Below are 123,341 nucleotides of genomic sequence, written 5' to 3'. Positions count from 1 at the left end.
TCTTGACTAAAGCTCATAGCTATCGCAGTTCCTTCATGCACGTGCATTGGACTTTCAATCTTTTAAGTTTGTGTTGTGAAATTGCCACTTATTTATTTTTATTACATTTCTGTGCATAATAATTTTTTTTAGTGTATATATGGGTCATTCCACGCAAAAGGGGGAATTTCATATCCCAGCCTCATTTCTTAAATAAAATATTGTCCAATAAACGTGACAATTTTTTTAATAATGTACTATAAATTGTTTTAAAAGACAGTAAACTTGAAATGTCAGATAATTTTAAAAAATGTATTTAAAAAAATAGTTTAGCCTGGAAATATCATTCCCTCACTGTTCCCCAACCACAGTTAACATGTTGTGACACAATTTCTTTTTGAAAGTTATGAGCAATGAGATTTCATAATTATTAAGGTTAATCCAAATAATTAAAAGTTTTAGAAAATGTGTAAATTTCATTTTTTCTACCTATCATCTTAAAAATAAAAAAAAGTTAACTAATTTTCTGGTCAGTAGATGCCTATGAAGGCCATTGCTAGTGAGTCAGTAGATAGCTATCTTAGTTGTTGATGTGAAGCTGTGATAGTTTCAGGCTCAATGGTGATTATTAATTTTTTATAAATTCAATAAGTTTTGAAATTTCATGAGTATTTTTTCTACACATCATTCCCTCACAAATCATTAATCAGCTGTAAGTAATGTAAAAAATTTAGTTTTCATAGTATTACGTAACAATAAATAGGTATTTCCCCAAACTGTAAGGAAAAGTTTAACAAGTTCAACCTGCTGTGTTTGAGGAACAGTTAACTACAATTTCATCATTCCCTCACCATGAGGGAATGATGAGTGTTGTGAGGGAATGATGTCCAATGTACACAAGAAACCATCGGACTTGGTAAGAGAGCTTTGTTGTTGCAAAAACAATTTAGCTTGTCTTCAGAGAAAATGCAATGCTTGCAAGAGCAAGACTATTTACTATGAAATCATAGATCCTGAGCAAGAAGTCAAAGTAAAAAAGTGGATGGTAAAAGTGCAATGGATAGAGGTTAAAGGCCAAAAAAAGAAGGTAAGTAAACCATTAAAAGAAGAGTTTATTCTTGATGTAAGATCATTGGTAACTGAGCTGGAAACTATCTTTCCTAGATACCTTCTCCATATAGGAAATATTGCACACCAGTACAAGACTCTAAATGCAGCAAAAAATCGGTTGGATGAAAGTTCTGCATTTATTCATATAGACTTTAATGAGAACTATAATTGCAAATTCAGTTAAGAAATACAGGCTGTTCATTTTGGTGGAGGAAGGGAACAAATTACCCTTCACACTGGTGTACTTTATCTTAAACAAGAAAATAGTAGTAATCCTCAAGTGTTTCAGGCAGAAGTTGAAGGCAAACTTTCGTCCTGTGTCAAGGCACATCCATTTTGTTCATTGAGCAAGTCATTGAGACATGGTGCATTTTCGGTTTGGGCTCATCTTAAGCCTGTTTTCGAGTGGGCATTCCAACAAAATATCAACTTGACAAACATACACACACAGAGTGATGGGAGTTGTTACACAGTATAGGAATAAATGTTCTGCATAATATCAAAAAAACTAAGTCATATATTTCCCAACATTTCAGTTTTTACTTGGAACTACACCGAGTCAGGGCATGGTAAAGGTGCTCCTGATGGTATTGGGGGAACGTTGAAACGAACTGCTGACCGCATAGTTGCGCAAGGCAAAGATGTTGAAAATTTTGAGTGCCTTGCAAATGTACTGAAACAGCATTATCCAGGTGTGAAGATTTTTGAAATTCAACACAAAGACATTATTGCAATGGAAGATCTAGCCAAACATGCAGGAAATGTTAAGTGTTTCGCCGGCACAATGAAAGTGCATCAGGTTATGTTCAATTCGGCTTTTCCAGTTCTACATTTCAGAATTTTAAGTTGTTTTGAATGCAAAAGTGAATGCTCTCACTTCCGCTTGGGAAAAGGTTTTCAACTTGAAACATCTGCAGCTACCAGTAATGTAATGCAATACAAACCAGAAAGCAAAACATCTGTTCCTTCTTCCAGAAACCGCAATAAAGGTACAATACTTTTTCTACCTACAGAGACTGACAAATCTGTTTTGTTAGGCTCAAAGAAAAACCTCTGATATGAAGATGTCTATTCATCATCGGATGATGATGATAATCTAGGGACCAAAAACTCTCTTCCACTCAGAAGTTTTGTCCTAGTTCGTTTTAGCAATGACAAGAAGAAAAAGAACACAACAAAAATTTGCCAGTTCCTGGGAATTATCCAAAGTTGTGTACAAAACAATGAAATCGAAGTCATGTTTTTGAAAAATTCTTGTGGGGACAATACATTATTTTATGTAGATGAAAATGATGTATGTTTTGTATCTGTTTAATTGTTGCCACTGTCACAACTCCTATTGTTATTAACAAAGAGTGTAGGATTTTTTATAAATTTAAAGACCCAATTCGAGTCTTCTAATGACATGCCAAGGCTTTATTTTCCCTTAATTTGTGGTAAGATAAATATAGTGTACGTAGTTTGTAAAACTAGATTCAAATTGTAATTTAAACTTGGCATAGAAAACTCACGAGACTGATTACATGCTTTTATAGCAACTGATAATGCTTAAATTAGTATTTTAATATTGAAAGTTGTACATTATTCAATTGAAAATTATGTAACTTTGGTTAAGAAACAAACATGTTGCCAAGGAAACCAGAATATCAGAACGGAATCATTTCCTCATACTACATTTATCATTCCCTCACACGTCATTCCCTCACCCATCATTCTCTCACATCAGAGAGAAAAATTTTTTTTTATAAATGTGTTGAAATTCAATATTGTTCACTGCCCATATAAGTAGTCAGTTACTGAGGTCTTCTGGTTCACTTTGACTAAATAAAAACCATTTTCAAAAAAAAAATTTTTACGACTGTCTCAATATATATTTGCCCTATTACATGGAATGACCCATATATATATATACATATATACACATATACATGTATATACACATATACATAGATATACACACATATACACACATATACATACATAAACATATATACATTTATAACCATATATACATTTATATACACATATACATTTATATACACATATACATTTATATACACATATATACATTTATATACACATATATACATTTATATACACACATACATTTATATACATATATACATTTATACACATATACATTTATACACATATATACATTTATACACATATATATACACATATACATAAACATATATATACATATACATACATATATATACATATGCTAACCTCAATTATATTGGAGCACTTGAAAAAGTATATATGTAAGCACAATTTTTTTTCCTAATATTTACGAATAGTAAATAATAGTAATCAAAATATTCAATTTAAATCACTACTGAATATAATTTATTAGCACATACATAATTCACACTTGTATGAAACTAAAACACAAGTTGTGAATGTAGAAACTAGAAACACGTGGATAAATATTATAAATATGGAAACAGTGATCAGAGGCGACGAGCGTGCCATCATGTGCGACTAATAGAGGTTCCATTTCTATTTTGTTGGTAGATTTTTTTTGAGACTTAATAATTTAGCAGGCAGCTTCAACCTGTTAATTTTGTGTTACAGTGATGTGCGCGCATCTTAAACTTTCACTCTCATAATTTTTTCATAACGCACCTAAAGAAGTATAACTTTTAAATTTAATTTTCTAGTTTAGTATGCTGGTTAGCAACATGCAAAGTTGCTACCAAATGTTATGCATGAATACCATGCAAAATGTCAACCAGATGATCGTGCATGGTTGTACCTCAAGATTGAGAGAAGTTGCCAAGGACTGAAGTGAGGCCGGCCCACAGCGAGTCAGCTGGGTGTTCACTGACCTGGGCCTCAACAGCCAGGGTAGGCAAGGGTAGTCTTAGTAAAAACCAGCTAATTCAGTATACATACTGAAATTTATTTCACCACAGAAAATACAATGGTATAATAAGGAACAATACAATATATCAAAATAACAGTGTAGGTACAGAAAAGCAGAAACTTCAGTTAATTTCTAGCTTTCACATACCTATGAAAGATTCCAAGGTTTATGTCTGGAATTAAATCTAACATATATTTTTAGAAATATGTGCAAAAACCATTTTGATAGAAGAAAAAGTATTTGGGTGCAATATATGTATATCTAGGAAATATAATTCATAATATTTAGTTCATAGACTACAAAACAATTTACATAATGATTGTTGTAGCAACCTTAATATTTTGACTTCATCTTTAAATACTCTTAGTAGATACACACACATGTAATATTATTATAAGTCTATTTCTAAGAAAAATCAAAAATGTACAAAAATACATACACCCTAGTCAAATATTAGACAGCCACTGACACAAAAACACACAGGCATGTGATGTTCCAGTACTGCAATACTTGCACGATTCCACAATTTGCAACACGCCCATCCACCGGAACACTAGCCACTAAACACACAGCACGCCTCGCGCACACCAACCGTGCCAGGAAGACTCTCGAAAGCTCAGATACTTTCACAACAGTCTGCAGGAATTCAATAGTGCAAGAATGATACTTCCACAATCCTTCTGATTTACCGACACACTTGACCCACACTGAAACTGTTTCATGCGATTGCTTTCGCTTCAGGAAGGTACTGCTCCCAGTATTTTATCAACTAAAACAGAAAATTTTTTTAGGGAATCTCAGTATACATGAAATTCATAACCACAGATACATTAAACAACAAAGTGTCATATTTCTCATAATATCTTGCACAACTTAGAACCTAATAATAAACTATTCATAATTATTATGAGACAAATGTTGCTGCAAAAAACTCTGAAAAGAAAAATCAATGTGCTAACATAGTTCATGTTTGTAATTACAAACTGTAAGTAGTATGTAAAAAGGCTTCTGGGCTCAGAATCCCACACGTGTGTGTGTGTGTGTGTGTGTGTGTGGGGGGGGGGGGCACAGAAAGTTTGTTTTTTATATTACACCATTCCATAAGTTAACAGCATCTGTTGGTAAACATTTTTTTTTTTTTAAACAAAATATCAAAGAATTATGTGCAACGTGTAGGAAAACAAACAATATAGGATATTCAGTATATTCATACTATTTTTTTTTAGCTTATGTTGGATATGGATTAAGCTTTGCCTCCACATCATTGTGGTCATTAGAGAAGATGAAAGATGAGATGAGATGAGAATGGAATAGAGAGGGAATTATTGGGTTGGGGAAACTGGAGTAACCCCAGAAAACTCACTGCGCACTGCATTTTCCTCCATGTTTCCTGCTTCATATATTCTCAGAAATATATGTTTGGCTCTGCTTGGAAGGAAAATAGCCTACTCCAAACTATGTACTTTGCAGTTAAGCCTAAGAAGTTTTGATGTAATTTATTATCTGTGTTGTAGGTTACATGTTATCCTCCCAATATAATTGTACCATTGAGGTGTCCATTAATAACCTACATAAATATTATCTTAATATCTTATAAATATGATTATATCTTAATAAATATTATCTTATTATCATAAATATTATCAGCACTGTTTTCATATTATTTGACAGGCACCACACACTGCACACAACTACTGGCATATGTCACGACTACAGTGCCACCTGGCCGTCTCCACTAGCACCAGAGTACGTGCAGATGCAGTGACCCATCTCAAACTCATCTGGCTGGATGCTGCCGTCTCGGCTACTACACTATTTGAGAGAAGCAGCACTTCTTCCTCTCCTTTCCCCATCTACACGAAATTCACCACCAATCAGCACCGCTTTTGCTCCCCATTGGTCACCCCTCCTTCCGGCCAGACATGCGATAAATGAGCAGGCCACTGAATTGGTTCGTCATCCAGTCTCCAACCCGTGCTGTCCCTCTAGACGTCACCACGTCTAGTTTCTTCTTCTGCATGGTGCATGGTGAATGCCTGCACTAAAGACGCATGCATCCTCCAGCTAAGAGAGCATGCTCGACTCCTGTCTCCCAACGATTCGACCGATGGTGAAAGGCTATTGGGACCTTTTGGGCTTACTGCTTCCCACCACTTTACTGGAGCAATATACCCTCTTTTATCGCATAATAGTCGCATCCATAATTTAGGGCGTCAAAATTTGGATAAAAAAACTTCTCTCGTAAATGTCGCATGATGTTTTTGATCCCTCTATTAGATTCAGAGCGCTTTGTGTAGGTATCTTTTCCATATAAAACGGTGTATTTTAAAATAGCAATCTAATATTTATTCGGAAATTAACTATTTTACTTATTTAACTAACGGAAATACGAAGCTATCTGATGTCTCCATTTTCTTTTAAAGACTTTTTAAACGTTATAACCTTCATCTGGTCGTCTGCATCGCCGCGGTGTACCGCTTATAAAAATGTAGCCAGCGCTAGTTGGCATCATTCATGTTTGGTTATGTTGCTTCCCGTATAGAGCGCACACATGTAGTCAAATATCGATATCTCGCCCAGTGCATGCAACGCGCACTCTGTCGACTGCCGAATTAACTACATTTGATAGCCCGCCCTCTTTCGTGGTAAGTGTGTACTACGACAATAGTTGGGCGTTAGTTCAAGTCACATTCAAGTGCCTTGCGCTCTGGTCACAGATTTTGTTTTTCTATTTGAAGTTGAAGAAAGGATTTTGTTGCATGAATTATTAATATAAATGGTTTGGAGTCCTCTTGTATACTCCACTTTTTTTTTAAAATAAACGTACTTTCCATGAACGGGTTTTGTATTTATGAATAACTTTACCTAATAAAATAAATTTTTTTTCCCACATAATTGTTGCACCCCTACTTTTCAAACTTGATATTAGTATAAAATGTGCGACGATTATGAGAGAAAACACGGTATTGAAATGTTAACCACTGTCGGCTGTTTCCAGACCTATCCCCTCTGTGCTTACTTGCCTTTCTGGGGCACTGCGCAGCTGGCGCGAGTAGAAGATTGTAAAATCTTCACCGGCAGTTCCGAAACCTTTTTGTATTCCCGTAACAGTTTGCAGTATAGAAGCAGCTGTCTTAGTGTTTCAAGGCCAGACTTGGCTACTGCACACTTTTGGTACGATAAGTGGCTTAGAACCAAACATTTCCCTCACTTGTCTTTACCGACTGTTGAAACAGGAAGCAGGCAAAGCTGTTCTTGGCATTCATGCTTCCCGTGACTGTTTCCTTGTGGCGAGGTAGCTATGGAGACCCTGACATCATCTCAACCCCTTGTCACCCCCTTCCTGATAAAGTAAACTTTTGAATTGAAGGGGACACTTCAGGAAAGGTAACTCATGATGTTGCTCGAGATGGGCCAAGCCGAACACTTGAGCCAAGTCGAGCAAGTAATTTCAACCAAAATTTTGCAAACACTAGTGTGAAATCTCATACTTACGATTTCCCACAATGCAGTTCACTTAAAGTTTCATTATTTTACATAATAACACTAATTGGAAAATGTATTATCTCCAATCATGCTATTATCATTTCATGATACAGTAGAACCTCGTTAATTCGTGATGGTCGGTACCGAGATAATCACAGATTACCGAATTTCACGGACTAGCGATTAAAAGCCCGGAAGGTCTTGTCAAGCTTCTCAGACACCGGCGTGCAGCTGGGTTAAGGCCAAGGTCATGTGACATAACATTTCCCGAGGCTTACTGCGCCTTGGGAGCAGATTGATAAAAAATAGTAAACTCCCCATTATTCGTGTTAATTGGGACCCGCCGATGCCCTGATAATTGAAATCCTATAACCCCTGAAACACTGAATCTTAAAAAAGTTATACTTTTGGACGTTTCCATACCACTGTGTCCACTCATGTTAGAGGTAGAAGTAGTTGAAAGGCCTTGAGTTATAAGTTAACATATTTGTAGCAATTTATCTCCCTGCCATCTTCGGAAGGACAGATCACCACGTAGTGATGGTTGGGGGAAATGGGCATGTGTGAAGCACAAGCCAATCGGTCCATATCAGGATGTAAAATTTAGTTGTAGGCTCATCCAAAGAGATGGCCTGGGAGGGAGGGGGGGGGGGGGGTGGAGTTGAACCCACACATTTGCAGTGGGTAGCACTGAATTTAAACCATTATTTGAATGGTGGGAAAATCCAAAACCACAACAGACAAACTAGTAGCATGAAATCAACTACGGCACTACATCTAGGAAAATGAACGAAAGTATGTCACTACATCCCGAGGCCCGCGCTCAAAATAAAACAACTCTTGGATGATCATCATGCTGGCAGAAAAAAAAAGTGATGCTAAGGCTGAAAGACCTGGGTAGACCTGAAGTGGGGGAATAAGGTGGCTGCTGTCTCAAGTGTCGCTGATTGGTGAAGTTTGGAACAAATGCAGCCTCTTAACATATAGTTTATAAAGTGCCAGTAGATGGTGTGCAATGCTCCAGAAAAAGGGAGTAAAGGGAGGGAGGGTTAAGAGGGGAGAAGGTGCCCTGGTGGCAGAAACCATAACTTCAAACTACGGCAGGGGTAGTGGTCGATGAGTACTGTCAAATAAAAGGGGTGGGGGAGGGGGGGTTCTGGTATACTTGAGCCCGAGGAGGGAGGGGAGAAACCTGGCTACGAAGATGGCTGAGGTGCAGAGGGAATACAAGGATGGAAAGGGGGGCAGCAGAAAAAGCTGGTGTATGTGATGGCATGTTCGAGATCCGGCGTGGAGACTGTGGCCAGCATGGTGAAAGGACCACAGGTTATCGTCCGCTGCTACGCAAATGTCTGGAAGGAAGTGGGCCTCTAGAGCAAGAAAACAGTCTGGCTTGAGCACCGGGTAGAATAAAATGAAAAGGTCTCTCAAAAATCTAAAAATGCCCAAAAATGTTTGGGTGAAACCCATGCAAAAATACTAGCTCATTGAAAATTAGGGGGGTAGGGTGGGGGGAGAAAGAATTGGTGCCATCAAATCCGAGAATGTGGCACACACACAGCACAATAAAATCAGGGAAACAAGACTTATCAAAATTCATTAACGTGGTTGCACTAGTTTTATTACTGTTGGATCCAGACTTAGTTATAAAATATGGATGTATAGCTATAAATAAGTATTTAACATAAAGATAGTCTAAAATTTAACTCAAATACCCTCTTATTGCATAATCGTCACACACACATAATATTTGTATATTTTAGGGTGTCAAAATTTTGAAAGAGAAAAAAAAAAAAAAACCCCTCTCGCGTAAACGTCGCATGACGTTTTTGTTCCCAATATTAGTTTCCGAGTGCTTTGTGTGGGTACTTTTTCCATATAAAAAGATGTATTTTAAAGTATAAATCTAATATTTATTAGGACATAAACACTTATTTAATTAACGGATAACGTAGTTGATATGTAAATTTTCTTTTAAAGATTTTTTAAACATAATAAACATTATCTGTTAGTTTGCATCACTGTGGTGTACCACTTACAAAAATGTAGCCAGCGCTAGTTGTCATCATTTATGTTTGGTTATGTTCCTTCCCGTATAGTGAACGCAAATGTAGTCAATATCAATATTGATCTCTCTCCAATTGCATGCAACGCGCACTCTCTGTCGAGTGCCGAGTTAACTAAATTTGATGGACCGCACTCTTTCATGGTGTGTACTATGACGATAGTTACACGTTCATTCAGGCTCGCATTCTGATCATAGATTTTTTCTATTTAAAGTTGAACAAAGGATTTTGTTGCATGACATTAATTTTAATTGTTTGGCATGTTCTTTTATACTTCACTTTTTAAATAAACATACTTTCCATGAATGGGTTTTGTTTTTATAAATAATTTTACCTAACACAAAAAGTTTTTTTTCGCATAAATGTCACACCCCTACTTTAAAAACTTGATTTTAGTATAAAATTTGCGACCATTATGCGATAAAACACGTATCTTTATCCATTTACTATTTAATCCTTGTGGGAGGGGTGAGAGGTGGGCAACATGCCCGTAGCAACTCCCCCCCCGCGTAACCGATTCACCACTAGTCGCTTAAAAATGAATTATGCAATTTTCTCAATCTTTTTTAAATTATGTTTAACACAAATACAACTTTGAATGAAAAAGATGCCCAGGAACAGTTTGCCACTTGGAACTTGCAAAACCTGGTAACAAGCAAACTGCAAAATGTGGCAACCATGTTTCCTATAAACTTTTCAGAGTGCATCAAATCTTGCAAACTTTTATGCACAATAATTTCTTTTACCTTTGTGTAACACATTAGCTCTTTTTGACGTGACGTCTAATAAATCGATTAACGCCGGCTGCACGTACGAAAAAGTGTTCCACTACGGATGTGTCCTGTTTGCTCATTGTACGCATGCGTGGCATCTCTCTTCATGCTCATTGTACGCATGCGTGGCATCTCTCTTCATGCTCATTGTAAGCATGCGTGGCATCTCTCTTCATGCTCATTGTAAGCATGCGTGGCATCTCTCTTCATGCTCATTGTAAGCATGCGTGGCATCTCTCTTCATGCTCATTGTAAGCATGCGTGGCATCTCTTCAAATTGATTGTAATAACCATCGATTTGACTTTTCAATCATATTTTCGTCGTTTGAATTATTAATATTATGTAATTTAACGATTGTCCACCAATTTTCAGCACAATCAGTACGGTTATTTAAAAGTAATGTTGAATATTCAAATACGTTTTGAACCAACAATGGTGTTTTACAGTTACACATAATAATTCAAATTACACCAGGGATCTTTTGCACAATGTTTTAAAAAATATTGTAACACATTATAAATAAGTTTGGTGTATTTGCGATGTGTATTTGTTATAAAAACGAAATAATATTATTCCCCTATCGTGAACAAAATTTTTATAAATATATATAAGTATATAACATCTAAAACTTTTATAATTACGTATGGCCTCGTGGCCGCGCGGATATAACAGCTGACTTCCAATCTAAAGGTTATCGGTTCGAATTCCGGCAACTGCGAATTTTTTTGTACTTGTAAAAATAAATACAGCGCACGTAACATTTCAAAAGCAATAAATATATTTGAATTAATGAATGCAAATAAAAGTAAATATATTAATCAAACTACATTTCATTTCACTCCTTTGTATCCATACAAAATAGTGATAATTCAATAAAAATTATTCAATTTTATTCATAAAAGTATGCAATAATTTCATCACTGTATTGTTATGATGTCACATTAAACTATCGTCTGTAAACCGACTTTACAGACAAACAATTTTTTTTTAAATCAGCACACTAGCATATACTGCTCCTGGCAGATGAGAACTTCATGCCTTACCTGTTGTTGATGTGTCATCAGTGTTTCAAGGTAATTGATGATAATAGCCTTGAAGTCTTTTACTCTGTTTGCTTCAAATCTTTCCATTTCTTTCTTTATCATTTTGGAGATGTTATCAAATTCTTCTTGACCACGTTCAACTTTGGCTTCCCACTGAAAGAAGAAAAATTACTAGGCAGGATTTGACTAAACTAAGCTTGCAGCTTTGGTTTTTATTGTTATTTCGGTTCCTATTTAAGTTTTACTTCAAGAACCTCAGTTCTTGGTGTGTGTGTGTGTGTGTATATATATAATCTATATATATATATATATATATATATATATATATATATATATATATATATATTTATAGTGGAGACAACACACACAATAATGCCACAGACATTTTGAATAAAGAGTGCATAAATAGTCTCTACAAACTGAGAAACAGAGAGATGTAAGGATATAATAAAGGAATCTTTTTAGATTAATTAATTCAATTATTTTGTTTTTAATGCTTTAAATTTTATTACGATTAGCCAACTTGATAATGTTCCAAATAATAGAGTATGTAATATTGTAATTTAGATCTAATTAAAGAAAAATGGAGGGAAAGAACAATCTGCATTAGTAACATAAAAATTGATGAATTTTATAAGGGCCAAAGTTCTTAAGAGTAGAGGCGTAAAAGTAACGAAAAAAAGCTTACCCGTATGTATTCGTTACTATAACAATTAGTACTCGTTACTATCGTATTGTTACGTTACTCGTTACTTCTGATACTGCATAACATGCTATGTTATGTTGCAGCAACGAATCGAGTCGTATTGCGTACGCGTACAGTATGACGTTGCATAAATAGTAATAAATAGAATATAAACAATTAACAATATTTGATAATTAACAGTTTTTGTTAACCAAGAGACAATTAAATCTCATTAGAGCGGCTTTTTAAAGAACAAAAAAAAAGTGAATATACGTGATAATAAAAACCAAAAACATACATATTTCTAATTTGTAAAAAATACTTTCTTACGTTGTTTCTGTTCCAATCTAAAACTTTGTCTACACACACAATACCTTTAATAAACAGTAAAAAACTTGGACGATGAATTTCCAAATTATACTTTACTTAATACTGACATTGTTCTTTGTAACGTAAATTCATCGAATATGCGCGCGCATGCGTAAAACATACGAAAAATGCGAGTAACGAAATGCAGCCGTGTGTAACGTTTCGTTACTCGTTACTAGATGGCGCACCTGTTACTCAGTACTGAATACATACGGTTTGCTACAGCTCTACTTAAGAGTGGTAGAATACAGATATTTAACATGCTTATGAAAAAATAACCGCGTCTAAGAAGATTCCAAGATCTCTTATTAAGGTATTTCTAGGGCCTCAAGAGACCCTGTTGCACCCTTTACAAAAGTCCTCACTAAATAAATATGTAATCTGTAGTAAACACATGTAAGAAGGTACCTGTGTATTATACTACCTGGTAACTGGGTAATATTTCCTCGTAAAGGATATTATCTCAGTTTTATTCTTGTTAAGACTAACTAAACCATGTATACACCAATTATTAATTTTATTGATATGTTGAAATAATAAGCAGTCATTAGGAGTACTAATTTTCCTGTGAATTTTCAAATCGTCTGCTGAAAGATGTCCGGTGGAGTAGTTTAAGACACTGGTGACATTAATAAATATATTAAAAAGAAGACAAAGTGCCACCCTGAAATATTCCAGAACTAACATTGAAAAGAAAGGGATTATTATTATTATTATTTGTAGATACAAAAAACTACTGTTGATCAAATAACTGGAAAACCAATTTATATATCACATAAACCTAACTGAGATAACCTATCATCATCTATCAAGTAATAAAGAGTGGCTAACAGTGTCAAAGGCTTTGACCAAATCGAAATAGCAGGCATTTACATTTCCCTGATTAATTACTTCATTATATATGGGACTGAGAAATGTAATTAAGTAGTAGCTGTAGATATTCCTCTTCTGAAGCCATAATGACTACTAAATAATATATTACTGAAATGAAAATTAAGAAAAATGACAATTTATTTTTCAAAATTTTAGAAAATCCATTAAGTAGAGAGATTGGACAATAATTGGACTGTTTTGAACTGTTTTCATGGATTGGTGTTACCTTGGATATTTTCCATTTCTTGGGATACACTTGTGATTTCAATCTTGTATTAAAAATATGTTGTAGTAATGGTGCTAACGAATGGGAGTCACCTTTCAATATGAAATTCGGAATGCCATCAGATCCTGTTGATCTTGATGTTTTCAGGACCTTAATTCCCCAAAGGACATGACTTTCAGAAATGGTTGGTACAGGTACAGAATCAAGGCCTATATCAGTATTAGTTACAAGCGTAAGACAGACACTAGAAAAATATTTTGCAGAATCTTATGACAACACAGAAATATCTTTACATGTATCATTGATTTTTAAGGAGTATTGATCATAATACCAATCCTTCAATAATTTAAGTAGTACCAAAATTGTTTGGGATTACTCTACATTTTGTTATTAGTTACTCTTGACCAGTTAATTTTATCCCGTTTTATAATGATTTTCACTAGTTTCCAGTAATAATAAAAAACTAATAAAAACTTATTCCTCTTGTACAGTTTGTGATAATGTTTCTTATATTTTAAGTAATTGATATTCGGATACATTTTTTGAAGATAGTGGAATAAAAGTATCAATTTTATCAATTATACATTTAGATAGATGGTCAACAAGTTCATTAACATCGTAAGATTTATAGAAATTTGTCCAATCATTATTTTTTATAGAATTATACACACAAAGATAATTGCTCTATTTATAATTTATAAAAACAAAGGATAAGTTAATATTATGTAGTGTAGTGTCAACTGTTAAGAACTTTTAAAGGTGGATGATATACTTCTTTGATTAGGAAATCTTCAGCATTGGTCACAGTACATTGGTGTATATTATATTAGCATTGAATATATAATAACGTATAGAAGTCGCGAGGGGATACGATTTATTCTGCCGGTTTTGGAATCCAAACTGAGGTAGTTGGAAGCTCCCCCGCCAGACAGCTCTGCTTTCGAAAAAAAAGGCACTCGTGGTTAGTGTCTCCCGCACTATAGTATCGCTTGTCTCAAGGTTGCGTGCGTTTTCTCTCTCTCTCTCTCTCTCTCTCTCTCTCTCTCTCTCTCCCTCTCAATCTTTTGTATTTTGTTTCCGTTGCTGTGTGGAGGTCCAGCGCATTGACAAGGCGGGAGGTTATGCTGTCAAAAAGATGCGTAAATATATTTAACAGAAATGTATTTTGTTTAAAGAACTGAAAGCAAAAAACAATTCCTTGAAATATTACACAATTATTTAAAAACAGCCACATAAATCAGTAATTCATTGATGTTTGATTCCAGACGGTGTAATAATTAAAGAATTTGAATAAAAATTAGTCTAATTGGATACAAATATTTTATTCACCAAATTAATTAAAGTACCTCAAATAATTTACTTTAATATATATTCAACCAAATGTATGCAAAGCGGAAATACATACCGGAGAATGTTATATAAATAGTTGATCAGTGTAAATCTGTGCACGAACTTTAGTAAGCTATAACTAGAGTTCCGTAAAAATGGTTTTATTTTTTACCACATTTAGTTTTTAAGGTTAAGCATTTCGCTGTTATGATTTTTTATGTGGTTTAAGTCTCAAATATTTGTAACGGTTTTTTGAAACGTATAAATAAGTTAATTGAACAGATTAAATTTATTTTAGTTACACAGTGCACACTTACAATAAAAGAAAGTTATATTAACTTCTCAATAAAAAGTGTTTTTGTAACATTCACATGCAACTTGTTTACATATTAAAATTAAAAACAGGTGTAATAAGATGCTAAAAAAACTATATTAAGTTGGCCTCATTGAAACCAAAATTAAGAGATACATGAAAAACAAAAGCAAAGTCACTTAGTCTTTGTTGTAAGAAACCATTGTACATATTTCTGCATTTTCTGGTGTAAGTCGTCTTCTCCGGTCAATAACAATACAAGAATACGCTGAGAAAGACCTCTCAGAATCAGCATTAGATGCAGGCAGCCTCAGCAATTTGAGTGCAAATGTTGCAAATTGAGGATAATCTGCTCTGAGAGAACAGAATTTCAGAGATCAACATTCTCGTATTCTCAATATTTGGATCTTGCAGCTGTTCTGCAGTTATTCGCTTCAGGACCCTTAAACCTTCCAATTACACATGATGGTTCCAATCTACATTCCTTGAAAGTTGGCAATTTATGCAATAGTGTTGTAATGTCTTTCATTTGACTGGCCTACGAGATGTCTCGGATGTAGCATTCCACTGCAAGCATGAAAAATGCTTCTAGCAGGATCCGAAGACATCAACGTTTTCAGTTTAGTTTCACTTTGTTGAGCAGCTGTTTTCAGTTTATTTACAACCTCAGCTTGCTTCACAGTTCGAAGAACAGACAGTTTCTGTTTAATAGCATGTGAGAAAATTCCATCTTTGAGTAACTCAAGCTTAGTATAAATGTCTTCCAACTTGCACTGAAGTAAGTGTGATGTCAGGAATGAAGTCCCTTCCAACAACTCTATTAACTTGGTTAATTTTGTACAATTCTCAGCAACAAAACAAGCTTGAACTCTGACTTCCTGAATTTCATGTTGAGTCATGTTATTTATGTCTTTCACCCCTGAATTGTTGCAATCAACCATTTCATTCATGAATGCAATTATATCGTCAAAATGTTTGTCAATGTACACCACTGCCTTAAACCAAGATTTTCAACGTGTTGGTACTGGCAGAGGAAACAATTTCACTGCTTGTGGGTCTTCTTTATATCTTTCACTTAAAAATGTCAGGTACGCATGTCTCCGTGTTCAAGAATGCACTTTTAACATTTATTTTTAACATTTCAACTTCTTAAGTGTATGCTGCCATATGATGCCAACAAGATTTATTTTATGTGCCCAACATTGTATATGGATCAAATGTTCACCAATAACACCAAGAAGAGTAGTAGCACACTTATTCATATATGGAGCTGAATCTGTCACAATTGCAATACAGTTTTCAAACTTGACATCATATTTGTTCAGAATTTCAAGTATTGCCTGAGTGCATGTGGTTGAATTGGCAGTATTCAAAAAAACTGAGGAAGCCAAATACACATCTTGAGCTGATGAAGGTTTCACTGTTTTAAAAAGGATATTAAACACACAGTTTCCATTTTTGTCCGTGGTTTCATCACACAATATTACCAAGTCTTCATTGCTGATGTTTTCATTGATTCCCTCCATCATTTTCTGACCGATCAAAGGGACATATTTCCTTCGCAATGTGTCGGCACAAGGTAAATTTCCACCTCCAGTTATGTTACCAGCTATCCAGTTCCGTAAGCTGGGATGATCAAGTTTTTCTAGAGGAATTCCAGCAGCAATGAAGGCTTCAGCGGTGTTCTTCACAAAATATTCTTTCTCAGTTTTTGCCTTCTTAGAAATTTCTTGCGCCTCTGTCATAAATTGTCTGTGTACCAACATCGTACATTTCACTCAACTGTTTGGCAGTTGATCCTGCATCTAGTTTTTTTTAGCACCGCAATTTTTTCTTTGATAGATTAAAGTTTTATGCCACCGTTTTGTGCTAGGGCTTGCACTATCATTAACAAGACATTTTCTACCGCTCGTTGTTGAAAAAAATACAGTAAAACCCCTTATTTGCACTTTTCAGGGAACCCCAAGGAAAAAGTGTAAATTGCGGGAAAGTGTAAATTGTGGGAAAGCACTTTTATTGGCAGTTAATGCTAAATTTTAGCTTAAAAAAATGTATCAGCATTTACTGGTGCTACAAGACAAACAATAGTTGTTTACAACACATTTAGGGCACTGCAAAAATATAATTTTCTTAAATATAAAAAACAATTCAACATAAAGCCTACATTAAATTTTCTCTAGTACTGTTTTATAGGTATAGTATAAATTCAACGCATTGGGCAGCATTTGCTTCAATAGAACACCTATTTTTAATTATTGTGTTTAAAGTACTAACAGGAATATTCAGTTCCTTGGCCAAAACCACTCGGGTACCCACATGCTTGTCAAACTTCTCAATAATTTTAATTTTATCTTCAATAGATAAAGTATTTCGTGGAACTTTATACCTATCCATCTTCAATCAAAATCTTGCCATAAATAATATTGTGAACGATAAAAAAACACGTGCTAACCAAAACGGACGTTGACTAATGTAAACAATGAAAGCCATCATAGATATGTACTGTACATAATGCAGCACTACTAAATATACGTACTGTGTATGAGCGCTTTCCGGTAGTATCGATAGCTCAGCGCTTCGGACTATGCTCTGCTATGAGAGTGCTCTATGACACCATAAATAAAACCGTTTGTGGTTCTGCTACGAAAGTTCTCTATGGCAGCAAAGATTAAAACGTTAGTAGAGGAGAGGCACCATAGAACTTGTCGATACATCAAAACGAAAGGTTACAGACAATAGGCGAACTACTTCAAACTTTTCACATCTATGACTAACGTGACGAGTATTTACATTTTTACCGTGTTTTGAAACGTACATTCCGGGTTTTTTGGTTATGTAGCGGTGTAATTTCAGGGAAAATGCAACACGAAAGTTAATGTACAATAAAACGGACCTACATAAAATGACGTTATTTGCGGGAAAACGTAAATAACGAGAACGTAAATACGAGGTTTTACTGTACACTTCACTACTGAACACTATTTCGTTTTGAACACGGTGAACTGCGAAAACATATCCGGCTGTAGACAAAACACAAATTAGCCGACTATGCACACAATCGACTCGGCAAACTGATCCCTCTCCCATTCTTGTTATCACTTTGCCTGGGTGGTGGGCGGCCTTCTGAGGGAAAACCCCTTCCCCACAAAGTCCGATTGGCTGCGGCCCTACCAGTCCTTCACACACCCACTACCTTCCCCACCCATCCCGGCCGCACTTCTACCGTCCCCTCCCTCCCCGGACACTCTTCTTCCCTCTCCTCCCACCCTGGCCGCCCTTGATTTTTCCTTAATCTCTCATGCCATTCTTTCGACGCACTGTCCATTATTCTTTGTTCCATAGTTCCAACTACCGGTACAAGTACCGTCCTGCAGAGTTAGGCAGCCCACGCGACATTAATTTTAAGTGCTGACAATTTATACTTCTCTATGATTTTTTTCTGCACTTTTAAATCGTCCAGGATTATCCGATTCCCGAATTAGCGCGTCACGGATTAACAAAGTTCTACTGTAATGAGGGCCCAGTTGGTGTATAAAACTCTTGCCAAAAACATTTCTCTGTATTCTAGCATTGTTTGAAGAGTTTATTTACATGCACAAAAACATTCAATGTAAAAAAAGTCACTATCATCCTATCATAGTAGGTGACATTTTTGACAGGTCGTACAACGAAATTTGAGACCGACATATGAATTATGTGAAGAATTAAGAATTTGTGAAGCAATAAACAAAACTAACACATAGTATTCATGTAGTGCAAGACTAGCTAATCAAGTAATCATGTATTAATAATTTGTTTATTTTACAGTAAAATATTCAGTGGGCAAAGACTTAAGCCGTCACAATAAAGGTAATTTAAAGCCACCTTAAGTGAAAGACTGTGGCTAAATGAGGCCCAGTAATTTTGAGGGAAATTGTAATTGTGCAAGTTCCCATGTACCACAGCTGTATTTACCTTATATTATATGTAGATTCACAATAAATTTAAATATCAATTAACAACTTAAAAAACAAAACAAAAAGAAAACAGGGCATAAAATTTTCAAAGAATTATTTCATTCTAAATATCAGTATATAAAACTCTTACATTGCATATAAAAATTTTGTAACTTTTACTTCCGTACATTCTTACCGATACGAAACATGCACAATGCCATCTAATGACATTTAACAAAACTATTATGTTATTGTCCCTAGTTATACATTACGTATACGTTTTACACGTTGAGTAAAATAATCTCATTATTAAGTACTATTTTTTTAGAACGTTAACTAATGTAAAATATTTCATTGTCGAGCTTTAGCAAACGACTTACACACGTGCAATCACTGACATATAGAGGGAGGTTTATAAATCAATTACTCGTTAGAAAATGTACGTGTTTGTTTCATAATTTGTGAAATATGTAAAAATATGATCGTGTAAAATGCAGAGGAATAATCAACTGTCATATCTCTGGACTGAGATTATTCATCAAAAACGTTTGTTGAAAGCTTTCAAACTAGCAATAGTTCCAACGAAGGAATAGCCCAGTCAAAATATGCTAAAATTTCGTTCATAGTCGAATTAAATCCGATATTTTTGTTACACTTTACACGTATTTAGTAGTGTCCAGGGGAATTAAAATCAAAAGTCCTGATGAATAGGAAGTGAGAGTCAGAAACTAGAAAGAATTATCAAAAAAAGGCATTTGTTTTGGATTTTTAAAGAAATATCTCATAAATGATTAACCTTAAAAGAAAAAAGTTTTTAATAAAAAATGAAAGACCATTAAAAATCCTATAAAAGATTTTCACTTTTTTCATATCTCCAATATTGTTTGAGATAGTCTGTCTCACTTAAAAAAAATTAGTTTTTTTTAGTGATGGTTCGAATCCCATTTTTCTCGAATCCGAATCCCAAACAGTACCTCGAATCCACCCCTCGGATACGAATCCAGTTCTCAAGGGTTAAATATAAAATAATTTATAGGTTAAGAGAAAAAATTAAACATTATGCAGAATTATTTAACCATTAAAATTTTTATTTAAAAAAACAAGGATTTTGACACGGTCTGGATCAAGACGATTCCGTTTTTGGTCACATATGTTTCCTGCAGTGCTGAACAAACGTTCAGAGAACACTGTCGCAGGTGGTGAACACAAATATTTTTTGGACAGTTTAGTAGCCTGGGTGAACACGCAGACTGAGTTTTCCAGTATTCGAGGATATTTATTTCTGGGTTAACTGTAGGATCACGTAAGAATCTGGTCACTTCATCAATTGCTGTAGAATCCGACTTGGTGGATTTAAGGCATTCAGGCATTATCTGTGAGTACAGTGATTCATGTATCCACGGAAATCGGAAAACGAAATTCAACATCCGACGGAACAATATTTTGTAGTTACCGACTTGACATTAATTTGTTTAAAGTCCCAAATGAAGGTAAACGCTTTCTTGAAATATTTAATGGAAACTGAAAGGCACCATCTTTGCTTCAATGGTTTTAGGCCATAAGAAATATTGTCGTGCGTCTTAAAATTAAGCCTCAAGCATAGTGATTAATATGCCCGAAGTTAAAAGTGACTGGATGTTTTCTCTAGTTTACCCATTAAATTTTTTTATATTAATGTTATTTTTTAAGTTGCTCAAAATGATTGGCTAACAAATTCATTGGTTGGCCATCATGGAATTCTCAGATAATACACATTTTAACGTTGGTAGTCTACACAAACCAAACTTGGTCCTAAAAAAATTCATAAATAGTATATTTGTTTAATAGAATTGATGATTTTAAATATTTCTGTAATAATTTTCAGCATTCTGAAATTTTATGCTTTTTGTGCAGTGCTGTGGAGTGGAGTGTAAGTTCACGGCAGCTGCAGCCATCTAGCGGAATGGCTAGTAACTTTCTCTTCTCTTTTAGACAAATGGGATTGCTTCTAAAGTGGCATGTCTTTTTAGTGTTAATAGCGTTGACGAAGATACCGCGGACACATGATAAATAATTTTATTTTTTATTTTTTTTTATTCTAAAGAAAAGTGGTGTATGTATGTGTAGATGTATTTTACTACTGACTGGTCAAACAAAATGCTTGTTGACAATTGTAAGTATAATTATTCTGGCAAAAGAGTGCAAATTGTGTAAGAAATGGCATCAGAAGTGTGGCAGTAATTTACTGTTGACTGTGCATACAAATTAAATTGAATTCGATGTAGACAATAAGTTTGATGGACAATTTATTATTTAAATTCTTTGAAAGTTCATCATTTTATTGATTTCCATTATTGTAATATTTTCTTTTTATTCCTACGTTTCAAAGGAGGGTGTATGTAGATTTATTGAGGTGGTTGCTAGATTAATATACAAAATTTTAGTTTTATTAAGTGTTCTCTATATTATTTAGAATTATTTTTCACTAATACATGTTACATTTGTAATAGGTTGGTGTGTTTGCTGTAGCTTGAAAACCATACTAAACCTTTTAATTTGCTTTGATAGCTTCTTTAAAGACTGAAACATTATGCCAATGCATTTCTTTGTAAGCATACAATAAAAACATTTAGGACAGAACAATACAAACAAATTATTATTTTCAGTGTTATAAACAGGACATTGTTGAAGTCTGGATACATGCTTTTTTTTAGTGCTTCTTTTGTAGCCAAAACATCAAACAGTTTATTACTTGAAACACCTCATAAATAATGTTTGAATAATGTTTACTTTATTTTTTAAGTCAGAACCGAGGATTGAGAACCGGGAACCGATTTTTAAGAACCGGGAACCGGGAAAAAACAGGAATTGACCCATCACTAATACACACACATACATACATACACATATATACACACACACACATATATATTTAAAAGCAGAGGTGGTGGTATACCTCCTTGCGGCACTGTTGGTAATTAGATACTGTTTTTTTGCCGGTTAGAGTTAAACATTTTAAAGCAGTTCATACACCAATGACAAACCATGCATGCGAAACATATTGCATTACAAAACAAAAATATGTTTAGACTGTAAAGAACCTATCATGTAAGAAAATTAAATGAGTGCCGAAAATGCTGAACCAGTAAATTAGGATGTATATCTGCTGTCAGAATTTAGATGCCAGCAACGATTGGCCTACCTATTCTAACATTTGAGTTTAGTTAAAAAAAATACTTACACAAAAAGTTTTAAGGTAATGTAAAGTATGTATTCCTCTTATCTAATTGTTTTCAATAACCAAATAATGGTCCCGTTAACCTCATTTGTATTCAGTGTAGCAATAAGTTTTTTTTGCTTCATAAGAACCAAAACCGCAATAGAGAACAGAGGTTCTAGACATAAAATGAACCGGAAAGAAACTGCCCAACAAAAACCAGAACAGCACAGCCATACTTGCTAAGCAACACGCACCTCAACCACCTCCAGCCCTGCCTGGTTGTTCTTGTCTTGCTTCCCCGACAGCTCCATCTTGGCTTTCTGCTCGCGCTTCTTGTTCAGCATCTGCTGGGAGTGCTGCCAGTTCTGGTACACTTTCACCCGCTCGTGGAACACATCCTGCAGCACACGGCCTCCAGACATCACTGCACGGCACGATCACGAGGAGCCTCACACACTTACTTCAGCAACATCTTTCAACCTGCATGCTTGGAATTACGGACAAGCCTGACTATCCAAGGATAATATATTTATAATGAGAATACCAACAACAAATTCATACAGTAGAACTAATATTCAAAACTAGTAGTTGTAATAATAAAGATTGCAGGCTTTCACAGCCATTGTCAGGTAGTCTTAACGTTTCAGCAGTCATTGCAGCTGCCATCATCAGGTAGACTAAGTGACCTCATATTGCCATCCGGGGCAGTAAGCGTGGGCGAGGCCAGAAACCTAAGTTTCTATAACTCGCTAAGTGCATAGTAATTCAGGTGCACCCCACACTGGTGAAGAATCATTTGAATCGATGGCGGGTGTGCGTGTCTTGTGGGATAGGTTTGGCACACGGGCCTGGGTGTGCGCTGGTAGGTTGTGTAATGCTATAAAAAGTTACGTGTACCTAATTCGGCGGGGGAGTGAAGCTCCCCACCAGTTAGATCGGCTAACTGGAGTGATGTAGTGTCGTATTGGTGTGCATTAGAGGCTTGTCGGTGTGCTGTAATTTCAAGTGACCTAGTTAAACTCGGGTGTGGCGTGTAGTGTAAAGCTGTGCGAGCCACTCCTACGAACCCTGGGAACACATAACTTGCAAGGGTAGTTAGCCCATTAGTGCATGTAACAGGTAGTTCAGGCCGACACTCGCGCAACATAATCGTGTGGTCGTGTTGGTGATACGGTAAAAGAGATTACATGGATTAGTAAACCTCTGGCCACCTTAAGGACCGAGCTATTGCGTTCTGACATAGCTCGGTAAAAGTTAGGCTAAGCCAGTATTGCTGTAGCTAGCCCCCAGGCTGTAGTCTTCTAAAACCCTTAAAATAGAGTGAAGTTAGTGAATTTTATTTCCAATGAAGGTCGTCCTGTTTTATTATTTGGGTGGAGAAATGTCCTCGTCCAAACTTTTTTTATTTATAATTTTTATTTCTTTATTATTATTTTTTATCATCAAATTAAATCTAGACTTAATGCTACTGTACATGCCCCCAGAGCCCTGCCATGACAGACAGGCATGCATGCCTCTCGGCCCGGATCCCCAGCGAGGGCTGGGGCAGCTCCCCTACCAGTTCACCTGCATGATTCTGCCTTGGCAAGGTGCTACGACGTGTGTGTGTGGCCCTTGGTTTGTCGCGCGTGTTGTTGTGGTGTGGCTGTAAATTTTATTTACCCCGAGGAAGGGAAGATATTTATTTGGAGATGATAGGTTTACGGAACTAGCTTTGACAATAAAATCCCATGCCTTCCGAAACGCAGTCAGCACTGGAGGTGAAGCCTACCCGGCGTGTCGCGGCCTTCAGACATCGGGAGTCAGCCCTGGCAACACAGGCAGCGAACCCTAGTGGGCCAATCCTGCACCTGCATGCTTCGGACCATTTTTAATTGTATAGGCAGTGTAAACTTTAAACTGTAGGCTCCGCACGGTATGACTGCCCTGGGGACAGACGGAGAAATAGTTTTGGTTGACGGCCCTCGGTGGCCCGGCCAATCAGCGCGCTCCTTGGCCCGTGATTGGTGGGTCGTAGATCGCTATTGAGTTAATCAGGGCATTTTCGTGCTGTAGTAAATCTAGATACTTTTTATCGTTATTCTTTGAGATTATTTCGCGGATGTACGGAATTTTAAGTGCTTTGTGTATAGTTTCGTTGCTCGTATACCTAGTGCAATCTACTATGGCCCTTAGGAAATTATTCTACTTGACTTGTAGCATAGCCCCAGACCTCACATCCATATAGCAGCTACGGGTGTACAATTTGAGTGTATGGTTGGAGTTTTTTCCTATGTGGTTTATTTGGCGCTTTTCACATTGGGTACAGGTTTCTTAAGGACCCTGTTGCGATGTTTGTTGCTCTAGCAATGTGTTTGTCCCACAGTAATAATCTGTCTAGCGTGAGTCCTAGATATTTTGCCTGTGTAACATTAGGGATAGGTTGTTGAAAAATTTCTAGTTCGTTGTCTGGGGTGCCCCCACATTTTGATATTACAAGCGTGGTTGATTTAGCTGCATTTATTTTAATTCGCCACCGAGTGTAAAATTACTCAAGTGCTGTTAGCTGCCGTTGGACGCATACCATGGCATATTTTAGGTTTTCAGATTGTTTAATGATGGCTGTATCGTCCGCATACATCAGTACATAGGCATTTGCATGCGGTATGTTGGCTGTGTTATAGAAGAAAGGGGAGAGTGGCACCCCAGCTGTAAGTTCATGAGTAGTCAATTTAGCCCCGTCCAGAGCAACATAAAAGTTACGATGCCATAGATAGTTGGCCACCAGGTAGATATATGTCTGGAAAATTGAAGTTTATTAATTTTTGAATAAGGCCTGGAATCCAGACTTTGTCGAAGGCTTTTTCTGCGTCGAGCATTGTCTTTACTGAGTAGGCTTTAGATGGGTTATTAAAGCCGTCGGTAGCATCTTCAACAATTTTAATTAAGGGGTGGATTGTTGAGTGACATTTCCTGAAACGAAACAATGTCTGGAATCACGTTGTGTTCCTCTGCGTGTGTTTGAAGGCGCGAGAGTAAGGCTTTTTCAAAAATTGTGCGCATGCTGTTTAATATGCTTATAGGGCACCTGTTTTCGGGAATGGCTGGGTTTTTCCCTGGTTTAGGTATTGTGATTATTTTTGCTAGTTTCAAGGAGTCGGGGTAAGTTTTGTGTGTTAGTATAGCGTTGAATATCGTCAGTAAATATTCAAGTGCCTCTAGAGGAACTTTTTTAAGTGTTTAGTAATTTAGTGCATCCGTGCCGGCTGATTTATTGTTCGGACTGGCTTTAATTAGCTTTAATAGTTCTCTCAAGGTTATGGGTTCAAGGACAGTTTGCATGCCTGTTTGTAGAAAGTTATTTATCACCTGTGTTGTTAGGGTGAAGTTTCTGTCATTTACGTCTGTGTTCGGTGAGAAATGTTTTCTCCAGTAGGTCTGCTACTGCGTTTGCCTTGTCCTCTGTGGTGTATTTAGCCCCGGTGGCTATTTAAATAGCTGGAGTTAAGATGAATTTTTTGTTACCGCGGAGCCTGCGAGATAATTTCCACATTTCCTGTGGTTTGGTGGCTTCTTCGTTTATTAAGTTTCCGAATTGGTTTATTTTTCCCCATTTTAGTTTGCGCTTTACAAGATTGTTTAGTCTGTTGTATTCATTTCTGGCTTCTGGTGTGCGGAGTCTTTGCGCCCTGTTTCTGGCTTGTCGCCTTAGATATATAAGGTACCTAATCCGGATCGGGGTAGTGTGTTCTAGTGAACTGCCTTTTTGTTGATGCGGGAGTGTTTTTTTACGGCATTTTTTAATGTGTCCGTAAATAGTTTTACCTGTGGATTGATTTCGTCAGGTGAATTTATTTCAGGGGGGCTGGTTTAGGGTGTATGAGTTCTTCCTTAAACCCATCCCAATCTGTAATATTTAGGTTATTATTAAAGACCTGTATGTTGGAGGTAGAATTTAAAGTTAGTTGTATTAGCACCAGTAAGTGATCGGAGTTTAGTTCGTCTAAAGTTTCTGCATTTATCTGAGCGTTTGGTATGTTCGTTAGGGCTATGTCTAAAATATCTCGAATGCCACCGTTTGCTGGATAGCTTGTCGGGGAGTCAGGCGCAAGAATGATGTAGTTTCCTGCTACTGCGTGGCCGTGTAGAATGTTCACGTTAGCGTTTGTTTGAGTGCAGCCCCAGTCAGTGTGTTTGCTGTTTAAATCCCCTGCTATAAAAAATTGGTCCTCAACTTCCATTAATTTATTGAGATCCTGTGGTGTCTTGTATACCGCAGACATGCATACAATGAATTATTATTACGAACGTTTTTACTGGTGGCCTCAGTGAGTTCTAGTCCATTTATAGTTACCAGGTGATGGTGAATTCCGTGTTTAATTAGTATGGCTGTACCGCCGCGGAGTGCGGGGCGGTCTGTTCTGTATATTGTATATCCGTGTATGTGTGGTTTAAGAAAGGTTTCGGAAATGAAAGCGACATCAGTTCCGTAGACAAAAAGTAACTGTTCCAGTTCGTAGGTTTTATTTTGGAGGCCGTTTGCATTGAAGATTAGAACCTGTAAAGACTTCCCCCGGGTTCTGTGCCATTTTAAGGTGTTGAAAGATTCAGAATTGCAGATAGTAAAATAATCTGTCACTTTGACACGTCGGGTTCAGCTCGGATGGTGGCGTAGTGTGGTGAAAGTGTTGCTATGTGCTGCGAGAAATTACAGTTTCAGAATTTCAGCCAGCTCGAATAGGTCACCTACGGCATTTCCCTCAATTCTGTCCTGCGCCGGAGTGCGAGTGGTGCGTGGTTCTCTAACAGCTTCCGAGTATTTTCTTCCTGGTTGTGTTTGCTCAGTGGTGGTTGTTTGCGGCTGCAGCTGTGGCTTGTTTACCACCTGAGCGCATGACTGTGCGTGAGCGGGACGGGTGGGGGGGGAACTGCACCTGGCTGTGCGTGGCTGGCGCTTGTGTTTGTGCCTGTGTCAGCACGGCTTGTCATTGTGTCCTACTCTCCACCATTTTTATGAAAACTGGACACTGCTTTCAGGCTGCAGTGTGTCCCCACACTTTGCAGTTGAAACAGAATTTGTCTGCGTCGTCAAGTCTTCTGGCAGTCCTTGCGGGTGTGGTTTTCACCGCACCTGACGCATCGCGGTGGCTTACTGCAGCGAGTGTGCGTGTGGTCGAATTCACCACAGCGCTTGCACTGGGCGATGTCTTGTGGGCGGGCTTCATATTTCTGAAGAGTTACCGAAGTGTAATGTAACATTCATACGGCGAGGATGTTTGAAGCAGCGACGGTCACGCTGAACGTTGTGGCTGCCCTGTAGCGTCTGTCCGGGTGATTTCGAAATTACGTAGGTCGTGCACTACGAATCCCTTTTCGGTCAGTTCCGTGGTGATGTCTGCCTCGGCGACCTCAGGGTACAGGCCCTTTATCACTACTTTCGTGTTGCGCTCGTCGGGATGCGCAAACATATGGTGGTGGATTGAGTTTGTTTTCAGGTATGAGAGGGCTTGTGTGTAGCCCTCTCTGCCAAATGTGAGTCACAGCTCTCTCCTGCACGTGATAGTATTGCGGAAAGCGATACGGTGCGTGTTGAGGAAAGTTGCGATTTCCTTAAGTTTCGCAACTTACCTGACCATGATTGGTACTCCCTTGTACCAGTTTCCGGTCGCAGTTGTGGTTGTGGTTTGTGGTTGTGTCTGTGGTTGCGTGTCTGAAGGCAGATTTGCCAGTGCGTTGTAGCTGTTTTTTAATGGGATTGCGGATGTCCCTGCTGTCAGTCTTTATACGGAGTCGCGCCTAGCTGGACGCGCATCTTCATTGTTTCCTAGTACCGTCTCCAGTCGCCTCCCGAGCGATTGGCTCCGGTCCCATGAGTTTTTGGTCCGCAAGGCTTTCTTCCCCCCGACCTGCTGGAACTCGGTGTTGTCGTCGGCTCGTTCACGCTTGGCGTTTGCCTGTTGTGTCTCCATGGCCTGTTTGGTTGATGAGGTGTTCGCCATCCCGGTCCCTGTCGCAGTTTGCGGGCTATCCGACCCGCCGGGGTCGCCTAAAACCTAAAGCAATGGTGGCTGTCAAATGCTGGTATTAACAGCGTAGCTAGGCCGTAGAGGCTGTCCTCTCTGCACCACTGCCTGGTGCGAAGTGACTGACTGGTGCAGAGGATGCAGGCCCTTTTATACCCTGGTGACTGGGTGGCTGGGTGGCTGTTTTCTGGTTGGCTGGGCTGGTTGGCCAATGACAGGCTTGCTGGCTCCTGATTGGCTGAGGTGGTTAGTAGGGATGTGCGAGTACCCGATATTTCGGGTACGGTTCGAATCCACAATTACCCGAACCCAGAATCTGTACGTACATGGATTCAAACAGTATTACGAATATTCACAAAAAATAAATTAATTTAATACGGCTCAAAAATACTAGCAGTGAAAAATAAAATTAGGCTACTACTACGTAAGTATTTATAATATGATGTATCAAAGAAAGATATGTAAATTAAATAATTAATACAGTGACATTAAAAGAATTTCCAGATTTCGAGAGCTTAAACTATAATTACGAATTTCGTCGTATAGCAAACTATAAACAAAAAACAATAACATACCTACAAGAAAAAAAGTCTTGGCTATTTATTGGAGAAAAAATGGTTTCGTTTGCTGAAGCGTTTATAAAACTGAGATTTCCCTGTGGCGTGCAGTTTATTACGATTGAGTGAGAAAAGAATATGTTTCGGTTTTCATATTTTAAAGTTTTTATTATTATTTAAGTTTACATGATTATAAACATTTCAATCTCAGTGTAATAAATAATTACCAGTAGTTACAGTTAGAAAAAAGACAACATTAATTATTTTTAAATTAATCAGTTATTTTTAATGAATCTGTGCTTAATATTCAGAATCGGATTCATATCTCAAATATTGCCAGGGATTCGAATCAAATTCGCACATCCCTAGTGGTTAGCCAATGGAACGGTTTTAGGTTGGGTGGGCTAGCTGGCCTCTTCTGGTGGAAAACAGCCAAGAACCCTCCCATTGGCTAACCAACTCAGCCAATCAGGAGTCAGCAGGCCTCTCATTGGCAGAACAGCCCAGCCAACCAGAAAACAGACACCCAGATACCAGGGTATAAAAGGACCTACATCCTCTGCACCAGAGGTCGGCAGTCGTCTCTCGGGGCGTGCACATCTCTCCTGCGGGCTGTTGGCCGGAGTTTCCTGCGACCTATTGGGTAATTTAAGGGTGGCAGTGCGCGGGGGATTTGTGGCTGCCTGGGGGTGGCTTAGCAGTGCCATCTGCTACTGACCGCGTCCCGCGGGTGGCGGATACGGGATCCCAGCCCGAGAGTCGCAATCTCGCTGGAGTGACTGAATAACCATTAACAGTCCGCGGACCACTGGCCGGCATGGTGGAGTCGTTATTACGGCTATTGGGGTGAAAGATAGACTGGATGCTGATCGGCGCACAGCAAGAAGTAGTTCCGTTGGCGAAGGCACCTCAGGGGAGCTCAATGTGCCCTGGAGGCGAAGTGTAGACGAATTGTGGGCTGGAACTTGCGGAGCTGTGGACTGCTGCGCGCGCAACAGAACTAAACAGCAACTGATCTCTGAAGGAAGACTTCAGGGTCCTTTGGCTGGGGCTACTGTAGGCTGGCAGTAGTAGCCTCGAGCGACGTGACCTTCAACCGTCTCGGGGATTTTGGGCAGCGAGGTTTGGGACCCTCCCCCTCCCTAGCTTGAAAGGTACACTGCTGTCGACTAGAAGAAAGATGAAGATAGAGCATCGCCAGGCTGCCTGGCACCCTGTGCGCCCGCAGTTTGAGCCGGTCTGCTGGCTCGTCTGCCCACCGTCTGTCATCGCGCCAGGCCTAGCTGCCGGCCAATCAGTGGGTTTACCTGCTTGTGGAGCTTGCTCTGCCGCCTTCGCTGCTGTAAATATTGCTAGAACCGAGGCTGTCCCGCTGGCCTAGCCACGGCTCCGGCACTAGGGGAAGGGAATATTCACATAGCCCAGTTCCTTTTTACAGGTGGCTGCCTGGGCAGCTGGACTGGGTTTGACAAATGAAGTCGCCCGCCACTGGGGCCGTTTGTGCCCCTGGCTAATAATAACCCAGGTGTGCCCAACATGAATATGCAGGCCGCAAGGCCCAAGTGACCAATCCCTGCATGGTTGATTTTTCTGCCCCGCCCAACACTTCTTACCTGGACCTTTTCCCTTTTGTCCAGTAGTTTCTTGGTTGCTTTAATGCATGATAATTGATCCCCGCATGACCCGGCTCAGGGTTTTCCCTGTTTCTATGCAGGTTTTGCCTGGGCCACTTTAGTTAGTTTTTAAGCTAGACTATTAAAGGGGCATCAGCGCATCAGTCATGGCCCCAATCGCAGCCATGACTGGCCAATAAACCCCAAATAAGCACACGATGCACGCACCCTTTTCTGCATGGTTAATACCCCGCATGGTAGTGTATAGGCTTCGGCCTGAGAAACAAATAGGTCCCTACCTAATCTGGAACCCTTACACATTTAGATTAACTTAAGATTAAAAAAAAATTAATCTTACTTGTTAGTCAGACAGTCTTCCTGATGATGGCAGCTGCAATGTCTGCCGAAATGTTGCAAGACAATTACCTGACATGGCCTACACTTAGAAGCCAAGAAAATGTATTTGTAATAAGCTGTTATATGTCAAAAACAAAATATACATGATCATTGCTGTTTAAAAGAGTCTAATACGTACCACATGGTCCACGAACACTTGCATCCAGTCCACAACACTTCAGCATGAAAGGCCTAATCAGTAAAGACAAGATACTATGGTATTTTTTGTCCAATTTCATTTCTAAAACATAAGATTTCGGTGTTACTGTTTCTATTTTTATAAATCTGTTTTCTAATACTTACTCCACTAAAATAGTGGTAAAATTAATAAGCTATATTTTTACGACAAAATAATTTTGGATAAATCGGTCTAAAATAGATACATTCAGAATAAAGGTAAATTAGCAAACATTTGTGGTATAAAAGTGATTTAATTAGATGAGCACAATAAAATTAATAAAATTAATTTTTTCTAATCCATGCACTTTTGTACAATTTTATGTCCGGAAATAAAATTCCTTGAATTTCAAACATTAAAGGATGTTATGTTTTTAATTAAATGTTGGTAAATTCTACTTAAATGCAGTGTTTAAACATGCTATTCGGTGTTATTTCATTTTTATCGCAATTCACCATATAATCTTGTCCCTACTAATCGGTGCCGGAGTACAGAATATGCAGAGCCAAAATGCCTGATTGAAAATATGCTGCCTTTATTATGGTTAATGATAATTTAAGAGTGCAAGTGACAGGAATGCCTGAGCAAAGAATGGTTATAGAAATGTTTGGATAGTAATACAAACTACAGCACATAAAGCTGGCAGATTTGGAATATCATAAGGAATTAATGTAGGGAAATCAACACTATAGGCATCGTGCACGGGCCTGAAAATTGTACTGGCGGTGCCGCGTAGTGTAATTTATGAACAACTTGCAGGACTATCACGACCCACCGATCTCTGGGACATGGAGTAGCTGAAATATTCTTTCTATAATTATATGTGATATTAAAATTACATGCGGTTTCCTATTGATGATATATATCATTACTGAGAACAGTTTATTGAAAGGAAAAAAATGTGTGTTTTAGTGGTCATGTGAATAATGTCAAGGAAGTAAATATGGGAGACTTTTCTGTATTAAAAGCAGAAGTGATTCAACAAATGTATTTCACTCTTCCACCTTACCAAGTAACTCTTGAAATAAGTAATTTATCTCCCTGAATTTAACCATAATTTTTTTAAAATTTTATTTATTATTTTATTTTTGTGAATTGATGGCAGGATAATTATAAAGGATAATTATAAATAGGAACTGTCCTTGCACCGAAGGACTTTGAAATTTTTGTAAATGCGTTGCAATGAACAAATTTTTAAAACTCACATCCCATAACATGAGGAAAAACAACCATGTTCAACTAGAACTGCAAAAGAAAAGTATTTTAAGGTAAAGTGAATACGTAACATAGCCTCTTTTATCGCATAATCGTCGCACTCTCATAATTATCGCACCCATATTTTAAGCCATCAAAGTTGGAATAAAAAAACTTCTCGTGTAAACTCGCATGATGTTTTATCAATAAAATTTTCAATATACTTAAAATCCTTTTTAATGTTGTGCATGCATATTTTTTTCTACTGTAAAAATACAAATCACAAGTACCAATTCCTGTTTCATACATTAGTATCTGACACTGGGTAAAAGACATAGTTTTAATTTTTTACCATTTCCTTTTTTGTCTAGAACAGAGTCGAAAAAACAGTGTTTCACTGTACAAGTAGAAAACTTATCACTTGGTTATGCTATGAAATTTGTTTGCGGCTTAAAAAAATCTATGGTGTACTCCTAGCCTTTCACTCCGAAATGGTGTACACTTCTAGGGTTTTGAGGCATAAACAGAGGGATTTAAGTTTTCTGGATAGTGTAAAAATATTAACTATATTGTACCCTAAGAACACTGTGTATATTGCAGTAAAATGCAAATAGTAAGAATATGAATACAATTTTGTAAAATGTTAGCATTATAGAAGTACAAAATTTAATTTTCATTGCACGTGTCAAATATGCAGAGAGTTTTAATAAAAATAACGTTCATGTCTAGTCCGGTCGAGTACAATGAAGCTGAAGCTACTAGCTAGACTTGGCTTCTCCGACTGCTCTCAGCCACCCAAACAGATGCCTACCTTTATGGCCCCAAACAGAGCCACGTAGTCCTTGAGCAGCTCACACAGGATGGCGAAGTCAGCATTGGCCTGCTCGTTGTGCAATGCCTCGACCTGCAAGCAAAACACAGTACTCTGTACTATCACCACGCTGACTCAGTGTAACCTCCACTGCTTTCACTCCAGCTGTGCATGCTGGTCAGCCGAGTGAAAATACAAAATTAATAAACTACCAGAATTAGGGGAGGAAGGAGGGACACGCGAGAGAAAGATGTAGTATTGGGGAAAATATTCAGATGCAAGAGTAAAAACAGAAACGCAAAAAAGAAATTAAATTGAGCAGCAACTTGCTCCCGCTACAGATAATCACTGGAAACCCATATTATATTATCTTAACATGTGTTGCTGAATTCCTCACGTATCTGCTGTGAAGGTTTGCCAGTAAACAGTGCTAATAAATATAGTTTAAAAAACTAAAGAAACATGCTTTTTAAGATTATCAAACTAAAAAGTAAAAAATAATTTTAAAATTAAATTTATGACAATAGTATATAAGCAATACTAGTATAAATGAGAAAAAAGCTTGAGGCGCTTTGTGCCATATTTTTTGAATATTAAGCGCCCCATGCTTTTTTCTCATTTATACTAGTATTGCTTATATACTATTGTCATAAATTTAATTTTAAAATTATTTTTTACTTTTTAGTTTGATAATCTTTAAAAGCATGTTTCTTTAGTTTTTTAAACTATATTTATTTTTAACTTTTTAGTTTGATATTCTTTAAAAGCATGTTTTTTTAGTTTTTTAAACTATATTTATGTATAATTATCATAGGGAAATGAGTTACCGACACTACCTATTACCATCTGAGATAACTATTTGGAGTTGCAACGTCACAAAGAAATGGTAAAGTCTCTACGAATCATTTGCAGTTAGATGTATGGATATAATATTAGAATTTACCGGAAAAAAAAAAAAAAAAAACATTTTTTTTTTCGGCGTGGCCGGGAGTAGAACCCACGATCGCTGAATCCGAAAGCTGACGTCACAGAAGTCGCGCGCCTTAGACCGCTCGGCTAACGAACGTAATGAAATGGGTGGGACATTTTACAGTGATGAGTCACTCACTCTTAGTCGAAAGAGTTACAGACGGACAGACAGAGTTACAGACGGACAGACAAACATACAGGTGAAGCTAATATAAAGCATGTAAAAATGGTATAAGTGATGCAGTTTTGAAGGCATGGCATGGATTATTTTTTAACTAAGCTGTGAACAGCATCAAGAATGGCATGCAGAGCTCAAAAATGGCAAGTGAGGCAGTTTTTCAACTAACAACCAGTTTTTCAACTTACTCAAAAAATAATTCCTGATGGCTTTCAAACATTTGCTGGTTTCTCCAGGTTTTCCCAACCCAGCACCGAAAAAATTCTCAGATAATTCAAGGTTTCCAATTTACCCAGGTCAGGTGGTCACCCTGCATACTGGAACACCCAGTGAACGAGAGACAAATGCACACAAGAGAGGAACTTGCACTATTGAGGGTAAGGTGGCACAACTGGAGAGATATTTCACTTTGGTTTTTGTAACTTCACTAGCATTCACACACTTAAGTCAACCCAAAAAAATATTCTATGCCATCATGTGCCATACTATTTTGAAACCTAATTAAACGGAGGAGAAAGAACTTATGAAAAAGAACTGAACATTAACATCCAAATGTTCACATGTCGGGCCAAAATATGGTTAACAGTAAGTCCTCGGTTTACGTCGGGGTTACGTTCCTGAAAACCGCGACGTAAATAGAAACGACGCAAAATGAGCCATGTTTCATGCCACCGGCCGACCACGGCCCAAGGTCGGCCGGAAGCGCTGGCATACAGACGTGACAACGGGCAATTTTATCAGCAAATTACAACCGACAGCATGGGAAACAAGTCCAACTAGTACTTCTCAGCTTTATAGAATAGTTATTTAACCAGCTGCTTTATTACCTTTATTGATTGAAATATAAAAACAGATATATACATAGTCGTTTGGAAGACATCTTATGAAGAAAAAATCATAAATTGCAGTGAGCTGATACTGTAGGCCTACTAGAAACGCATTTAATCACGATAAAGTTAACAACGGCACGTTTAAAACTCCGGCCAACTCAATGATATCATAGCGACTGAAGTGTAGAGCTGTAGCAAACCGTATGTATTCGTTACTGAGTAACGGGTACGGCATCTAGTAACGAGTAACGAAACGTTACACACGAATGCATTTCGTTACTCGCATTTTTCGTATGTTTTACGCATGCGCGCGCTTATTCGTTACAAAGAACGATGTTTGTTTATTAAGAAAAGTATAATTTGGAAATTCGTCGTCCAAGTTTTTTACTGTTTATTAAAGGTATTGTGTGTGTAGACAAAGTTTGAGATTGGAACAGAAACAACGTAAGAAAGTATTTTTTACAAATTATAAATATGTATGTTTTTGTTTTTTATTATCGCGTATTTTCATGTTTTTTGTTCTTATCTTAAAAGAGAATTTATAATAAAGCTGCTCTAATGAGATTTTATTGTTTCTTGGTTAGCAAAAGCTGTTAATTATCAAATAATTTTAATTGTTTATATTCGATTTATTATTTACGCGACGTCATACTGTACGCGTACGAAATACGACTCGATTCGTTGCTGTTACATAACATAGCATGTTATGTGGTATCAGAAGTAACGAGTAACAATACGAAAGTAACGAGTACTAATTGTTATAGTAACGAATACATACGGGTACACTTTTTTTAGTTACTTTTACACCTCTACTGAAGTGCCAAGGAGTTGGACGAAAAGGGGTAGGAGAAAATGCTGTGTCGTTGCGGGAAGTAGATAACACTTCTACGTGCGAGATACGTGGGTGGCCGAGCGGGCGGGCTGGTAGTATTGCATCTCCGCGCGGAGAGCAGCGGAGAGCAGGAAGCGTCCCTCATGATGTATGATAAGATAAGGCGGTGAACGTGTAGCTTACGCTACATAGCATAAATTAACTACCGAAGGAAACAAAGAATTATAAACAAATTATATACGGTGTTTTGGTTAAAATAAAGATTTACGGTCATTGTAAACGACGTTATTGTGAATCGGCGACAACTTAAATTGAAACATGAGTACTCAAACATTAGCGACGTTAATCCGAAACGACGTAAATCGGTACGACGTAAATAGAGGACTTACTGTATTCCCAAGACCTCTCATAACAGCCAAAAGGAAATGGCTGACAGTACACACTGTCAATATAGCAACAAAAAGTTTTCTAAAAATCACCATAGCAACCAATATGCTATTTTGAACCACACAATGTACTGCTAATTTTCTACACTTAATAACAAAATTATTCTGTTTTATTGCATAATTGTCGGACTCATAATCATCGCACCTATATTTTAGGGCGTCAAAATTTGGATAAAAAAAACTCTCGCGTAAACGTCACATTATATTTTTGGTCCCGCAATTAAATACCGCACGCTTTGTGTAGGTATCTTCTCTGTATAAAACAATGTATTTTAAAGTAGAAATATAATGTTTATTCGGACATTACCACTTATTTAATTAACGGAAATAGAAAGTTGTCTGACGTGTAAATTTTTTTTAAAGACTTTTTAAACGTTATTTCCTTTATCCGATTGTCTGCGGATCCGCGGCGTACGACTTATAAAAATGTAGCCAGAGCATCATTCATGTTTGGTTATGTTGCTTCCCGTGTAGGTCACGCGCACGTAGTCGAATATTGATATCTTGCCGATTGGATGCAACGCGTGCTCTCTGTCAGGTGCTGAGTTAACTACATTTGATAGCCCACACTCTTTCGTGTTTCGTAGTAAGTGTGTACTACGATGAGTTAGGCGTTAGTTCACATCACAGATTCAAGTGGCTTGCGTTTGAGTCACAGATTTTGTTTTACTATTTAAAGTTGATGAAAGGTTTGTGTTGAATAAATTATTAAAATAAATTGTTTGGCGTACTCTTGTATACTCAACCTTTTTTTTTAAATAAGTGTACTTTCCATGAACAGGTTTTGTTTTAATGAATTGCTTTACCTAACAATTTTTTTTCCCCCGCATAATCGTTGGGCCCCTACTTTTCAAACTTGGTTCAAGTATAAAATGTGCGACAATAATGAAAAAAAACACAATACTTACAAATATTTCATAAGCAATAACACAAAGATCTAAAAACAGAACAAAAATTAATAAATAAAAATAAAGGTTGTAATCAGATAGCATGAAAGCAGAAAAATAATACGTGTATTGAGTTAGATGAACAAAGCCTACCCAGCCAGCAAACAATTTATAGGGGTGCACAGTACTATAAACTTTGAGTAGTTTTAAATACTTTACTTAAGGGTAATTTTAAAACTTGAAATATTTGAGTAGTTCACTGTTTGGTAGAGAAACAATAAAGCATTCATTTAACATCACTAATAAAACCTGAAGTTACCTAGGGTTATATACCTATTAATTGTGAAGCTCTTAAAATGCAGTTAATATACCTAGTAATTGTGAAGCTCGTACAATACAGTTCATATACCTAGTAATTGTGAAGCTCGCACAAAGCAGTTCAGTACAAAACATGATTAGTTGATGCAGAATTGATTAAAAAGAGATTCATTACAATTTTAAGTACTTCTTCATATGATGCTTAACGTGTTTTATCGCATAAGCATCGCACATTTCATTCTAAAATAAAGTTTGGAAAGTAGGGGTGCGACAATTAAGCCAGAAAAATTTTTTTTTGTTAAAAGTTATTCATTAAAACAAAACCCATTCAAGGAAAGTACGTTTATTTAAAAACTGAAGTATAAAAGAGCATGCCAAATAATTTAAATTAATAAGTCATGCAACAAAAACCTTTCTTCAACTTTAAATAGAAAAACAAAACCTGTAATCCGAATGCAAGCCTGAACAAACGCGTAACTATCGTCGTAGTATACACCATGAAATAGTGCGGGCCATCAAATGTAGTTAACTCTGCACTTGACAGAGCGTGCGTTGCATGCAATCAGCGAGATATCAATATTAAACTATGTGTGTACGCTCTATACAGGAAGCAACATAACCAAACATGAATGATGCCAACAAGCGCTGGCTACATTTTTATAAGCGGTACACCGCGGCGACGCAAACAAAAAGATAAAGGTTATTACGTTTAAAAGCGTCTTTAAAAGAAATTTTACACATCAGACAACTTCGTATTTCCGTTAATTAAAAAAGTAAGTGGTAACATCCTAATAAATATTAGATTTCTACGTTAAAATACATTGTTTTATACGGAAAAAATATCCATACAAAGCTCTCGGAACCTAATAGCGGGACCAAAAACATAGTGCGACGTTTACAAGAGAGGTTTTTTATCCAAATATTGACACCCTAAAATATAGATGCAATGTTTATGCGCGTGCGGCGATTATGTGATAAAAGAGGGTATAATCTCCTGCAGTTTCATTATTATATACAACTAGCTGCCCGACCCGGCTTCGCACGGCTATACTAATGGAAAAAAATTAAGCCACATATCCCATTTACAGTAATGGATAATAAAAAAAAATTCAGTGAAAATTTATTACAATGCTGTATAATGTACCGGAGAGAAAATGAATAGCACCGATGGTTTCCCGACTCGTGCACGCAACGTACAACTGATGTACCCGTACTTCGCTACGGCAGTCTACAGGCAGATCACTCTTGCGCCGCTCATTATACATGCCCCTCCTTGTGGGTACGCCACTGCCGCGCGATGCCCGTTGCCATGGAGACGCAGGAGGCATGAACAATGCAAAATCCTGTTCTCATGCAGACAAAGTACCCACTGTTGCCTGGTTTTAACCACCCATGGGATCTAATTTTCGGAAAATGTCATCCTACGTAACATAAGAAACATTACTGTGAAGTTTCAAGTCTGTAAAATATATATACTTGAAAAAAAGGGCAATAAAAAAACAAATTAAACACAGAAAGAGGAAAAAAACAATAGTTTAGGTTTGCAAGTTAAAGTGATAAAAAGTATTTAAATACTAATTGAACTCTTATAAGGGTACTGATTGCTTCCTTGTTAATATCACGCGGGTGTTTTTTACTTGTATGGGAAAATTAAGAATGATAACGTAAAGGTGTCTGAAAAGAGCATTTAAAAATTTAATTTATAGCATCTATTATGTGATTTGTAGGATTTTATAGAATTTTCCATTTTGTGATTTTTAGCACTTTTTAGCATTTAAAAAAATTGTTTACTCGCATTTATTTTTGTTGATTTTGTTGTTGTAAATAATTAAAGCATATGTACAACGCACATAGATATTAAGTTATGAGGTGTATGAAGAATGCATTGTGTGTGAGTGTGTGTATAACCCCAACCTTTAATGTGTAGGTTTGAGAGCTAGGGTTGAGACTTATACACCATTCACTAATAGACTCTGCTCTTCACTAAGCAACACCTGCATTATGGGTAATTAAAATATTCTCATGTAAATAATTATAGTTTGGGCGCCGTATATTAAAAGTTAATTCTGAACACCTTATCAAGTATCTGTCTATTCTCAGGTTACGTAAATAATAAATTACTTGAATTGAAGTTAAATGTATTTTGTTGAAAAACAAAAACAAAACCCTACAAAGTGACAACTTCCTGAACAGAATCATAGTAGCCACAGAAATTATGTTGGTCTCAAGTTCTTTACAAACCAGTAACACATTAAACAAACAGAACTCATAATTGAGGGCATTCAAAATATATGTTTGAGTACTGCTTCGCAGTCTTGTGTATGACTCTACGTTAAATACAATTAAATATATAAGTTGACTAGAGCAAAACAAATGACTAAACTTTATAGCCAACTCGGTTCTAGCTCTGGCAGATAACATCATAAATAAGAGATTCTATTAAAATTCTACAGGAACCACTGAGCGTATCGTAGGACAAAGCCATAATTATCTTTAACACTGGTCTGTAATGTTAATGAGTGCAGGCAAAACAAGGGTGATTTCAAAGTTGTTAGCATGCTCAGTTATGCTACTACATATATCTTGAATGCCTTAGCTACCAACACTAAAACTAGTAAACTAAGTACTACACAATGAACACTTACTTAAATTCTAAGTCACAATACCTTGAGTTGAACATTGTAAGAACATAAAAACCCTTGAAACATACAATGCTGCCGATCAAATAATTCTTGCCATATGAGATACAGAGGCAGTCAATCTAAACACCTCCGTAGGGAAACTTCAATTTATTCCAACGCATTTTTGGTCTTCGACAGTTCTCGGGATGCCATCCTTCGTGTCTTGGTTAGGGCGTGGATCAGGCTTGTGCAATCAGGAACATTTGCGACGTATTCTATTCCCAGATGAATAAGAGCGCCTCTTCTTATAGCTATGCGCTAAATAATTGTACATCCACCAATTTCATACACTTAGCACATATCATGTCATGCAAATAATGCCTCTTCATTTAACTTTGCACTTGTAACACAGTTCATGAAATATTATCACTCCAACGTACAATAACTCTTAACTGTTGCATATTTCGTAGAAATAGGAGTGCGTACGAACAATATACAGTTTATATCTACTTCCTCCAGCTACTTACTGGGACGAAAGTAAAGTCCATGTTGAGAAGTCTTGAAATGGTGCTATATTAAAATAATATCAGCACAACTATAACACCACGAGTTCAGCTTGCTAATTAACTAATAGCAGCGAATCATTTCCATCAATTAGCGGTGTAAAACAACCAAAATTACACAAGACTATGAATTTCATGTCTGTCACATCAGAATAATTCCATGATTCCTTTTCCTAGAACGTTTTTAATCGTAACTATGTACGAACAAAAAATGTAACTCTCCAACTTATTTCCATAGCACAAGTGAAAATAAAATGTTTTAAATGTGAGGCCACTTGTGGCGGCCTCAGTCGTCTTGGATATTATTATTATTTTGCGTAAAGTTTATTTTAAGATGAGTTAATTTTTTTATAACACTATTTATGTGCTTATATTATTTAATGGTGTATTTTAATATTTATTTATTGTAACTTTTTAATAGTATACGTGGTTTATTTTACGTTAAGTACTCTTACTCTGTAGTGGGACCTACAAGAAGTAACCAGAACGATCTAGCGGAGTGAGGGGTGGTAGTAGAGGAGGGGGGTGACGTCAGCTGACGTGACAAGGGGAGGCGGCTCCCAGCTGTTTGCGTGGTGAGTGTGTGTTTGACCGCCGGCCGCGGAACTGCTCGTGGATAGTAGAAATTGCATCCCAGCCATGGGGAAGTTGTGTTACGTTACATGAACAAGTAGTAATGGCAATATGACGGTAATTCCATGGCACGTTTGGCGAAGCGAAAAACGTGGTGGTACACGAGCACGCCATGGTGTACGGCTAGTGCACGGGCCACAGAAGCATTGCGCTGCTAGAAGCGCAAATAGTGAGTGGGGTTTACGCCCGATCCCGGGAGTCACCGGCTTCAGAGGTATGCTTCAGTACAAAGTAAGTGTGAGAACTAGATTTTAGTACTTTATTTTCCCAGCTGGTACGATTTACAGAAGATGTGTATTGAAAACAGTGTGCGGCGACGGGATTTAGTGGTTGGATTATATAGACCAAAGAACGTCATTTCGGTTCCTCCCCCCCTTCCTCCGTAATAGACCTTTTGGGACTTTGGATTAGAATTAATTATACTGCAAGAGGGTCTGTAAACTTATGTTGTTACACTGTGAACGTAATTATACCAATTTAAATGATACCTAGAATTTACCTTTTAAGTCCCTTTGCCATTTTACAGTATTTAAGTTTGAGCATTTTTGATTTTGTAATTCATTATTATACCTATCACAATAGAGTTTCCAGGACTGTCAGTAAATTTAGTATACTAATATTTTTTTTTGAGTACTTGCCAAATGTTAGACCAGTCGATGCGCGTCTGTTAAACTTAATTTCTTTACACTCTCAGTATCAGTATGTCAGTGGTGACGCGAACACGGGACTGGCGTGGTAAGTGTGGACGTATGCAGCTACCCCGGTATAAGGGGAGTTGGCCACAAATGATATTGCTGTGAACTGTCCATGGATTACAAAAGATTCTCAGCGCTAATTAAATAATCAAAGGCATAGCATAAAATTGAAGATTAATAATCATCATCGAAAATGTAAAACAAATTAATGTGAATTTCTAATAAGGTTTTACCTTATAAATTAATGACAGAGTGAATTTTAAAATGGAGTTCGCGGTTTTTGGGGATTTCAGTTGCATGTTTTGCACTTTTCATGGGGACAAAGTAAAAAAGTGTAAAATGCGGGAAAGTGTAAATAAAGGGGAAAGTAAGAAATACGTTAAAGCAGACCTGCCAACTCTCATGATTTTGGTGTGAGGCTCACAATTTTAAAGTCCATCCTACGCTCTCACGCCAAAATAGTTTCTCCTCACGATTTTTCGGGGCCCCAAGATTTTGTTTGTAAAAGTTACAAAACAAGTTTTACGAAAGCTTACAGTAACTAGTTTCCATCAATACTAGAGTCACGTAAAGGACGCAATTTTGCGTTTTGTAGCGTGTGCCGTGCTGATTTTTCTATCTCGCATAGTGGAAGAGGAGACATTGTGAAACATGTCGCTACAAAAAAACACAGCTAACATGTAAAGTGTATTGCTTCCAATAAAAAAAATTAATCTTGCTGTGAACAGTGATAATAGTGTTACACGAGCTGAACATTATTTTACATCTCGTTTAGTTGCGGCCCTGCATGATCACTACACGACAGCGCTAAATTATGGTCAACTAAATAAAATCTGCAACCTATAATTTGTTGAAATAAATTTTGAAGCAGAGACCATGTAACATATGTACAGGTATGTCACTTAAATTTGAAGATTCTCATTTGTTGTTTTTTATATCTAACCTGTATTTATGGGCCTAAAATTTTTTATCGAGGACCTCATGATTTTTTAAATTTGAATGTTGGCAGGTCTGGTTAAAGTTAATTAAAATACAGTCGCATCCTGCAGCGTTCATAACAAATACGGGCTACATTACACATACACATTGCACCACAGTAAAAAATATATATATAAAAAAAAGGGCAGCAAATTGGCAATTTACCGTCAATAGCGCGCCGTGCGCGGAGAAAGGTCATTGTACTCAATCAGCTGTTACGGCGCGGCGTAGCCGCCGGCTGGCTCTCTTTTCTCTGAGCTGCGCATGCGTAGTATAACTCACTCAACGCTCCGCCCAGACTCGTGACCTTCCATCAGCAGCCAGCCAATAGATACGAGCTTAGCGGAAAAAAATATAAGCTCCACCTCCCGTGTACCAGTTTTGTCCTGTTCTAATACCAGTTTATTGGTATACGCACCAGTTTTCTCGCCGCCGTGACATGTTCAAGTTTACGTTCATCTTGATGTCTTGATACCAATAATTAATTATTTACAATCACCAGAAATAAATGGTTAGTTTAAAAAATATGCTTCAACTTTATAATACTTCCGAAATTATAAAATACATATTAAACAGTTACAAGACTGCGCTCATTTTATCTTGTGAAGTTTATGTCTCGTACCAGTATTTCGGCTAAGTTGTGACAAATATAGTATCAGAACTTATAAGCAGCCTCGTAAAGTCGTAATATTCCCGTTACGTTTATACATTCGTGAGTTTACGTTTTTCCCTAGTACATTTTAGATTGTCTCCTACTATAATTACTCGGACTTTTACACGCCTAGGCTTAAATTATTTTATGTTTAGAAATAAAAGCAAATTTTCATGTTATAAAATATATATATTTTGAGATTTAAAATGTTCGTTGACTATAAAAGTTACATTTTTCACAATGTTTTTTGGCCTACTATGATTGTTACGCGAGGTGAATAGCGGGATGGATTCGATTTTTGAGACGTAATTCACGTGAAAGTATTGTATTGGACTAAATGGGAACTAAACGGGACCTGAAGAATATAGTGCAAATAACGGGAAAACGTAAATAACGGTAACGTAAATAAGGGGTTTCGCTGTATTTAATAAATGTTTAAGTATCGCAAATAATCGCGGTAATTGAACAATTTTGCATCTATTTAGCATTTATCGCAATTGCGAATTTCATACACCTCTAATGATAAGGCATCTAGTGCGTGGCAACAATGTTAATAGTAGGGTTCTGCGAATATTCGAAATTACCGAATTTGAGTTCGAATTTTTTGATATTCAATTCGTAAATTCGAATCGAATTCATTTTACAATAATTCGACTTGACATCCCCCTCCCCCAATTTTAAAAGAAATGTAAATGTACGATTACATCTTCCACTTACAAAAAGTTATACATCGAAACCCCTTATTTAAATTACCGTTATTTACGTTTTCACGTTATTTGAACCATTTTATTTCTGTCCCGTTTTAACCTCATTGGATGTAATGCAATGAATTCCCGTTGCTTTACGCAGTTTACGCCGTTCGTTCTGATAAAACTGCTTACTAACCTAATTAATCCTATTACAAAGTAATCTGATATGTAAATCGTGTTTTAAAGACTTTTTTAAAAGTTAAAAACTTCATCTTAAACGTCTCGGGAGTCGCTTTATACCGCTTATTAAACCGAAAACAGCACCAGTTTTGTTGTGTTGATTCCTGTATTCCTGTATAGAGCGCGCACACTTAGTCGAAAATTGATGTCGATAGCTCGCAGACCATAGAGTAAATAAAGTACTAGTACAGAGTGGACACTCAATGCTATTGCAGTTTTCCTTTTTTTTTGTTCAGAAATGCTCTAGTTGCTATACAAACGCAAACTTGACAAACATTAAAACAAAGTTGCAATGGCTTAAAACCGAGATAAAGTACCTTCTGGAGTAAGACTTACGTTTCAAATTATAAGTAAATTTTAATTTAAATACAACATTGATCGTAGAAAGTACAATTTGCAGTTAATATGCTTAAAACACTAATTTGAATAGTAGGGAAATTTGCAGCTTCAACTGAATGTTGGCGAGCTTGTGACTTTTTTCGTGCATGCATTAATATTTATAAAAATATTGATTTTATTTTTTTTTCCCCTTATAAGCAAATCATTTAACTAAATATCGGTAAACGTAACATAAAATGATTTAGGAGAGAAATATTTTTAAAACAATAAGTAAATTTCTTACCTTCGGGACAGTGTTTGCCTTAACCTCATTTCGGTTAAAAATGTTTTGTTTACGTATCATAACATTTTTTAAAATGCATGACATGTAACATTTTTGGATTATATTAAATTGCTGCATTTTTTTTATGTCCAAGAAACAATTTCTGTTCTAGTAGAATCACGTTGATTGAAGTTAAGGTTAGGATTTTCGTAGGTACCTACCGAATTGCATTACAAATCGCAAACAAAACTAATGCATAAAAAAACGTGCAGAAGTATTTAATCATTAACACAGGCAATGTGTATTTCTGGCAAATTTAACTGCCTAAGTTGTACAATTTTCCCACAAAAACTGAAATGAAGCTGTTACCAATGGCATCAATTCTTTATGGATTAGGTGAAAGTACAAATTCTCGTATCTTCACTTCTTGAAGACAGGTGTATAGCAATTGTTAAGGGAAAAAACAACCTTAATTTCAACATAAAAATTTAAAAGACACTTCATTTTATCGCAACCCTCACCTCGGTAATTGTTCCGTATCACGTATCCAAGTTTATCCCTTGATCCTGTTGGCATGATCATGTATGATTTATCCGGTGGCACATGATGCTTGCTGTTTTAATTAATGTTAAAACAGCAAGAATCATTACCACAGGATCATGCCATTAGTATCAAGGGATAGACTTGGATACGCAATACAAAATATTTACCCACACCTCCCTCTCGACCTAAAAATGAAATTCATACAAAACATTTAGACTAATTAAAGTACATAAGTAGCAAGTTTGAGCAGAATTTGAGACTCATTGACATTTAGAACAGTACCTAGGTATTAATGTATTGTGTGCTTGTCCTCAATGTGCGACTACACACAGCCTAAAAAGAGGAAATTCTGTAGGGCATGAAAACAAAATGCTCATCACTATTTTAATTACACAAAACTTTTATTTTGTTTCGTTTTAATAATTTACACATACCTAGTTTCGTCAAGCGGAAACTTAAAGTAAAGTTAATTATTATTATCTCTTCTCTTGTTGTACCAGTAGTTAACACAACACGTAGCCGAATCAGGCATGTTTCATAACAGTCAACAGTGATTTATAAAGTAGTACATGAAATCATTGATATTATTTTACGAGATTACTATTTCAACATGAATGAAACAAAATTTCCTTACAAAGTTTTTTATTAAACCTAATATTGCTTAATTCAACGCCGACGCCATTAATTATGGTGTTGGATAAACAAGTGGTTCAACATGCCAACGAAAATTTGTTTATTTTCTTTGAAGTAAATATATTATTTTCATTTCAACAATACCAATTTATGCCATAAATTTGATAAAATGTTAAAACAAATTTAATATTTATTTAATCAACGTGGTATTTTGATTATAATTTTCGTGCTCAGATGTTGGATAAAACTGTATAGCAACTAGAAAAATGTGATTGCCTTGCCCTATGAAGTGTCCCCCCCCTGTCACAGACTGCATGCACGCGCGCGCGCTCTGTCTGTAACCAAGTTAACCCGCACAATCGTTATGCGTATAGTTACAAATCACGTTCTTGTTATGGGTTTTCTTTTCTTTTTTTTACGTTGAATAAAATGGTTTTATTGCATCTCTCATTAATTTAAATTATTTAGCTTACTTTCGCAAAGTCTACTTTTTAAATAAACGTACTTTCCATGAAAATGTCTTGTTTTTATGGATTCCTTTACATTTTTTTTTGCATAATAGTATTCTCCGTTCCTCTTACCAAAGTTTTGGAATAAACAAAGCTTCTTGTAAACAAACATTTTCATTGGCTGCCGTCCGCCGCGCACATTATTCGTGCCCAAGAAATAAATAGTCCCTTGGTTACGTACCATTTGTAAATACAGTAGAACCCCGATTATCCGTGTTAATGAAGGGGACGAGTGAGTCGGATAATCGAAAATCGCGGTTAGCCGAGTCATGCTTGCCTCAAAGGTCATTAGCCCACAGACAGCCATCTGTGGACATTCGGAGATAACATATATACACATGCTTTGTGTGCGTGTGCGTTGACATAGAAGCGGACTGCTTAGTGCTGGGCAGCAGTGGTTTTTAAGTCTTTCGTGTGTGGAGACGTGGGCACGCGAGTCGTTGTTGCATCGAGGTGTGTGACTAGCCGCCCGCCAGTCTGAGGGCCCAAGACAGCTGATAGCTGCCAAGGTCACGCATTCTTTTCATCGCGCGTAAGCGACGCTGCCACACTTAGCTCATTGCTCTGTTGTCAGTAACACCATCGGGCTGGTTATTGTTTTACAGAACGACTGCCTTCAAAATTCTTTTCGAGATAAGATTTTTCATACCAGTGCATTGAGACTTAATTTGATGATTTTGAAACGGTGTCTCTGTCTCGTATAATTCACGGTGTTTTTATCCTCCTTTATTTATATGAATTTAAAATGTTAGATTTTTTATTTTTAGCTTGCTGAACGTGGAATTAGTGCAAAAACGGCCTAGACTTAGTGTTGCAGATGGGTCGGAAATCTTATAACGACCACCTCTTTATAACGACCCTAATCTCGGGAACCGCGAGGGGTCGTTATATCTATTCTCCGTTCACTCTTAGCTGAGTTTTGAAATAAACAAACACAGTCGTATCACTGCGCCGCGTCAGCAAGTGATAGGCTGAATTTATCTTGCGTGCCAAGCACTAGTTGCAACACACACACTTCCGTACAGTCGGTGCTCATAAAATAACGGAGAAGTAATATAACAGGAAAATGGTTCTTCTGTCAAACCTAGTTTTTTAAAAAAAAAAATTACGTCTGCTGTGATAAAATTACGCCACTTAATGCTACACCCTCCGACATTTTCTGTTGAAACCATTCAAACAAACAAGTGTCCAAGCTGCTAAATGTGGATTCGTTCATCGTCTTGCGTTTATTTAATCCACTTGAAGTGTCTGCCTGTGAAGCAAACTGAAGGATTTTTTCGCGATTTTTTATAATGTCGCACACTGTTGTGTTACCGACATTAAACTCAGTCGCAAGTTTGCAATTGTTTCTCCACTCTGAAATCTTTCTATAATTTTTGTTTTGCTGTCGATGGACAGTACCACTCGTTTTCTTTTCTGTTCATTTGATGACATTATGAAATGTTGCGCTCAACACTTCCGCACAACACAACGGTATAATCCGTCGGGATGCAGATCACTGTTACAATACATAAAATTATCACCATCTTCACGCTTCAACAACGTACACTAATGGAATGGACTGTCTCCATGCGCCGGGTAATCTCTGTGGCACAGCGCCATGCTGCGCGCGGGAGTGTACAGTCCGGTCATGCGGACGTGGAATCGCGCACCAGTGTATAATCTATTCACATAACATGGAACAAAAATATTATGTACATACGTATGTATGTACTAGTATTTTTTTTTAAACTTTCTGTGTATATAAACATAACTGAGTCAAAGTACTTTGACCAACATACATTTTGCAAAGTATTTTAACATTTACATACATTTTGAATCATTGGCTATATCCTATATGTAACTAAAAAATTGGACTTGATGGACATAAATCGCGGTTAATCCGCGAATCGGATGATCGAGTCGCGGATAATCGGGGTTCTACTGTATTTTTACACTGCCTTTTTTATAACAATTGTTATATAGCATTATATCGTTTCCCCATTAATATCCAATACAGTTTAAAGTGTCAGCAAGTATTTACTTACAATTATGTTAGCAGACGCTGTGTGTACAGTCTACAGTTGATACCCGGCGCAACAGTTGTATTTCAGATTCGTGCGCGCACGGTTTGTTATGGCTGACGCCGGACAAGGTTTTGTAAAGCACAGAACAGAAAAGCCTTTGAAAAGTGCACAGAAAACTATTGTGTTGAATGTTTTTAAAACATTTTCAGACAAATCGTGTGAACGATATCGCGAGTTTAGCTGCGGAATTTACGGGTGTTTCGAAGAGCAGTGTGCTTCGTGCGAGGAAAGAATTACAGGACACTGGGACATTAACATCTCCCGGGAAGAAAAGGAAACGTGAGTATCCTGTTATCAAAACTTGTGATGATTTTGTGAAGACTGCTATTAGTCTTAAAGTGCATAGTTTTTTCTTCGCAAATGAACCACCTACGCTGAACAAAGTGCTACGGTGCTTCCTGTCATATTACTTCGCCGTTATATTATTAGCACCGACTGTACTGAAGTGTGTGTGTTGCAACTAGTGCTTGGCGCGCAAGAAGGATTCAGCCTATCACTTGCTGACGCAGCGCAGTCATACGACGGTGTTTGTTTATTTCAAAACTCAGCAAAGAGTCAACCCACGGTCTCACCCCTAATTATAAACTTGATTTTAGAATAAAATGTGCAATGCTTACGCGATAAAAACGGTAAATTTGTTTTATTTTTGACGTGATAACGTCTAATAAATCAATGAACGCCGGCTGCACGCACGAAAAAGTGTCCCGTTACGCACATTGCCCCGTTACGCTGTGTCCCTTTACGCTCATTGTACGATTGCGCCGCATCTATCTCTCTTCCACTCGATTGGAACAACCATCAATTTGACTTTTTCGAGGCGCATTAAACTTGAAACACTCCCATTCGTTTCTTACTTTTCCTATCATCGTCCTATCCTTAACAGAATAACACAGATTGGAGGAAGTTAAATAGCAAACATGTATAAAAGTTATAGTTAAAATAATCTCTTTGTTAAAGTAATAAACATATTTGAATTAATGAGTGCAAATAAAAGTAAATTCATCAAGTAAATTATAGATTTAATTTCACTTCTTTGTATCCATACAAAGTAGTGATAATTCAATAAAAATTATTAAATTTTATTCATAAAAGTATGCAATCATTTAATCAATGTTTCGTTATAACGTCACGTTAAACTATCGTCCGTAAACCGACTTTACAGACAACCAATTTGTTTTTCTTTTGTACCACTTCCTTATGCTGTGATATTTTTATTAATATTTTTATCCTTGAAATAAGGTGGCAAGTGAAGAGAGTTTTCTCTACAGCAGGCAACATAGTTACCAGCCGCAGAGAATTGTTGTTGCCGCACCATGTCTATGAACTCACCTTTCTCCATGACAATTTGAAATGATTTGCGAAGTGATTTATAGACATAATTTTTTAATTTTTTTTTAATTTTTTTTTTTTAATTTTTGAGAATCTGGTTGTGTTTCTTCAAAATAGTCTCTCTTTAATTTTAGTTACTTGATTTAAACTGTGAATTATGTGACAAGTTTTTCAAAGGTGGTATGTTAAAAATTTTTTATGATCTATGTTATTTTAATAAATATTCCCAAATTCGATTCGAAAAAAATTCGAAACTCTTGAATTTTTTTGAAATTCGATTTGAATCCGATTCAAACTGAAAATTCACAATTCGCAGATGTCTAGTTAATAGGCAATCTAGCACCTGCGGCAATGTCAACACACACTTTGTACATGTACTGCATGATGTATCTAACCCCCTTCAACGCATTTTATTCTAAATTGGACTATTAGTAAGGATCCCTAATGTTATTGATAATATAATCAGGGTGTCTACCAGATCTAGTAAATGAAATTCCCTGATTTTTCCAGGTTTTCCAGGTCTAAAACTGAACTTTTCCAGGTTTCCTGCAACACAATTACGACATTCCACGAAACTGAAAAAACTGCATAACAGTACATTGACTGGTTTAAAAGTATTTCAAAACACTTAAATTAGTAAAAAAAATACCTTCTTCCAGACGTGGCCAAAGTGAATCAATTGATGGCCAATAAAACATGCTGCTACAAATATTTCACACACTTACTTTTGCAAAAACATAAGTAAAAGGAAGCTCCCATCAATTTCGCAGTGACTCAACTTTTGCGTCTATTGCACTTGCTTCAGTACGAGCCACATCCAACACTCGAGCCTTCTTCAACTGCAATGCCTTGATCTCCTCTTCTACTCTTCTTTTTCTGCCTTCTTGTCTGTGGCTTCCTTTTCTTTTTGTTTTGTTTGCAGGGCTTCCTTACGCCTACAACTAGCATTTCTTACATACTGTAACATGGACTTGGTGATATCAACATGCTCTACACCTCCAGAATGTTGAACAAAGTCGTACATCTGTCTTTGTGCAATCAGTATTTCTTCCTGCAAGTTTTCAGTCAGCAGATCAGAATTCACTGAAAATCCTCTTTCCAATGATGCATTTACATGGGAAAGTACCAATATCATCCTCACAAACTTTAGAAGGCCTGTTTTGGCAGCTACTGTATGTGCCTTAAGAATGAGCATCCACAAGTGATCAAGGCGCCAGTCTTCTCGAGAAAAAGACGAGAACAGTGCTTCAGAATCTTGCGAGGAACATACCAACTGATATGATCACTCAATGTTATCAGCTTATTGTCCTTATAGCCACTTGTTTTGAAGACAACATTCTAAACTGTAATTCACATACTGTTTCCTCACACCCGAATTTAAAGCCACAGACAGACATAAGTAGGAAATTCCCTTGGTAAGTTTGTACTTCAGGGGACTTTTGTCTTGAAGTTTTTTTACCATAACCTTTAGACAAGTCCTAACATAATTTTTCAGTAACAGGACAGACTTTACTGGTAATTTCTCTTTCTTGATGGCATGGCGTACTGCATAACCCAACTTGATATTGTTAGCAGTCAATATATTTTCTTGGTTATCTACATCCAATCGAGATACATTGTGTTTCTCCCTAAAGCTCTTCAGTACCTCTGGTTTCAAAAACTTTCCTGCCAAAGCTAATAAAATGTCTACCAGTGAATCATAGAGAAAAGGTGCCATGGGTGCTTCACTTTGGAACATTGTGAGAAATAATTCCAGCTCTGATGCCAAAGAGTAGAAGAATGTCAATTTTACTTTCTTCAAGAGCACTTTTCACTACACTGAAAGACACAGATGAAATAGAAACTTCACTAACCAATTTCTTTAGGTGGGGTAACGTTTTCATGGCACGCTCAGCAACTGCAGTATTCCATCGGATTGCACATAATTTCTTGGAAAAAAACTCTGATCCAGTTATTCTAATGTAGGTACATGCATAAACAAATAGTAACTGTGCCTCAAAAAACTAACAACGTTTAATTGTATAACAGAAATTCCAGTTTTTAAAGCACCATGGACCGTATGAAGCGCACAGCTACCAATTTTGTAGCAACGATGGCAAATCTTCACCAAAAGTGTCTGTGATATGCATTTTCGAAGCTAACAAAAATGCCCAGTTTACGTTGAGGGCATCCATTGATGCACCTGTCGGTATAATCCAAATGTGGGAAGCACATGCTGCAGCACGTCACGTCAGCAGGAAAACAGACCAGCTTGAACCAGTTTGTATCACATGATTTAACGCCACTTCCGAATCCGATGGTAAATAAAAGAAAATGGACGTGGGAACTGTTTGTTATTTTCCACTCAAAAATTAAAAAATGGGGCGCGATTCACTTATGCTACGTCAATGCAAGCAGATCAATAAAAAAAAAACGTATTGCTAACTACAACCTACCAAACAAAAATTCCCTGATTTTTTAAAAAATTCCCTGATTTTTCCTTGATTACAATATTCCCTGATTTTTCCAGGTTTTCCAGGGTCAGTAGACACCCTGTATAATATAGCCTATAGCCTTCCTCGATAAATGTACTATCCAACACTGAAAGAATTTTTCAAATCGGACCAGTGGTTCCTGAGATTAGCGCGTTCAAACAAACTCTTCAGCTTTATAATATTAGTATAGACAGGGTGTCTACTGACCCTGGAAAACCTGGAAAAATCAGGGAATAATCAGGGAAAAATCAGGGAAAAATCAGGGAATTTTTTCAAAAATCAGGGAATTTTTGTTTTGTTTTTGTTTATTGATCAGCTTGCATTGACGTAGCATCAAGTGTATCCCCTCCCATTTTTATTTTGGAATGGCAAATTAACAGTTCCCACATCCATTTTCTTTTATTTACCATCGGATACGGAAGTGGCGTTAAATCGCGTGATACAAACTGGTTCAAGCTGGTCTGTTATCCTGCTGACGTACGTGCTGCGGCATGTGCTTCCCGCGTTCGGATTACACCGACAGGTGCATTTAATTTTAAGTAATTATGGATGCCCCCAACGTAAACTGGGCATTTTTGTTAGCTTTGAAAATACATATCACAGACACTTTTGGTGAAGATTCGCCATCGTTGCTAGAAATTGGTAGCTGTGGGCTTCATACGGTCCATGGTGCTTTCAAAACTGGAATTTCTGCTACTCAATGGGATGTTGTTAGTTTTTTGAGGCACAGTTACTTTTTGTTTAAGCATGTATTTGCAAGGAGGGCAGATTACATTAGAATAACTAGATCAGAGCTTTTTCCCAAGAAATGTTGTGCAATCTGATGGTTAGAAAATACTGCAGTTGCTGAGCGTGCCATGAAAACGTTACCCCACCTAAAGAAATTTGTTAGTGAAGTTTCTATTTCATCTGTCTTTCAATGTAGGTAGTGGAAAGTGCTCTTGAAGATTATCTTCTAGAAGTAAAATTTACATTTTTCCACTCTTTGGCATCAGAGCTGGAATTGTTTCTTACAATGTTCCAAAGAAATTTGTTAGTGAAGTTTCTATTTCATCTGTCTTTCAATGTAGTGATAAGTGCTCTTGAAGATAATCTTCTAGAAGTAAAATTTACATTCTTCCACTCTTTGGCATCAGAGCTGGAATTGTTTCTTACAATGTTCCAAAGTGAAGCACCCATGGCACCTTTTCTGTATGATTCACTGGTAGACATTTTATTAGCTTTGGCAGGAAAGTTTATCAAACCAGAGGTACTGAAGAGCTTTAGGGAGAAACGCAATGTCTCGATTGGATGTAGATAACCAGGAAAATCTATTGACTGCTAACATCAAGTTGGGTTATGCAGTACGCCATGCCATAAAGAAAGAGAAAGTACCAGAAAAGTCTGTCCTGTTACTGAAAAATGATGTTAGGACTTGTCCAAAGGTTATGGTAAAAAACCTTCAAGACAAAAGTCCCCTAAAGTACAAACTTACCAGAGGAATTTCCTGCTTATGTCCGTCTATGGCTTTAATTTCTGGTGTGAGGAAACAGCGTGTGAAGTACAGTTTAGAATTGTCTTCGAAACAGGTGGCTATCAGGACAAGAAGCTGATAACATTGAGTGATCATATCAGTTGGTATGTTCCTTGCAAGATTCTGCAGCACTGTTCTCGTCTTTTTCTCGAGAAGTTGCCAAAACAGGCCTTCTAAAGTTTGTGAGGATGATGATGGAAATGCATCATTGGAAAGAGGATTTTCAGTGAATTCTAATCTGCTGACTGAAAACTTGCAGGAAGAAACACTGATTGCACAAAGACAAGTGTATGCCTTTGTTCAACGTTCTGGAGGTGTAGAGCATGTTGATATCATCAAGTCCATGTTACAGTATGTAAGAAATGCTAGTTGTAGGAGTAGGGAAGCCATGCAAACAAAACAAAAAGAAAAGGAAGCTACAGACAAGAAGAAGGCAGAAAAAAGAGTTGAAGAGGAGATCAAGGCATTGCAGTTTAAGAAGGCTCGAGTGTTGGATTTGGCTTGTTCTGAAGCAAGTGCTATAGACGCTAAAGTTGAGTCACTGCGAAATTGATGGGAGCTTTCTTTTACTAATGTTTTTTGCAAAAGTAAGTGTGTGAAATATTTGTAGCAGCATGTTTTATTTGCCATCAATTGAGTCACTTTGGCCACGTCTAGAAGAAGGTAATATTTTTACTAATTTAAGTAAGTTGAAATACTTTGAAACCCATCAATGTATTGTTATGCAGTTTTTTCAGTTTCGTGTAATGTCGTAATTAGGGATGGGACGATTCCAAAATTTTCGATTCCGATACCCGATTATCGATTCCTTAAAAAATCCTTCGATTCTCGATACTCACCTTGTTAACTTAATATTAAATAATTCAAATTCTATTTGCAACATTTTTTTTTTCAGCTTTCAATACACATATGATGTAGCATACATCATAAATTCATATTTATCAAATTTGAGTACACAACTAAGTTATTAACATTAACTCATATAAATGTTTACATCATTAGAAGTTAATGGCTCATGTCAAAGGGGTCAAACTAATCTAAAATTTGTTTTGTAATACGGAATAAACAATAAAAAAAAATTTTAAGCTTTCCTTGAGCAGTATATATTATTTTCGTTCATACAACTTGCCTAACTTAGAGAAGGGTACAAATTAACTAAAAAATTTGTGAAATGAAACAGTAACAAAATTAAGCAACAACTAGACAACTAGCAAATGAAAGTGTTGTACTTGATTGTGGTATTTCGGGGTTAAGTTACATTTAAGAAATACAAATTCATTCGTTGTTATTTCGGCGTTGTGGTAACGACCCAACAAAACCTATAAAACACTGACCAACCAATCATCATCGTCACACCATTCGAAAATGAATGTTTGTTTACATTTTTCCGCTTTTTGGCGCGATTTAAAATGCTTGTGCTGCCCCATACGGCTGGGTGACAAAGTAGAATGGTTCGCCCTGCTTGATACTACGACGCTGTTCCAACTATATGCCAGCGCCCCCGGCTGACGTGGTATGGCCACTCACGTAAGGCTGTTCCAAACACCGTTCGCCCAATCATCTGCTTGCTTTTGTATTTATCCGATGTCGCTGTTCCAAGCTGACGTCAGTGCCCCGAGCGGTGTGCGTGGACTTTAAAACGTCGCCTGTTTGTCTTATCTATCCTAACATTATGCCGGAAAGGAAAATAAACGCCGTAGTTTTGCGTATTTTTACAGTATATTTTTGGGTTCAACATTATAACGTGAGCGTGTGTAAGGTTTTGTTTGCTTTAGTGCATTTATGATTAATGTTCAGTGACGGCCATGTTGCAGTGTTTGTTTACCAGTAAAAGTCTTTTACACAGTATTTAAATTTCCCATAAAAACATTGCGATTTCGCATTTTAAAACTAAATTTCGTGGAAAAACGCTGTGTTGTGGCGATTTCGCGTGAAAACTATATTTTACGGTGATTTCGCGTTTATCGTTGTTTAATCGCAATCGCGAAAAGAACAGGCCCCTTCTATACGCAGTGATAATTTTTTATAAATAATTTTTGTACTTTGACTTGTGTATAACATCGACCCAAGTTTTAGATATTGTTTATTTGGGGAAATATGACTGTTATATATGCATCTAGTCAGTCATAACCCCACTCAGAGTCGTTAAATAATTGTATCACAGATTTGCAATGTTGTGAAATGATTTCTTTTGCTACATGCGGGAATCGACTTTTATCATCGATTCTCGATTATCGATTATTTAAGTAGAATCGGTAGGTATCGATGAAATTGGGAATGGGTTTTCCCATCCCTAGTCGTAATTGTGTTAAAGAAAACCTGGAAAAATTCAGTTTTAGACCTGGAAAACCTGGAAAAATCAGGGAATTTTATTTACTAGATCTGGTAGACATCCTGTATAGATGAAGATAATTAAGTAACCAATATGCTAGTGACTGTGGATAATTTTACATTATCTCCTACTGAATTTATGAATCTTTTTTGTTTGGACATATTTGCGATCAGTTAAAAAATCATTATCATAATTTTTTTACGTTAACCTACACTACAAAAAAAAACTTCTATGCAAAGCACCATACTAACAATTTTGTAGAACTCGCTGCAGTAACAATTTCTTAGAATGGGCTTAAAATATCCATTTCAAGAGAATTATTGTCCATTGAAATGCACGTCAGTTTTATTGTCCGACTAGCTGAGAATAATAATGGCGCACGTGAAGTAAAAACAAATGATAAGTGATGAATAAACACAGACGAAGCACCAGTTACCACAGATGCACCATAGTTACCGTACATAATCTAATATACATTGGCCAATTTGAATGTAATGGCACGGCTACTTCATCCACTGAGCATAAGCACAATAGTATCATACAAACACCCTGAATATTCTTGTTTTAAGCATGCAATATGTAGACCAATAAATTTGAATATTTAAATTAACAATAAAATTATTTTTAAAGTGAATTTTTTTTTCATTTTTATTTTACAAATTAACATCCTAAATATTTTGTCTAACTGCAATGCAACTGGACAAACAAATATTAGTTTCATTGTGCTTCATAATATAATCTGAAAGAGATAATTCTAATTTATTTATAAGTACATACGTACTAGTTTCTTACAAATATTTAGTGATAAAAATTCAGATAGTTAAGTTACATCAAAATTTAGAGTTGTAAAATTATTTTGTAAATCTAAATATTGTAGGTTAGTACTAGGCTATTATGCAGTTAGTACTATGATAGTGATTCTAAAACCCATCATAGGATACTCTATACAGTGTGCACTTTTGTTCCACTATATTCTGTTGGTTGGGATTTAAAAAAAAGATGCAATGAAGTTCCACCGACTACTAAATGTTTTGCCACTACTCGACATGGTACTGGTAATGTACCTTCTCCTCCACGTCGGCGAGCTGGGAGAGGGCGCGGGACAGGGACGTGTGCTCCTCGCAGTTGCCCAGCATGGCCGCACTCTTGGCGAAGGCCGAGGTGAGCAGCGCCAGGTCCTTGCGGTGCAGCACCAGGGTCTCCACGCTGGCGTGCAGGCGTCGCAGCTGTGCGTCCAGGCTCTCCACCTGCTGCGTCTTCTCCTCGAACCACTGCGGGGCAGCACAGGCCCTGCACGCTCTCCCTTCCTCCCCGCCGCCCCCTCCAACACCACGAGTATTCCTACCACAAGGAATGTTCAGTGGTGGATTTAACTTAACTCTACAGAAATTATCACAAAATACAAAAGTGTTTGGAGAACAGACTCCATAAACATAGACTACGAATTTTACTTTTTTGTATAAGGGTTACTTGTTATCAATAAGAGTTTGCATGATTAGCTACACTAAGCACTAAGATACATAACCTTAGTACATACATATAAATTTTTTAAATGTGGCTACGTAAGATAAAATCACAAAAGCTGTAAGTGTTCCTAAATACATTATTTCTAGTGTCTTATTAGTAATGCTGATAAGAGACCAAAAGCAAATAACATACTTCCTTTAAAACAATGGAGAGCATTCTTGTGTCAAGTATTTCATTAAAAACACAAAGAGTTTAGAACAGGTTAGATACCGGTATCGGACTTCCACCAATATTTATCTCTGAGCTAACACCAAGGTATCAGCACAGGCATCAGAGATATGGAAATAAATAATGTGCTGTACTTAGTTTTCTTTTAATATATGTACTGGTATTGATAAAAAATGCTTATTAAAGCAAAAGTTTCTATAAAATTTACCTAAAATTCAGTTAATTTGTAAATGTGGCAGTATTCATAATTCTATTGTGCAGCAATCTGATGTGCAACACTGTACAACACATACACTGTCGGCAGCATGCCGGGCTGGGCTGAGCCGAGTGACTGGCCAGTGGCGTGGTGCAAGAACAACCCTCTCCCACAGCCACCCCGACCTTCATTAAGTTTACTCGACAGTGCAGAGAAGAATTTAAAATAGATCTTTCTTAATAGATTAATAATTTTGGGTAAGTGAATTTACATGCTTAATATTCTGACCTGAGCATTTAATTTTTCTGTGGTTTTAATGTTAAAAATTTTTGTCAACAAATAACATCCCACGCAGACAGAGATATCCGTGTGTGCGGCATGAATTCCTTTCTCACGCCTTTTCAGCTTCGCCTACCTGTCTGTCCACCCTCTTGAAAATAAATAGGTTGATCTGTCACAATGTCCTTCACTACAAAACAGAGAACAAGACTAAGCTGACAAGATTTTCAGTGGCAGTCATATTTTCAACAAGGCACATGTGAAGCAAATATGGAAAGTGAATAGAATGACTTAAAATGCAATTTAGAAACAGAGACTAAACTTAAGAAAGAAACTTTGTTACTTCAAAAAGCAATACTTTCATATCAACCTTAAATTGCTGAATTGCATTCTGCTTTATATATATAATTTTGGACTTTTCACCAGGTATGGAATTTGTTCCTTTGTGAAGAAAAAAAATGTAATCAATAAAAACAACTTGCATGTGAACATGTATGTAGTCTGATTCACTCAACCTTTTCCCCTAGCCTTATTGTGATGACTAGCCATGTGTGTTCCCGTGGGAGGAAGGTTTTGTAACAAAACTTTCAAGTTGCCTGTGACACCTGGACATTAAACTGTCGGCTAGCACTAGACCTGGCCAGAGCACCTGGCAAGCAAGGTTGGTGGCAGCAGTCAGTGAGTGCTAGACTCCACACAGCGGAGACAGACGTGTCACTTCCTCTCCATTCCAACCATCCTTATCTTTCTTTTGTGACACTCCACCAACCCTCCATAGTAAAAAAAAAAATTTTTGGGATGGGAGTGTACGAGGTCATGCATAAAATTTTAAAATACATCCATTAGCATAGATAAAAAATTTTTTATCAAGAATATTTCTAGCTAAGTGAATAATTTTTGTTTCATAATAATTCAATCGAAACTCAAAACACCTCTATTTGCACATGATTATATGCAGCTGGTTGGTGGGAAAAACATGTTTTTTTTTTAATTATAAAAATTTGGCCAGACAAGAATATTATGCTGTGTTTGTCATAGTTTTAATAATATTTTTATATTTTTAGAATTATTTTAATTACATATTTGAAGGCAAATCTTTAAAATTATTTACTAACACAGTTGAACTATACAAGTTTAACAGAAGAGATATTTACTTACCTAATAAATGTTAAACTAAACTTGTTTTGAATTTAGTTTTAGAAATAAAAGACATTACCCAAAACATTCAAAAAATAAATATTTAAATTGTTTATTCATATAGTGTGTGGCTAGTAATTACAAAATGTTGATTGTAGAATCAGGAAACAGTGGTGATATTGAAGAATCTGTAGAGGTATCGCGGTGTTGGAAATTTTTATCAGTAATAGGGTTAATTAATACAAAGGCACTACAGGGACCTAAGGCACTGCCTTTCCATGAAATTATTTGTAAACTATTTACAAAATTTCAAGGTTTTGAACTGAATGAGAACAATTGTGATTTACTGGACGTCATAAGGCCAAACACACTTGGCAGGCGTAGGTTTCGCTTACCGCGTCAAGATGGTATGATGTATGACAGAAATTTCTTTCCATGTAAAAGATTTAACTACTATATCTGAAATTTGAAAATGTTCAGGTAACATACAGCTTGTAAACTCATGGTTTAAAAAGCATACATTTTCACCCTGGATCTAATATAATCAGTCAATACATAACCTCATAATACCTAAATATTTTAGTAGCATAAATGTGCTTTTAATATTAAAGGATTCTTTGAAATCATGGTTTATAATAATGTTATAATCATTATGCAAGGAGAAATTTTGTAATGTTCAATAGAACTATTAGTTATTATTAGTGGTGTGCGGGATCCCGACTTTCGGGAAGAACTTCCGGAGGACATTGCTTTTTTTCCCGTCAGGAGGGAATAATATTGTTCCTGGTATTTTCGGGAAAAACCAAAAATTTCTCACATTTGAGCTTCTATTAACACATTAACAGCAATCCATTTGGCTTACAAGAAAAGCACAGACTACAAATATTTATGAAAAATTGCACGTTTTATATTTTTACCGCCCCATGTGACACCTTTAATACAATCCATGGATCAGGGAATTTGAGTGGTTAAAGAGAAGATTCAGAAGAAAATATGTCGGCTCTCTGTTGGACAAAACAGAAGAAGGATGTAATGAAGGATGTAATGAAAAGTTTAAACACCCAAGATGCTATCTGCACCGTTGCTGCAGCTTGGGACAAAATTAATCAAACCACCCTTCAGAAGGCTTGGAAATTTTTTTTGGCAATCATTGAAAAAAAGAAGAACCTGAGACTGATCATGAGCCGACCGACAGAAACAAAAGTTGAGACAGACACCACAGAAATACATATTACAAAATCTACAAGTGTTTCAGTGTGATCTCCATATGACAGATGTAGAAGAGTGGCATGTTGGGGCTGATGTTTCAGAAGTTACCAATGAAGATCTCAACTACCACCATATCATTGCTGTCGTGCAGAACAAAGCCGAGGAAGAAATTGACTCTGATGAAGACGAAATGGCCAGTGACAACATAGTGAGTCATTCTGCTGCTAAGGATGCCTTTGAAGTTGCGCTGAAATACATAGAGCAAAATCCAGAAGCAACACCTATGGATGTATTGTGAATCAAGATTGACAAAACTGAAACAATTCATTACTGAATTCTTTAAATAAGGTATGCTTACATTGTATTCATCTTCTCATTTATAATTTAACAGTAAATGTTTGAAATGTATACAGCAACCTTTTTACAAATAAATTTGTATTACTGTACATACTGCATAGCCAGGAAAGTTTTTTTTTGCTCCTACGGATATCCGACCTTCTGGCTGTTTCGACCATGGCCCGGTCCCGTCATGGTTGGATATGAGAGGTTCTACTGTATTACAAAAATTATAAGTTTGCTCTCATGCTCTATAGCTTATAATGTATTTTCCCGATTTTTCCCGATTTCCCGAGTGAAATCTGATTTTCCCTCCCGAATTTTTCCCAAAGCTCAATTTCCTTTCCCGCACACCTTTAGTTATTAATGACCAACAGAATATGCATGTGCATAATTTATGGTAAATACACTTTATAATATAATATTTCTGTGGAATTGCAACATAATCCATAAACATGCATAAATAATTCATGAACCTACTGGTCTTTATGCCCTGCACATGCGGACTTGCGGCACACAGGCCAGCCTTTGTGATTTTAGTTTTAACTGCACGACTCCTGGAAGTTACTCTAAAGAAATCCAAGTCTAAAGGCACTACACCAGCCCCCCGTCCTCCCTTTCCTTTCCTTCTCTCCACTCAGAGGCCTGGGAAAATATTAATCCCATTAAAGCCACAAAGTCTGCAACATCAAACATACCTGTTGCTCCTCATGCGAAATGAAAAAAAGAAAATATCTGATGTAATCAAGACACAGCCACACTTACATAACTTACATTAAAATGATAACAATTCTCATGTAAACCAACAAGTTACAGTAAAACTCTCAAGATGTTCCCGCACAATACGTTTTCCCGTTTATAACGTTTAAATAATTATTCCCGGTATCACTTCCATGTATACCTATGTTAATTTTTCCCATTAAAAACTATTGCATTTATAGATGCTTCCTGCATATAACGTTCATCATTTCAGGAATAAAATGTAATAAAGTTTATCTTTACACTCTTAAACTTTATTTATAGATAAACTTTTAGACAATTGTTTCATAATAACAAACATGACCGTCAAAACCTTTGCCGCATGCATAATGCTGTTGAGATATATTTTTCGACCAATCACCTGCTTGCACACGTATCCTTTGTGAGACTGTTCCATCTGTACATTTACCTCATTCGAGACAATGTAGACGAATATACAACAAAAATAAACCACTAGCCATTCGCTGACCTGATTGCGTGACATGTGATGCAACTGGTACAGCAATATGAGGAGACAATTCAGTTTCATTGTTTGTTGAGCACTATGGTAAAAATTTTATATGGTAGACGTAATGAACATTTTAGTTTACTCTGCTAGCTATTTTTTCTGTTTTTGGCCGAACTTACACAGTATTTACCCGTAAATTGTGCACAATTGTTTTGTAAAACATGTGTTAAAAAATCATGGTATGAGGCTTATTCAAAACTTCACAACGCCGCATGGCAACGCTGCATAGTGCACAGGTTCCTTCAAGCTAAAAGGCTGGCTGACATGCTACTGCTTAAAGGAACAATGGACATCTTGCATGTAGATTGTGCTTTGTGATTTTGTTTTTCTGTGAGAAAACGTTTCAATGATTGCCGAAAGTTTGCGGTAGCGATCATCTACGCCTGCTGAAAAATCTAATGATAAAAAACGTTCAGGATATGAAAACTAGTGCCTTGGGTAGAAAAAACCTCGCGGAAAATCATATATATTATTGGTGGGGGGAAAAAATTGGTTTTGAGTGATGGTGTTGTTGCAATAAATAAAAAGTTTATTTGAAAGGTGAGAATTTGTAACATGTGCTTCCTCAGCAGTTTTCAATATATTTTGTTTATAATCTTTCTCACATGGCATTGATCTTGGTCGTCCGTGAGATGTTTATAGCGCTTCACTGCTGTGAACAAAACAGCTATGATCGGTAGCCATTACATTCATGGATTTTTTTATTCTGGTCCATCATGGTAAACATATTATTCAGAGTTAATTTATAAATAAAATCTTTATTACCCAGTATATTTACATACATGTATTTACAAAAAAAAATTGTACTGAAAATATTTATAAATTTTGTAATACCCTTTAAGCAAAATTAAAGAATGCTGCAGAAACATAACCACAAAGGTTAAGACCAGTACCAAGAATGCTAACTATGCTGAAGTTAGCTCTATTTGCTGGATATATTTACCGCCCGGGTGCATCATTGTACAGAGAGCTTGGGACAACAACCTATGCAATTACCCGCAAATAAGGCAAATTCTGTCCCGGTTTTTATTTTTTTACATTAACATTTATAATGATATTGACTAGAGCTGGGTCGATCACCTGTTTTGCCGATCATGCCGATGCCGATCATCTGCTGCCGATCTTGCCGATCTTCTAAGCCTATTAGAGCCTTTCAAGTACCTCTGAATTGATTAATTTTAAACAACCTGAAAAAAAACTGGAAATGTGTGGCCTCTCCAAGCAACATCACAGGATTTAAAATTTACAGTTTTTTAATGTAAGTGTGAATTACTTAAGGAGAGAATTTCAAATTTAAATTTTCAATACTAATTACAATTACAATAGTGCGTTAAAATGTAATAAGGACAAACCAAATCTTTACCTAATCACAACTCCCATCATTCTGTGATCCGTGTGTGCCAGTAGACGTCAGCGATAATTTTATTGCCCTTCCTTACCCCCAGTGCCGCCAACAAAATTTCAATAATTCCAGATTGTAAGTTAATTTGTGAATACGAAATACCACTAAATGGGGAACAAAACTCTTCATCAACCAGGTTTTTATACAAAAGAAAAATAAGCTCTATTTCCCGCTAAACAGGATAAGAATATTAATTTCGCTAAACAAAACTTTCAATAGGCCATATTTAGAGAGAAAAAACTAAATAAATGAATTCCCGAAGAGGTAGTTGTTTACTAACCACGAGACTACTAGCGCCATTAATCCGTACAAATTCAGTCGCGTGACGCGCGTCACTAATCTAAGGCGTCACATAACCAACCTAAACAACAGTCGCCATTGCGGTAACATTAACCGTAAATGGTAAACAAATACATAGTTTTTGGTTCGTAAATGATAAGAACTAACTTTGCAAATAGTATAATGGAAAATTATTTTACCGAAAGTACCGTAAATATATGTGGAAATTTATACTTAGGTATGTAACTGTTCGATGTTTATAAAACTTACGCTTTTTGTTTATTTCAAGCCCTTTTCACAATACCGCGACGCGATGTGACGTGACGTCATACCAAACCAGCCAATCACAATTACATCGCCCGCGATGCGCGACAGCTCATTTGGCGACGAGGCTGTTTCGTCACTTCGGCGATGTAGCTAATGACGTCAGAAATAACAGCCAATCAGAAACAAGAAACTATGTATTGATGCATCTAAGTTATGTTAGTAAACAACACGTGGATTTTGTTCAATTGAAGTGAGCTTTGAAGAGCGTCTGATTGATGAAGTTCAGAAAAAGCCGTGTTTGTACGATGTTTCTAGTAACAAATATTGTAATCAGACGGAGAAAAATACCTAATGCTGGGTTAGAAATATATTATGGGCTTCGCGATTCCTATCCATAATTAAATGCTTCTACCAGTCAGTCAGTGTGCAAATATAACAACATTATGAATATACCACCAAAAACTTTTGTTTACAGCCATGTTGTAAAATATCCCCAGCAGAGTTCAGGCTGGTTCGGTTTTTTTTACCAGCTGCATGGCGATCGCGTCGCGCTATTATGAAATGCACTAGCCGGCGACATATATTTACGTCGCTGCCTTCGCTACATCGCATCGCCAGATCGTGTCGCATCACAGTATTGTGAAAAGGCCTTTATTGGTATATTTTTTTCGTGTGTGGGTAGTTTAAAGTTTAAATCCTATTATTTTTCGATGAATAATTGAATTTTCTTCCCGAAAAATACAGTAAAATACAACATGGAAAGTTGTTAGGTATAGGTAATTATTCAACGTTATAAGTTCGCAGTAGGAGACCAATGATCGGCTCAAATAATCGACTACGTTTTGCCGATCATTATGATAAAATTAACAAAATCAGCTGATTATGATCGGGGATCGGCATCGGCCCAGATCTAATATTGACAGACCTTAAGGGACTCCTACAGGTGTCCACCACCATTAAAAAATAAAATTCAAGAGGCAACCACCATACAGGTAGCATCAGTCTATGAGAGCTTCCCAATGTGTGGTTTTCATGGTATCTGTCACAAACATTATTTTTCCTCACCCACTTTGGCCATTGGTAGAGATGGTGATTTATAGCATTTAAAATAATAACATTTAGCATTTTGAATTTGAAATTGAGCATTTTGTAGCATTTTTAAAAACAAGAATAAGCCAATTCTCTAGTTTTACATCACTGAAGAAAAGAAATTTTTTTAAAAAGCATTAAATAATACTCATATTAATTATTAACAACCACATAAATAAAGATCTAGCACAACTGCAAAGATAGCCTATTTTGGCAGGTTTCCAAACATTTTAGCACTTATGAGTGCAATATATTGAACAGATACTTAAAATTACAATAAATATTTTTTTAGCTGTGTTCATGGCCATAGTTGATGTAGAGTGCACAAATAATGTTATTGAAACTCGTTTTTTAAATTTGTTTTTCTGTTTTTTTCTTCTTCAATTTTCGCCTTATTTTGGTTTTTGATCATGCCAGAAACCATTGCTTGCCGTTTTACCGACGTTTTTTCTTAATCAGACTTCTCGGTGAATCTTTTTTTTTGCAGCCTGATTTCCCCAGATTTAATGTGCTTTTCAAGTAGGTACATCTTTTTTTCTCCCACTCAAGACGGCTATTACATAAATTGCACATTAAAATATTCGTATCACTTTCGTAGAACTGTTCACTTTTGTATTCATTTATGCGATCGCGAATGGAAATGACGTTTCCTCCAATTTTTACCACGAGAAATAACAGTATACAACACATTCACGAGTATGCACGTATTTTTAAACAAGAAGCCTAAGATGTACATCAAGTTCTGTCCCTGCCCGAACACGCCCGTATATTCACCTTCGGCCAACATCGGGATTTGTTTTATTTTTGCGCAGGAAAAATGAATTCAAATATTTAAAGTGGTCGGTTAGGTTAGCTACATTAAAACACTTTAAAACACTATGGACGGTTAGTTAGGTTAGTATAGCTACATTAAAATAAACAGAGAAATATAAATATATATAAATAAACCCGAGGTTGGCCGAAGGTGAATATTCGGGCAGGGACAGAGCTTGATGTACAGCTTAGGCTTCCCATTAGTAAACACACCACCTTCCACAGACTACACAAGAACGTGGCATTCACGTGAAATAGCAGAAAATGGGACTTACAATTGTTAGCGCGGCGAAGCAGAGACGTCGCAATATGGTGGTCTAAAAACTTGTACACTGCAAGATGACTGACAATCTTCCAGCTAGTTGTTCTTTGCTTTGTTTACAATCGCGAGGCACGGATGGCCATTCTTCATTCAGTATTTATGAAAAATAGTTAAGAATGACGTGACAATAAGATACTTGTGCTGAATACGCCATAAAATGATGGTTTCTTTTGATACTGAACTGAAACGAAGTACAATCGGTAAATAAATTGTGTAGAGTGAAGACGAATCTAAGTTTTTTACCTTGATTTCACATTTATCTCAGAATAGTATAGATTTCGCATTTTATAGCGGAAAAAATATAATTTAGCATATTTTCGCATCTATTTAGCGAAAACGAAAAATCACCATTCCTAGCCATTGGTAATGATAGAGCTAATACATAAGGCCCTTCCTACAGGTGCCTACTACCAATAAAAAAAAAAATTAGAGAGGCAAACACTGTACAGGTTGCACCAGGGCCTCTTTAGGTTCTCAAATGTGTGGTTTTCATGATAACTTAAAAAATTATTCAAAATTTTGAATAATTAATTCCATAATAAACATTTAAAATTAATGTCATGCTTTTAACACACAACAAATATTTGTGGAAACGGAATCCCCACAAATGGTTTAATTTTAAAAGAGAAAGCTGAACAAATAGAGTAGTATAACCTAAGTATGTCATTTTAATGATTTTTTTTTATGTAGCAACTGATCTTTAAGATTTCCCTCTTAAGAAGTTTTCCCAGTTAATAAATTCTTATCATCCGTCCCTTGCAAAACATCTTAAGAGTTTTACTGTAATTGACAACTGATCCAGAAGCTTTACTACTACGGCTGTGTAAATATTTTTTTTTAGTTCAAATTGAATATGAATGTAAAATTATTCACGAATATGAATATTAAATTTTAATAGTAAGAATGAGAAATAGAATCCAGCTAAAAAATTTTTTCACAGCATGTAATAACTTCTGGAGAATTAGACAGACAATAAAGTGAAAGGTTTAAGTCAGCTACAATAATTTTAAGGAAAATGTCTTAAATATACAATAATTTTTTTTTTAATTATGCAGCTAACTTAACCTAATCTAACCTAATTAGTGATGGGTCGATTCCGGTTCCGGAATCTGTCGGTTCCACCGATTCCAGTATAATTGTGGGATTCAGAATACAATGGTTTTGGAATCTACCATGACCGATTCCTGCTTTGTTTTTAAGTTTGCAAAATACATCTCCTACGCAACGTAAGAAAATATTAAAATGCATGTAAATATAATTTTTAAACTACATAATACTTTTTATGGAACTGATTTACGAATTACGGTGATTAACGTATTTATTTACTTGCACCGCCATTTTCCCTACAGTACAAATGCAGTATCTCTTTCCCGCTTTAAGCGAAAGCACTTCTCGGAAATTACGTTGCAGAAGCACTGCATTTAATAGTAAACCTTCAAAAATAATTAGACAAAACCATAAATGTTTAAAGAAAATTATGTAAATGTAAACGGCAAGTAAAATAATTGTAAACGTTAACTATTTGATCATGGCAGCTACATTTGCCATTGTAAACAACCTGGGTTCGAGTCCCGGGTAAGGCATGGGTGTATAATATATATTCTCATAATTGATAACGACTGGAAATTGAAGATTCAAGCTGCATATAATGACCCTTTGGCTATGGGCGAAAGCTGAAGGCCACATAACTATATAAAAAATATATATGTATATAATTTTTTGTTTGTGCTACCTGCCATGGTAAACCATACGGCCATGAACCAAATCTTTGGTGACGTGAACGTGAAAATTAATATGTTTCACATCTCTGCACTTTAAACTTTAAAGAATTAAAATGAAATAATTTTTAAATGAGATTTTACCCAAATTCACAGTGGATTACTGCGACCATATTAAAATAAGTTTAAAAGCAACATAACCAAATTGCTGTAAATCGGCGTTCTTGTGCGTGTTAAGCGATGTTCGTTTTACATTAGCTATATTTTGGAAAGGCAGTTGGCTAATCTGAATTTCCAAACATTGCTGCTGAAACATTCGTAAATTTTTATTACCAAACATAAACAATCTTTTGAAAGTAGTTGTACAGAATTGTTTCCGATAAATTTCTGAAATGAATTAAATGTTAACACACGATTATTTGAAGAGTTTAAATATTTTGTGTAAGAAAATCTCACCATAAAATGTGGAAACTTTGAGATGCTAAAACATGCACAGAACTTTCTTACTCAAGAACCGAAAATTTATTTTCTCTTTACGGTTGTGAAGAACTGCAAGACTGGATGGATTTATTCTTTTCACCAAGTGAGATAATCAAGTTCTAGGTAATATATTAAAACGTAAGCATCTCTGACATTTTATTTTAGTGTGGTGCATATTTGTTTCTTGTCATTTCCATCATAATGAGATAATAAAGTTTTATTTTTACATTTCCCTCTTTTTATTTTTTTTCGCCCTGGTCCCTTGAAATATGTATAAACGAGGTTATATCGTCATTTTATTTGGATCATTATTTAGTTGTGCTTGAAAATAAAATTCTTCCTAACCGTACAAACCTCTTTTTTTACAATTAATTAATTGAGTTGATAATGTAAGGTATCTAAAGTTGGTTAAGTTATAACATTATTTACAATTTAAGTCATAAGACATCTTTGATTATTGGCAGTGTTTGAACACATGTTTCGTCAAACCATGCAAGGTTAAAAGGCCAAATTGTGCTAGAAATTCAAGGTAGCATACCTTGATGGTGATGAACATACTTTTTAACATTATATAAGCTGTATATAATGTTAATTTCTGCACAGAAAATGAAACACAACGCAATTACATTTTTAAAATCATAAACAACCTTTTTTTTCCTGAGTATATTACTCTGTTGAACATTGTCAGATAAAAATTAAGGAATCGGAATCGGATTCGAAGAATCGACCCTTTAATTTAAGAATCGAAAATGGAATCGGAATCGGTATATTTTAGGAATCGGCCCAACACTAAACCTAATCTAACCTAACCAACCCTTTCATTTCAGCTCCTATTCGCCTAATTTTCTACAAACTGCTTCTCTGCATATTGATCTAGAAAATTTTTGTCGACCGCAAAATACCATGAAATCCATTGCAATCTATTTTACGAAAAACATGAATTTTTTTTAAATGCTGTATTTCAAAATAGGTGGTATTACATATTTAAATACCAGTTATTCACGAGTTTTCATTGTTAACAGCTACCAGGTAATTTTTTTTTTAGTGTAGCATTATAATAAAAATAATTTTTGCTAATTTCATCAGAAATCTTAAACCATTTGTTTTTTTTCATATAATTTTGGTTTGTAACATCTAAGTCATAGATAAATACCGCAAGTAAGCTGCTACTGTATCCATGGTGTTAGATTATGACTATTGTTTTATACACCAGTGAAACTATGACGTTTAATTCTTTTAATGCCCATCTCAACAGAGTGTCCATGTTTTGTGATGTTGTAAACGTTTATTTTTTCCCCACTTCTAGTGCATGTGACGAAATGAATACAAATAAAATTTTGTTTTCAAGTTTGAAATGACAAATATGCTATGTTTTGAATCATCCATGCAATTTTCTGTTTCTGCTTAGCGAGACAGCAGTGAAGAAAAAACTTTTAATACTTGTTGCATGTTTAAACCATTGCTTATTGTTAATGTTTGATTATGAAGTCCCATTAAACATCAAAAAGGGTATTTATATTGCAAAAATGACAACCTCAAAAGTGAACGCTGGTATAAAAAACTAACGAGGTATGATATGTCCAATATTCGTTAGGAAAAGAATATTCGTTATTAAAAATAAGTATTCAAGGTATAATCAAATATGAATACAGTAGAACCCCTCATATCCGACCTAGTCTCCGTGGTTGGCGAGCCTGTTCAGACTTGAAAAAGTGACGCATCTACATGTCTTCGTGTCGCAAACTGTAAGTTCAGACATGATTGGTGTAGAATGTGCTCGTACTATAATCTTGTACTGTTCTATGTTTTTTAACGTAACGTAACGTATTATGGGCAAAAAAAGTGGAGGTACACTTCCGCAAAATTAAGTTTGGCAAAACTGAAACAAAAATACATTACTGAATTCTTTAAATAAGGTATGCTTACATTGTATTCATCTTATCATCTATAATTTAACAACAGTAAATGTTCGAAATGTATACAGCAACATTTTTACAAATAAAGTTGTATTACTGAACAAACTGTATAGCTGGGAAAGGCGTTTTTTTTTTTTGCTCCTACGGATATCCGACCTTTTGGCCGTTCCGACCATGGCCCGGTCCCGTCATGGTCGGATATGTGAGGTTCTACTGTAGTTTATTATTTGTATGTATTTAAAAATTTGAATATTCACACAGGCCTATTTACTACAAAAGCTATTTGTGATACTCACTGGGTCACTCTCGTCCATCTTGTACGTTATCTTGTTGACCGTCTCACCGACTTTGTTGAACAATCGCATCACTCCAGCACCGCTCAGGGCCGAAGTGTTCGTTGCTTTTGGGAGCTCCATTTCTGTTTATGATTAGGCTTCATTATTGCACATATACTGTACTTGCTAGCTTTCAATATGTTGTAAACTTTATAATTAACTTAAAAACACTACTGTCATTGTATTTAATCTTGTTAACTTGAGCCCACAGCACATGGACAGTATTCCTTACGTGATTGAATGCATGGAACCTTACTTGCAGCAAGTCACTAAAAATCAAAGCATCTAAGCTTTAGATAGTGTAATTTTTTTTTAAGTTTCAAACGGAGATAGAAGTGAAATAACATGTCTAAACTACGTATTGTGTACTCACCCAGATAGAAAGCTCAAGTCAAAACATAGCATACTTCGCTCAACATGTTTTTAAGAATTTAAATAAAACATTTTATTTAAAAAATGTAAGGTTCTCAGCATGCTCTCATGGCTTCTTTGTTTCACAAGGTGACAGATCATGCAAGGAAATCATTCTTGTGTGGTACAGCTAGATGCGAACCCAGCATTATAAATGATAAGTATTCCATTTGAGCTCTAAGTGAAAGAAACAGTCTCATATGCAGTGGGCATTAATTGAGCTAAGGACAGTGTTATATTTTCACTATAAGAGTTACTGAATATTCAAAGATTCATAACAAATGCAGAAACTAAGATTCCATTCCAAAAGGTAAGTCAGAATTAGAATATACAGGAAAGCACCAGTACAACGAACTTCAGTTAAACGAACACTTCACTTAACCGAACTCATTGTTTGGTCCCGCCAAAAACGTATATAATAACCTTGAATTTTATTTCATCTTAACGAATTTTACGACGGTCCGTTTTTTCCTGAAACAAAAATATTCACTTGAACGAACAACCTTGAGGCAATTTTTGAAAAAAATTACGATCCAAAAACTTGTACTTTATTTTTAATTTTCTTATTCAAACGTAACAGCGTGTACGTAAACAAAAATAACGGAACTAGTGTGTGTGCGCATGTACTGTCGAAATGAGTAGATTAATTCTCGTGTTTTGAAATAACAATGGAATGGTATTACGTCCGTTGTACGATACAACTAGTACATATTCTCGGACTTTTCGTTTTTTTGGCTACTTACATCACGATAATTTTTGTACGGTACTTTGGCTAACCTTTGTTGTTTTAATTTATTTTTTGAAGTCATTTTTTTCACCATAGTGTTTTTGTCGTGTCTACAAACGTGAAATTTTTTTTCCTTTTTTCAATAGTGTTGTGATCTTCGATCTTCAGTGCCGGTTGTAGAAATGAAGCGTGTGACAGAACAAAAGTGTATCTGGGGTAGAAAAAAAAGAACGCAATTCTTCAAAACTTTCGACCTAAGACCTAACTATTCAAAAGAATGGCCATGCTTGTTGTCTTCAAATGTTTTGGAACACCACACGTTTTGTAATGTATGTACGTGTGACTTTTCTATTGCACGTGGTGGAAGGGATGACTGTAGAGGGCACATTGAATTAAAGAAACATGCGGAACATTTTATAGTCATGACGAGCAATAAATCCATATTGTAGTTTTTTCGCTACATCTGAAGAAAGGAAAGTAACGAACGCATAGTTATTGTTTACAAGTTCTTTTGTTTGTCTTCTGTTGTTTGTTTATCAGACAGTTCTTATCCAACCAGGATAAAAGAAGCAAATAAAAAGACAATTGTTCAAAAGTATAACTTTGAATACTTCGAATTGAAGGTTGAAAATTTCCTGTAAAATTATTGATATTTCTTACATATTCAGATGATTGTATTGTTTAATTAGTTTTTTTTCTTCGATTCATTAATTTTCATTGTATTCATAGGCCTACATTTTTCATTTTTTTTTTGCATATTATTGTCTGTTTTATCTTGGGTGTGTCATAATTCCTTAGGAAATATTTATTGAGCATGATTTACGCGTACCTTTTTCATATAATTGTCATTACTGATGGGTGTGATTTGAGGTTGGCAGCTCTGCCTACAATGTGTCTCCTGACCATAGACAAAGCATCAATGTGAACAGGTTCTTCAAGCGGCCATAGACTAATGACTGAAATACTGAACCTTAGTACACTTAAGGTGTTTCATGTGTTTATCGGTATACATATTTATAACAATGCTTATGTTTCAGTATAAAGAACTTCAGTATAACAAACTCAACTATTTTTTGGTCCCTTCATGTTCTTTATAGTGAAACTTTCCTGTATTCTCTTCTTGCAACAGCCTTGCTGGCTAGCACTAACTATCCCCCCCCCCCTTCCCCGCAGCAATACGACTGGCACTGGTTAAACTCACCTAAGAGCGACTTCATTAGGCACATACCTGCCTCGGTGCATCAACATTCAGCATGAAACACTTTTCTTGATGTAATTGCTAAACTTTAGTACACAACTTTACTGAATAACAAAAATCAGTGAGTGGTAATTATTATGGCTGGAAGTGTCAGTCTCTCACCCCCAAAACAAAACATCTTATGGCCTGCTATTCATGTACTTAAAGCAAAACAATAACTTGCTTGTTTATGTTTACTTTGCAACCTTCTTCCCCAGAGCAGCATCACAGGCAGGCAACATCCCTCGCAGCACCTACCTGCTTCCAGAAACTCCCGGAAGTCCGGGTCAATGCTCAGGATGGGATGAGCGGCAGTGCGGTTCAGGTACCGCTCCAAGGACGCACGTCGCTTCTCCACAAACTCCGCAGACGACCCTTGTTCTGCCTGGTTCGACATCTTGATCTTGGTCATGCCTGCGACACAAGAAATATTGTTGCAACTACTAAGGCATATGGTAGTTTCTTTTACTCTGAAATTGAACACTGGAAAACTTACCAAAAAATTTATCTCTCACTTAGAAATTCCAATTACCTGGCTTTATTTAGTTATGTGTTCAGAATGAGACAAAACTTTAACTGTACCATAAAACTAATTATTGTAATGTTTTTTCTTTAAATGAACATACTTTAAATTACATTTTGATTATTTTTAGAACAGTTATATACTGTTACAGATGTTGTCAAAATAATGCACAACTGCGTACAAACTCTACCAAATACCATAATAGATACCACTGGAAATTGATAGGGATAGGAGTTATTTCCCCTGCTAACAAACTTTCCTAGGTCTTACAAGGTAAAAAAAAAAAAAAAAAAATTCTTGCCAGGCACACAAATTACCCTCACACAATACTAGTGAAATAAATCACTCTCCCTTAAAATTGTAACATGTTCCTTGTCTTGAAGTATTAGTTGTATTTCTTTCTTGTTCATGCAGCCTGATTAAGATATGATGGCATCAAACATGCTTAAAAAACTTTAACAAGTTTTATAGAAACAAACACCACTGTGTAATAAGCTTAACTCCCCTTTCATTTTGCACAATATCTTTTATTTCACATCACCTTACATTTCCTATTCACTCGCCATTAACCCGCCATGCCACACACCACTACCAACACTCCCACTCTCAACTTCCGTACCTACAACCTCTCTACCAACCTTCCATTCCTACATGCAACACATCTTCCCTTCTTTAATGAATGATGTTCTAACTATAATTTATTGGTTAGAAGACAGTATTACAGCACCTCCTGCTATAAACTAAATTTGAATTCCTTCACAAATTAAGTCTCTCTCTCCTTTTCACTTCCCTACCACATTTGGTCCTCACTGTTGTCTTCCTTGGTTTACACGCTTGCATCTCTGTTTGGCCAACCCTTCCACTCTTCTTCCTCGTCTTCTTGCCCTGCTATACTACCTTCTTCATCCCCATCTGTGCTGTGTTGTTCCTGTTCTGCACACCGTTCGTTGTCCTGGTTTGACATCTTGTCCTCTTCCTGCTCTGCACACCATTCCTCTTCTTGTCTCTGGATACTCTGCCGTGCCCGCTGATGGTTATTTTCCTGCCCAAATATCTGAACATCTTCTGTGGAGTTGGATAGGTAAAAACTTGACCCATTTTTTTTGTTCTGACTCATTTTCTGCCATGTTATATCTCTTTTTCTCCTCTTGGCCTGCCTTCCCAACAACTTTTAAATAATGTTTATTTCTTCGGATCACCCTCCCACTTGAAGAGATAAGGTAGGATCTTGGGGTATCTGCTTCTGATACAATCACTCCATAACGTCGCAAATCTGTTATCCAAACCTTATTGTGTATTTGCATCGGAGGATGCATACATACTCGATGGTGTCTGTCAAAATTGGTCTTATGACAGCCTTTCACTTCTTGATGCATGGTAGCAAACTCCTGCCTATCCACCGTAAAGAACTTTTGTGACACTGGTAAGGTGTCTAAGCGATCTACCCATCAGGAGTTGAGCAGGGCTGTATTTGATCCCTGACAGTGGTGCATTTCGATAAGACAGCAATCCTAAGTATGGGTCTTCTGATCGATTATGTTTTTATCAATCTTGACTGCCGACTCCACTTGTCCATTGCTCTGTGCATGTTTAGGGCTACTTGTTATATGTGTAAAGCCATACAACTTAGCAAAATCCCTGAATTCTTGAGAGCTATACTGTGGTCCATTATCCGATCTCAGTTCTTTGGGGATTCCTTGTCGAGAGAAAGCAGCTTTACATCTTGATATTACTGTGGAAGATGAAATGTTAGGCATTTCATATATTTCTGGATATCTTGAATAATAATCTATCATGATAAGGTACGTTTTTCCCTTTCGTTCCGCTAAATCTGTACCAACAACTTCCCATGGTCCTTGGGGTAACGGAGAAGGCATAAGAGGTTCTGGTCTATTTGGTTTTTCCTTTATGCATGTTTGACAGCTGGAAGTAAATTGTTTAATGTCGTTTGTAATGCCCGGCCACCAAACCGTCGCTCTAGCTCTTTCAATGCATTTCTTGGTGCCCAGGTGTCCTAAGTGAATTCTTTTCAAAATCCCCTTCCTTAGCGATGTAGGTATCACTAGAGTAGTTCCCTTCATTAGTAAACCTCTGAAAGATAGTTCTCCTCGTACTGTCCAAAATGCTCGGCATGAAACTGGTACTTGTGTAGGTTTCTGAGGCCATCCGTCTTGCACAAGTTGTTTTAGCTCCTTGCATGTTGTATCTGAACCTTGTGCCAGCAACACCTCTTGAATCCTTGTGTCTGAAGCTGGGAAGCACACCATGAACTGAGATTCAAATTCTTCTATTTCCCCGATACTTAGGTCGTCCTTGTCTTCGGAACTGCCAACAGGGGACCGCGATAAGGCATCAGGAGTGTAAAAATGCTTCCCCGCCACATGTTGTATAGAAAAGGAATATCTCATTAGCCTCATTCTGTATCTCTGGAGCCTAGGTGGTGATTCGTCAACATTCTTCTTGTCGAAGATGGACACCACTGGCTGATGGTCGTCATAAGAAGTAAGTTCTTGCCGAGGATGTACATCTGGAATCTCTCACAAGCCCATGTAAGTGCTAGTGCCTCCTTTTCAATTTGTGCATGTTTATTTTCTATAGAGGACAGAGACCATGATGCATAGACTACTGGTTTCCAGTTACCGTTGTCATCAGGTTGTTCCAGAACTGCCCCCAGGCCAAATGAAGATGCATCTGCAGCTACACGAACCTGCTTATTAGGATTGTAATGCAAAAGCACTGGGGGACTGCACAAGAGTTTTTTTATATCGTGAAAAGACATTTCTTGTTGTTGTCCCCAGGAGAAAACATTATTGTCTTTTAATAGTTGACGCAGGGGCTCTGTGATGGAAGCCAGATTAGGTGCAAACTAACCGACAATTTGTCATGCCCAACAATCTTCTCACCTCCTTAGTGGATTGAGGATGTAACATCCCTTGAATTTCTTCAATTTTAGTTGGATCGGCCTCCATTCCCTTGTCAGACACAATGTGGCCCAGGAATTTAACCCTGCTTGTTACAAACACACATTTGTCATTCAATGTAATCCCAGCTGCTTCTATTTTCTTTAAGACTCTGTCCAAGTTCTCATAATGTTCCTGCTCATTTGATCCATAGACCAAGACGTCATCCATGTGACATATGACGCCTGGAGTATTCGCAAGAATGTGAGACATTTCCCAATAGTAAAACTCAGGTGCACTGATAATGCCGAATGGCAATCTGTTAAAACAGAACGGACCAAAAGGTGTAATAAATGTAGTGAGAAGTCTAGACCTTTTATCTAAGGGTACCTGCCAATATCCACAGTTTGCATCAAGTTTAGAAAATACAACTGCATTTTGAAGGCGAGCAAGGGATTCATCCACTGTAGGTAAAATTATGTGTTCGGTTCGAACTGAGTGATTGAGTGCTGACAAATCAACGCACAACCTGATTTGTCAGTTTGGTTAAGGAACAATTACAATTCCTGAACACCATGCTGTTGGGCACTCAACCGGGGAGATTATGCCCATCTTTAAGAGCCTATCTAATTCCTGTTTTAGTTTTGGTTGGAGTGGAATGGCCACTCTTCTGGAACATGGTATGCTCACTGGTTGTGCATTACTCTTCAACTTAATTTCATAGGGAACGTTCATCAAACCTACTCCCTGGAAAAATTTAGGGTATTTCTCTCTTGGGTCGAATTGGTTGACAAAGCTTACTTCCCCGATCCATTGCAGCATTCCCAAGGATTCAACTGCTGGCCTCCCTAGTAATGGTTCTTTCAAGTCTTTTACTATGTACACGTCTTGACCGACACTGTGCCCTCTCCAAGTTAGTGTGGTTCTCAATTTTCCTAATATATTTAGTTGTGTGCTGCAGGGACCAACCAATTTGGTATTTCCTGTTTGCTTCTCTAGCACTAACGCATCAGCCCCAATGAGCTTACTGAACGTTTCTGGTATCACTTTAACATCTGCCCCTGTGTCTATTTTAAAGACGACCTCTTTTTCCCCCACTTTAACTCTTGCTCTCCAGGGTGGGCTGGATTTCTCCTTAATGTTAACAGTGGCTAGGAACAAATCCTCTTCAGAGTTATTACTGTGAATTTCAGAAATCTGCTTAGGTTTGCCCCTTGTTTTGCATACCCTCATGAAGTGTCCCATTCTGCCACAGTTACAGCAAATCTCATTGATTGCAAGACATTTGTCCATATGTGCTTTTACATATGCACCACCACACCTGTAACATTCCCTTGTGCTCTGGAAATTTTGAGGTTATTCATAGTTTTTGGCTTTGAATACGTTTGTTTACTTTGTTGTATGTTGTTTCTATTGCTGATATTTGCACTAATTCTGTCAATATTTTCCTCTACAATTGTTTCCCTAGTAGATTTCTGAATTACTGCTTGCTGTTCCCGAACAGACTCAGACTGTCTCGCTTTTGTAACTGCACTATCCAATGTTAAATTTGCTTCTAATTGTAATGATTCTGATAACTTTTTGTCTTGGATTCCTACCACAAATCTATCACGCACTAATTCGTTATGCAATGATTTGTATTCACATTTTTCAGAAAGTGCATGTAAAGAGGTAATGAATGAGTCCACCAACTCATCCGGCATTTGTGAACGAAGGTTGAATTTAGCCCGTTCGTAAATCACAATTCTCCTCGGAATAAAATGTGACTCAAGTCGTTTCACGACCGTGTCGTATGATTTTGAATCCTCCTCCGAGAATGTGAAAGAATTAATTATTTCCTGAGCTTCTGGTCCCATTACATACACCAATGTACTGACCTGCATTTCGCCATTTTTCTCCGCCAATCCACTCACTAGGGATGTGCGAGTACCCGATATTTTCGGGTACGGTTCGAATCCACAATTACCCGAACCCGGAATCGTTGTACGTACATGGATTCTAACAGTATTACGAATATTCACAAAAGTTATAACTTAATTTAATACGGCTCAAGAATACAAGCAGTGAAAAATAAAATTAGGGTTCTATTACGTAAGTATTTATAATATGATGTATCAAAGAAAGATATGATAATTAAATAATTAACACAGTGACATTAAAAGAATTTTGAGAGCTTAAACTATAATTACGAATTTCGTCGTATAGCAAACTATAAACCAAAAACAATTACATACCTACAAGAAAAAAACATCTTGGCTATTTATTGGAGAAAAAAATTGTTTCGTTTGCTGAAACATTTATAAAACTGAGAACTGAGATTTCCCTTTGGCGTGCAGTTTATTACGATTGAGTTGGAGAATCGAATATGTTTTGGTTTTCATATTTTAAAAGTTAGAAAAAAGAGAACACACATTATTTTTTAAATTAATCAGTTATTTTTAATTATTCTGTGCTTAATATTCGGAATCGGATTCATATCTCAAATATTGCCAGGGATTCGAATCGGATTCAAACCGAACTGAAAATCAAGGATTCGCACATCCCTACCACTCACCAGTCGATATCTTTGAAATCTTTTGAACCACGTGGACCATTCTTCTGGTTTCCTACAGTTGAAGCTAGCAGGTGGAGAAAGAATGCACGTGGCTTCTGCCATTGTCTCTCGTATTACCGCACTTTTATACCCGTCTGTACACTTCCTTCACTTCTGCACTTTTATCTCACGGATCCCACTTCTGACACCATGTAATGAGCTTAACCCCCCTTCCATTTTGCACAATATCTTTTATTTCACATCACCTTACATTTCCTATTCACTCGCCATTTACCCGCCATGCCACACACCACTACCAACACTCCCACTCTCAACTTCCTTACCTACAACCTCTCTACCAACCTTCCATTCCTACATGCAACACACACTGCATCTTAGAATCCTCAAACTATAAAAGTGGCAGTAGGCAAAGAACTTGTCACAACGCCATTACAATATTTTACCAAACTCCTAACATGTATAAACTTATATGCAACCACCAACCCCTAGAACCAATACCCTGAAAATATTTTTACCCCCAAGAAAACTTCTGTACTGACTGCAATGCTACATGCCCCCACCTATGACGCTCTTCTCGGGGGCCGGGGGGATGATGCGTCCCGAGCGCAGGTACTTGTCCACCAGCTTGTCGTGCAGGCCCAGGAAGTCGCTGAAGCGACGCATCACCGTGAAGTTGCGTTTCTTGAAGATGGGCATGTTGGTGCGAGTGGCCACCTCGTAGGCCACGTACGCCCCCATGCCGTCGCCCACCTTCTGGGGCTTGGTCACGCTCACCTCCAGGAACTGGTCCCCGCTCTCCTTCTCCAGCTGCAACAGTCGCCACCGCCCAGACTGAGGCCATGTTTCCTGCCATCATTCTTTATCCACACAGATGCTCCACGAATAAGGCACTGCACACTTTGTCCAGATAAATGCTACTTGTTATATGCTATTTGTAACAAGCCTGGCAAATATTCACAGTTAAAACTTTTCCCGACTCTACATCATGGATACAAGTTCATTTTCTTTTTCACAATATAGGCAACTCACAAGTATTGCTACTTTATTCTCATTTTTAAAAATTTGCAGTTATGAACCAAAACTCCTACATGGCTGGTGAAGCTGAGCCTTCAGCGCAAAGTTCTGAACTGACGCACCATCTTCTCTGGACTGCTGCCGGAAGGAAACATGGGGAATATTGTTGAGTCAATGGCCCCTGGGTTTGCTAAGAGCTGCTTAAACTTCCTAGTAATTCTGGTGGATACTAAACAAAAAACAAATATCACTTTTTTCATTGCAGTGATTCATTGCTATCGCTGCACGTCATGTACACTTACTTGTGCAATGGTAAAAAGGTGGAGTAATTCTGGTGGATCCAGGTTTTAAAACAAATACTCTATGGTTTCTCCCAATCACTCTAGGCAAATACTGTGATATTATTATTATTATTATTATTATTATAGGTAGAGGCCTGAAAATTGTAAGATTGTGATTAAGACGAAAAATGTAGTGATGCTTAGAAGTTGAAATTTGATTTTCTAATTTTTTACGTGGATTCCTGCACAAATAGGATTATTTATTTTACTCAGTCAAAACATATCTAGAAAACTGTGTTATCATAGAGAAAAAATACATATAATAAAGAATGGTTGCAAATTTATTTTTGAAGGAAAAAAAGGGTAGTAATTTTACATTACCTCTAACAGTTTTAATTTTATTAGCAATCTCTACACTACCTGCCATTGAACATTTTTGTACTTCTCTCTACCTCAATTAACTTTCACTTTCAACTTTCATAGGCTGTCAATTACAGGAAGAGCTTAGTTGTAAAACTACACGATCTGCCTCTAAACTGCATCACTTCTGCCATGTTTGACTGCCTCCTGAACCGGTCAGGGCTTTGGAATACTTTGGACAAGAAAATGAGGCGGAGGGGGGGCTGAGTGTGCTAACAAGTTTCCACTTCTTTCCTCTCCTTTATCCGATGGCTGCTACTCCTTCGCACACACTGACTACCATCTATCGCCGCCACATTCTTTAGTTCTTTGTACGCTTGCTTTTTCAACAACTGATTTCATACTATGGGGCATAACAATTTTATTAAATCTGCCACTAGCTTTTTTAAAAGGGGGCATGTAAATCACTCATACTGACATTGACTTAAGTGGCACCAGAAATAAGCCGATGTAAAAGTGTTCACTATACTGTCTTTCGATGACTAAATTCAACTAGGACAGAATTTCTGTGTACCTTTATTTTTAAATACACTAAGATAAAACATTTAGGAATTAGAATTTCTGTGAAGTTATTTAAAAGCATTAGGTTATGGTTTAATTTATCTTTTAATAAATTTTATTAAATAAAAGCACACATAAATAAATAAAAATAACCTTGCTTTTTGCAGCAAATTTGGTAAAAAAAAAGTAACACCAAATTTAAGAAAAATAACTTCCCCTTTCACAGGTCTAAATATAAGCCAATGCTGATTCTCTCCCAAATTTCTATATGTTGAAGTATGCATCTATCACTAATAAAAAAAATATATATGCACTTATAAATTAGGTGCAACCATCAAAATGAACATTTAAATGCTCACCATTATCAAGAAGTGCAAACATGAATAAGTGACTTATTTCTAAAATTATTTTAATATTTTACTATTTTACATAGCTGCCACTCATACAATTTCCTAGAAATATGAGGAATAATTGTTTTTTTTCCATAACTTCTGATGTTTCTAAAATCATTAAGTATAGATTAACTTTTCAATGTTAAAACACTGCTTGCTTCTTACCAAAAACACTTGCTGCATCAGCCTAATTGAACAATGTTGTAATCACATGGCCTTGGAAATGTGTGCATGGAAAACAAAAACTACTTCAGTTTAGAAACTTACCTCTTCTAAATCTTTATGTTGTGCTGATGATGGATTGTCTATGGGTACATTTTCTAGCTGAGGACTTTCCTGAAAAAAGATTTCCCACAAGAAAAATATATTATCACAAATTTATACACTGCATTCAAATTTATTTCACAGTAACTAAAATAACAGCACCACATGCAATGTAGGTGGTGGTGTAACACAAATCTTGACTTTACAGATGGCACAATCAGAATAGCAGAAAATTACTTTAACCATAAAGAAAAGGAATTCAAAAGCTTCTATAAAAAAAATTCCAGAAACTCAAGGTATTAGCCCAAATTATTGAATGATTTCAACCAGCAATATAATAAATTTTTATGAAGTATGTGGTTTGCTAAGTGATTTTTAATATATTATTTTTTAAGAAACTTGTTTTTCTGATAGCATGGAAGATTATGTGAAGATTAAAAATTATTTTTGTAAATTAAATTTGGAATAAGTTTTTAGATTTGTTAATAAGTTTTTACAGTATAAGTTAATAAGAGCAACACTGAAAATTCAATTAAAAAAGGAAAACCTTGTGTAAAATATTTTGTAGCCCAAACCAGATTGTTATAAATATAATGACTTCATATCGATACATGTCCGCAGTTCACTTCTATTTTATCTTCTAAGCAATGGCGTATTTAAAATGTTTTGAGCTCTTATAGAATAGACCCAATTTTACCCTTCATGTTTTTTTTTTTTTAATTTTTTAATTTTTTGGCTTATTACGGAATTTAACGAAGAAATACTTTAAAAATATTAAAGAAACAATTTTATAAGTGTAACCCAGATATGGAAACCCAGAAAGTGACAAACACAAACAGGAAACAATTTTAACAATTCACTATTGGCCTGACTTTACAAATGGCAAATAACAAGTAGGAAGGGTCTGGCAATATTTTTCTACAGAACACAACATACAAAGCTGATCAGTGTGTTTGCAAATTGTGGGGCTTAAATTTAACGTGTGGCAGGGAATTAAACACAAGAAAATTTGTGTTGGAACATACGTACATAAATGAAACCAAACAGTTTGGTGGGCTTCAGGGGACTACTCCACTGGCGCGATTGCAGTAGTGACATTGAAACGCTCTAGTGGGAAGCAAGTGACGAGTCGGGCGCAGACGTTCAGAGTTAGTTGAATGCACTAGCAGCCTGAAGTCTGGCATACAGCCTAGTGGATGCTTGGTTGTGGTACCTTTACACATTTGAGCCTATGAGAGTAAAAGTGGTGTAAGTAATTTTTTTTTAAGTTCTTTTTGTGTGTTGCTATGGATTCCTTAAAGGTCATTCCATCATATGGAACACTGGTGTAAATCAAAATTACACTCTTACGGCTATTTAAAAGGCAATGAAATAATACTGAAACTGAAACAGCTGATATTGTTACAAGCCAAAGGGGGGTGAGTTTGACTTACTTCACTGTTCTATGAGAGCATTTTTTTTTGTCTGACTTACTTCACAATTCCATGAGAGTTGTTTGTTTTCTGTGCATTGTGAATGATTGTGGTCAGTGGTTATGAAAGTGATTTATCTGTTGAAATATAATCACAACATTTGTGCTGCTTTTTAAGATGAGTATAAGTGACTAGTTTGTCTGAACCCTCCATTCTACAGTATTCTGGATCAGAGAACTTACCATTAGGAGAATCAGGTAAGAATAAACACAACCTTAACTGTGTATGTTTCTATTGCATTATATTTTGCAAATACCTATAATTTGTTAAATTAATGGTTCTTTTGAATTTGGTTAGTAATTAATAGCCAATATTAATATATATTTAATTGGGATAGTTAATAATAAAGTAATATATCTACCTAAAATCTAAAAAGAAAGATTTTTACTAGGTTAGATGGCCCTAGGCTTATAATAAGCCTACTAATATTATTAGTTTTAAATTGTAGTATTGGGTTTAGTTTTGATTTATTCTTTCAGATATAAAACATTTCCTTCAAACCTGTCTACCTGCTAATAAATGTGTACGCCTTTCTAATGATATTACAATATTATCTATCTCTAAATTTCAGATAATCGACATGATGACGCAACTGTGATTGAGAGAACACGTTAAAGGAAGAAAAATCCTAACAAAAAGAAACAACGCAAAACGAGACGGAACTCTGGTAAGACCTATGTTACTAGTAAGGGTAAACTTGTTCCTGAAAAGACATTTTCTAATCCATCTAGCAACTGCAGGTGGAAGTGCAGTATTAATGTAACTGAAGAGCAGAGAAAGATGCTGTTTGATAAATTTTATAGCATGGGAAGTTTTCAAACCCAAAATGCGTACATTTCTGGACTCTGCAAACAAAGTATACCAAAAGTAGGGGAGACAGGGGAGCATTGACCATGTTTCTTCATCATAATTTTTTTAATTTTTATTTCTTGATACAAAAATATCTAAACCATCACAAACAAAACATTGATTCAATCCCTTTGCAATGAATATGAATTAAAAGCTTAAATCTTTATAGATAATCTTCAAGATAGAATTAAAAAAATAATAAACCTGTATGGTCAAGCCTCCTTATATATGGGAGGCTTGATCCATAGTGTGGGAGGTTTGACCCGGGTTGGTAACTACTTCAAACTAGGTTAAAAAAAATTAAATAAAACATGAGACATAAGGCATACGCAAACTATGTTTTAGGCCTATACGTATATGAATATTCATAATCAGAAACACTTCTCATCTGCATTAGAAAACACAAAAAATCAAAATCAAACGTAATTTTAAGAGCCACTCGCTCCGTACCACCACATGACAAAGGAGCAGGAAGCTTAGCAACTATGTCACATTTGGATACAACTGATCGATCTTCTTTTTCTGGATAACTGAAATGTCCAGGGTCTTTTTTTCGTAAGAATACAACTTCATATTCACCATTCTTTACCAGTTCAGCAGAAATCAACCCAGCAAAATGAGCTGTGGTTTTCTTTCCGGAAAATTTAACAAGGACGAAATCGCCAACACTAGGCCTAACACTGAGTTCTGTTTGCCATTCTAACTCTTCGAAACTCTCAAAATTGTTGTCTTCATCACAGTAGTCAGTATCCATAATTTCTAGCTCATCACTGTCACTTATTGTCGAAAACTTCAATTTCTTTTGCATGTGATTTCCCTTACTCTTTGCACTTTCCTTAATTTCTTTAGGCCTCTTTAATTTATTTTTTTCTAATTTCTGTTTTTGCTCTTCTTCAATCTGGTTTTTAACTAGCGGGTTAGTTAAAATTAGTCTTTCTGGGTTTTCGACCCCTACCCTGTTTTCTAGGGCCTGCTTTAGGAAATGGTCTAACAACCTCTGGGATAACAACTTCTAAGCCTAGCTGTTTTACTAGATCCATACCTGTACTACATCCAGGTAATGGGGATGTGGTTGAAGCTGGTGGAATACAAGGTGGGTCTGTTATAACATCAGGCCTATGCTCAGCAGGCATAGTAATTGGAATGGTGGGGTCTGGACGGTCAGTTACATAGCTTCCCAGAAAATCATCATTGGTGAAGACATCCAAATTAAATGGATATATTCCTGTTTTAGAGATGCCTTTAGTAATATTGTAAGGGGTTGTAGCTTTTGGGAGAGCTTTGCCTACAATTTCAGGAATATCGTAAATGGTTATTGGCTTACCAGGATTATTTACCATGAAATCGTCACATGCTTGATTGATGAAATGTTTGAAAGGCCCAAACACTCCTCGGTCGAGAGGCTGGATCTTGTGGCTTGTGTGTGGTGGTACGGTTAGGAGTATGATTCCATTGTCCTTGCATTTCTGAATGCCTGCAGGTGTTATATGAGAATCATGATTATCGAGAATAGCAAGGACTGGCATTTCTTTGGTGCACTTTACAAATTTAATGAAGTGATCCCAAAATAATTCAAAGTTCCCTCCAGTCATCCAACCACTCGGATAAGCTACTGCCTTCGACCCTGGTGGTGCGCCCTTGGTCATGGTGTCCGACTCGAACACGTGGGAAGACGAAAAATGGAGGCACTGAACAACCAATAGCTGATACAGCACAGCATACAGAAACAACAGTACCCCTCTCGCCAGATGTAACTTTTGAAACTTCTTTCATACCTTTTTCTGCAATCACTTTACCAGGTACATGTACTGTAGTAATGCCCGTTTCATCTATGTTAAAAATAGATTGGGGTTCGAATTTATGTTTTGTCATGACGTCCTTTAAGTTATTGAAAGATTCTCCCACAGTCGCTCTGTTGAAAGCTGTAGCTCTACTTAGGCTTGTCGATCTAGGTGTGCGCAAAGATAAACTTTGATGACGGTGCATGAAGCCTCGAACCCAATCATATGAAGCCTTTCTTAAAACACTCCAATTTTCAGGCATATTTATGTTATTTGCCTTCCCAAATTCAAAAACAAAACCTTTGATTGTCTTCTGGCTCAATCCATAATGCAGTTTGGCTGCCATTTTCAAGTACATAGCCAATAGGTTCTCTAACTCATCACTGAACACTTGGCCACTATTATAATTTGGCACATATGAAACACTGGCCTTATTTTCGGCTGCTATGTACTTCTTAACATACCGCTCGAGTGTTTTCCTGTCTATGTTATAATCTTCAGCAGTATTTCGAACACTTTGACCACTCTCCACGACACAAAGCACGGCTGCTCGCATATGCTCTGATGTATGTTTTTTCCTCTTCTTTCCATTTTCTTTTGGTTTCCAGAAGAACGGCATTCTGAAACAATTCATAAAATAAAATACATTGTAGGCCTACAGAATCAATAACTCAAAGATTTTCACTAGCAACATATAATCATGATGACACTCATCAGGAAATGTGTGATAAATTATTAAAGTTATTTTTAATTTAATTTAAATCAACCTTCAATAAACATAGGGCCATAAAAATGTAATATGGGAGGTATGACCACATGGTCAAACCTCCCTGTTGTGAGGTGGGCCAAGCCTCCCGACAGGATCATTCCTACTTTGTCTTGTTCTGAGCTCTCTGGGTTTGAGGTTATGAGACACTTTTACATACTATTTTGAAGGTTATATATTGCATAAACACCAGAGAATTTGACTAACTGTATTATGAATACTTAAAGAATTATTGTCTTACAAATATAATGTAAAACTTACATGAAAAGTGATGAATATCTTGAAATAAGATTGAAATCCAAACAACAGCTCTTGCAACCTGCTGACATCGTCCGGGCCTGCGGCCCCTTTAAGTCCGATATGCCACCGCCCAAACACCATCCACCCTCCATTCAAACCTCCTGCCTACCCGTGCGTACGTGTGCGTGCGTGTGTGTTCGCCCGGCAAGAGGGTGCTGTCAAGCCAGTGCACCGCACCCCTAAAAACATAAGTATATATAATTGTGTTGTTTGTTTTTATATTCCCTAAGTGCAACGTGACGGCAGATCGGCCGGGAGGGTTTTATGTACTTTTATTTTTAAACAATGTATTAAAATATCATAGCGTTTCCGGACATTCCCGAGGAAACCCGAAGCCAGACAATAATTACGTTTCAATCTTAATAATTATTATTTGTATAATCTTTTCTCTTCATTCAAAAATTGTTACATAATTTTCAATGCATTCTTGTCATGTTAATTTAGTTTCCCGTGGCACGAATTTGCTAATATCTTAACGGCAATTGTTTCGGCGGGAGGACGCCATGTTAGTCGAGCGAGCCATGACCTCACCCCAGTCTTCCGCCATCAACGACCGAGAGCAGACGCATCAGCACTCCGGGGACCTCACCGCTTGTATTCTCTGCCAATTAATTCTGTTAACTTTAATTTCGTCTCAATCACTTTCTTTTAGTCCTCAGAGCTACTCTCAGTCGGGGGGCTGTTTCATTAATTAGTTTACGACCAGTCTCGGTCTTTTTCCTCGTATTACGTAATTTAACATGTGAAAATCCAAGATGGAATTGAACCTGGAATTGATTTTAGAGGGAAACAGCCATCTGTTAACAAAATAGATGAAGCTCGTTTAAAAATAGTATGCAATCACATTGAGAACTTCCCTGCCTACCAGTCACATTATACAAGGGCTCACAACCCTAACAGAAAGTACCTGTCAGAGTATTTAAATATTAGGTTAATATACAACCTATACAAAGAGCACTGTGCCAATATCAATACAAGCCCAGTATCTGAATCCAAGTATCAACATATTTTTAATTTTGAATACAATTTACATTTTCATTCACCGCATAAAGATACGTGTGCAAAATGTGGTGATTTTCAAATGAAAATTGACTCTTGTGAAAACCCAAAAAAAAAAAAAAAAACAAGAACTTGAAACTAGCAAAGAGTTGCATTTTCGTAAGGCCGAACTTGCTAGACAAAAACTTGACCAAGCTAAGGAAGATAGCAAAAAAGATGATATAAAAGTTTATGCTTTAACTTTTGATCTTCAAAAAGCTCTTCCTTTTCCCACACTGACATGTTTTGTTGCGTATTATAAAAGGAACATGTACGTTTATAATGTAGGATGTCATGAGCTGTCTAGTGGTTTAGCTTACATGTACACTTGGGACAAAACAGTAGCCTCCCGTGGTTCACAAGAAGTAGCATCTTGTGTACTTGAACACTTGCGTAACAGAGTTACTGACAATACTGATCATGTAATTATGTTTAGCGACAGTTGTGAAGGACAGAACCGTAACATCAAATTCGCACTGGCGTGCATGCATTTCCTCCAAAAAGACAGCACATGCATTAAAACAATTGACAACAAGTTCATGACAAGCGGCCATTCGTTCTTACCAAACGATGCTGATTTCAGATTCATTGAAATGTTTTCCAAAGGTAAAATTAAGAATGTGCCTCAAGACTGGTATGATATAGTAAAATCTAAATGTAAAAAGCCCAATTGCCTTAAAGTAGTGGAGCAGAAGGATATTCTATCAACGGCTAATTTGGAAAAAGTCATCACAAGAAGAAGAAAAAACACATTAGGTCATAAAGTCTCATGGCTCAAAATACAGTGGCTGCGGTACTTAAAGGAAGAACAGTTCAAAATTCTCTATAAGGAAACCTTTAATGAAGATGTGTGTTTTGACACAATTGATGTCACTGCTGCAAAGAAAGGAAGAAGAATAGCACATCTTGGGAACATCCAGTTGGAACCTCTGTACTCTGGACGGCGACCACTGACATCAGTAAAGAAACAGGATATGTTAGTTCTGCTACCGTACATTCCACCTGTTAATCATGCTTTCTTTACCAGTCTGAATAATTGTGATACAGACAGTAACATAACAGCTGCTGAGGACAATCCTATTATACAGGCAATCAGTCAGAATCTGATGATGAATGAGGTGTCTAAATAGCCATATCTTTTAACAGACTTTTTACTGTTTTACCTCATCAAAATCCTAAAAAAATTATTGCATTTCTTTTGTAAATTGTAAGTATAATACATAAGAAGTAAATTGTAATAAATCAAGTCGCCCCACTCAGCATTTTAATTTTTTTAATATGTTGTTATCCATTAGTCAAAGGAAAAGTGGTCTATATCATAATTAGGACATTAAAGTAACAAAATTGGTTAGAAAAAAGGTTGTAGTTAACTATTTAATACTTTTGGAAACAAAGTAACAAATTATGGTTAAAAAAGGTTGTATTTAATAGTTAGCTTCACCCTTTTCCAACCTTAATTTGTTTAAGTATTGGTTTATTTACGGCCCTCCGATTTACAATATTAGTCCTAGTAATACTATGTTTCTTAAAAATGAATAATATTGACTTACACCACTTTTCCTCTCATAGGCTCATTTGGCTCTGTGTGATTAGAGCAATGTTGACTGTTGTAGTTAAGTATGATGTAACAATTACAGCTCTGACCAACAGCAATATCACGACAGGCGTTACCATTTGCAGAGATGGCCGATATGTTATTGTACGGGCAGCCAAAAATAAATGCAGCAGGATTTACCAAGAGCACTTTCAAGACGTGCACTGAATAGAAAGACCTTCATACAGCTTAACTAGCCACAGCCAGCACTGGAAGTTTCACACCACGAAGGCTGATGGGACACCAAACTGTATACGGCCAACTATGTCTGCGAACAGCTTGTAGTCTTGTGTTAATATTGTAAGTGTATTATTTTGAAGGGTACAGTTTGGTGCTGATGCGAGACTGTAGTTGGCATATTCTAATGAAAACGTTCCAGGTACTTTAATTGATTTTAGGCCCTGTTACCTATTAAAGTAACTTGTGTATAGGAATTTCACTAGCCTTTTTCTTGAATGTTATAGTTCTAGCCTAAAATGGAAACGGGTGATATGAGGGCAGCCCTCATTTTCTTCAACCCATTAAAAAAGACAAATCACTCTCATAAAAAAAGGGCTACTAACTATAACGAATTGAATATATCTGCTTTTTCCCTGAATTGCCAAAGTTTATGAAACTTGTAGAAAAGAAATTAGTAAAATGAAAAACATTAATTAAATTTTTGTCAATCTTCAGAGTACCAGCCAGGCTGTGCCTTCAAACTCTGCAACAGATTCAGATGTGTTCTTTCCTTCACAAGCTTTGCAAGCTCTCAATAGTTCTCTTCAAGAAATAGGAGAATCTCCTGTTGACAGAAAGAAAGTGGGATACCAAAATATTCACCAGAAAAGGTGAGGAAAATAAGCACTGCGACCAAGTGAAAAATATTATTGAGTGCAGAAGATTACAACAGTGATACTGAATCCGGAGATGATAATTTTAAGAAACCTAAATTTTTTTTTCCAAAGTTGCACTAGTATAAATAAAAAGCTTATGATACTAACTCTTTTGCCCCTGGAAACTTGGAGTACTTAGAACAATGAGGGAGTTTAAAGCTTCATGTTACACGGTTTACCAAGCAAGAAAGCTTCTAAAAGAAAAGGGAATTTTATCAACTCCAAATCAAAGGCTTGGCCAAAGCCTCTCAACTGAGACAGTAAAAATAATGAGGTGCTTTTATGAAGGGGATGACGTGAGCATTGCTATGCCTGGAATGAATGAATGTGTTTTATTGAAATAGATTGTAATGAACAAAAGATTCACATGCCTAGATACTTGATACTCTAATCTAAATGAGGCATACTGCCTATTCAAAGATAAGTTTTCATACCTTAAAATTGGATTTTTAAATTTGCTGAGTTACTGCCAATAAACTGCATCATAGCTGGTCAGAGTGGTACACATTCTGTATGTGTGTGTAACACTCATCAGAACCTAAAACTGATAATTGAAAACTCCAGAATTCCTTCACTTACAAATGGATGAATAAAAACCTACAAGCACTGTCTAGTAAAAATGATGTGCAGCCCAGGAACTATTGACTGTTATTTTGGTGACTGTGAATGGTGCCCTGGAACTGTAGTTCTCAAACAGCAAGGAGAAGAAATCATTTGAAGAGAACATAATTTTAACTGCCACTTTTCACCAGTGGGTTTCTGTAGACAGGTGCAGCTTAGAAACTATACAGAAAACTGTCTCAGAGTTTGTCAATTCATTTTGTGATTAAGTCTCAGTTTTGCTACATGTTGATTTCATTGCAAAGCAACAAAATAGATTCATGAATTACATAAAAGAAAATTTGTCACATTCATAGTAGTCTGTGGTTTTTGACTTCTCAGAGAATTATTCATTTTCAGTTCAAGATGAAGCCCAGGGATATAGATTGACAAATGACCAAGCAACTGTGCATCCATTTGTGGTGTATTACAAGGATTCTCAATGGAAAATCTAACACCTGAGCTTTGTTGTGAATTCTGACTGTTTTGAACACAACACTGTTGCTGTTTACCTGTTTCAGAAAAAACTTTAAAACTTTATGAAGCAGAGATTAAAGAGAAGATCACATAAATATATTCTATTTTTCAGATAGGTCTGGTGCACCGTATAAAATCAAGAAGAACGTTCTGAACTTGTGCCACCACAAGAAAGACTTTCTTATTGATGCAGAATGGCATTTTTCAGCAACAGCACCTGGTAAAAGGGTCATGTGATGGTATTGGAGACAATACCAAGAGATTGGCAGAACTTGCAAGTCTTCAAAATCCATATGAAGAACAGATAGGCCCTAACAACCCCAAGAAGACTATGATTGGGCAAAAGAAAACATTCTGGGTATTAATTTTACCTTTGCTACACAAGAAAAGTGAATTGCAACAGAATAATTCTTGACAAATAGGTTCAGGTCTTTACGTAGGTACCATTCCTGGTACCATGAAACTACATGATTTTATGCCAGAAAAAGGGTAAAATGAAAGTTTTAGCAAAATCTTTTTCTTTTGTTGAAACCTGCGTTCAGTGTCCTATAATAAAAAGACATACTGGTTCTAAGTGAGGTATATGGTTACGTAGTAGCAGTTTACAGCAACAGATTGTAGCTGGCCAATGTTTTGTCAAAAGTCGAAAAGGCAGATGAATTCCAAACAAATTTTTACACCCTGCAGGACCATCTCCATCATTTTCTTATCTCACAGCATCTGACATTCTCTGGATTTCATCAGCAGACATCCGGTGCAAGGTTCACCCAGTTACTCTGTTGCGTGTGCTCCGCACACGCACATCAAGATAAGTCGCGCGGTGCCTAACCGCGCGCCGATGCAACCCGCACAAGGCAAGTGTTCGCACGCTGCGCGCGCGAGTTCGGAGCCGCTCGGGAGCCCTCGGGGAGGCTCGTTTTGGCGAGCTTGCCAACCGGACATCGCCGCAGGCGCCGGTTCCGGTTGCCCCGACCGAGAACATTCTGCCATGTTTGATACGAGCAGTTCGCAGAGTATAAAAGGGGGCCCATATTGCGGTGAAGGAGGAGACTCGTCGCAACCGCCAGCGACACCAGCCGGAGTCCCTGCTGGCCTTGGCTGCGGAAGGAAGATACACCGTCAACACGTCTCGCCGGCCTGCCGTCACGCTGCCCGTTGGAAGAAGCTACCACTTGGTAATGTACTGTTTCGTCGTAGACACTTATAAACAGAGTGGGTAGAAAACTTAGACTGAGAAGAGGGGCAGTGGTGACGGAGGCAAGGCTTGGAGACGGCGGTGTGAGCTGTGAGTCCCGAGGAAAGACTTGACTACCGACTAGACATACAGCACTTAGGTGCGAAACCTGGCAGTGAAACCCGAAGAATAAACCCAGTGCCCACACCGACAAGCATTTCTGGCGCTAAGATAGTTTGCGCAGATAGTCACTGGTAATCCATGCATCGAGTTGCCCGCAGAAATACGTGTCGACAAGAGTCGACGAGCTGTTAGAGTAATTATTAGAGGTCTGCGTACCTACGTAAATACATGCTATATGTATTAGTCATCTTGTGTACAAATAGTATTATTTTAGTTACTGATGTTTGGTAACTTGTTCATTGACAGAGGTCAACAATATATTTTCTTTTACAGTCTGGGAATTTATGTAAATTGTAACTTAGCTTTTCTTTGACGGTGTACCCAGCGCCAAGCGGCGTGCCAAGTATGAGAGCACGGGCAATTGTAAAGTTGATGTGTTAAGCTGCATTCATGTGTCTCATAATTGTTAAATGTTTCTGTTCGCAGACTTTCTAATCAGAGCCACGCCGCAAATAGGAACTGTTTATGTTTTCGTCATTAATGTTGTAATGAATAATTTCTTGTATGATCAGTAATAAATGTATTCAGTTGTAATAACTTTCAATGACTTTTCGCCACACTCTGTTCCCTTCCTACTCCTTGTTCCCCTCGTGTGTTTAACACGAGAGGCTACAACTCCAACAGGCTGAACATACAATCTTTCTGACAGCGAAGCAGAGAAAGCCACTCAGATTTTTCAACGATTCAAGGCAAAATGAACACACTTCAATACAGAAACTGATGTTAGCTTACTTTTATCAGTAATGTAAGTACTACCTGTAGATCTGGTTAGCAGCAAACATTGGTACTATTAAATACCTACTGTTAACATATACCATAGATTTATGCCTCGTATCTCATGAACTCATTATGAACCCAAAATGACTTAATATATAAAATAAAAATAGTGCAACCAATTTTGAAAATTGTCACTTTTTGAGAAAACTATAATTAGAGATTTCAATAATATTTTTATTGTATTTTTTAATGAAGCAACCCCTATAAAGTTTTTGACTTTCTAATATATACCGTTACCAAATGACAAATATTTTTGTAGATCATAAACATGCTAAATGTGTGTTCTTTTGCATATTTTGTAAATTAATTTTTAAAAAATCTAAAAACAAATAATTAATTCTTCATTTACTTCATGTACATAAGCTGTAAACCAAAAATCATTGAAATCTAAGAGGGTCAGGTTTAACTGAAATTAAAACTGGTGCCGATTTGACATGGAATGACCCGGATAGTAATGATAGTACACAGCGAGTGACTGGGAATTAAGTGCAACCAAGCGTTTGTTTAGACACTGTCAGCAAGCCCAGGTTTCAAAGCAAGTGCCCGGCAGTTAGGGCTGAATCAGGACACAGACTGGGGCACCGGATTATTAGTTTCACACGTACAGCAGCTTGTTACCATTAAACAAAGGTGTTAGAACAGCTGGATAACACGGGGAGATGTGTTACATGAGCTTTCCTTAGCAAACTTGTTTCACAGGTTTTAGACCCAATACAGGTGAGTGACAGAATTCCAAGCACAGTATAGCAACATCATTAACGAAATAGGTTCAGAAAGTTCACTCTGGGAGGACGTACCTAAACATAGACACAAAACAGTAATGACAACCAGTAAAGGTATTTTTAGAGTCCCAGATACCTATATGTACATTCAAGGGCACTGCATTCGAACGAAGAAGTGTTTCTTCACAACTATGACACATTTGGGAAAATTAATGGATGGACATACCAGGACCAACAACTGCGGTTAGGCCTATACTTACGAGGTACAGCCCTTGCCAGTGGAACAGAAGCCAAACAGGAAGTGGTAACAGACGGTAGAAAGATTAAAAGCCTTGTCTACGCCGCCAGACCAAAGTAATAAACGTAGACAATAATTGTCATCTTGAAGACAATAGACAGACAAGAGAAGTATTCAGCATGTTTAAAATATTGTATACCTAGCAAACTGCTATAAAGCAAACATGAAGGAAGAAGAAATTTGAGATATTTTGTGGAATTCGTTATTACCATCTGTCAGACAAACTGATCTTGCAAGACATTCTTACATTATATGACATGAAGGCATGATTGAGAAAAATAAAGGTGGGAAACAGCAAATACAAAGTCAATATCTAACACACAGCTCAACTACGGAGTTCTTAGAAAAATATAAGTCACCTGAAAGAAAACTATGTAATCTAACAATCGACAAAGTCAGAAACGGAACACACAGCGAGACACCCACAAAAATGTCACATTGCATGCCTGCGGAGGAAAAAAGAAAGAGGTAGAACATTAAGAAAAGGCAGGTCCATATACAGAAGCACACTGCCCCAGTATGCTTGTAATACCAGTTGCACATAATGTCAACATATACTATACAAAACAGTGCATTACAGGCACTCAGCGAGACAACAGGGTAACGAGTTTCACAGAAGAGAAGTGCACAATTTAAAATGAAGCGGAAAATAAACAAAGAATTGAAAGAAGATAAACATGAGACATTTGATGATCAAAAACGATACAAGGACAGACTATTGAGGAGTAGAAATGTAGATTATAGGAGCAAGAGCAGAGAAAGAAACTAGAAAAATAGGTAATACAGAAATAAGGGTAGGTCATATGAGCAATTCTCAAACGAGTACCGCAGGGTGTGAAAACAGCGATTTCCATGCTCCCAAAGCAAGACAAAATTAACGGAAAGTGATCACAAATGAAAAGGAGTTACGCCAAAATTAGCAGGCAAAATGCCATGCCAAACAAGAAATGTATTTTACTGTATAGGAATCAATATAAAGTAATGATGATAAAGGCACCCAAGAGAACAGAACATGAAAAGTCAGTATGTGAAATAACATTTTCAAGAACTCAAAAATCACAACAAAAGCAAAACTATGAACAAGAAACAGTAAGAATTCCAGAAGACAAGGAAAAAAAAGAAATTAATGGACAATCCCAAATGGAAAATAATATCAGACATGAAAAGAAACAAGTCACAACAAGAAGACGGAACATATTCAACAGAGAACAAAAAATTCACGCAGGTTGTGCAGGTAAAAGGACGCAGTGAATTCCAGAATACATGTGCAATGTGTTTTTATACACAGGACATATTTAGATCTATGCCCATTATTTCTCAATAAAGATTTAGAGTGGTGTACAAATAGGTTACAAAAGTTCAAGGAATTTGAATTTTTAAGTTTGCCTTACAACACAAACATCCGACGTCAAGGTGGAGAGAGCACAACATCCACAAGAAATGCCGCAGCGATTCTCATGACACGTCATACCAGACAAAAAGAGGTGATAACATGAGAAAGGGGAAGAGAATCAGCTGGCCACATGTGGGAAGATAAACATGGAACATGAACGCCCAAGGTTGCTGTCAAAATAAAGAGATGCAACTAAGATTGCACTTGGAAAAGACGGATAGTACACATAGTTGCATCGCACCCACTTTAGTCACGAACCTAATAATGGAACCACTTAAAGAAAATATTACACTTGTGGGAGCCACAGAATCACTTCCGACCTCAACACATAACGTGAAATTAACATTTAATATTTAACTTGATGTAAGTTTCTGGACATACGCCATTGCTAAGAACTTTTTCTGTTGAAGAAAAACTAATAAATAAAATAAATAAATAAAAATACTCAAAAAAAGACAAAAAACACACAAAACTGAGCAAACAATTGCTGTTGTCAACAAGGATATGAACACCACAAAATATTCCGAAACAGGAATATGGTCAGCAAACAAAGAAAAACAAAGAAAAATGTACTAAGAGAACGAAAAAATCCCCACAAATGATGACAACACAAAAATATTGAAACCCAAAATAATTCAGCACAACAGTTGAAGCGAGACAAAAAACATGACAAAACGAAAAGACAAACAAATACAATAGTATTACCTAAACAGAAACAAGCGACGTTTCGGGAACTGCTATCTGCTCCCGTCCTCAGGCAGAGACGCACATGGTACGGAAACACAGGTGCGACTGAGAAGGGGCTGGAAAATGAGGGTATTTATCAGAGAAAGGGCTACATCTTGCTCAGCCAATGACAGACGAGCTGTCTCCCCATTGGCTGTGCACCATGTAGTTAAAGCGGATTGGTTATGGTGGGTTGAGTATTGGCTATTGTTTTGTGCTGCAGGGATGTTTCTCTCTTTATCAAAGGGATCCACATATTTTTTAATTCAATGCTCTGCTGGCTGAAAATATTTTTATTGCTAATAATGAAGGCTCATTCTTTGATTTTCCTTTTTATTTTATCGGATTCCTGTATGAGTGGTGTGGAGTCTTCCCAGAGAATTTTGTGGCTATTTTCCCATGTATGTTCAGCAAGTCTGGATTTTAGGGTTTCACCCTTCTTGCAGTTGTTTTTGTGTTCTTTGATTCGGGTGGATAGAGCTCTGCCAGTTTCACCTATGTACATGTGGCCACATTCACAGGGGATTTGATACACACAGTTGTGAGTTTGTAATTTTTCTGTGGCTGGTTTCACCTTGGTAACAATACTTTTAATAGTAGATTTAGAACGGAATGCTGTTTGAAGTCCATATTTATTTCCTAGGCGTCTTATTTTTTCTGAAAGCCCTTGAACATATGGAATAACTAGGGTTCCTGCAGGTTTCTCAGTTTCTGTGGATTTGAGTGTTTTGTTGGATTTCAAATGCTGTTTGATGGTGTTGACAGGGTAACCATTGGCTATGAGTTCTTTTTTTATATGATTGTGTTCAACCGCAATAGATTTCTCATCGGAACAAATAATCTCAGCTCGGTTGGTTAGTGTGTGAATTATGCCAGTTTTTGTTGTTTTGGGATGGTTGGATGCAAAATTAAGGTATTGGCCTGTGTGCGTAGGTTTCCTGTATACTTTTGTTTCCAGGCTGTTGTTTTTTCTGCTGACTAGTACATCCAGGAAAGGAATGCTACCTTTGGTTTCTTTTTCATATGTGAATTTTATTGATGGCCTCAGAGAGTTGAGGTGGTTCACAAATTCCTCCAAAGTTTCAGGTCCATGTTGCCAGACAGTGAAGGTATCATCCACATAACGGAGCCAGATTTTAGGAGGGCTATTACTTTTGCTAAGTGCTTCTTGCTCAAAGTTTTCCATAAATATATTGGCCATAAATGGTGAAAGAGAAGAGCCCATTGCCATGCCATCGGTCTGTTTGTAGAAAATATCCTTGAACTGGAAATATGTTGTGGTGACACAGAGGGTAATCATTTCCATGATGGATGGGATTGGTATTATAGTTCTGTCCTTTAGGGTTGGATCAGCTTCCAATTTGGCCTTGACAATGCTGAGTGTTTCGGCTACTGGCACATTAGTGAAGAGGCTTTGGATATCAAAACTCACCAGGGTATCGTTGTTTTCTATTTTCAGTGTTTTGACTATAGAAATAAAATGATTAGAATCTTTGACAAATGTATCTATCTGTCCTGCTAGTGGCTCAACAATTTTCAGGAGATATTTTGATAGTTTCTGCACTTGACATAGTTTCATCTGTTGAGAGTGCAATATACAAACTTCCTGCCGCCAAACAAGATGAATTTCGTTGGAATGTACGTACAGCAATCACTTCAGCTGGTCCACCTAAACCGAATTTGCCGCCTGATAAACTCAAGGCCATCAAAACTCTGAAATCCGACCATACCATTGTAATCCTCCCAGCCGATAAGGGTCGTGCTACAGTCATACTTGACAAACCAGACTATGAGCAAAAAATTACTGATTTGATCACCACAGATCAATATACAAAACTGGTAAAAGACCCCACAGCCAGCATTGAAAGAAAAGTGTACCAAACTCTAAAAAAACATCAGAATCATATCCCAGAAAAAACTAGATCAGAACTGACACCACACAGCAGTAAAGCACCCCACATTTACGGTCTTCCAAAGATTCATAAAACAGACATGCCTCTGCGCCCGATCATCAGTTGTTGTAATTCCCCATGCCAGAAACTATCAAAATATCTCCTGAAAATTGTTGAACCACTAGCAGGACAGACAGATACATTTGTCAAAGATTCTAATCATTTTATTTCTATAGTCAAAACACTGAAAATAGAAAACAACGATACCCTGGTGAGTTTTGATATCCAAAGCCTCTTCACTAATGTGCCAGTAGCCGAAACACTCAGCATTGTCAAGGCCAAATTGGAAGCTGATCCAACCCTAAAGGACAGAACTATAATACCAATCCCATCCATCATGGAAATGATTACCCTCTGTGTCACCACAACATATTTCCAGTTCAAGGATATTTTCTACAAACAGACCGATGGCATGGCAATGGGCTCTTCTCTTTCACCATTTATGGCCAATATATTTATGGAAAACTTTGAGCAAGAAGCACTTAGCAAAAGTAATAGCCCTCCTAAAATCTGGCTCCGTTATGTGGATGATACCTTCACTGTCTGGCAACATGGACCTGAAACTTTGGAGGAATTTGTGAACCACCTCAACTCTCTGAGGCCATCAATAAAATTCACATATGAAAAAGAAACCAAAGGTAGCATTCCTTTCCTGGATGTACTAGTCAGCAGAAAAAACAACAGCCTGGAAACAAAAGTATACAGGAAACCTACGCACACAGGCCAATACCTTAATTTTGCATCCAACCATCCCAAAACAACAAAAACTGGCATAATTCACACACTAACCAACCGAGCTGAGATTATTTGTTCTGATGAGAAATCTATTGCGGTTGAACACAATCATATAAAAAAAGAACTCATAGCCAATGGTTACCCTGTCAACACCATCAAACAGCATTTGAAATCCAACAAAACACTCAAATCCACAGAAACTGAGAAACCTGCAGGAACCCTAGTTATTCCATATGTTCAAGGGCTTTCAGAAAAAATAAGACGCCTAGGAAATAAATATGGACTTCAAACAGCATTCCGTTCTAAATCTACTATTAAAAGTATTGTTACCAAGGTGAAACCAGCCACAGAAAAATTACAAACTCACAACTGTGTGTATCAAATCCCCTGTGAATGTGGCCACATGTACATAGGTGAAACTGGCAGAGCTCTATCCACCCGAATCAAAGAACACAAAAACAACTGCAAGAAGGGTGAAACCCTAAAATCCAGACTTGCTGAACATACATGGGAAAATAGCCACAAAATTCTCTGGGAAGACTCCACACCACTCATACAGGAATCCGATAAAATAAAAAGGAAAATCAAAGAATCAGCCTTCATTATTAGCAATAAAAATATTTTCAGCCAGCAGAGCATTGAATTAAAAAATATGTGGATCCCTTTGATAAAGAGAGAAACATCCCTGCAGCACAAAACAATAGCCAATACTCAACCCACCATAACCAATCCGCTTTAACTACATGGTGCACAGCCAATGGGGAGACAGCTCGTCTGTCATTGGCTGAGCAAGATGTAGCCCTTTCTCTGATAAATACCCTCATTTTCCAGCCCCTTCTCAGTCGCACCTGTGTTTCCGTACCATGTGCGTCTCTGCCTGAGGACGGGAGCAGATAGCAGTTCCCGAAACGTCGCTTGTTTCTGTTTAGGTAATACTATTGTATTTGTTTGTCTTTTCGTTTTGTCATGTTTTTTGTCTCGCTTCAACTGTTGTGCTGAATTATTTTGGGTTTCAATATTTTTGTGTTGTCATCATTTGTGGGGATTTTTTCGTTCTCTTAGTACATTTTTCTTTGTTTTTCTTTGTTTGCTGACCATATTCCTGTTTCGGAATATTTTGTGGTGTTCATATCCTTGTTGACAACAGCAATTGTTTGCTTAGTTTTGTGTGTTTTTTGTCTTTTTTTGAGTATTTTTATTTATTTATTTTATTTATTAGTTTTTCTTCAACAGAAAAAGTTCTTAGCAATGGCGTATGTCCAAAAACTTACATCAAGTCATGCACTCCCATTGCACAAATCTTTTAAAGATAACATTTAATATTTAATATACAAGGACATTCATACATACATTTCTAGTTATGGAACACTTAAGTTTAGATATAATCCTTGGTTGTGGCTTTCTTAAGCAGTGCAATGTGGGCCCATTTATGAAGGAAGGCATAATTGTTAAGAAAACAGCAAAATCCCAGAAAATGTTTCCAATAGAGATTGTAAACCTACAAATGTATGCAGGTTTGATTGAAGAATGTATTTGAGGAGCACAAGAAATAGGACAGGTAGAACGAGCGAAGTCACCATACGAAGGCATCAATAAAAAGCTATCGCAGCAGGAACAAGTCAGGTTAAGACGGCTCATAAAAGAAAATGAAGGTCGCTTTGCATTCAAAATACAAGATATAACAGAAACTAAACATTATTGAATATCAAACAAAACCATACATAAGTGCGCCAAAAGTTAGATGCGTTAATAACAGGTGCAGAAAATCAAGGCAGCCAGCATTATTCAGTGGTCGGACAGTGGGTATACGGCACCATCATTAGTGATGCAGAAGAAATTTAACGGATTTTATCCTTTTAAATAACTAAGTGAACTAAATGTCAGCCTTCACCATGAACAGAAGATATACTGCAGGCATTACAGAATTCACTATACATCACATCACTGGACATATTTTCAGTATTTTACACTATACTCGTACGGAAGGACAGGTAGAAGTTAGCCTTAAATACTGACAAAATAAGGCTATATGTACTACTATAACAGGAGGCCAATGGGACTTTCAAACTCATCATGTTATTTTCAGGAGTTTATTGATATTTTATCAGGACCAAATGAGGTGACTTCATGATAACATATGCGAATGATAATTTTGTAATGGGGAACACGTTTGATGAACACCTATAAAATTTGCATGATGTATTCAACACACTAAGGCAGTTTCAAGTAAAAATCAATTTGCGCAGGATGAAATAAAAATATTGGGACATTGTAAAACACCTTAAGGAATAAAACCTGATACGGACAAAGTGGAAGCTCTAAGGCATATGACAACCCAAAAACATTAAGCAGTAGTGGTCATTTCTGGGCAGGACTGCGAATTTGAGGCAGTACATAAAAAACTATGCAACTGTAGCAGAACCACTAATAGAACTTTCAAAAAAGCAAATGAACCTTTAATTGGGGGTAAATCAGCAAACTGCTTTCTAAAAGTTAAGACTGGCAATTTTGGATGAACTAGTGTTAGAAAAAATGGTTAAAACCAAAGAAATTATTTTAGCATCAGACACATCGCAAACAGAGATAGGAGCGACTAATGCAAAAAGATGAACCCGGAAAATGCCGCATTTTAGCATTTGCATCAAAGAAACTGACCCATTGAAACTTGCTGGTCAACAACAGAACAAGAACTAGATGCAATAAAATACTTGTGCCACGTATTTAAGCAATTGCTATATGACAGACATTTTACTATTGAGATACATAAGAAGCATGATGGAACATAATATGAAAATACAAAATTTTGCCACATCAGCTGCAGCATTTAATTTCAAAGCAAAAATAGTGAACTGCATGAATAATAAATCCAGACACTATCACGTTTGCCAACGACAGACGAACAGTATATAGACGTGGGAAATAAGAGTATATAGTAAGAGCAGGCTATGGTCAATCTAAATCAATTTTTCATTCTTTTGCAGATGCATTATTTCTGAAAGAAAACTAAGTGAAATACTAACCACTACTGCTAAATATATTCACAGAATATGGAATGACTACAAAACATTTTATGAAAATCTAGATAACCCCACCTTCAACAAAGAAAGTTCTACAAACAGACATGTAAGGACAGTGAATTAACAGAGCCTATCCTATACTACAGACAGCCATGGAAATTTATCAGACCCATATCATAATCAACCACATCAAGTCAGTGTTCACTGCGATTCACTCGTGTTACCAACCGCGGGGGAAGAAAGAGAACACTTGCAGCGCGGCCGGACGTGAAAACATCTACAGGAGACCCGGGTTCGCCGTGGCGGTACCATCGCTACATACTAAAATGACCCATGTTTTCAGGGTAGAAATCCACGATGCTCCTAACCCATAACTTTTCTACTGGCATCCCCCTGACCCACATGTGTCACACAGGATCAAGATTTCGGCTGAGGATAGCCACCTTATTCGACCACGGGGAGAGTGTTATGCCTTGCTGAGCTGTCAGCAGCAATAGCAGCAACAGCAGCAACAGCGTCGTCAGCGTAAAACAGTGGGACAGCGCTTCGTCGTGAGGTCGGCCACCGTTGTGAAAGAGGGAGAGGAACGAGGATTGTCAACACTGCCGCGGACCCGAGGTTTCAAATACGGCAGTATGAACTGTTACGTACAACCTCAGTAGGCTGGGTTGTGATGCAGAAGACATAATATGGTAACAGACTGCAACAGGTTGCCTTCTTCGAAATCTGCCTAACTTAACTACCAAACAGAGCATAACAATGTAATGCTTATCTTTCAAACTAACTGTTTTTAACTTTAGTGCATCAAGTTTCATAAATTATGATGTAAGGAAAAAACAGAACGCATGCAATTTTAGTATAAGTTATCAGAAAAATTGTGGTGTTATGTCCAAATTTATATTTATAACTTAAAAAAAATGCCATTCCAACTCTAAGGGAATTTGGAAAAGTAGTTTATTTGCATGATTATGTACTCATAGTTAGCAAAATCAATAACCTATGTTACATTTACAAGATTATATACTTTTCACTAAAATGTAATCTAGAAACAGTCCAATGATAAACAAACATGAAAACACTTTAATGTTGGAAACTTCACCTACGTGAGACAGCTGGAGTTTAGGGCCTCCACTGGGTCCGTTGAAGAGTCCATGTTCGTCCTCATCCAAACGGCCAACATCCTACAACATCAAAGAATAACAATTTCTGGAACTCTGAGATACCAATCTGCCGACAAATGTAAATCAAGGTTAAAAATAAAAGACCAGTAGCCCTTACCGGGAATCATATCAAACAGACATACGTACTTAGTATTAAGCGCGAAATAGAGAAAATAGTTGTAGAATGATATGTTTCAACTCACACATCTCGTTAAAAATGGGATATGTATGTGGCAGACATGAAGTGTCTTAAATATCCAAAGGCCTAACAGTTACGCTCGGTCTACAATGACATTTGCAGAGGAAGTCTAGATTGTAACAAGAGTCTTCAGGTCAGTTTGTATGGTCAGAGACTACAATTACCTAAATTACATACAAAATATTAGTAGTTCTGATTTATTTAGTGCCCACATGTGCTTTAATACCTTTGAAAAGAACTTTTTTGTTTTTTCCGGTTCAATAATTGCTATTTTGAATTAATTTTTTTAAAACAAAGATTTACAAACCAAGTAGTTAATAGGTACCTATTCTTTCACAACTGTTTATGACCTGCAAACAGTCACTACGAACGAACAGGTACTTGAAAAATAATAATTTTTTTGCAGCCAGTGAATGTCAGAGAGCTGCCATTCTTAGTGTATAAAATTCAAAAAACAATGTAACAAGACACATTTAGTGAAGAAATGTTATATTTTGAATTTGAAGTGTCCCAGTGGTGGTAAATGTTAATGTAACAGCTTATTATACAGGCGGGTAAAAAATTTAAATAAATTTATCTGTATCGCTGTTGTACAACAATATACAGGAATATTGACCTACTAGTATTACTAACCTTCGATAATTTGCAGAATTATGCCCTTGTCAAAATAGAAACAACTCATTGTGCTACGTTTAGGTCTTATTGCAGCTGGTAAACTTAAATACATAACCAAATTCTGAGGTGCACTCATGTTCCTTGTTATCGTAATTTAGCAGGATTAAGGAACAAATAAATATCAACTCTACGACTTAAGTTTAAATCGTTAATGCCAACAAATAGCCTATCCAAAAATGTGCTTTAATAAATAACGGTTTACTTACTTCAAGAAATTTGTTGAGACAAGTATTTTGAAAACACCTAGGCACATTCTACCTACAAAGTTTAAAGAATTCAGATTCAATAGTGAGAGTATAGGAACTAACGTGTCCTACTTTCATCAAATGGTGGCAGGACAGCTGGCCGGCCACAGGCTGGAAGCACTTGAGGATGACAACTCATCAAGTCTACTTAGTCATCCATGCCACATAGGCAAGTCTGACCTTCCCAGCTTCTCCATGCCTAAAGACGTGGCATATTTGGGTAACTGCGCCCATAAATGAGAAGGTTCCGGGATATCGGAAAGGTGCAAGTCTAGATACATAATGAGGCAAAGAACTTCTTTCCTGGAAATCCTGAAAATAACTGATGGAACTTAGCAGTGAAGCTCAACTACAGTATTTCCATGTTATTTCTCAACTACGCTTTGTTACATGGCTGTGTAAATAAGATGATTCATGGACAAGTAACTAACGAATGTTACAGTAATTATATTGCACTGTTTTTATTACCCATGTTCAGTTATGTCTCTTCAGCACAACCAAATGATATCTGGTTAACACAAATGTCAGTCCATGTAATATTCATGTACCTAATAATTTGGTTTATTGAATGAGATTTAAATTATAATCTCCTGAAAACTAGTATTAACCAGTAGCCTATTATAAGGAGTTACCTTCCACCTCAGCATGATTCAACTGTATTATTTCATTACCTAAGAAACAATTATTTTCAATTAGCATGTTCATGAAAGGATAGGATTTCCACAATGTTCGAGAAACTATGTTCGCGTGATGTTTGAATGACAATGCTGAGTAGTTTTAAGTCTCTGTGATAGTGAGTAATTAAATGATTCTTCGTATTTTTTATTATTGGGGATTATTTCATTTCATTAGTACATAAAATTTCAAATATTGGATTGTCATAAATGTTTGCCGATTCTTAAAAAGTTACGAGAAAGGTTTGTTGGGTCAGTTACGTTAAAAAAGTATATAGGTACTGCAAAATGAATATGTACAAATAATTATAAAAATATGTTGGGAAGTAAAAAAAAATCAATTTTAAGATTTTTTCTTACTACTTTAGGTTAGGTCATCTACGTTAATTATAGGTACTAAGTATAAATAACTTATTATATATAAACATATTTTAAATCTAGCTGACCTAACCAACATTCACTTTGTTTGCCTTATTTTCCTGACAGTTTCCTGACTCAATGAGTCACGCCAGGTGTTTAGACTGGACCCACAACTTTCGTCAAATGTGCTAGCCATAACCACCTATAACTAAGGTTACAGTTCTTTCATTATTTTAAGATAATTTACACCTGCAATTAGGCTTTCCACTACTTCACTCTCCCATTTCCAAAAGATTTCTTTACACCTCTCATTTCCAATCAGGGTTGGAAAAAAAAGCTATTTAAAAACTATAATTAACCAGTTTTTATAAAAAACCAACAACCGTAAATTATAACTAGCTAAATACTCCTCTAAAATAAATTACTTAAACTGTAATAAAAACTGAAAAACAAGTAAATAAATAAATGTCACTCTAAAAAAACTATTTTCTAGGAAATCCACGACTACTGCAAATCCCCAGTCTGTGAGAAACACCCATTTCATGGAGTCCTCCTCCTGTGGTTTAGTCCCTGTCAAGATGTGCAGATTTGCTGGACTTCAGTTCCTTGATGTTATAACTTTCCTGGTTCAACATGAGTGGCAGAAATCAGGATGCTCTATGGTTTATATTTGAACATGCTGAGAACCAAAATAACTTACCGGTATGTAATAAAAAGACCTGGTTTAAAAAGAAAAAAACTGGTTGTTTGGTTTTTTTTTCAACCCTGAACAAACAGGTTATAATACTAGGTCCAGACTACCGGTGCCCCACCCCAGAAGTCAATCATGGGTCCACCCCTGCCCATCACCCATCTCACTGCCCATCGCTATCCTTTAGCTGTTATGCCCCGTCTACATGTAAAGTTTTGTCTTCAGTCTTGCATGACCATGACAGTATTGACACACAAAACATTTTGAGTGAACAGCACGTTGCATGAACTAAATGAGGTTTAACAAACTCTGGAAAGCCTGATGGGATGGAGCTTTGTGTACAAGCAAGACGGCAGACCAGGTGGTGCATGTAGACGCACATCAGTATAATCAGTCAAACTTCGCTCCTCTACCAGTATGTTCACGGCAATGCTGAAGGTTTGAAGCGGTGTTTTTAGTGGCAAAAAAAAATGGCATCAGAATTTAGGGTTTGGTCCCACAGAAGTTTCACAGATATTATAGAGCTATACCAACAATTTCCTTCCCTTTGACATGGAAAATCAGAAGTGCTGTAACAGAAACCAGTAAAACCAAGCCTACACCACTTTGGTTTATCAAGTGCCAAGAAGTAGATCATGAAGTAACTGAAGAGTCCGTTACTAAAAAGATTAATTCTTTCAGAACAATGTATCTTATACACTTATACTTCATATCCCTTGTGTCTCTCCCATAATAGGAAAAAGGTCCTCTTTATAGGCACAAAACGCTACTACCTAACATCTAGTCCCTCAATTCCTGCCTTCCTACCATACTCTGCTATCAAGCATCCCTCCGCTCTAACTTTATCCATTCTACTCATCTCTCTCACCACTTACTCATGCCTTTCCTTCTCAGCCCTCTGCCCCTTTTGGTAAAATTTCCATATCACATATCAAAGTTTATCCCTTGAACCTGATGGAACAATCCTGTGGTACATGATGCTCGCTGTTTTGATTTAACACATCAAAAGATCCTGGACATACCAAAAACTTGATACAATGCATTATGATAAGTTGAAAACAAAAGAATATTTTAAATTCTTTAATAAGCTTCATTTTTAAAATAGTAAGCACCATGTACCACAAGACCAATGTATAGAGGATCATGCCATTAAGATCAAGGGATAACCCAATGTGTGATACGGAACATTTCTATCTCCACCACTGAGACCCTGTAGTAGCAGATTTCCTCCATCTCACTACTGCCCAACCCTGCCTCCACTGGTCTTACCAGCACATCTAAATTACCATGTTCTAAACATCCTTTACCCTGCAAAGGGTAGCATGCATAATGTGGTTGGTTCAGGGATTTGCCTGCCATGGCAGTAATTTATGCCATGAATAACACCCCTATCCTAACCCTAGACTATAACTAGTTAAGGTGGGCCTAGGTAAACCCTGCATTGACAAAGGGAAAAACTTGGGCTCATTCATAAGGGGTTAAATATTGCACGCAATAAGCAGGCAGGTTCAGTACAGCCCCAATTATTCTATTCCCTTGTTCCCATCTCTTCCAGTCCCTTTACCTAGCCTATACCTTAGTTTCAGAATGGTTCCTCCTTCCCCTCCCCCACTTGACAGTTTGTACACGTTTAAAATCATTCGGATTTCACATTTTACTTAGGCCATTTTACCACGTTCCGTCACTCAACCGAGTAGCATTTACAATCGCAACCACCTTAGGGCAACGGTTCTTTCTAAAACAAACGTATTTACACGTTATCACACAGCCTTATAAAATCGTACTACGTGGTGATGGAAGTTCTTGAAAACCAAAGAAATAAAATAGTTACCTCCATTGCAGAAGAAAACAAGTCCTCAGTATCATCGTCCCGTTTATCAATATTAACATTATTAAACAACGGAGGCGGATCCATATTATCAGCCATATTCAACCAACAATTTCGTTGCACTTGAAGCTGTCAATAGAACTAAACCTCGTATGTTACAGCTCAGAGCAAATAGCAAAGCTAACCCTATCCGTCAGCTGTCGAGAATGTCAAAACGTCCAAAGGGGCCGCAACATCAACTACCAAAATTCCAAAAAAAAATTGATTTAGATGACACCACTATCAAAATGTAATGGCCATAATACTTTCATCGTTACAAAAAAAACATTTGAAAAACATAAAACAAAATATTACAAACATACATAAAAACATATAAATTAAACCTGTATGACTTATAAATTAAAAATAAATACACAGCTTTAAACCAAAACAAAAATCTTACAACATTTAAATACATATCAGTCACAGAGAAAATTTAAAAAATTTATTATAATGAAATGAAACCAAAGAGACATATAATAAATAAGTAATAACTTTCCTTAAATCATGTACTCACATTTCTGTTAAAGTTAGCACTTTTACTGACATCGAACAGAAACAAAAATCATGCGCATTCTGAAGTGTATGAATAATTTCATTTGGGAAAAAGAGTTTTGGGGGGGGGGGGGGACAAAAAGTTAGTATCTCTTTCCCGCTGGTTGCTTATATGTTCCTTCTTTTTGTTGGTGATAATTAGAGATTTTTTAGGATTTAGAAGAAGAGGGAGACATATATAACCCATCTACAGCCTGCCCCAAACAATTTTGGCAGAATCACCTCGCTCAGTCTGTCCTGGGCAATAAAGATTATCCACCACTGCCTGGTTGAGCTAACCAGGTCTGGGCTGATTATCATAGGAACATGGCAGTATCACCTCACCGTGTCTGACCTGGCCAAAAGAGTTTATATAAGCCAGGTCCAGACTGATTTACATATGTGATAGGCCTATAGGAATCTTGGCAGTACAACCTCGCCCAGTCTTACCTAGCCATGCAGAAGACAAACCCTCACAGTTCATCTAAGAAAAGTCTGGACTGATTATCTCATGTGTCACGAGCATAGGAACCTTTGTCGTTTCTCCTCACCCCCCATTGAACCTGGCCACAAGTTGTCATCCCTGGTCCTTGATTGTTCTAAGCCTTATTAGGTCTGATTAACATCTTTTGGCACGAGTATAGGTATTTTGGCAAAATCACATCACTCATTATGACCTGTACATGCAAAGGTAATTTTCATCCCTCTCCTAATATATCAGATCCAGGTAAAGGCTGATTTTCATTCGTAGAATGAGTATAGGAACTGTGCTGCCAATTAGTATTTTTGGCACAATTCTAAATTTGAATTTTTCGAAAAATAATTTTACCAGTCATTTTTTGCTGCTAACACTTAAACTTTTTCACCTCCTGCACACTCCCATTAAATCTTTGTCAGGCTAGTTCCCCAATTATTTCCCAGTGCTGTATCGGATTGTGCCTACCATCTAATGACCCAGCAGGTGCGCTCGCCTTATTCTAGCTTTGGTGCATGCCCGTTGCCTGTAATTCTCCGCCGAGCCGTGATCAAGACGGCTTGTGTCGGTGTTCACCCAGAGCATTGTTTTCTCATAGCCCTTGTGAGAGCCAGCCTTACGTGAGCGATATCAGGCACGTCGTCTTAATCACTTCCCCGGCACATCTCAAGCTTCTGCCGTGAGATTTTCCCACTGCCATTAGCAAATTCCCCCGTATTGAGGTTACGACACCAGTCTTAGAACGTACCGCCTCTGCCCTCTCTTGGCAGAGTTGCGAGTTATTTCCCCTGGGTGGTTGAATGCCCCCTAAACCCTGCCCCCTGGCACCTCACGCAACAAACAGTGACCCTTAGTTCATTTCCAAGCTACCAGAGTGCTGCACTAGTGCCCTCCATAAGCTCAATGCTTTAGCAGTTGCCTCGTGCGAGTCGATCTCTCCTTGTTTCGGACACCCCTCAGTAGGTCGCGCTTACATCGACCAATTCCACCAACTTCGAGTTATCGAAGCCAGTATCTCTCAACCACCCCATCGGAAATCTTCGGAACCTTTCGGTCCGAAAGCCTTCCCCCCCCCCCCCCTCCACCCGTAGGGGTAACAAGAGAAAAAGTTCACACTAAAATAGTAGGTATTGTGAAAAACATATGAAAATTTTAATTATATTTTTATGTCATGTATTATTGAAAATAAATACAGCTGCGTGCGATTACTGGGAGTACTCCATAACCTAAACTATAAACAAAGAAATATCACAAATAACAGTGAGACTAACTTTATCATGAATATAAAAAATTACCAAACCAAATTTCAAATTAAAACTTCTATTGGCTCCTCATAGTAAAAGTGAGATATTTGTTACTACAACAGCGAAGTGATAAGGTTAAATCAATAAAATAGTAAAAAATTACAAGTTACCTCCAAAATTATCTTGATGGAGCCTTAAAGAAACTTGATGAACATGGCTCTGAGACAACGAAGTATTTTATAAGACAGATACAATTAACCTACCTCTTAATTTAATAATTACTGAAATATTAAAATTCTGCAAGTCCATAACATCTAACACTTGTTATGATGCATCCTTTATCAAACTAGCTTGTATTAAATCAGTTTGACACGAAAACGAAAATGATACAAAGGTAAACCCCTCGGTTAAGCAGGTGATGACTCGTTGTCCACTCGCCTTAAAAATAATTAAAAGCGAGTGTCCACTCCAGGACCCCATTGCAGCAAGTCGTCTAGTAGTCATGGTGCCTGCCGTGAAGCACACTCCTCCCTAACGACGCTCAACATGGACTTCGGTGGCATGGACCAAATGTGGAACATCAAGTTTCGAAGATGAAATTCCCAGCTGGTCGAAAGTGCAGCCACTCCCCACTCTTTATGAATAGTCGGCACTCATGAACAGGCGCGTAGGAAGCAAATATTAAATGGGCCGGGGGGGGGGGGGGGGGCAAAGGAGAGAATCATTATAAGTGGTGGATTTAACAAAGGGGGTGTCCGGGGCTTTGTAGTGTAATAGTTTTTGATATAATGGGTTAAATATGATAGAAAATGTAGTTTTCCTTAAATCAAGCTCAAAGTTGGAAAGGTCTATACATCAATCAAATCTCAAGTAAGGCTCCAAATTTTTGAAAATATACTATTCAGTAGACATTATATTTTTTTATTGAAGGGAGTACTAGAAAGTATTTAGATTGTATTCAGAAAGGTCAAAATAATATTTTTTTAGCATTTAAAATTTGAAAGTTAAAAAAAAAATAATAATTTTCGAAAAATGCAGTTCAACTTTAAAAAATAAAAAAAAAATTATGGATGGAAAAAAACTTTTTGCAATAACAATCATATGATTTTATTCAGGAAAGTCTTAAGTTTATTTTGACATTGAAAATGAACAAAACACGTTTGTTTTATTTTATTTTTACTGTCAGACTTCATTAATCAAGGTCAATACTACAGGAAAGGTCTATACATCAACCAAATCTGAATTAAGGCTCCAAAGTTTTGAAATTTTACTATTCGTTATATTTTTTATTGAAAGGAGCACTAGAAAGTATTTACATTGTATTCAGAAAGGTCAAAATAATTTTTTTAGTATTTAAAATTTAAAAAGTCACAAAAATTAATTTTTCGAAAAATGCAGTTCAACTTTAAAAAAAAAAAAAAAAGATGGAAAAAAGCTTTTTTCAGTAACTCATATCATTTTATTCAGGAAAGTCGAAATGTTATTTTGGTATTAAAAATTAAAAAAGTCAATATTTTAATTTTTTTACTGTCAGACTCCCCTTAAGAATAAGTTTAAAATGCGAACCCCACAGAATAGGCGAGTGAAGATGCTTAAAAATAACTGCAAATCTGCTTGAAAAATTCTTGTTCAATGATTTGTAGATTCAAAGAATTTTTTTTTATTACTCCATGGAATAATCACGAGCGACGAGCGGAAAAAAATAATGTACCGACATAGGTACTAAACTTTAATGTTAAATAGGTATATTACATATGGTTTTCGGGATCATGTAAAAATTCGTCTCAGTCTAAACTGCTCAAAAGTAATACCTGTGTTAAAGGAATCCAACTTTTCTTTAGGATCTTTGTCTTCACGGGCATTACAGCCTAATGTGCACTGCTTTTTAGGCGGTGGTTGTGATGAACTGCAGGACTGTGCAGAACGGTTGTTGAAGAAAAGGTTGATGCTTCTCTGAGTCATTGTATGCCGCAAAAATTAAAATACTGTTATAAATTTTCTCCTTAAACCCTAAATGTTTTTCATCACTGACATTCCGCACTACTCACTCACGATACTACAGATAAATAAGTTTATTTTAAACAGTTCTGTAGTACAGCTGACAAAGTTTCTTGGACTTAAAAGCAAGACGTACAGCTGTTGAATAATGACATGTGAGTAGGCCAGTTGCAAAGTAAGCCTTGTCCAGCACAAAACATTTTGCGTAATGCAGGAAAAACTGCTGCCATCATTTACCAAGCGTTAACAGTGATTTAAAAAATACTACTACACTGCTAATTAGTCTTCTTTCCACGGCACAAAGTATCATGCAAATTGTACAATGGGGGTGTCTTAAATTAAATAAAATTATTTGGACATAGCCTATTTTGCAACAGTCAGCTGGACATGGCTTATTTTGAAACTGCTGGGTTTGGACAAGATGCACTTTGCTAAAGGAATGTACAACATTATAATTAATTTTATATTGTGTATTTTAGCTACAGATGCAGACTTTGGAACAGACAGGTCATTTAAATTGTAAGTTAAGAACACTAAACAAACCGACTTGCTTACCATTGTTTTCAACACAATTTGAACATACATACGCAACTAAAAAAAATTACAGGTTTGCAATGAGCAAACAGTGAGTTTCTTAGTTTGTCCTAAATACTACATACTAAGTTCATCATCTGTCATCTGTCATGATACAAAAAAGGCTTTCCACATTTTTTAGTTTCTCAGGTTTTATTGGTACTCCCAATTTCAATTCTTGTGGTGTTATGTTTGAAATGGTTTTGCCACGCCTGCATATTGATTTAGCAGCTCCAACATCTACCTTGTAGTTAGTTAGGTTCTCCTTTTACGAGAACACTTCCATTTTCTGAACGATGTATTATGAACCGCTTGCACGGAGCAAATTAAAAATGCCAGTTACCAGGTTTCTTTAATATTACTTCAGCTGCACTCTTCCAATCATAAACTTTATATTCTTCTACTGGTCTAAATAGCTGGCCATGCTCCCTGAACAGTTTATAGTATTCTTCAGGAGCAATTATGGTGTCCCTCTTCTTTATCACTCGTTCAATGCGGCCAAAGACCCTATCGGGAGGGATGTATGAATTTCCCTTGAACTGACTAAATATTTGCCAATTACTCACCTGTTCCGCTTTTGTTGATTTCTTTTCCATGTTGATGGATCGCGACGTCTCTTCCTACCTTGTCTTGGCTCTGCAGGGTTAATGTTGTGCACCTTCCTACACTCATTTTCTGCTGATTCCATTTATTTCAATACTTTGTCTGCCTAAAAACCTGAATATTTTTCTTCATGCCTAAGTAGCGCAGGTAACTTACACAATTAAAGAATAAGAACATTAACAACAATGAACAAACAGTGTTACCTACTTAATGTTTAAATAATGTTTAATGGACAAGACCCGTTTTGACACCACACATTTGAAAACACTAGATTTTTAAAGGACAAGACCTATTTTGCTACAGTATTCGGGATGGACATAACCTGTTTTGTAACAGTAGCAAATTTGGACAAGGCATGTTTTGAAACTGTACTTGTATTTTGTGCTGCTTTTAAACAGAGACAAGAATTATTTTGTTCCAGTTTCTTAACTGTCACTGATACATACCACAAAGGTGCACCCAAAACCACCATAAACTCGTTTTTTACTTTTTGTGGACAAGGCTTACTTTGCAACTGGCCTACTCATGTGGAAAGCGCTCTGCACGTCAGGTCGTTACCGTTAGGTAGAAACGAGGCGGGGTGAATGCAAGGGTCTGAAGGTCAGGTAAACAAGGGTGGACAAAAACGGAGCATAAGCTACTGAAACGAGCAGAAACATTTACTGGCGAGTATTTTCGTACCTTGACAGCAACTTTCCCTTACCCAAAGGGTCGTAATTCCAATGAATGTTTTTTTAAGTAATTACTCGCTCAGCGAGAAGAAACTCGCTGCATGAGTTGCATCGACGAGTATCTTAATGAGGGACCAGTTAAATCTTCTTGCGGCTATATACTGTTGGCACCTCCATGCTGATCGGAATAAGATCTAACATGCAGCTCGATGTAGCATCGGACAGAGTGACTTACTGGTTGATGTGGCGACGGGCAGCCTGACAACAGGATAACGTATTAGGGAGTGAGAGCTTCCTCTTCCGCCGCTTCGAAGACTCTGAGCACAGCAGCCAATCCAAACCATCTAGAAGCATGGAGTTACTTTCCCACCTCCAGGGAGGAAGGAGGAATGATGAGGTCAGGTGACAAATTATGTGGTTCCCCCTCTACCCTCATAGCTCGGGCGAGCCTTGAGGTAGCTGTAGATGATGCATGCCAGAGGGGTAGGCCATCAGAGAGTCTCCGCTGTAATCTGCCGGTAGTGTCACATTCAGTGGCTAACTTCCAAAACATCGTCGAATCATGATTATGTTGTGGATGGTGAAAACCAACTTCAATATGCCCGAGATGATAATATTATGTGGCATTAGTACAGGAATCTGGGAATTATCACTTCACCCAGTCTGACCTGCCCTGAAGTGACCTCATAGTTGTTCTAAAGCAGGTACAAGCTGATTTATATATTTTTGGAATAAAAATAGGAAGCTAGATGGAGTATGTATTTTTTTAGTTCCATTCTCCCTTGAAGTGTTATCAGTCTGTGTGGTATTTGTGTGAAATATTGTGGCTTGTGGTGCCGGTGCTGATGAAGCTGTCGGAGCTTTGGAGCACTTGGAACTGTTGGTCAATTGGAGAAATTGGAGCGTTTGGTGTTCTTGGAGCAAATGGTGCTTGGAGGACTTGGAGCAATTCGAGCAGTTAAAGCTGTTCGAGCATTTGTAGCTCTGGAGCACTTGGAGCTGTAGGCCAATTGGAGCAATTGCTGCATTGGAGCTCATGGAGCAAATGGTGCTTTGGAGCACTTGGAGCAATTTAAGTAATGGATCACTTGGAGCTTTGGAGCACTTGGAGCTGTTGGACAATTGGAGCAATTGGAGCAGTTGGATCTCTTGGAGCAATTGGTGCTTTGGAGATTTTGGAGCATTTAGAGCACTTGGAGCTGTTGGCCAGTTGGAGCACTTGGAGTGGTTGGAGTAATTTGAGTATTGAAGCAATTGAAGCATTGGAGCATTGACCTTCGGAGACAATGACTGTTGGAGCTAAAGACAGTTCAAGCTTAAGACTGATAGAAGCAAAAACATTTGTACTATTCTTGACATCAGGCAGAATATTATCAATCAGGTTACTGATGAAATAGCTACATACGGACCTTTAAAATATTACTTGTGGTTGGACTGTGTTTATGGGAAACCATATCCATTCGAGGATAAAGTGAAGAAGTGTGCATTCAAGTCAGTGAATACTCCAATTTATAATTCCGACAAGGTGAGGCAGTCTGTTAAACATAGTATCGAGAAACCCTGTCGGGAAGAAAAAGACTGTGTAGGCAAAGGATCTGGCTAGTCTCAGACTTCAGTAAACATATTGGTGCTAAGAATTAGCCAGTTTAATCCGATGCAGGACTAAATATTTATAAGATTGCTAACATTCACAAGTTTTCCTGTAGTAAAATATATATTATGTAACACATTGTATTTGTAATAAAAGTGATGTATTTCCCGAAATTATAGCTAATTAATTCCAAATTTCCAAGATCGTGGTTATAACACCTACAGAAGGCCGGTTGGCAAGGAAACTAAGCTGCTTTTAGGACTTACCACTATATTAAATTATTATTTTTACCATTAACTATTTTTTGCATTGATCAAGTATCGAACCAAGGACAGGAATTGAACGAATTAATCAGTATATTAGTTGCAGATTTTTTGATGATTTTTGGAATTTTTCCAGAATTTATATGTTAATTATTACATAATTTCAAGATGGTGATGACATCGGACTACTAGAGGCTGGTAATATGGGAATTTAGCTTCCTTAGGGTTTTTTCTCCATATTTTATTCAATAAGAGTTATTTTACTTAAAATAAAAATGTTAGTATCGTTCAGGAATCGAACCAAGGACAGGAACTAATCGAATCAGTTAGTATATTAATTGAAATTTTCTATTGTATTTTAGAATCCATCGCGAATTTCTAGGTTAATTATCACATAATATAAAGTTGATGGTCATATTGGCTGGTATATGAGGAACCTAAGTTTATTTCAGGATTTCGAACATGATTTATTTATTTATTTTCCTAGCCTAACTAAAAACTAAGTGTGTTTGCGAGGGGTCCAGGTTAGGGAGGGACCTAAGTGCGTCTCAGGCCGAAGCCTATATGCCTTAGTCATGCTGGGATTAGCCATGCAGGGAGAGGGTCGCATGCATCATGTACTAGGAGGGGATTGGCCAGCCATGGCAGCAATTGGCGCCATTACTAACTCCCCTCACTGACTATTCTAGACTATAAACTAGATAAGTTGGGCCCAGGTAAAACCTGCATAGACACAGGGAAAACCCTGGGCTCTTGCATGCGAGATGCAAAATTTCATGCATTAATTGTTTTAGTCACTTTTATATCTTGTAAATGCATTAGTTATACAGCACAATCTTGAAGGTTACATATCTTTACTTATAACCTGTTAACCACATACAACACACACTGAGATGGCGACATACCGCCTTCAGTTGTTACTCACTACACAAGGTTACCAACTCTAACATAGATAACATCTACAACAACTTCCCTCTTCTAGATTAACTCTTGACAAATCACTTCTTCAATTTTAACATAAAAATACTGACTGCTTACACATAAAACACTGCACAGAATAGACCCTTCAACACAGAGTACACATAGGATACAATAACACATCATACTAATAGACAAACGCAGAGATCTATAACACCTTCCCTGTCAGAGGCTAGTTACATGTCATTATTCACAGATCCATTCACATATCCAATCTCATCACTGGCTTGACCACCCTTCCACTTCTTGTTACGGTACACTGTCCTGTGCCTGGCTCAAAACCTCGGAAGTCTGATTCCAGTGGGGACGAGCATGAAAGTGGACCCAGCTCCTCGCTACCATTAAGCAACTCTGCGTTGCCTGATTGGGTTCCACGATCAACTTCCATCAGGATCGGAGTGGCCACTTTTGGCTGCTCAGACACTTTTGACTTCCGAATGTGGATGACATTTCGACGAACTGTTTTACCTCGTGACATGCGAATCCAATACGAGCGGGGGGATGAATGCTGCCCTACTATCACACCAGGCTCCCAGGTGGCAGAACTGCTTGTCCTGACAACTACCCTGTCCCCCCTGACAAGCTGCACCTTCTGTCGTCGAGCTGTTCTGTCATGAAAACCCTTCATCCGTTGCTCCTTGGAGACAAGAGCCCGAACCACATGACGAGGCTGGATGACCTTAGGTTTCAGGTAATTGTACGACACAGGTAATTTGGTCCTGAGCTGTCTATTGAAAAGCAACTGAGCTGGGGACCAGTCCAAACCAGGAAGGGGAGTTGTCCTGTATTCTCGAAGCATCTCTCTATAGTCAGTTCCTTGGCTTTTCCGCAATAACATTTTACTGACTTTAACCCCCATCTCTGTCAGCCCATTGCTGCGTGCATAATGCGGACTGCTAGTACACAACTCTATTTCATGCTGAGCGAAGAATTGACGGCACTCATGAGAGCTAAAGGGATTATTGTCTGCCCACAAAAGTCTTGGGAAACCATGAGTGGCAAAAACAGTTTGCATAGCTTGAATCACAGCAGTAGAAGATTTTGCCGAAAGTTCACAAATATCGATCCACTTAGAGTATTTATCCACGAGAAAAAGGTAAGGTTTTCCCGCAAATTCAAAAATGTCTGCACCAACATGTTCATATGGGATATTTGGAGTGGGATGTGGATGCAACGGCTGCGTGAAATTGGCTGGGCGGAACATTTCACTAATCGAACATTGTTGGATGAAAGTAACAATATCTGATGACATTGAAGGCCAATAAAATAACTGGCGGCCTTTGGATTTGGTTTTGGTTTCTCCACAATGGCCTTCATGAAGTAATTTGAGTACGTATTTCCGCAGGGATAAGGGAACCACTACTTTGTCACCAAGAAATACAATGTCCCCTTCAAGGCACAGATTGTCCTTCAGTTTGTAATAATGCTTACAGTCTTTAGGCAAAAGATTATATGCTGGCCAACTGGACTTACAAAATTTGGATACTAGACTCAATGAGGGATCTTTACCGGTTTCCGACTGGAATTGGGTCAGATGCTGTTTGGACATGGGCAGGTGTTTGCTAACCGAGTGAACTACCTCCATCATTGCCAGGTCTTCAGGTACTTTGTCCAGAAGATAGGCTCATGACAGGTGATCTGCAAAATACATGAACTTGCCCGGTAGATAGGTTACATCCAGGTCATACTTGAGCAGCTTTAGGCGTAACCTCTGAAGCCGTGCTGAGCCAATTTGATGAATAGACTTGGCCATTACATTAACAAGGGGCTTGTGATCAGACTGAACTTGCACAGTTCTACCATAAATATAGTAATGAAATTTGGAGGCAGCAAATGAGACAGCCAACATGTCTTTTTCAATTTGGGAGTCGTTTCTATCTGAGTCAGTCAGTGACCTGGAAGCAATATGAACAGGTTGAAAGCCATTCGGGCCTTGTTGAAAGAGAGTAGCTCCTAAACCATTCTGCGATGCATCACACTGAACTATAAGAGTACATGATGGGTCAAATGTTGCCAGAACTGGTGCGCTAGAAACTAAGGACTTAGATGAGCAAAAGCTGCATCATGACATGGCAACCAGGCCCATTCCACATCGGACTTCAGGAGGTCGTAAAAAGGGCTACAAATACTGGCCATGTTAGGGACATAAGAACAGACATAATTGAACATACCTAAAACTCGTTGGACTTCTTTGCGAGAACTGGGTGCAGGGAGACTGGTTAAAGCTCGAACTCTCTCTGGATCCGGTGACATTCCCTCCGCAGAAAATATATGACCAACATAGCGAACCTGCGAAACTTTGTACTGCAGCTTGTCAGCATTAAATTTTATCCCCAGATGTGCAGCATGCTCAACAACCTGTTACGTACACTCATCATGTTCTGTTCCAGTTCGTCCGGTGCACAAAATATCATCAAAAAAAATCACCACACCTGGGATGTCACCGAAATTCTCTTCAATAAACTTCTGAAAGGTCTCTGGCGCCTTTGTAATGCCATATGGCATGCGCAGGTAGCGGTAGCAACCAAAGGGGGTGGAGAAGCAGCACTTCAGAGATGAATCTTCGTCCAACTGCACCTGATGGAACCCCTCCTTAAGATCAAACACTGAATAGGAGCTCTTGCCAGTCAGCTTCTCCGACATCTCTTCGAGTGTAGGGATAGCGTGATAGTCCCTCACAATAACCTTATTAAGTTCCGTTGGATCCAAACACAGTCGTAGTTTGCCAGTAGACTTTTCAACGAGAACAAGGTTGCTTACCCAGGCTTTGGGATCAAGTTTATGCACTTTACATATGACCCCTTTCTGCACCAGTCTATCTAGCTTCTCTTTTAAAGCCCCTTTTATAGCCCGGGGTACTCGTCGTGGAGGTTTGCACACAGGCTGGCTAGCATCCCTTATACGTATTTTGCATACTTGCGGAAAGCAGCCAATACCCGAGAATACTTCAAAATTATTCTTAACAAAGCTGTCTTTAGCAACTTCAGTAGTAGAGTGAACTCTTTTAACCAGGTTAAAGTCAACACAGGACTGCAGTCCCAGCAGTGTGGTGCTATCAGAATCAATAATAACAAACTGTGTGTAGCGTTCGTGTCCCTTGACAGAACACAGTAACTCAACGACTCCCGTGGCGGGAAGAACAGTGCCACCCCATACTTCAATTTTAAGAGCCGTTGGTCTAACTTTAAGCTGTTGATTTACTTTCTTAAATAACTTGAGAGGCAGGATATTGACCTCAGACCCTGGGTCTAGTTTTATGTCAATGGGCTTGCTCTCAATCAACACTTGCTCCCTCCACTCATTAGGATGCGATGTTTTAGAACTGCGAGGGCTTACAGAATGAATGACTACAGTGTCACAATACAACGATTCATTGGAGGAATGTTCTACTTTCACCTCCCGCACTTTGCGAACTTTACACGACACAGCAAAGTGGTTTAAAATACCACATTTGGCACACTTTTTCCCATAGGCGGGGCACTGCCTAGGTTTTTGCTTGGTTTGGCACCTGGAACATGTGTACTCACCATTGCTACTGGCTGCAGGGTGAAAATTGGCCCTAGGTTTTGCAAATTGCCCCTTTCTTGTTGCCACGAAATCGACCGGTGCCCTTATACCATCCTGAAAGCAAGTCGGCCTGAATTTCTTTGGCTTGCTGTTGACTCTGTTCAACCAGCCGACAGTGTGTCACTACTTTAACCAATGTTTCATTCTCCATTCGCAATAGCGCCTCTCGAGACGTTGAATCCCTGAACAATACGGTCTATCAGCATGTTTTCCTCTTGTGCTACGGGACGATCATAACCGCACAGTTTCACTAGCCGACGACAGTCCGTCAGGAAATGGTCAAAAGTCTCACCCTCATGCTGTACACGCTGGTGAAAAATGAATCGGTCGTAGAGAGGATTGGTTTTGGGCGCTACAAATGTTCTATAAGCATCTTTCACTTTACTAAACACTAACTTGTCCGCTGCAGTAATGTCAAACGTTTCAAATAGAGACCGTCCTTGCGAACCAAGCATGTTCTTCAGAAGGGCATACTTCACCTTGTCAGGGCACTCATCCTGACCCGTGGCGATCAAGTAATTGTCGAAGTCGCCCTCAAAAATTTCCCAGGCCTCACGTGCAGTAGAGCTCTGCAAATCAACACTCTCTGGAAGTTTCACAATATTGAGGCCGGCCATCGCAAACGTCAGTCACTCAGAAGCTCGGTACACTAATAATCCAAGACACATCCACAACACACAATCTCGTATGCCACACACCAATTCTATTCTCTCTGTAGAATGTAGATAGCGCGACCAACCATGCTTGCAGGTTAATAAATCGCAAACAGCCATCCCCGTGAAGAACTCTACATGAATAGGTTAGGTACATGAAAAATCCACGAGACTGCGCCATGTTTTAGTCACTTTTATATCTTGTAAATGCATTAGTTATACAGCACAATCTTGTAGGTTACATATCTTTACTTATAACCTGTTAACCACATACAACACACACTGAGATGCGACATACCGCCTTCAGTTATTACTCACTACACAAGGTTGTCAACTCTAACATAGATAACATCTACAACATTAATTACATGCGGGTTGCCAACAAGTGTCTATCTGCGCGGTTCTACAGCTAGGCAGAATTTTCTCGCCAGTCCGCAACCGCAGTGTTGGGGTCTGGCCTCGGCTGGGGTGCGTCCTAGAGTCTTCCCTAACCTAGACCCCTCCCAAACAAAAATACACTTAGTTTTAGTTAGGTTAGGAAAAAAAATTGGTGTGTTGTGATTGGCCGGAGCTTCCAGCCAATCGCAGGGCACTACGGTGGTCGGTGCGCCAGGATGAATTTCGGGCGTTTTTATTTTTGTGTTATGTCGGGATCGTAATTTCCGAGTGAGGATACTTGCGGATTTAAGCTGTTTTCGCATTTATCGTAGAAAGTTTGTGTTGTACGAATGTAAAAGTCTTGCAAAGTTTCCGACTCGGTTTCCCTATGCAAAGCTTCTACAGGACAGTAGCGTGGGGCATCTGTAGCGATTCGAATACACCTGATTTCGCTGTAATTTTAGTAACTGTGTAGGGGCAGCTGTTGCCCAGACAGGGGCTGCATACGTGATTATGGGGCGAATTAGAGCTTTGTACAGCAGTAGGCCGGTTTTAACCTTGCTGCAACATCGCCTGCTCATTACTGGATATAGTGCAATAATCCTAGCCTGTGCTTGCGCTCGCTTAGTGTCAATGTGGTAGCGCCAGAGTAGTTTCCTATCCATGTGTACGCCTAGATACTTCACTACTTCCTTGTGCGGTATTTGT

At 37.3% G+C, this 123,341-nt stretch overlaps 1 protein-coding gene across 2 annotated transcripts; it reads right to left on the bottom strand.

Annotated features, from left to right (window-relative positions):
- Positions 1-3,976: 3,976 nt before the first annotated feature.
- Positions 3,977-109,530, bottom strand: LOC134541654 (sorting nexin-2). 2 transcript variants are annotated; one of them, XM_063385242.1, is made up of 11 exons: positions 109,070-109,530; positions 104,338-104,415; positions 82,509-82,577; positions 80,194-80,440; positions 73,915-74,070; positions 71,243-71,364; positions 57,606-57,812; positions 33,011-33,103; positions 22,514-22,657; positions 11,331-11,483; positions 3,977-4,730 (listed from the first exon to the last, which is right to left on the bottom strand). In XM_063385242.1, the coding sequence occupies exons 1-11, from the start codon at positions 109,163-109,165 to the stop codon at positions 4,680-4,682; spliced, it is 1,416 nt and encodes a 471-aa protein (XP_063241312.1). In that variant the 5' UTR covers positions 109,166-109,530; the 3' UTR covers positions 3,977-4,679. The 2 variants fall into 2 exon arrangements, with proteins under 2 accessions (XP_063241312.1, XP_063241314.1); XM_063385244.1 differs by lacking the exon at positions 104,338-104,415 and having other exon boundaries at positions 109,070-109,352.
- Between the last annotated feature and the right edge of the window lie 13,811 nt (positions 109,531-123,341).

The sequence above is a fragment of the Bacillus rossius genome (genome assembly GCF_032445375.1).
Source record: "Bacillus rossius redtenbacheri isolate Brsri chromosome 4 unlocalized genomic scaffold, Brsri_v3 Brsri_v3_scf4_1, whole genome shotgun sequence".
In the NCBI taxonomy this organism is placed as follows: Eukaryota; Metazoa; Arthropoda; class Insecta; order Phasmatodea; family Bacillidae; genus Bacillus; species Bacillus rossius.
Note: the sequence above shows the minus strand (reverse complement) of the source record. Positions and strands in the feature narration are given on the sequence as shown.

Bases quoted from the DNA above. Each gene is read 5' to 3' on its own strand.
- LOC134541654 (XM_063385242.1), bottom strand. From the start codon at position 109,165: ATGGCTGATAATATGGATCCGCCTCCGTTGTTTAATAATGTTAATATT. The intron at 80,441-82,508 runs GTAAGTTTCTAA...CGACTGTTGCAG, and splicing joins AACATAAAGATTTAGAAGAG to CTGGAGAAGGAGAGCGGGGA. The intron at 74,071-80,193 runs GTGGGGGCATGT...CTTGTGTCGCAG, and splicing joins CCCCGAGAAGAGCGTCATAG to GCATGACCAAGATCAAGATG.